Raw genomic sequence first — 144,179 nt, forward strand, 5'->3', positions numbered from 1 at the left:
GGGGAGAGATGTACTATACATTGACGGGTCCTCAACAATTGACCAAGGTGATGGGGTGAGAAGAATGGGGGCAGCAGTGGTAAGATTAAGAGAAGACTGGACAAGTGAGGCAGTAAGATGTGTTAGGTTACCACTGCAGTACTTTGCACAAGCAGCCGAATGAATAGCCCTGAATAGCCTTTAGAGAGAGTGAAGGGAAATGGGTCACTATCTATTCAGATAGTGCCTATGTGACATCAACAGTGCATTTGGGTCTGGCAAGGTGGTTAAGGAGAGGGTTCAGGAGGGCAGATGGCACACCAGTACAGCACGCACACCTCCTGGGGGAAATAATTGAGGTTGTGACATACTCAATACAACTCACATTAGTAAAGTGCCAAGCACACACTAACGGGGAGGACCCAATATCAAAAGGAAATGAAGCAGCCGATTTCTATGCACAAGACGCATCATATTTTGAGGAGTTATGGGACCTCCAAGAAAAACAAAAAGAGAGGGGAGGGGAAAGACAGATGCTAATGAAGGAAGGTTATAACCATTTACCAGAAACGCAGTTAATGGAAATACAGGCAGCCACATCAATGACAGAAAAAGAACTCTGGCTAAAAAGAGGGTGCTCAATGTCCCCTACAAACGACTTGTGGAGACACAATAATACAGGAAAGGCAGTGATGCCTCTCACATGATTACAAACAGCATTAACACAATTACACCACCCTGCCCATACTGGGAAGGAAGTGATAGCAGCACGAATAGGAGAATCATGGTTTTGTCCTGAATTAAATGCCCATGTAGCGAATTTTATTAGTAATTGCCTCACCTGCCAACAATTTAGGGCAGGACATACACTTAACGTGATCAAAGGTATAATACCACGGCTGCAGGGTCCCTTTCTGCACCTCCACATCGACTATGTCGACATGATAAACGTATGCCAAGGATACCGTTACATGATTGTGGTAGTTTGTCCCTTTTCAAGGTGGATAGAAGCAGGCCTGTTCTCCCATGCTGATGCACTAAGGATGGCAACATTCTTAGTTAGAGAAGTATTTCTAAGGTGGGGCGTCTGTGAAGTCCTAAGGTCAGACAACGGCACCAACAAACTATTTCAACACATCACCACGTTGCTGGGGATAAAGCACAAGTTTGCATGTGCATATCACCCACAGGCCAACAGCGTCTGTGAACGCCTCAACGGCCTTCTAAAGGAAAGAATTGCTAAAACCCAGCAGTCAACTAAAAGGAATTGGCTGCACTGCCTCCCCTTGATCTATTTGAGCTACGGAACAAACACGGGTCGGACCACCACCTCACACCACATGAGGTGGTGGCCAAGCGTCAAATGCACCTTCCACTGGCTCCACCCACAAGAGCCATGTATGACTAAGAGGGGGCAGCGGATGTATTGGGGAAGGAAATGCATGAATATGTCACTTCACTGGTTACTAGTGCCTCATTTATCTCTCAACAGATCCAGCAAACACAGGGCAGGTCAGAGAACAATTAACAAGAAGCCGAGACACTCAAGGACAAGCAAAAGACTCAGTGATCAAAGTAGGAGACAAGGTACTCATACGTAATTTTATACGCAAGTGGAATGTACTCTGTTTTACTGGCCCCCACGGAGTGGAGAACGTCGCAGACAGGGCAGTGAACCTGGAAAATAAAACTGTCTGGTCGCACCTCCACGACATCAAGCCCTAAAAAGCATCGACCTCGCCCCACTTCAGCATCGACAGGGCCGATGCTCTAGCAACGGATACATCATAAAACAGCAGTGCCCCATTTTCAGTATCTCCCAACTTAGACACATCTAAGGACACGAATGAGCAAGAGCGCACAGGCCACTCAATGGTCAGGCGCTCACAGACATCTGACGTCCCCACACAAATGCTAATTGAACTTTAATACATTGTCCGTTATTACCAAAATACGTTGAATTTTAATACAAATGCTGGCTGTACAAATAAAGAACGCTACGACATAGATAGGACTATGTAGCACGCACACACCCATTAGGAATACACTGTGCCACCCTGTCTTTGCATGTTCTCTTCTCTTTTCTTTGTCTCGCACATGCAGGGTTCTGCGTTTGACAAATGTATGCGACTAAAATGTTGAAGATAGATTGAAATTCAGTGATTTAGATGTTACCTCCCATTGAACACCCTAAAGCACTCTCCCACCAATATATTCATGCCCTGCGAAGACCCACTCACTCCAGACCAAGACCACCACGCGTGTATTTTAATGTGTTTATCGAATATATAGCACAATCAGACCCACAACTCCACCACGCCCTACCCATACTCAGAAATACAGCAATAAGGAGGATTTGGGGGAACTTTTCTCCTGGGCATCAAACGAATATTTAGTTAATCAGGCTTAAAATACTTACCAATACTAATACATTAACGCTGATTTACTGTGATTTTTAGGGGGGCAACTGTATCATCTCAAGGACGGCAAGACTGCAGGGTAAGTGGTAATAATGGCTACCTTAATAAAGGTTGTAATAAAAATAATATGGGTAGTTTTGTCTACTGGATTGGTAGCTGCCTTTGTGTGGAAAGCTTACACAGCTTTGCACGTATTCGCAACACCCCATACTAACGTTCCTCACACCCAAGCTGCAAAGAACACAGTGTCAAGTGGTACGACAAGCACAAACGAGAAGGTAAGGAGAGGTAAGCGTAGCATTGGCACTGATGTTAATGGGGTTGACACATATCTCACGGCTACAGCGCATGTCACAAACAACATGTGGTACAAGCACATGTCAAACATTGGTAAGGACAAAACACGGGATAGCTGCTGTCTGCTCATTGATCCCATATGCCATAAGCGCGTCCAGAACCTTTGTTGCCACAGAAGTACCAGCACCAACGGCACAATGCCTCCTATACCTTGCATTGTTCCAAACACAAGGGAGAGTCCAAGGGAAAACGGCAACCCTCCGATGGAGATCAAACGCAATGTACCCGTATGAGGATAATTTCGTAAAGACATTACCTATGTTTCATAACTAGTGGCAGCACACACAAGCACTCCGGTACATAACTGACTGGCCAGAAAAAGGAGAGACAAAGGAGTTTACACTAGACTACCTGCCATGCAAATGGAGAGCAAGAGAAACAGGCGGAGAACCTGGTTGCTGGGAACGCCCCCAGATGCTGATGTACAGAAAAGTATACACAAAGGAAGGATGGGTGGATGGAGTGGTGGGAAGTAAACCTTTAACACTAACAAAGGCTGCCGTGAACAAGGTCCAGGAAGAAAATGATAAATGCCTCAAGGAATGGGCCAAGAGTGCAAGCTTGCTGACGTGGATGGATAAGGAAGACGGTCCACTGACAATCATTCCTCTCACAACACCAACGCTATGTTACCAACATGACGTAGATGTCGAAGTAGGGACAAACGACAGATGCAGGAGAATAGAGAAGCTAGGAGACATTGGATCAGGCACAGCGGTACTGATGGACCACTATTGGGCATGTGGGACAAAAGCATATGACAAATTACCACCTTACTGGGGAGGGATCTGCTCCCTAGAACATGTCAATGTACCATCGCTAGTGGTACCCCAAAAACATGTCAAGATGGACGACTTCCCTAAAATGGTTGAAAATAACGAGCGAAGGAAAAGGTCATTATCATCTACCCCGCTACCATCCAATAATGGTATCACCAGAGAGACACCATTATGAAGAGTGAAAAGGCATGGATATTACTTATGGGGCAAGTCAGAAGCTGTGCTGGATGAAGTACCCGCCTCACATCGGCTGTTCTGCAGGACTGCCATGTTTTTCTCAGCAATAATACACCCATGGTTTCAGACATACGCAAATGCAAAGTGGCTCCAGATCACAAGGTGGGAGCTAATGATGACGATAAACTCAACAGTTAACAGATTTAACACAATAAAAGAAGAGCTCCGAGCTAAACGGTAAGTGGCCCTACAGAATAGGTACGTGCTGGATCTGCTCACAGCCATGGAAAGGGGAGTATGCACAAAAATATGAAGTTCGTGCTGCACATTCATAACAGCAAACTATGAAGATAACGGAACGTTATCAGAAGGAGTATCGCAATTGGCAAAAATGCACGCTAAAACGGAGGAAGAATCAAAGGGCACGAAGAAGGACGGAAGCTAGTTCTCATATCTCTGTTCATGGATGCCATCATGGGCCTGAAAATATTAGCAGGGGTCCTGATCCTGGGATTGGCTTCTCTACTGGGAATAAAAGTGTCCATGGCAAAATCAAAGACCACTGCAGAAGAAATTATTGGAAAGAAGCTACTTATACCTGCAGAAGACGAGCAACAAAGAGACATAACACATATGGAACGAGAGAGGCTAAGACAACAACTAATGGAATGTGATATGTCCCCACCATCGATGAAACTAGAAAACCCAAGGAATCCCAAAATATATGTTGGAAAATGGGTTTACTGCAAGCCCGGAGGAGGGTGTCTATTCATGTATTGGTCATTTGAAGATCATGTGAACCACTATGGACATCTAGCGGCAATTACGAAGGTATGGCGCCTGAGGGACGCCACAAGTCGACCAGAGGGGGGACTGAAGAGGGGAAATCTGAGTGTCCCTTCCCTCCTGATGGGGCCCCTAACCGGATGAAGGATTCCCGACAGAACAACTACCGACTATCAGAAATTGCACCCAGTCCCACGCTCCCCACGCAAGCTCACATCATGACAGACACCCACCCATCCGCCCGATCAACCCCACGATGACAAGAGCCTTGGCCAACACAATCAACGACGACCAAGCTGGAGATGACTGTATGGACCAACTGGATTGATGTCCCCACAAACCATGTTGCCGGTCGTTAGAGACTCCATGACGACATAGCCGCATTAGACAAGAAGCACATGTGCAGTAGGCACAATCGGGACACTCATACACCAATCCACATGAAAAACATATGCGTACAGTTCTACGAGCTAGAGGACAGTGACACACAGTCTGTCTGCACGTTTATTATTTTTCATATAGACCAGTTATCGCACCGCAGAAACGCAAGATGCCAGAAGAGCTTGTGTATATGCTTGCAGATGCTACTCGCTAGTTGCTCTATGGGTGGGCAGGAGCACTCAAAGGACCTGACCACTCATTGCATGCTTTTAAACCTGAGCAATCATAGTGGAAAAATAACCAAAATGTAGGTAGGCCTCGGATCAATCCAGCACATTAAACTCCTTTTGCAGAGATCTCAACGCTGCAAGCTGCTGAGTGAGCAGAATCGCCTTTGCAGGGACTGCCACTACCAAGGACATACTGTTGAAAATTGACATTCCTCACTCACGGTGCCACGACGAGCCCGGCAACTGGGCAGGACACCTCCAGCTAAAATACAAATCAAATCAAAGTAATTCGACTTCCCTAGCGGTCTCCTCACACGTGATCCATCTGACTTGACATGATGCCAAGGCCTGGAAGCTGGGAAGATGCAGCCATCCCATGTCTGAGACTGAACCTTGCCAAATAATTGCAACAATCCACCTACAATATGCGCTGGGACTGGACTGCTCTCATGGCATTAGCAAGACCTCATTGTTATACACTGTCACATAGTTATATCTTGTTGATACATAGTATACGAGAGCAGGTGTCTCGCAGGCGCGGAACAAAGTTAGTCCCAGGCTTGGGAGCCCACGGCCTGACCCATTAGCACACCGGGGGATAGATGCTGGCGGCCTGAATCTCCAGCCAATCAGGGGTTCTAATGTAACAATTATCAGGTAGCAACATTTAGGGATGAACCAAGTGTACCACCTGACACTGCGACTACCAATAACACGGCACCACATGCATCCCTAATACTGTACCTACCACTCTGGGAGCCAACCCAAGGTGGCGTTAGGTTCAGGGAAGGATTTTGGTAAGTGACGACGAGTGTGACATTACAAGTGTGCAAAAAGGGCCTGCGAGCCTGAAATTGCTGAGACGTGCTCGGATGAAACTTGATGCCTATTATGTTGTCCCTGTCTTAGCTTTGTCAATAGGGCAACAAAAAGATACTCACGAAACTGAGAGTCCTTCTCCTCCGGTTTCTCTTTTCTTCTTCCTCTTTGAAGTACTAGGATGTCTCCCAGAAGGCGCTGAAGAGACCAGTGTCTGGGCTCCAAGCGCCCTGTGGGCGGCACCCTTGAGAAACCCTCTGGGGAATAAAACCCGAGTATGTAAGTCCAGCTAGACTCCAAACTTGAATGTTGTGGTTCTTGGTGAAGGATGGCAGTGATGATGACTGTGGAGAGTGATCCATGCACTGAAGAAATTCAGATTGATGATGTAGTCAGGAGACTCCGACGGTGGGAGGAGCTGCATGGCAATGGAAGCAGAGTAGCCGTGACCGGAGGCTCAGATGACAAGCGGAGCAACACGGCAATGGGAAGCAGGTGAGTGGACGCAGAGCCGGGAGCTCTAGCGTGAAGAATCTCCAAGAAAGCAGAAGCTGCCCGGCTAGAAAGCAGAATAATCTCCAAGCCGGTCACTCGGCGGGATATAGATGCTGAGCCAGGTGCGCCGAGAGGCTAGGAAAAGGAAGGAAGGAGGGAAAGGGAGCTGGGAGCCTAGCGGGAGGCGAATAGAAAGGAAGAAAGAAGGATATAATGGAGGAAAAGAATAGGTAGACCGAAGCCTGAAAATAAGAATAGGTAGCAAGGAATAATTGCAAGCAAGCGTAATGCTAAAGGGCTGCACAAGGTGTGGAGCGAGTAGCGACGCACCTACATGCTCCCTTGCTGGAAAGATATGGTATCGGGAGAGAGGAGGTCGCCATCTTGAGGAGAACTAGACGTGCACTTGTGATTCACAAAAAGGGAACCAAATAGGCGCCATCTTGGTTTCTGCCGCAGGTAATAGGGACGGTCCATTTTCCAATACCTCCAGTATGACCTTTAGGTCTTCCTAACAGTATGCCCTCCCCGCAGGGCTGTTGGTCCGGGTTTCCAAGGGTGAGTGCGATGAAATCTGTGTATTAAGGTGGGTGCATGTACCATAGAGGCGGGTTCCCAAAAGCGATCAGAAGGACCGTAGCCCTTCCAATCTATCAGGTACTGCAAGGTGCCTCGACGATATCTGGAATCACAAATCGCTGCAACTTCATATTCTGGACCTTCGGGAGTGCGAATCGGTGGAGGAACGGTGATCTGTTTTCTCTGGAGCCCATCAGGAATATGTTTTTTCAGTTGAGAACCATGAAATACGTTGTGTATTCTGTTCCAAGTTTTGGGTAACTGAATACGGTATGCCACCTTTCCTATGGCTGTGATCACTGAAAAGGGACCAAAATAACGGGGAGAGATTTTTGAAGGAATTAGATGCTTGGGAAGATATTTGGAGGCTAGCCATACAAGATCCCCTGTTTTGTAGAAGGGTTCCTGAGACCGTTTCTTATCGGCTTGTTGTTTAGCCATAGCACTGGCATCTGTAAGAGCTGAGAGAGCTGTTGAGTGTGCAGTCTGTATTTTATCAAAAAGGGCATCCACTGAAGGTATTGTAGTAGGAGGAGGTGATGTTGTTGGAAACACGGATGGGTGGAATCCATAGGAGCAATATAAAGGAGACATCTGTATGGCAGAATGAAATGCGTTATTATATGCAAATTCAGCATACGGCAGCAAAGAACTCCAGTTATCTGGTGATGCTGATACAAAACACTGTAGATATTGCTCTAACGACTGGTTAAGTCTCTCCGTCTGGCCGTTAGATTGGGGATGGTAACCAGAAGTGAGGCTGCGTTGAATTCCCAAAGATTGACACAAGTTTTTCCAGAAGGCAGAGACATATTGCGGTCCTCTGTCGGATAGGATACTTTCGGGAAGTCCATTTAGGCGAAAAATGGTATGTAAGAAGCATTGAGCCATTTGAGCAGTAGAAGGAATTTTAGCCATAGGTATAAAATGAGCTAGCTTGGTCAGCGAATCTATGGTTACCATTATGGTGGTGTGATGGGATGAAGGAGGGAGATCCACTATGAAATCCATAGAAATCCTTTCCCAAGGTTGTGCAGGTAACATAGGCTGGACGGGTTTTCCCATGGGCATCCTTCTGGGAGTCTTGGATTGGAGACAGATAGTACAGGAGGCCACGTAGGCTTTTACATCCTTCCTCGAAGTTGGCCACATAATATAACAACCAATTATTTCCTGTGTAGTAGAAATGCCTCTATACCCTGCCGTTTTGTGATCGTGACAAAGGGGTAGGACTTTCTTCCTAAGGTCACGAATAGGGATATACAAGTGCTCATTGTAATAATACAACCCACCTTCTTGTGTCAGATCGTATTGAGTTATGTCTTGTTGAGAGATGCCTTTGCTTTGTTCTCTGACTTCGAGAAGAAAAGAGGAAACAAAGTGGATGAATGTGGTTCGGGGAAACATTCTTTCATCTTTAACTGGAACGTCCACTTCATAGGAACTGCGTGAAAGGGCATCTGCTATTTGGTTGTTGGTTCCTGGGATGTAAGTAAGAACCATGTCATATGATGAAAAGAAATAAGTCCAACGGGCTTGTTGGCTGTTCTGGCACTCGAAGTTTTGCAGAGCTCTCAGATTCCGGTGATCTGTCCGGATCAGAACAGGATGTCTTGCTCCTAGGAGAAGGTGTCTCCATTCTTGACAGGATCTCTTTATGGCTAATAATTCCTTTTCCAAAACGGTGTAATTGCTCTCAGAAGGTGTGAGTGTTTTGGACATGTAGGCAATAGGATGTTCAATACCCTTAGAAGATTTCTGTTTGAGTACCCCTCCAATAGCTGTAGAGGAGGCATATGTTTCCAATATAAAAGGTTGTGACTGATCCAGAAGTCTCAGGATGGGTGCAGAGGAAAAGGCATTTTTTAAGAAGTCAAATACTTGTTGAGCTTCCTGGGTCCAGTGGAACCGTGTTCCCTTTTTGAGGAGGGTGGTCAAGGGTTTGATAACCGAGGAAAACCTAGGGATACACTTCCTATAAAAATTGGAAAACCCTAAAAACCTCTGTATTTCCTTGCTGTTATGAGGTGTGTTCCAATGCAGAATAGCCTTGACTTTTCTGGGATCCATAACTGCACCGTCAACGGAAAGGATATATCCCGGATAAGGTATGGTGGATTAGTGGAATGAGCATTTTTCGAGTTTAGCATACAGGTGGTTAGATCGTAATCTACTTAGAAATTCAGTCACGTGTTGAACATGTTCTGGCAGGTTTTTTGAGAAAATAAGGATGTCGTCTAAGTAGACTATAAGAGAATGCAGGAGTAAATCGGAGAAAAGATGATCTACAAATCTTTGGAAGACAGACGGGGCTTTAGCTAAACCGAAAGGCATCAACCGATACTCATAATGTCCAATGGGGGTGCGAAAAGCAGTCTTCCACTCATCCCCTTGTTTTATCCTGATGAGGTGATAAACTCCTCGTAAGTCCAGTTTGGTAAATATGGATGCACCTCTGACCGCTTCTAATATGTCTTGTATGAGCGGTAGGGAGTATCTGTCCTTGCGGGTCACTTGGTTTAAACCTCTATAATCGATGCAAGGTCTTAGTTCCTTACAGTCTTTCTTAGGGATAAAGTATAATGAAGCACCTGCGGGGCTTTTGGATTCAGTAATTAATCCATGATGGAGATTAGTTTGGAGATATTCTTTCAAGGCCTCTTTTTCGGGTAAACATTCTGCCAAAAGGTACTAGTTTGTCAGGTAAAAGTTCAATGGAACAGTTGTCACTGTGATGAGGGGGAAGTTCTTTAAATTCCTCATTAGAGGAGACTTTATGGTACTCTCTGTAACATTCGGGTAGGATATTAAGATTGGAAACGGATTGGTGTCTGAAGGCTGGTTCTTCCTGATGAGGAGTTGTGAATAAACCCACGGCTCCTTTGGGTAGACAATTTGACAAGCAACATTCAGAACCTATGAACAGTGTGCCAGCAGTCCAATTAATGTATGGGTTGTGTTTCACCAACCAAGGAAGCCCCAGAATCAACTGATAATGGGCTGCCTTAATCAAGTCGAAAACAATCTTTTCTTGGTGTGTAGCTATTTTCATGGTAAGTTCCTTAGTGTTTTCCTTTATGGGACCCGAGAGTAGGGGGTTTCCATCTACCCCTTCCACTGCAATGGATTTGGTTATCCTTTGGAGTTGGTTTTGTCTGGCCCAGTCAGAGTCCATAAACAATCCGGCCGCTCCGCAATCAATCAGAGCTGGAACTTCACTTAAAGTGAGGTCTTGGAATTGTAGGGTGATTGGTAATACCACCATATTTTGAGAGGTGGGAAGGCAGTCCAGGGAACTTTTCTTACAGTACCCGTTCATGGTTCCCTTCATGGACGGGCGGATGCATTTCCCGAACGTCGGGGAGGTACCAACGTGCAATCGGGTAATGTGTGTTTATCGGATCGACAATACATACACAACCCCAATGTCTTTCTTCTGAGCCTTTCCTCAGGAGTTAAAGGACTGCGAGCTGATCCCAATTGAATAGGTTCGCCTTCCTCGTGTCTGGTAGAGTTCTTTGTGGATTAATTGCGAGGAAGAAAGGCTGGTGGTTTGTTCCAACTTTTGCATCTTTCAGAGTTTCTTTCTTGTATCCGATAATCCATCTGGAGGACTAAAGATATCATTTCAGCCAAGTTTTGGGGTCGAGGTACCCGAGATATCTCATCCTTCAGTTCTTCGCAGACATTTCTTCTAAAGATGGTAAGGAGCGCATCGTCTGACCAGGCGGTTTCGGTGGCTTGTTGTTTGAATTGGGTGATGAAGGAAAGTAGGTCAGTGTTTCCTTGTTTTAAATCCAGGATTTGTTCTTGAGCCATCACCACCAATTAGTTTCTGCCAAACATGGCCTGAACACTATTGACAAAACCTGCAGCTGAATCCATTAATTGGTTATTGGTGGTAACAAGGGGAGTGGCCCAAGCCAATGAGTTACCTGACATGTTGGAGATCATGCAACTGACCTTTGATCTATCTATAGGGAAAAAGGTGGGTTTCGAGGTAAATTGTACTGTACATGAACCTGGGAATTCTTTCAATCTTTTCGGATTACCGTCATACTTTCCCATTGGCAATGGTCCAGGGGGTAATTCTGCCTGGGAAGTAACCATTTGGCGTAACACATTGTTCTCATTTCTTAATGTCTGTACCTCTGTATTAAGAGCCTGAACCACTGTTATCAGCTGTTGAACTTGCTGATCCATGTGGCGTCGCTATCTCTTAGCTTTCCCAATAGTACAACAAAAAGGTACTCAGGAAACTGAGAGTCCTTCTCCTCCTGTTTCTCTTTTCTTCTTCCTCTTTGAAGTACTAGGATGTCTCCCAGAAGGCGCTGAAGAGACCAGTGTCTGGGCTCCAAGCGCCCCGTGGGCGGCACCCTCGGGAAACCCTCCGGGGAATAAAACCTGAGTATGTAAGACCAGCTAGAGTCCAAACTTGAATGTTGTGGTTCTTGATGAAGGATGGCAGTGATGATGACTGTGGAGAGTAATCCGTGCACCGAAGAAATTCAGATTGATGATGTAGTCAGGAGACTCCGACGGTGGGAGGAGCTGCACGGCAATGGAAGCAGAGTAGCCGTGACCGGAGGCTCAGATGACAAGCGGAGCAACACGGCAATGGGAAGCAGGTGAGTGGACGCGGAGCCAGGAGCTCTAGCTTGAAGAATCTCCAAGAAAGCAGAAGCGGCCCGGCTAGAAAGCAGAATAATCTCCAAGCCGAGCCAGAGGCGCCGAGAGGCTAGGAAAAGGAAGTAGGGAAAGGGAGCTGGGAGCCTAGCGGGAAGCGAAGAGAAAGAAAGAAAGAAGGATATAACGGAGGAAAAGAATAGGACGAAGACTGAAAATAAGGCTAGGTAGCAAGGAATAATTGCAAGCAAGCGTAATGCTAAAGGGCTGCACAAGGTGTGGAGCGAGTAGCGGCGCACCAACCTGCTCCCTTGCTGGAAAGATATGGTATCGGGAGAGAGGAGGTCGCCATCTTGAGGAGAACTAGACGTGCACTTGTGATTCACAAAAAGGGAACCAAATAGGCGCCATCTTGGTTTCTGTCTCAGGTAATAGGGATGGTGCATCTTCCAATACCTCCAGTACGACCTTTGGGTCTTCCGAACACCCTGCTCGTTTGATATAATAAAACGGCAGTTGACCTTTGCTCCTTGTGTGGACTTCGGTGTCTCTGGGACATTGGAGGGAGTTAGGGCCCTCCATGAGCTGGAGGTCTGCGGACCCTCGGTATGGCTCTACCGACCCCAGAATCTCCCCTAACACTTAACACTTTTCCAAAATTACATCAGGGAAACCTCAGAGAGAGAGGTTACCATACTGATTCACTCACTGATATTTTCCTCACAGAGTTACCAGATCAAACAAATTATACACAAAAACTGGGACCTGATCAAACTTGATCCAAACTTACATCGCCTCTTCCCAGAACCACCAATGTTGGTGTACAAGAGAGGAAGAAATCTAAGAGATACACTCATTAGGGCATCACAGACAATGCTGAGAAAACGCAAATGTGGTACTTTTGCATGCCTGAACTGTCAACACTGTTCCAGTGTGATTAAAGGAGAATATATTAGGCATCCCAACACAGGCAAGAAGATAACCCTACACGATTATGCAGCCTGTGATAGCAAAAACATTATCTATGCTTTATGATGCCCTTTCAGCAAATACTATAGGGCCTCATTACGAGTTTGGAGGTAGCCATGCCCTTAATATGGGCATGGCTACCTCCAAACTGGGGTCCGGGTTCCTTGGAGGGCCCGGTATTTCCCCAGTCAGGGAACCCAGACCCGGACCATCCCCATTCCCATTTGAGCCCCCATAGGGCTCAATGGGAATGGGGAGCATGCTAACAAAGGGCCCGTTAATGACGGGCCCGTTGTTAGCATGCTGGGCTGCTCACGGGACACGCTAAGGACGCCTGGTAAAACCAGGCGTCCTTAGCGGGTCCTGCAAGCAGACCTCATAATAGGGCGGTAAGGGGTTAACAGCTCTGGTGCCTTTACCGGCGCCGTTAACCCCTTACCACCCACCTTGTAATGAAGCCCTATGTATGTAAAACTACACGTAAAGCAAAAGAAAGATGGAGCAAACACAAGTTCAACATCAGGACTGCAAATGACAAATCACTGGTGTACAGACACTTCAGGGACAACACACACACTATAGCACAACTCATATGTATTATCTTAGAGATGATGCACCCACTACCAAGGGCTGGAGACCTACCTAAAGACTTGCACAAAGGGAACTTTATTGGATACATAAGTTAGACTCGATGGCCCCACTATGGATGAATGAAGAATTTTACCTGAGCACATTCCTATAGCGAGTTGGCCTTTACTTCACGAAAAAACGTATGCGAGACGAATGTGAACTCACATGAGGCAATCATAGCCAAAGACTCAATCAACATCAGAAAAAATGACAAAACTACGAACGACATCAGTGACTACCTCCAACTTAAACTCTCCACCTCTCACCACTGCACCATTACACTCCATCTGGTCTGCCGGCCACCCGGCCCCATAGGAGACTTCCAAGCCACCATCACTCACCTTTTGACATACAACCTAAAGAAATCTACCAAAGCGATCCTCCTCGGTGATGTCAACCTTGGTCTTAATGACCCCAAGGACCCTGCTTCAAAAGCACTCAACTCAGCCCTTGAAACTCTGGGTTCCTCCAACTGTCACAGACCCTACTCACTCATTGGGCAGGACACTTGACTGGATTGCTCAACACAACTGTCCTCTAGCAATAACAGGCAACTCCCCCACCCCATGGTCTGACCACCACATCATTACCTTTAACATCCCCACCACCTCCCCTCCACCCCACCCTCCCCATCCCCTGCCACCTGCCCTCACCAGAAGCGCTCGCCTCCTCACCAAAGAAAGACTCCTACCATTCCTCCAGGGACCTGCCTTCAGATCTCCCTTTTCCAATGACCCAGAAACCCTGGCGCAAAATCACAACAATGCTATATCGGCAGTAATCAACTCCATTGCTCCCCTCAAACCTCAGAGGTCCAAACCCACAAGCCACACCAACACCTGGTTCACCCCAGACCTACTCAAACTCCGTACCGACAAACGCTCTGCCCTTGCACGCTGGCAAACCTCCCAAGATGGCAAAGACAAACTTGACTTCAAAACCTGCTCAAAGGAATATAAAAAAGCCATCATTCAAGCCAAAGCCAAATCATTCGAAGCCAGAATCTCTGAAGCCAAATCCAATACCAAGGAAATGTTCACCATATTCAGGGAACTTGAAACCCCCACCCCCACACCCCAAAACTTCACCAAAGACAAAGCCTGGTGCAACGGCATCCAAACTGCCATGCGCAACAAACTAGACCTTCTTCAGGCCAAAATTTTAAACTCCAGACTCTCTCTCCCTACCCCCCACTCCCACCCCCTCTCACTCCCGCCCCCCCCTCACTCCCTAGATGCCTCCCCAACCTTCTCCTTCAAAACCATCCAGGAGAAAGACATCATTAACTTAATGAAAGGCATCAAACCCTCGAACTGCAAAGGAGACCCCTGCCCCGCCACCATTATCAAGGACTGTGCCGACTCCCTTGTCCCATTTCTCACAGCCTTTGTCAATGCATCCTTCACCACAGGGAAAGTACCCTCCTCCCTCAAGGATGCATGGGTCAGGCCTCTCATAAAGAAACCCACACTTGACCCCACTTCACCCAACAACTACAGACCCATCACCACCGTCCTCTTCCTTCTTAAAATTCTGGACAAAGCAGCCTACCTGCAAGTCCAACACTTCATCGAAGAGAACCAACTCCTAGGCTTGAGACAATCAGGGTTCCGCCCAAAACACGGAACTGAGACCGCCTTACTGGATTAAAAAAACCAGATGGATGATGCCAGAGACCTAGGCAAACCCGTCCTACTCCTCCTCCTCGAACTCTCTGCTGCATTCGACCTTGTTGATCACGACGTCTTATGCCATCACCTAACCTCCACTGCAAATTTCTCAGCCCATGCTAGTGCTTGGATCACCTCTTTCCTAAAAGGAAGGACCATGCAGGTTTTCTCTGATCTAGCTACTGCATCCCCAACCATTATACTGTGTGGGGTTCCACAAGGCTCCTGCCTCTCTCCCACCCTCTACAATATATTCACTCGCCCCCTCTTCCTCATCCTTGACGCCATGGGGATCTCATACACTAACTACGCGGACAACACGCAGATCCTCGTGACCCTGACAGGCGACTATGAGACTGACTCCAAGACCCTCAACACCATCTACAACACAATCCAAACCTGGATGGCTGCCAACAGCCTCTGTCTCAATTCTGACAAAACCGAACTCCTGCTTGTAGGCTCCCCTGACACCCTCAATAAACTTGACGCCCAGTTCAGCCACTTCACCATTGACTCCATCATAATTCCAGTATCTGAGTCAGTAAAAACCCTAGGCGTCTACCTTGACTCTAGTCTGTCCATGACCAAACAGGTGAACGCCATTGCCTCCTCAGCTGCCTACCAGGCCAAACTCCTAAATGCAGTTAGACCCTACCTCTCCAGCGACACCTGCATAAACATAGCTAGGGCCATCACTGGTTCACGGCTGGACTACTGCAATGTTCTCTTCCTAGGGACCGCCACAAAAAACCTTGAGAAACTGCAAGTTTCTCAAAACAACGCCCTACGCGCAGCACAAGGCATCTCCAAAAGAGAGCATATATATACTGCTAGAAGAGCCTCCCACTGGCTACCTATAAAAGAGGATCATCTTCAAAACCTTGACCCTCACACACAAATGCATCCACTCCGCAGCACCAGCCTACCTGGTGCAAAGGATCCACACGGCCATGTCCTCAAGACCAACCAGGACCCCCTATACCAACCTACTCACCGTACCCATGGTAAAAAGAGCAAGAGCAGGGGGGGCAGCTTCCCCTACCTTGCGGCACTACACTGGAATGCCCTCCCCACTGCCCTGCGAGCTGAATCCTCACTGACCACCTTCCGCAAAACCTTGAAAACCACCCTTTTTGCTTGATTCGCCACCGTTCCTCACGTACACCCGCCATATGTATATCTGATTTGTGTACGCCTCTATGCATAACATGTATTACACCTATGTACCCAATGCTGTAACTTATGCATAATGTAACTAAGCTTGCTGCAAGTAACAGCGCCACAATGCCCTTGGGCTGCCTGCGCGCTATACAAATGGAAAAAATAAAATAAATAAATACTTAGTACCTTTCAAGCATTAAATGTTATGACGACTCTTTTTTTTTTTTTAATCAAAGACTTTATTTGATTTTAGGCATGAATAAGCATTACACATATCTATACATTACAGGGAGAGGGAAGGAAAAGGGGGGATAAAACAACTTCAGGGAAAGGAAGGGGAAGGGAAATATGGGGCCTTAGCCCACGGGACCATCAAGTCTTGGATAAGGGAGCACATGCATCAGCTTGTGCGTGCCGGGTTCGCCAACCCGGCGTCGCCTCGCCCACTCAGTTCAACCTGTTTGTTACCTCTCGTCGGAAGCTTAGCCGTCTTCTTCCCATCTCTGCCAAATTTTGTCTGCTTTTTGCGGGCATCCCCTCGCTGTATACACCCTGCGTTCCATTATCACACAGATGTCCACGTCTGTGACCCATTGGTCATAACAGGGTGTTCTCTCTGATCCCCATAGCTGCGCAATGTTCCTTCTGAGGACTGCTGTCGCGGTCGAACAGAGTAGTTTCTCATGGCGGGTCAGATCACTTTTGTTGGAAATGCCTAAAAGGAGCTGGGTCGGTCCCCATTGTACTGGCTTGCCTATGACTCGGGAGAGTTTGTCACAGCATTTCCTCCATAGTTGCTGTATTTTGTCGCATTCCCATATGATATGAAAGAAAGTTCCCTCCTCCCGTTTACAGCGTAGGCATCGCGCGTCTGGGGTTCTGCCCCATCGGAAGAGTGCCACTCTGGGGTAGTAGATGCGGTGTAGGATTTTGAGTTGGACGAGTCGAAGTCTCGATGAGATGGCCACTTCCCGGGGATACATCAAGGCCTCTGTCCAGTCCTCGGGTTGAAGTGGGCCCACGTCGCGCTCCCACCTAGCTTTTAGGCTGGTCAGTTCGGGCGTGGCAAAGGATGTGATAACTTGGTACATGGTTGAAGTGACTTTTCGCTGTATTTGATCCTGAACAATGTTGCGTTCCAGCGGGGTGCACTCTGGAGTATCATTGAAGATCTGCCGGTGTGCGTGCACTGCATCCTTCATTTGAGTATAGTGGTATTCCTCAGAAGGAGGGAGGGCGAATTCAGAATGCAGTGTTTCAAACGGGGCCATTGTCCCTTCCCTTATTACGTCTCCGACTCTGGCAATACCGCTTCGGGCCCACGCGGGCCATTTGGGTAGTTTCTGTATTTCGGGGAGAAGGCTGTTGTTCCACAGAGGCTGAGCTAGAGTCAGTTTTGCATCCCAACCTATGTAGCGGTGTGCCTCCGTCCAGATGCGTGTGACATGAGTGTTCATGTTGAGAGCTGGTGTGTGGCAACGACCGCGATACAGGAGTTCCAGGGGTGAGGTTCCACACTGAGTATCGATCCTTTTAATGTGCGGCAGATCTCTGTCTCCATGGAGCATGTCATTCACCACCGCCATCTGACTGGCCCAGTAATACGTCTGCAGTCTAGGCAACCCAATCCCACACTCCCAGATGGATCTTTGAAGGGTAGAGAGAGCAATCCGCGGATGAGCTCCGCTCCATAGCAGTTTACGAAGGATACGGTCCATCTTGAGGAATTCATGCTGTGGGATATGCAGCGGTGCATTTTGCAGGATGTACAGAAACCTGGGGAGTGCGATCATTTTGAATAGGGCAGCTCTACCCATCAGTGTTAGCGGCAGGGAGGTCCAATGGCGGGTGTCCTCTGCAAATCTTGTCACGACTGGGTGGAGGTTCAGCACCACATAGTCTGTGAGACGTTTCGTGACAATTACCCCTAGGTATTTGAAGTGCTCTGTCGTGACTTGGTAGGGGCAGTCCGCGGGCTGCCACGCTGCCCAAGGGGAATAGGATGGACTTGGACCAGTTCACGCGTAAGCCACTGAAGGCTCCATATTTCTTCAGCATATGTGTTACTTTGTGACAGGAGTTACGTGGGTCTTTTAAGTAAATAAGCAGGTCGTCCGCGTAGAGTGAGACTCTGTCCTCCCATGTTTCCGACCAGCGGAAGCCATCCCAAAGCGGTGTGTCACGTAGGAGAATAGCCAGGGGTTCGATGGCTATTGCGAAGATCAATGCTGACAGAGGGCAGCCCTGCCTAGTGCCTCGGCCCAGATTGAAAGGATCCGATTGCCAGCCATTAACCCTAGTCCTGGCCGTCGGGCATCTGTACAGTAGTTGCACCCAGCTCATAAAATTTCCACCAAACCCCATGCGCCCCATTATGTGCCAGATGGCATCCCATCGTACCGAATCGAAGGCCTTCTCGAAGTCGATGGCCAGCAAGGCCAACGTGCCTTGTATACTGTCAGCTTTCTCCAGTGCCGCATGCAGTCTGTGGAGGTTCATGCGTGTCGATCTCTGGGGCATGAAGCCGCATTGGTCCGGATGAATCAGAGAGGGTATCGCTTGTTGCAAACGATCTGCCAGTATCTTAGCTAGGATTTTAGTTTCGCTGTTAATAAGTGAGATGGGCCGGTATGAATTGCAGTTGTCGGGGGGCTTGTCTGGTTTGGGCAGTACAATTATTGTGGCTTCTCTTAGGTCTAGAGATAGGATGCCCCATTCTTTTGCGTGTTGATACATTCTCAGTAAGTGTGGGGCGATTACGCTGGACCCCACCTTCCACCACAGTTCAATTGTGAAGCCGTTTGGGCCTGGGGATTTGCCCGTCTGGAGGGCAGACATAGCACACGACACCTTGTCTTCCGTTATATCCTTCTCCAGCAATTCTAGTTGTGTCTCATTCAAAGTGGGGAAATTAATTCCCTCCACTATTGACGTATCCATGCGGGCGGTGGGTTTCTTGTAGAGCTCAGCATAGTAGTCCGCAAAACCCCGGGATATGTCTTGGTCTGACACTAGTGGACCTAAACTCCCCACCTGTAACTGATGAACATGGCTACGCCCCTGCTCCTTACGTTCCAGCCACGCTAGCATCTTGCCAGCTTTATCGCCCGTCTCATATACTCGTGCCCTCATTGCAGTGTGTGCGTGTTTGGCGTTGTCAAGTGCTGTGTTCTGGAGCAGTTTCTGAGCTCGGAGTAGGGCTCGGTTCGTCTCGGGCGTGTCATGGGTAATATGTGATCCTTCTGCCAGTCTAACTTGTTGTTCCGCCTCATGTACCTTAAGCAGGTGCTGTTTCCGATATGCGGACGTCCATGAGATGAGTTCCCCCCTCAGTACTGCTTTGTACGCCTCCCATAGTGACCCAGGGTCTGATGCAGATTCCATGTTTAACTCAAAATATGTTTCGGTCGAATCTTGGAGCTTCTCTATCAGGTCCGGATTACCCAAATAATAGTTATTCAGACGCCAGTTTGGGGGGGGGACGGTCTAGAAGTTGTAATTTCTAGTACCAACGGGGAGTGGTCAGAGATGCCCCTTGGTAATATATATGCCTCTTGTGCTCTGTGTAAGTCAGTTGGTGGGATAAAGAAGTAGTCCAGTCTGGAAAGCGAGGCATGGGCCCCAGAGTGAAAGGTATATTCCCTGGACTCGGGGTGGAGGTCCCTCCATACATCGCACAGACCCAGGGCGTTCGTAAAAGTGGCAAGTTTGGTATGAACACCAGGGTTTCTGTTACGCAAGTGTGAGCGGTCTAGGGTTGTCTCCATGACTTCGTTAAAGTCCCCTCCTATTATCGTAATGTCGGAGGTGTCCTCTGTGATCACGGGGGAAATGTCAGTGAGTAGTGGCGTTAGTAAAGTTGGTGGAGCATAGATAGCAAGCAGTGTGACAGAGTTGCCCCAGAGCGTGCCCGTCGCATATATGTACCTGCCTCCGGTGTCCTGTGTCTCTATGTGCAAGTGGAAGGGGAGGTTTTTGTGTATCAATATCAGGACACCACGTGAGCCCATTGTGAAACCTGCATGGAGTGCGAGTCTGTAGCTTGTGCGTTTGAATAGAGAACATTCTGTGCCTGCAAAGTGTGTTTCAACTAGAAAGACTATATCTGGAGCTTGCCTTTTCAAGTATTGCCCTACTAGTCGGCGTTTGATTGCATTGCCGAGCCCATTGACATTCCAAGCCAAAAATGTGATTGTTCTGCCAATGTTGGCCCTAGTGTTGCGTGCTGCCATGACTAGTCACGGACGAGAAAGTGTGTGCCACAGGAGGCGGCGCCAGGCGCCGGGTTTCAGTGCGTTCATTTGCTGTTACTCCCTTGTTTGACTTTAGTATGTTTAGTGCTTGACTGGCCCTTCCCTTAACTAAACATAACAAACCCATAACCACCCACCCTATACTCCTCCCAACTAGAAGCATCGGTCGCCCAAACATGAAAAACAAGTTGTCAACTGGACAACTCACATAAAACAAACTGAATTAGAAGTACAGATGGCTCCCCCTCGCGAGGTGCAACTAGGGGGGAACTGCCACTGCTAGTGCTGCCGTGGTTTGTCTTCGTCGGGGGTGGGGGCCCTTTAACGTGCAGAGACAGGGCATTCCCGCAGCCTCTTTAAGCTAATATGAGTTACCTTAGGTTGGAGGTTGAGGTGTGCTGCTTTGGGGCAATGGTTCGGCTCGTTGTTAGTGCGGAGTGTCGGGGCACGGAATGGGCCGAGGCAGGGGTCATCCCCCCCGTCCTCCGGTGGAACCTGAGCCGGCGGCCGCCAGAGTGCGTGCTGTTGGTCGGGTGGTGTTCTATAGTTCCTCCCATTCCTGCTGCGGGAGGCCAACCAATCTCCTTCTATGTGTTGTTCAGCCCAGCGCCATGCCTCTTTGGGGTTGTTAAAGTGAACTGTAGTCCCTTTGTGGTAAATTTTGAGCTGAGCAGGAAAAAGCAGGCCGTATTTCACGCCCATTGTTTAAAGTTGTTTTTTGAGGTGGTCAAAGGACTGTCTTGCTTTCTGCACTTCCCTGGTGTAATCGGGGAAGAAGGCGATTTTGGAACCGTTGAAGGTGATTGTGCCTTTGGCGCGTGCGAGCTGTAGAAGAGCGTCCCGATCTCTAAAGTTTAAGAATCTTGCTATCACTGTTCGTGGGGGTGCCCCTGGCACCGGCCTGCCAGACGGCATTCTGTGCGCTCTTTCTATGGAAAAGAACTTGGAAAAGGAGTCTAGGTCGAATAGGTCGGTGAGCATCTGTTCCAGAAACAGCTCCATGCAGGGGCCTTCCGCTTTCTCGGGAATACCGAGTATGCGCACATTATTGCGCCTAGACCTGCCTTCTCCGTCTTCAATTCTGTCCTCCAACATCTTGAGTTTGGATGTAACGTGCTGGAATTGTTGTCGCATGTTGTGAATCCCGTCTTCTGTAGTGGAGATGCGTTGTTCAGCCTCCCTGGTGCACGCCGTTAGCTTTTGGAGGTCGTGCCTAAGGAGGGATACATCCATACTTATTCCGTCCATCTTCTGTTCCATGGACGTGCGGGACTCCGCAATGGCGGCCATTACATCTTTCAGAGAGATTACATTGTCTGTCTCTGCTTCTTCTGTAGATAGCGAGTGGGGGTCTAGGGCCTGCGGCGAGGTTATGGTATATTGGTCCATTCTGCTTTGAGTGTGGAGCCTTTTCGCTCTGTCTTTCCCCATGTTTTCTGTTGTGCCGCGCAGATACAGTCCTTGTGTTGTGGTCCACAGACGGTGTATGCCTCTCGTTTCTTTATGGTATGTATGCACTCTGAACGAGAGCCTGCGTGTCCAGACCGATACCAGTGAGTCTTGCTGCTTTGTCTGGATTCCCTCTGGATATCCCTGTGCCTCTAGCTGGGGGCTGTGTGCAATGGTGTCGCACTTGGAGGGGGGGTCGCCGGTGTTGCGCTGCTGGCAGGTCTGGTGATACGCGGCTCGGGAGGCGTCCCGCCAAGTGCATGGATCAGTGGCCGCCCAGTAAGGCCAGCCCGCCGCGCGTCCCCGGGTGCGAGGTGCCTCTTCACCCTGACGTGGGCCCAGCGGCGTGAGGCTGTCGCGGATGCGGGGAGTAACGGGCAGTGATGCGACTTCCCTGTTGAGCACCGGAGCAGGGACCAGGTTGTGCGTGCTCAGGATGTCATGGCTGTGTCGCGCTGGAGCGCTCCCGACCTCCCACCTCAGTCTGCGCAGCTGTAGTTCATGTGGGGCGTCGTGCTCCTGTGGGCCCCTTCCGAAGGTTGTAATTGCGCCTCCGCCGCCACCCAACGCAGGCCTCCGGGTCCGCCGCCGTCTACGCTCCTCCGAGCCCCCTCAGCGTCCGGCGGACGGCGGCCTGCACCGCAACGTAGGCCTCTTGAGACAAGGCACGCGGTGCCGGAGCAGCGCACCAAAGTGCACTGCGGGGGGGCCGCTAGCGGGTGCACGCCGACTCCGATGCCCCCGGGGCCCGGGCCGCCTCACCCTCCTCTGCCGGTCTGCAGGGCAGGGGGCCCTCGATCTGCCTTCGGGTGCCGGATTCTCCCCTTACGCTGGGGTCCGCCTCAGGGCCCGGCCACCAGGGCCCAGAGCGCCGCACACAAGCGGGGCGTCCCGTGTTCTCATCCCCTGGATCCTTCCAACACAGGCTGCCCACGGGCCGGAGCGACGCTGGAGCCTCCACAGGGGCCGCGCTCCACCTCCACCGCCTTTGGAGAACCGGTGGCGATCAGGGTCTCACCGCCGCAAAGCCCCGCTCTCCCGCGGCGAGTTGATTACCGCGCGCAGGCGGCCATCTTTTGGCAGGCTGATCCGCGCTCGCTCGGAGCTCTTCGTGCCCACAGCTCTGGGATTCAAGGGGCGATTTCTGCCAAAATTGCGCCAGTTGTGCCCCAGGGTATCCGGCACCAGTCAGAGTCGTTTTGGGTCCAATAGTCCTCAGGAAACAGGCGATTTGGTCAGGATGTTTAATGCGGCTGCGGGAGCTGGAAAGACTCACGTCCTTCGCATCTCGCTGCTGGCCACGCCCCCCATGACGACTCTTGATATATTTAAGTTAGGAGGCTCACAGGTATTGTACAGTAGAATCAGATTGTGAGATCTGTTAAACAAAGGACCAACGTGGGAAGAATGTGAACTCACCAGAGACAGTATTCACCCAGAGGACTGATTGGCTTTCGAATAGAATCTTGCATATATAAATATAACTAAGGTTTTTTCTGATATGTATTTATGTCTTAAGTTTTTCTAAAACGTGGAAAGAATGTGAACTCATCCGAGACAGAATTCATCAATAGGACTCTTTGTCTTGGCAAAAGAATCCTGTTCATACAAATACGGCTAATGTTACATCTGAGATGCAAAGATATGTAATGTCTCACAAAGAAATGTATTGTGGTATTATTTAATATTCAAGACTTTTTTAATTTTTTAATTTTGGAAAAGACATCGTCACCCATTCTAGACTGTGATATCGACTTATGAATGAGAGTATTCATCGAGCCTATTTGAACCTTGATATGTCAGAGATTATCATAATTACACACATGACCGTATAACAGTCAGAGAAGATTCTCTATAGTCGCCTGTTCCTTAAGTCCACAAAAAAAGATTACTAACATTGTGTGCATCATATTTGTAACACTAGCCTGTGTTACTAAGCACCTTTGCAATGAATAACGCTCCGCCATGCTGAGAGCCTGTTATTATTGATATATTTTACGTCATCTATGTCCTACGTGATGACTTAAGAGTGATGCCAACACGCTTCTATATCAAGCAGCCATTTTGAAATCCAGACCGGCTTTTTCCGGCTTAAGGAGGTTTTCTCCAGCACACTTTAACTCTAAGTAAGTATTTCCCTGACTGAATGGGTATCCACTATTACCAAGTAGATTACTTAAAAAGGGAACTCCACCTAATACCCACCATATGGCTTTATTCACAGATCTTAATAACACATGGATTTTCCTTTTAAAACCAATAACACTGAGCATTGAGACATAAGGCAGCAGGGTGAGTTAAGCACTTGAGGGATTCCTTGATTTTTTACCGATTCTGTACCATAGATTTTAATATTGAATAATTTCTTTTACTTTAGATTAGTTGATCCTTACTTTTGGGAATTTGAAATTGGAAACGAATAGACACCCTTTGGTTTTTGGATTCTTCAAAGGTCAGCATCTTTTTCTACATTTAACACTATGTAGATTTTTTTGAAAACTATTGGGTTAGGATATATAGCCAGTTAGGCATAAATGTAGTTTTCTCCTAATTTGTTTATAGAATGCTTGTGATCACACAAGTGTAATGCATTACTGGTCTTTTACATGACATGGACCTTTATCCACAGATTTTGATTGAGAACCTGTTGTATGATTTGTAATTTTAAGGATATCCTATAATGAGATCTTTCATTTATGATACTAGAGCATTGATTTACAATAGACCATATGACTAAAACCACATTATTTGATATTTTTGTCGAATAAGATAATGAATATCTCGAAAACGCGTTGGGCCTTAAAGAATAAAACATTTTGTACTAAATACCAATTTGTTTTCTTGAATATATATTGTGTAAAACAATTACAGAAGTAACAAAAGAAATTAATACTAAGATTGTAACTATTGCACAAAGATTGGGATAGTTCTTGCTAAGGGTTTGGCTTGTTTTTTTTGTTTTTTTATCCCTAGATAGTGTGCAGGGGATGGGAATTCTCCTATCTGGGAACTTTGTTAGCTTGTATCAATTGTTCCAACCCATATGCCAGGGTTCACTTTTTCTCCTCTGCACCTTTAATAAGAAAACTATTTGAATTACAGAGTACCTATTACTTTCTTGATTATTGTACACACTATTTGGAGTGCAGGGTACATCACTCTGTTTTAAGAATTTACACCAGGCACTGGAGAAAGGTGCGAACTGTGGTCAGCTTCTCTTTGACATGCAGAAGCAGGTTGAGCTACCGTCGGTCTTGGCCTATGATGGTGTGCAGAGCTAGGCCATGGCAATGGATGTAGGTATTTCGACACAAAGGTATTGCCATCTTCGGGACTGGAAAACTAAGGGTTCCCAGAAGGTAGGGGCTTTAAAGCTTCTGTTTGTGGGGGCCAAGCTGTTCAGTGATGCCTTTGAGTAGAAGGTTCACAAAGTATTCTGAGCCAACAAAAAGTTGCAGCAGAAGTCCTCCTCTGATCCCAAGAAATCCTCGTCTTCCAAGTCGATCGCTTAATTTTCTGGTGCTGGATCCAGGTCTTTCCGGAAGCCGCAGTGGAATATGCCCTCACTCCCTCCCACTTCTTGCCCTTCTGGGCAGGTCGAGATGCCCTAACGGTTTAGACGGGCCAGTGGGTGGTCGACTCAGGCTGTTTTTCCCCGTGTGGTCCTAGTGGTCGTCCAATGCCTGGGTTCTTTGTACAATCCAGGACGGTTATTGGGTGGAATTTCTGTCACACCCAGTGCAGCCCATGATGTACCGGACTCCTATTTCACACTCTCAACCAAAGAGGTCGGCAATGCTTACAGCCATGGAGGACTTGTTACAGAAGAAGGCTATTGTTCCCGGGTGCCTTGGGCCCAGCAGGGTCTGGGGTTTTTTCTCAAGAGTTTTTCTGGTCCCTTCACCGTCCGAGATGCACCAGCTCATCCTGCACCTCAAGATAGTGAACTGTTTTGTAAATAAGGAGAGCTTCAACATTGAGAATTTTCCGAAAATAATTCCTCTGGTTTAGCGGGATGATTGGTTGGCATCCCTGGATCTCCATAAGGCATATTGCAATGTGGTGCTTGTCCCTTCCCAGAGACAGTTCTCCTGATTCACTGTGGGACACTTGGATTTTCAGTTCCAGGTCCTTCCCCTTGGGTTGTGTCGAGCACCCAAGGGATTTACGAAGTTGGTGGCTCCCCTGGAGGCTCACCTTCATCTGCAGGGGATTCAGATTTTCCCCTATCTGGACTACTAGCTGGTCAAGACGGATCCGTGAGGCAAGGTCCTGACATATCTTCGTCAGGTCTGCCAGGCCCTGCAGGACTGGAGGTTTCTGGTCAACTGGTATAAGTCTCACTTGGTGCCCTCCTGGGATCTGGTTTTCATTGGGGCCCAGTTTTACACCAGAGTGGGAGAGTATCTTTGCCCCTAGACAGGATCCAGCAGCTTCAGTCACTTCTCGCCGGGGTTCTTCAGTGGCAATGGGTCCCGGCACATCTGTTACTTACTGTAAAAGGACACATGGCCTCCTGTGTTATTCTAGTCCCATGGGCCCGGCTTCATCTGCGCCCCCTGGTCTCCTATCTCCTGGCTCACTAGCTCCCTGTTTCTCAGGCTTACGAGGACCGGGTCCCGTTCTCCCTGGCCTCTTGTATGCCTTTTGTATGCCTTCCCTACTCTCCTCCGGTGGTTCAGCAGATCAGGCGGTGTGTCAGGATATGGTCCTCCAGGGGGCTTCCTTTTGGCCCCAGAGGGGCTGGTTCCCTTCTCTTCTGGAACTCCAGTGTCAGGATCCGTGGCTGATTCCAAAGTGGCTTTGCCCTCTACAAGCCAGGTTGGGGTGAGATGCCTGGAAGATTCAATGGGCATCCTGGAAACTACGAGGTCTCGGTTGACTGCTCAGGAGCTTTCGGGCCCAGTCATTGACTTCATACTTCGTGACAAGTGGTCATCTACTCTGAAAACATATAATCAGCACTGGGGGCATTTCCCACTTGGTGTGGCGGTCCAGGGTTCCCCGTTGTTCATGTGGGCTTCTTTCTGGGGTTCAGTTCCTTCAGGAGGGTTTCCACAAGGGGCTTGCAGTGTCCACTCTTTGCTCCCAGTGGGCTTCCATTCTGATCCTCAAAGGGGATTCAGAGGGCACTATGGACAGAGATGCCTTGCTGGGGAGGTTCCTTAAGGGTCTGGCTTTTTCTCATCCCTGTTGTTTTAAAGGTGTTCTTCCTTGGAACCAGACCCTGGTTTTGAGGCTCCTCCAGGGTCCTCCCTTTGAGCCTCTGGCTGACATCGACATACAGACACCTTACCCTCAAAACTGCCTTCTTGATCACTTCAGCGCATAGGTTCGGGGAAGTGGGAGCTTTGTTGTGTCGCTCCCCCTTTTTGCAAAACCTTCCGGATTCTATCATAGTGTAGGTGGATTGGACACGGAGCAAGCGCCACACTTGCAGACTGAATTTCACTAAATGTGTGCAGTGATTCTTTTGTTGTGAAAATAAAACTGCGGCCAAGTTTGCCATTTAAAAAAAAAAACGGTCTCATTCCAGCTAATTTTCTTAAAGGGAAAATAAAGGGAAACTGAAGAATGAGCAACATTTGGCTTATTGGCTATGGGTGCAAATGGACAAATGCAGGGGTTGTGATCCTGATTCACTTGCACGCAAGCCACGCCCTTAATGCAGAGCCATGTGCCACACGTATCTGCTTGCCGAAATTTTGCTATTGCTCAACGCTTTTTTACAGCGCAACAAAATGGCAGTAGAAAGCTCTACAATCTACATAGATGTTAGTACTGCCCTTGCTTCGTTACATAGCCGATGACAAGTGTCCTGGCTGGCTTTCATTTCCGTGTAGCCTTAATATGCTACCAAATAACAATCGTTTATGAAAGGAATGCCCAATAATGGAAACATGGTGTGTATCCATGATGTTGCCTGGTAACGCTTTTCCCCATCCCGATAACGCCGGAGAGAAGGAAATAGGTGAAGAAAATCCAAAATTGCAACAGGTGCTGTAGCAAGTAACATGAGGAAGAGGCGGTCAGAGTGTTCAGAAGGGAGGGGCAGAGACTGACTATCCAGTCAAGGGGCGGGCCTTGCGTCCGGGGCGCAGTAAAACTAAACACAGCCAGGCACAGTTCAGCAGCCGCACATCTGGAGTGAAGCAGCGCGGCACCTCCGCACGCTCCACAACAGAACATTTGGAAGTCCTCGGCTCCCAGCTCCCGGAACCGAGCCCCCCCCCCCCCCCCCGGACCATGGGGCAGATCGAGTGGGCGATGTGGGCCAACGAGCAGGCGCTGGCATCCGGGCTCAGTGAGTAGGACGAACAGAAAGCCAGCCGAGACCGGGCAGCTTTGAACTGAGCTGGATTTCTCAGTGGGGTGAACTGGGGAGGGAAGGCGCTGCCGGCGAGGGTTTCGGGTGTACCTGGCTCCCCGGGATTGTGAAGGTGGACGGCAGACGCTCCACACCCGTTTTGCGTACATTGGGTGAAGTTGTCGGGTTGTGAAAAGCGAATTCAGCAAGGCGGCGCTTGACGTGTTTATTTACTTCCATTGAAACGGCTCGTGCATTTTTTTATACATAAAATGCCACACAAAGTAACACTGTAGTTTTTGTTATCTGCGTAATGTAGCAACGATTTTAAATTGAATCAAACCCTTTCCCCCCCAAAGCAAGATCTCGTCACTTTGTGAAACTTGTGGTTTTCTAAAGCGTCATCGGCGCAAAAGTTCATCGGGCGAGCACTTCAAAAACCCGGCGCCACTTAACTTGCGGCGTCGGCTCGACCAAGCTTAACACAAAGCGACACGTTTGCCTTCCGTTTTGTCTAATCATTATAAGCTCAGGGGGTGTGCCAGGGTCTCTGTTCTAACGTTTTCTATAAACTGCCAGTGAGTAGGTAGGATGGAGGCAGGCAACGTCGTTGCGTTTCGCAGCGCGTTTGTCGGATGCGGTTGCAGCAAGGGGACCTGTGGCAATCCATTCTACTTGCATGTCGCGAGAGGGTGACCAGAAACCACCGAGGAGGAAGTGGGATGGGGAAATAGGCGCAGCGGCTGTTTGTGAGAGGCGGGGCACGCCCCCGCTGGTGTTCTGGTGCCATGGTACATTCCATTTGTTATGCTGCCCACCCCGAGCTCCCCGATTGAGGGAGGTGGTACCTCCTCATATTGCACACTGGAAGGCCTTCTTCATACCGAATAGCCTAGAGCTCTCGGTGTGTGATGGTTTAGCCATTCAAGTCTTGTTTAGCCAGTACGTTGCTCCATCTGTAATCAGAGTTCAAAGAAATGTTTTATTTTGTATTAAAACCAACCGGAAAGCAATGCATTTTTGGCACTAAATAATTATTGGTTTTTACCACTAAATGATTATGGAATTTACCATTGATAATAGAGGACATTGATCCTTTTAATGGGATGAGAGCATGTCACCTGAACACCAGATGTTGCAGGGGAAGGTGTTGCCGTTGAGTAATGTGCTAGAAAACATTCTCCAGAAAGGAGAGCTTTCGGGTTGTATTTAAATAATGGTGGGTTTTGAGTAGTGGGGAGCGAGGAGAGAGCGGAAACGAGATGGAGCACAGGGGGCTCGAGCGGTGGCAAAGAGGTGAGCCAAGGAGGATCGTAACGAGCGAGGAGGAGAGTACGGAGTGAGATGAGCAGATAGGTAGGATTGGGCAAGTCCATGGATAGTTTTGAAGATGATAAGGAGTTAATACTTAGCCCTTTGCTTCATAGTAATCCAGATGATCTGGTGATGGGCGGAGGAGGTAATGGGGAGGCGAGAAAGGGTGAAAAGTGTGCTGGCCGCAAAGTTGAGGACTTTGTCCACTAATGAAAAAGGATAGTTGGGAAGCCTGAGAGGAGACTGGCACAGCAGTCGTATAGAGGAAGCACTAAGGAGGAGATTAGCTGTTTAGCAGCATTGAGGGTAAGATGATGATGGATTTTTCTGATATTGAGGAGGTTGAGTCTGGCTGCAGAGCGAGAAGTTTTGTGACCGGTCGAAGATGAAACCAAGATTATGAACTGAAGCAAAGTAAGGAAGGAAGTCCGGACATAAGAAGAGGGGGAGAGAAAGAGATTGTCTGGGAAGTAGATAACCTAGAAGCAGGGGAGCAACCATTGTTGAAATGTAGGTGACGCACAGGGCCAGATGTTTGTAAGATTTGCAATGGTGCTGGAGCTTTACCAAGAAAGGGAGCAGCAGTGCTACACACACATCACCCTGCAGTATGACGCGACTGTACTTTTTGGCTGCAAAAGCCTTCCACAATGTCTGGGTGCCAGTGTGGATGTGATTGTGTTGCAACAACACACATGCGATTAATTTCCAATCTTCCAATATGCTATGGTAACTACTTTTTTAAAGCACATGATTTGCCCAAAGGCATCTTGGTGCTAATGAAAGCGAGAGAGATGAAAAAGTGTTGCCGCAAACTCAGACTAAAGAGCCCCTTTATATGCTTCCTGTTTGGCCCCAGTTCGCAAGATCCTGGGGGAAGGCTCCGGTATTTTGTGGGCCAGTACGGCAAAGCATTGTGCACCTAATCATGGCTTTTTAACTAGGGGAACAATCAAGGAGCAGCCTAACGAGGAGTGTAATACCCCCTTTGGTTTTTATGTTTGAAACTACTGGCAAGCAAAGGGTGTGTAGTGGCATGTATCACTTTGTGTACCAGGCGCATAGATATGTGTATAACTCTTTCCTGTGCAGGAAGCCAGTATAGGGACGAGGAGGGATATGTTCTGTTATACCGCATTTGGTCTGTGGTCTGCACCACCTGCACTTTGTCCAACCATTAGTCATATTGTTCTGGTCACGCTTTCCTATTCCACTAAGAGCCGAGCTGCTGTATTCTGTATTTTTCATAGGCGACGTATCAGTTTTGGTCTCAAGGCCGGGTTAGACACTGTTGCAAAATCCAGTCTAGCAGATATGGTGGCTTTCACGGGCATGAGTTGGTGCGAAAAAGTAAATAAAAAGGTTAACGCACGTTTTAGTTTTTTAATTGAAAAATCCCAGTTCTTTACCAGTAGCGACACTTGAGGGCGCGCGACTTAGATTTGAATGTACAGGATACCCACATTTCTTACCACAAGTGAGGTAGAGGGACATGAGCCAAGTTTATTGGGCCAGAAAAGGTGGTTTAAGGGGCTAAGTGTACCATTGACCATCATTGCCTCCATTTGGGCATGTGTTTATTTTGAAACCGTTATTGTCCATCCAATGGTTAACGGAGAACAGGCAGTCTTTACATTTCTGAGAAGAAAGGCATGCCACGCCAGGGGCATTATGGGAGTGGCTATGGTGGTGTGCACCCCTCTTCCACTGAGGCCTGGCTTTTCTGGGGGTTAACTGCGTAAACTATCCTTCACTACCCCCACTTTTCCTTAGCTGCAGATACTGTACCATATTTATGCATGAGAGTGATTGTAGGCCCAAAGGGGTTCTAGAGTCAACTTGCCAGATCATATATTTGCAAGTCTATTTTGGGAATTATGGCCCCCGTTGAGTGTCTAGATTGGAGGGGCCCAGTTCCACGAGGAGCAAGCGAGGAAGTAATGCCTGCTCTTTGCATTATTGTACTTGCACTGGATGCTTATTCCATTATAAATGCCGAACCACAGGTAAACCGAATGCAACGAAAATCCGGATGGGGTGGGCTTCTCATACGTGACATCAGAAAATTTGAGCTGTTGGCGGTATTTACAGGTCATGGTGCAGAGCACAATTCAAATGGTGGATTGTGCAAAGCAATTTGATAACCCAAAAGATCGAGCTGTTGCCCATATGAGGAGCGACTGGTGCACGCTGCACTGCTAATTCCTTGGCATTGTTTTGTATTATGGTGCTTGCAATTTTGCTCTCGGACTGACATTCGCAGATGAAATGGGAACACTGAAGACTTCTCTAAACTCCACAGGGCTGCATTATCACATGGTCTATCATTGTGTAATATTAGTAAAACTGAAGGTTGATAGCTGGAAGGTTTCCGATGCATCATTACCACTGGCATTGCTCTGGGCGACCCTCCAGTCCATTCTTTTTCTCCCTGTCATGCCATTACAGAAGGGTAAAGACTATGATATGATTTATAAAGCGCCTATACACAATGTGTTTCAAAGCGCTTCAAGGCAAGGGGGGAACAAGAGGAAAATACAGTCTTACAGGCCATGAACAGTAATAATAATATTAATTTGGCATTTATATAGCGCTACGGATCCTGAGGTATCTGAACGCTGCTTATCATTACCCACAGTGTGTTGTGCTCATTTATCGGCCTTGGAAGGATGAAATTATCGGCCTTGGAAGGATGAAAGGCTGAGTTTGGCCCTGCCAGGACTGCGTTAGCAGGCTCTGCACAGATGTCAAAGCAAGCTCTCTACTCGCTGTGCCACTTGACCAGCTAAGTAAGGATGTGAAATTAACTATCGTACTCGGCCTGACGACATTTCAGATAGTGCTAGAGGAATCGGGCTTGCTCCCACGCAGCCAAGCAGGCGTAGTTCTGCCTGGACTGTTAGGTTACATCCCTTCTCCACGAGACTAAAATATGCAGTGCTGGATCAATGTAACCCTTTTTTTTGCCTCGCAAATAAAACGAACCGCTAAAAGAAATTAATTCCCCTTTTTTGTTTCACAAATTAATCTGGCTGTTTTAGGGGCGTGGCTTTACAAATGCAGACGGCCCACCAGTTTTAGCAACATGAACATTAGCAGTTTTCATGGAGGATTGTAATTTATCATGCAAAAGTATCATTTAAGGTCACCTGGCCCTCATGACTCATTTGCCATTAATTGCTGTCTACTGGGCAGCCCTTAACTGGAAATTAATGCTGCAAATTACAGACTGGCGGAAAGGCCACTGAGCTCACAGCAGGAAGCTTTGATAGGGAATCCCGGTCAGGACACCTGAGGCCCACACCCAACTAGACAGAGGAATAAGGAAGAGGTGCACAGGTTGTGGGGAAACCACAGTGCACCATAAATTAAGGGTGACAGATCCTTCTTACACCGCCTGGTGTTGGCACTTAGGCTTTGAAGACAGGGCTGGCTCAACACCTCATGATTAAGACACAACCATCTTGTATCTCTGCCACAGTCTGGGTTGTTCGTCGATACATACAACAGTTAGTTTTATGTGCACAATATTCATACTCAAGCTGTGTGCAGTTAATCTGTGTCCTTCCAAAGCACTCTGATAGCTTGTGATATTTGCCCTTTGGTATGCCTCTGCGCGCGTAGTCTAGCGGCTATGTTGGAGACTATTGAAGCAGGAGATTGAGCTCTGTAATGCTTGTGGCCCAGTTGGTTCACATCCCCTCCGGCTCTACGCTGTGTTCTACCGGCTCATGTTGAGTAACCGTCCTAGTCTCAAATGTAAAATAAAGGCTACAATGCTCTCAGCCAACAGGTGTTTCATGCTGTTGCAGTGCTTTGTCAAGCAGGTTTATTATTCAAGGAGCACTTCAGTCAAATCTTAAGTAAATCATTTTTAATTAGTAGATAACCTGTCCATGCATAAACTCTCACGTTATTGTGGTTCGGGACGGATCCGTGCTTGTGCAGGCACTCCAATGTGTGCATTTAAGTGTGGACATTGCCTATTTTGGAGGCACCCCACTTTGAGAGAGGGGCAGACTATTCGGACGTAGCCTGGGAACCCTTCAAGTCACCCAGTGGCTACTCGCACAAAGGCAGAACCTTCAGGCCTTTTGCCAAACCCCTGCTCCTCCTGCCGCCATGGGCCCTATGCATATGGCCCGTGGCTGCCTTGAGCTCGGCTAGGCCTCTGTAAAGTAGCTTCCTCACCCACCATCTAGCCTTTGAAACGTGAGTCGTTTTCCCCAGATCGGGTTCTGAAATAACATTGTTCTCTTAAAGCATTTGTAAAGCATAACCGCTATCATTTACACTTCTTTTTGGCACTGACTGGCAGATTGCCATACATGCCCCTTTTATTTGGGAAATACTAGTTCAGTCCCGTTTTTAACTGTACATTCTGGGACTAAACCAGGCTTGGACTAATATCTCCCGAATGGAACGGGGCATGTTGCCCTGCGTGCATCGTGGTGGTCAGTCATAATCCCGAAAAAAAAAATCTCGAATAAAAAAAGCTGAAAAAAAAAATATCGAATTTTCATATATATTTTTTTGGCTATAGTATTTTAATTAAAATAAGTAAAAAAAAAGGGGGGGTTGGGGGTAACCCCCCATTTCGAACAAAAAACGTCATTAAAAAAATGCGATATTTTTTTTTTCGGCCTTTTTTATTCGAGATTTTTTTATTCGGGATTATGACTATAAACCGTGCATCGTACATGCCGAGGCTCACCTCAGATGCTGCTGTTGCTTTCTTTTCATTCTTTGCATGCACTGACTTCCTGAGTCTGCCTTCTACCTCTATCGGGCAAGACAGCAGATTGGCTACTCAGAAGCTTACAGGCCGATTCATGGAATCAACGTGCGCCGAAAAAACGGCGCACGCGTGCGAAAACGTGCGATTCGCAGTGAAATAGCGAAAATCGCAATGCAAGTGCGATTATCGCACAGAAAACATCGCACATCTATTCATGGAAGTCCGTGCACGCGCAAAATGTGGGATGTGCACTGAAAAAGTGCGCGGCGCACGCTGGCGCACAGGTCATCAAACGCCGTGCGATAAGACCACAGCGAATTCGCACATAGCGCGGCGCACATAACAAAAGTAGGCGTAACACGGGGCGTCACACGCAGAATGGGGAACAACTCGTGAAAATGTGGGCGTCACGGGGGAAGTACAGGAGGCAAGTGCGCAGAACGCCCACACGCTCGCCTACAACACATATTCATGGAATCGAATAGGGAAAAACAGCGCACGGCCAAAGACGCGCACAGGCCCATACATGTCCGCCACACGAAAGCAGGCGGCAGCGTCCCTGCGCAGGAAAAAAATGTGCGCCAAAGTCCTACACGCGCGAGAAGGCCCACACGCGAACGGGCCTGGGGGAGCGTGTGCGTGTATTTCAGGGGTGCGTGTGAAGTTCCACACGCGATTGGCCTGGGCGCGTGTATTTCAGGGGTGCGCGAGAAGTTTCTCACACGCGATTGGCCTGGGCGCGTGTATTTCAGGGGCTTGCGGGTGTTTTCACACGCGATCGGCCTGGGGGAGCGGGGTATGTGTATTCCAGGGGCTCGCGGGTGTTTACACACGCGATCGGGCCTGGGGGAGCGTGTGCGTGTATTTCAGGGGTGCGCGTGAAGTTCCACACGCGATTGGGCTGCGTGCGAGTATTTCAGGGGCTCGCGGGTGTTTTTACACGCGATCGGGCCTGGGGGAGAGGGGTACGTGTATTCCAGGGGCTCGCGGGTGTTCACACACACGATCGGGCCTGGGGGAGCGTGTGCGTGTATTCCAGGGGTGCACGTGAAGTTTTTCACGCGATCAGGCCTGGGGGGAGCAGGGTACCACTCACCGTCTGCCTTGCGTGTAGAAGAACGCGTAGCCAACACCCGCTGTGAAGTAATAGCGTGTGAACCCCAACGGATGGAAAACACACGCACCGCACGAAAAGCACGTACAGAGCAGTGTAAAGGCACGCGGGATCTCCAAGCCCTGCCAGGGCAACGCCCGTGCGCGAAACGCCACAGACGCGCTTACGCTGTAAGGGCCTTTGGTCCAATGAAATCGCGTACGCGTGCTGACGCGCTTACACGCTAAGGCCCTTTCCTCGAATCTCACGCTGACGTGCAGGATTTTCACGTGCCAAATCACTCCGTATCAAGCTGGCCACGCGAAAACACACGGAAGACCACGCTCCTGCCCAGAAGGCCGAATCACTGCCCCCCAGTGCCCCGAGCAGCCTCCCACGTGCCATCTGCTGCTGCCTGCCTGCCTGCCTGCTGCCACCGTGCCCTGCCATTTGGTGCCTGCACATCAGCCATCTGCAGGGGTCCAGTTGCTGTGTCCACCCCTGCTGGAACAGAAGACTCCCGACTCGGATAACATCGCTCCACAGCCCAGCCCCAGGACCCAGTTGCCCACCCACTCCTGCCCCTGGGGTTGCCATGTCGGGCACATCAACATCTGACACCAGTGGCAACCTCCGGCCAGAGGGGCACCAGCTTCACTGCCACCGAAGTTGGTGTCCTGGTGGAGCAAGTCCTGGGGCAGTATGATACCCTCTTCGGATCGTCCCGCGCCAACAAGGAAGGACGGGAGAGGATCTGGGCCGACTGTGTGGTTGCCATCAACGCGGAGGGGGTGGCAACCCGCACCATCCAGAAGGTCAAGAAGCGCTGGGAGGACTTGAGGTTCAGGACCCTCATAAAGGCCCGGCGCCTCGTGGAGGGGGGCTGGGGCCGCATGAGTTCCATCCAGATGAGGGTCTTGGAACGCGTACACCCAGCGCTCCACGCCCAGGTCCTTGAGAGGGAGACCCGTCTGGAGTTGAGCGGTAAGTGGCCAAGCATTGCTGTGTGAGACATGGCATGTTGCAGTGTGCTGGTTGTCTGATACTTGCCTGCATGTGTGACATAGGCCATGTACGCATGTATGTGTGCAGGGACATCATGGTAATGCATGTGCGACCAGTAATGTGTGAACCGCACGGTTGTTGCATGTGTTTAAATGCGACATGGGGAGCCCTATGCAGATTGCACACATGAGAGCATGGCAGTCTCTGTTCCTGGACATGGGTGGGGGTGAGGGATGAGTGCTGATGCCAGGTACATATATGGTATCCATGTCTGTGTGCCTGACCTGCGTGTCTGTGACTTGTGAATGCCATGGATGCATGACACATGTCTGTGACAATTTACAGATTCACTGATGCAGCCTAGTCATCCTTGTATGCACTGTGATTGGGGTGTACGGGGCCAGATGGATGTGACTGAGGTGAAGTGTGTGCATGTGATAGGCATGACCCATGATGCATGTGAGTACCATTACATTGTATGATTCGAGAGTCCATTGGACATGTATGGAAATGTCCATGGCATGCACCATGACTGTCACTGTGTGTGTTTTGCCTGGACTGATACATGTGTTGTGGAGTGACATGATGGAAGTGTACTTTGACAGTGGCACTCATCTGCTATTGCTTCCTGTCTAGGGGACCAGTGTACAGTACCCTGATGCTTGTGTTCTATGTCTCCCTCTACGCAGCGGCTAGTGAAGAAGAGGGTGGAGACGGCGCTGTGGAGCAAGGCGGCAGGGAAGCCCCCACGGCTGCAGCGGAAGGGGTGGGTGAGCCCCCACAGGGGCCTGCTACGGCAGTAGACGGTGAGGAGCCATCCAGGTTGGTGGTTTCCACAGAGGAGGAGGAGGCCGCCACTGAGGCGCACATGGGGCCTGGTGGGGGCATCCCTGCTGTTGCAAGTGGTGCAGTCCAGGGGCAGGGGCAGGAGGCAGCACAGGTCACCGTGGAGGGGCCTGTGCATGTCGCTGTCCCTGACCCTGTGGGTGCACCACCATGCACCAGCAGGGATGCCCCGTCCCAGGCCCGTCCGCAGGTAGAGGGGATGTCCATGTCATCTGACTCCCCTCCACCTGCGGACGAGGGGACCCCCGGCCGTATGGAGAAGGTCCTGATTGGGGTCGCGATGCGCACGGCTGTGATTCGTGATGCCGTGCGTGCTTCCCAGGAGGAGCACGCACGTCATCACGAAGAGCACCGTGCCGACGTGGCCCAATTGGGATCGTCCATGTTCGGGGGTTTCCTGCATGTGTCGGCCAATCTGGCGGCCCTCTCCTCCTCTGTGGAGACTATACGCCAGTCGTTCTCCTTGCCGTCTTCCGGCCCAGATGCCACCAGGGCCCCCTGTGGACCTGCCCTGACCAATGCAGCCAGCTCGGTGGGGATCCCATCCATGCCACAGTCGGGAGTCAGAGGTCCAGCAGGGGTGGACACCACAGCAACTGGACCCCAGCAGATGGAGGATGTGACGGCATCATCGGGCAGGGCACGTGCACGACGGCGTCGGTGGTTTCCATCAGCCTGGATGCCGTCGTGCTGGCACAGGCAGTTGCGTCGGAGGCAGCAGCAGGCTCAACGTGGGAGGCATCATTGCTCGGGGCCATCAACATCAGGGGTGCAGGCATCGGCCGGAGGGCAGGAGAACCCTGGAATGGGAGTGGCTTCCGTGTGGGAGCGGTTGTGCCAGCAGATAGGTGCGGAGCGGCAGCAGGCAGAGGAGGAACGGCTCACAATGGTCAGGGCGGAGGACTCCATGCGGAGGGCGGCTGAGTGCCTCGAGGGTCTTCGCAGGGAGTTGGAGCTGGACACTGCATTATCCCTGTGGGACCTCGGGGCCAGGGAACATGCCCGCCTCCAAGCCATTGACCAGGAGTACGATGATGCCCTGGCCCATGACAACAACCAGTGAGCCGTCGGACTAGCCCGCTGCCTTTGTATATAGTTATATAGTTAGTGTTAGGTTTCCTTTAATTTTTTTTTTATTTGGTTGCGATTGGACAATGCGCCACATTTTTGTATATAGTTCAGTTTTTAGTTAGTTGTCATAGTTAGGTTTCATTTGGTTGGGCTCATGGACCCGGGATTATCTTGTAAATAGTTCTTCAATGGCTTTTTTTATTTTTTGGATTTTTTTCATGGACATTCATCTTCTTTTGGTTGTTTTGCTTTGTGGTTTTTCTCATTTCATTTCCATTCAAGTTGATTTTCAATACATTTTTATTTTCATCCTTCAATGTGTCGTATCATCTCATTGCTTTCATGCATGTCATGTTGGGTGTTTTAACATTCACTTGCAGCCATTGTGTGTGACAGACATGTGTTCATTTGCATTATTTACATTGGGTGTGTAACATGTAATTGCCTTTGATATGTGGGTGGATGTGATAGTTGGTTGGGCCTTTTGGCAGGGGAGGATGGCCATTACGGACATGATTGGGGATTGTTGGGACCCAGGTGCAGGGGGGCATGGATGGGACATGGGCGAGGGCCTGGTGGAGGGTGCCCCTGCATTGCTGGGGGGTAGGGGGGGTGGGGAACATGAGTTGGACATGGGTGGGGGCCTGCTGGCAGGTGCCCCACAGTGCTGGGGGTGGGGGTGGTGGGGAACATGAGTTGGACATGGGTGGGGGCCTGCTGGCAGGTGCCCCGCAATGCTGGGGGTGGGGGTGGGTGGAGACATGGGTGGGGGCCTGGTGGAGGGTGCCCCTGCACTGCTGGGGGGTAGAGGGGTGGGGAACATGAGTTGGACATGGGTGGGGCCCTGCTGGCAGGTGCCCCACAGTGCTGGGGGGTGGGGGTGGTGGGGAACATGAGTTGGACATGGGTGGGGGCCTGCTGGCAGGTGCCCCACAGTGCTGGGGGGTGGGGGTGGTGGGGAACATGAGTTGGACATGGGTGGGGGCCTGCTGGCAGGTGCCCCACAGTGCTGGGGGGTGGGGGTGGTGGGGAACATGAGTTGGACATGGGTGGGGGCCTGCTGGCAGGTGCCTCGCAATGCTGGGGGTGGGGGTGGTGGCAGACATGGGTGGGGGCCTGGTGGAGGGTGCCCCTGCACTGCTGGGGAGTGGGGGTGGTGGGGAACATGAGTTGGACATGGGTGGGGGCCTGCTGGCAGGTGCCCCACAATTCTGGGGGTGGGGGTGCAAGGGGACATGAGTTGGTGATCATTAGTGCAAGGAGACATGTGCCTTTGCTGGGGGGCATGCCCATGTTGGGTGGGCTGCCTGCGGGACATGACCAGGGATGCAGGGTAGTCCCCTGTGGTGTGGGCTGCCTGCAGGGGCCGTGGAGGGTGTACAGGGAACACCTGGGAGGACCCACACTGGCAAATCACATGTAGGACTCCCCGGCACCCCTGAAATACACGTACCCTGCTGAAATCGCGTGTAAAACTTTCCGCGCACCCCTGGTATACACGCACACGCTCCCCCAGGCCAATCGCGTGTGGAACTTCTCGCGCACCCCTGAAATACACGCACCCAGGCCATTCGCGTGTGGAACTTCCCGCGCACCCCAGAAATTCACGCACACGCTCCCCCAGGCCCGATCGCGTGTGAAACCACCCGCGAGCCCGTGTAATACACGCGCCCAGGCCAATCGCGTGTGGAACTTCTCGCGCACCCCTGAAATACACGCACACGCTTCCCCAGGCCCGATCGAGTGTGAAACCACCCGCGAGCCCCTGTAATACACGCGCCCAGGCCATTCACGTGTGGAACTTCCCGCGCACCCCTGAAATACACGCGCCCAGGCCAATCGCGTGTGGAACTTCTCGCGCACCCCTGAAATACACGCACACGCTCCCCTAGGCCCGATCGCGTGTGGAACTTCTCGTGCACCCCTGAAATACACGCACCCAGGCCATTCGCGTGTGGAACTTCCCGCGCACCCCTGAAATACACGCACCCAGGGCAATCGCGTGTGAAACTTCCCGCGCACCCCTGAAATACACGCGCCCAGGCCAATCGCGTGTGGAACTTCCCGCGCACCCCTGAAATACACGCGCCCAGGGCATTCGCGTGTGGAACTTCCCGCGCACCCCTGAAATACACGCACCCAGGCCATTCGCGTGTAGAACTTCCCGCGCACCCCTGGAATACATGCGCACAGGCCAATCGCGTGTGGAACTTCTCGCGCAAACCTGAAATACACGCACATGCTCCCCCAGGCCCGATCGCGTGTGGAACTTCTCGCGCACCCCTGAAATACGCACGTCCAGGGCAATCGCGTGTGAAACTTCCCGCACACCCCTGAAATACTTGCGTCCAGGCCAATCGCGTGTGGAACTTCCCGCGCACCCCTGAAATACACACGCCCAGGGCAATCGCGTGTGGAACTTCCCGCGCACCTCTGAAATACACGCACCCAGGCCATTCGCGTGTAGAACTTCTCGCGCACCCCTGGAATACACGCACCCAGGCCATTCTGTGTAGAACTTCTCGCGACCCCTGGTATACACGCACCCAGGCCATTCACGTGTAGGACTTCTCGCGCACCCCTGAAATACACGCACACGCTCCCCCTGGCCCGATCGCGTGTGAATCTTCTCGCGCAAGCGTGTTCCCAACACCCGTAATACGCGTTCCCCGCTTTTGCCAGTCCGGTAAACTGGTACAGTGTTGGCGCAGCCCTTTGCGATGGTTTTGCGATCTTGATGGCTTTTCCTTGCGCGAGGGCATTCTTGGGGGCGTAACTGGCGCTGCTGCAGGGTCGCTGCGCCACTCTGCGCCACGTCTGCTTTTGGAGGCTAGAATCCATGAATACGCTGTGCGCGGGAATTGGTTTTATCGCACGCGGCTGGCGCAGACATTCGCACGGGCACGCTCTGCGCTAGCCGCGTGCGACACTTTTGAGAGGAATTACATGAATCGGCCTGTGTGTCTCCTGCAGTGTTAGCAGCTCACTGGATACTTCCGGTACAGTGCTCTGAGCTCCTGCCTTTTTATTCCTGATTTATTTTACATTGAAAACATAATTTTCTGTTCCTTTTAGGCAACAGGTCTACCTGCTGCCTTGCCGCACGACTGGGCGCTTTTTTACTTGCACGCACGATCATTTTGAAATTATTTATTTTATTCTCTTATTTTCATTATTTGTAATTTCCTTGTAGCCAGAATTGCTAGCTGAGGGTGCCTGGCCTCAGGGCACTCTGAGGCTCGGCTTGGATGCTGCTGTTGCTTTCTTTTCATTCTTTGCATGCACTGACTTCCTGTGTCTGCTTTCAACCTCTAGCAGGCAGGACAGCGGATTGGCGAAGGTAATACCATGTGCCCCTTAATTGGAAGGCCCAACCAATAGCGGAGAGGGAGAGGGCCTCACGCGACCAAGTCCTGCTAAATTCAAGCCCGTCCGGGTTGGGACCGCTGCATTTTCGTAAAACCATTCTGCATTTGGTACCACCTATCACGGTATTTCCGGAGGGATGGGATGTGCCTTCTATCAGGCCTAAACACATGAATGCTGATGACTGTGATATGTAAGCAATGCTCCTGAATACAAGATCTTTGCAGGCGCATGCACTCTCCAGTAACACCTTGCTGAGCAATCGCTCTCCGGATTTTCTATTTCTTACAGAAACCTGGTTGACAGATTCATCAGCACCCACACTAGTGAAAGCTCTTCTGCTTGAGTATACGATACTCCATCCTGACCTTCCCTCCGCGCATCCTGGCGGAGGGGTGGCAATAAAGCTAACTATAAGGTGGTACAGATTGACTTAGGCCATCAAGTTCCTATGGAGGCACTATTGGTGCGATTTGTGGCATCAGTCTCCTGTTCTTGGCATCTTCTGGTCTGTTATAGACCCCCTGGGTCAGCTACTGCGTTTCTTGATCCATTTGTGAATCTTGTTGCAGAGCTACAGGTGAAATTTGCCCACCTTGTGATTTTTGGTGATCTCAATGTTACATTTAACTCCCCACGACATCCAATTGTTGGCCACTTTTTTGATGGTATGCTAGATATGGGTCTTAATCAAATTGTAGAAGAAGCTACTCCTAGATTGGGCAACATATCAGACCTACTGTTCGCTAAACCTGACGATCCAAGGATTCTATCCATTGAGCCCGTTCTATGGTCAGATCATTATCTGGTCTCTTTTCAGTTTCAACTCCCTAAGGCACCTCCTAAGATTTCCTTACCTAAGGATTTACTGTGGCAGTGGCGTCATGCAGACCTGGTTGGCCTGGTCCATACTAGCTCCACGCCAGTAGTTGACTTTTCGTTGCTCACCAGCTCCCTGCAAAGACCAGCAGATATAGTTGCTCCTATGAAGAGCGTTCAGATTCACAGCGTCTATCAGAACCATGGTTCTCTGCTGAGCTTAAGGCCGCTCGCCTTGTCCTGAGGCAAGCAAAGCGAAAATGGCATGCTGCCTACAGAGAGGCAGAACAAATAGCCTTCAAGCAATGTACTAGGGACTATCATGCATTCAATAGAGAAACCAAAAAAGCTTTTCTAAGGCACTTAGCCAACTCAGAGAGCTTTTTGCAGTGGTAAAAACACTCTCTTCGGTATCAAACTTGGCTAACCCAGTGATTCCAACTCAGGAATTCTGTGACGTGCTGTCTAATTTCATTACCAGTCAAATAGAAAATATTTGGTCTAATATTCAGGCTAGTCCTGTAGACAGTGATCTCCTGACCAAACACCAGGAGGAGATAAGTCTCGAGCCCCGTTCTACTTGGGCGCAGTTTCCCTTTTCAGCAAGGCGATGAGCTATTCCTACCGAGCTAAAGCAAGTGACATTTATCACACTGCTAAAAAAGCCTTCCCTGGACCCTTCACTTCCTTCTAGCTTCCGTCCTATCTCTCTCTTACCTTTCTTCATGGAGTTATTGGAAGCACTGGTGTCTCCCCTTCTGTCCTCTTTTCTTGAGTCTTCTGGATTCTTTGACCCCTTTTAGTCAGGTTTCCGGCCTGGCCGGGGCACGGAGAGTGTCCTGATTGCAATGGTGAACGACATGACCAGACTGGTTGATAAAGGCGGTGTCGGGGCCCTGATATTATTAGATTTGACACAGTCAATCACCCTTCCCTGCAGTCCCGGCTATCTTGTGCTGGCCTGGAGGGCACTGTCCTAGCCTGGTTTATGTCCTTCCTGGCTGGCAGGGGCCAAACAATCTCTTTGCCTCCATTCATCTCTTCCCCCTCTTCACTTTCCTGTGGTGTTCTGCAGGGTTCCGCCTTGCCCATGATACTTTTTAACACCTATATTCAGCCTCTTCTGGGTCTCATCTGCTCCTACGGCCTTACGTGTTACTCATATGCCGACGACACACAGATCCTGGTCTGTATAGATCTTGACCAGGCAGAGATGTTGTTGTGCCTGTGTCAGTGGCTGGGGGCCATTGGGGTCTGGATGACCGAGAACTGGCTGAAGCTCAACGGAGACAAGACAGAAGTGTTGGTTGTGGGTGCACCAGTCGGGTTGTCACTCTGGGTGCCTGCTTTTTAGCCATTGTCGCTGGGCAACCTCCCTATTCCAGCTTCTGTAGTGAAAAATCTGGGGGTGACTTTTTCTATCACCCTGTCCATGACTCAGGAAGTGGCTGCAGTTTGTAAATCGGGGCATTTCCAAGTTAGGATTTTGCGTAAGGTACTCCCTTTCGTTCCTCCCCATCTTCGTCCACCAGTGGTAGCTGCCCTTATCCTTAGTTGAATAGACTATTGTAACTCGCTCTATCCTGCCCAGCCAAAGGATGTGTTCTAGCGACTACAGCGGCAGAAAAACCTGGCAGCACGGCTGGCCACTGGCTCCCCCTTTGGAGCCCATATCACTCCCACCCTTCAGCGCTTTCATTGGCTTCTGGTGTCCAAGCGCATTGATTTCAAATCAATGTGTCTGGTTCACCGGGCCCTGCTGCGTCTTGGGGCTGGCTAATTGCAGGAAAAATGTTGCTAATGCCCGACACGCGATCTGTGCTCCCAGACAGCTGGCCGTCTGGTGATCCCTGCCCATGGGCGTGCTAGGATGGGGGGGCCGAGCATTCTCGGTGGCAGCGGCCAGACTGTGGAATGCCCTGCCCCCTGCATTAAAACAGATCGCGGATCATCTGGAATTTAGATGGTCCCTGAAAACATCTCTATTCTAGAGCAGAATGAGGTGGACCGTATTGTGGTTTCCTAGCGCCAAGATGCCTTGTGGCAGTAGTGCGCTTTATAAATCCTTATAACATAACATTTAATCGCAGGCACATTTGCTCGAGGCAGACTTGTTACCAAATGTGTAATACATTTCCTTGCAAATATATATGGGAGTGGGATTAGGTATTTCATTATGGTGGTGGTGTTGTGGGGGGTGTTCCCCTGCATTTTACTTCCAAGGAAATGTGTTACAAAACAAAAATGCTAATAAAACTGCCTCAAGCAAACAACATAGAACCCTATGGATTGTGGTCTGCTAGCTGTCAGTTCCCAGACGTGTTTCCCCAACATTTACGAGTGTGTAGATAGTGCATTTGTTGAACTGTAGATTGTTGTGTGCATTCCTCCATCGAACAGGTTATATTGCATTCTCTAAAGAAGTGTTTACTTTGTAAAAGGAAGGAAGTAATTTTCTTTGAAGCGATCATTGCCCTTAGTTACTGGCCCTCGTCAACTTCCTCTTCATATCCCTTCCTCACCACAGAAGAATAGAATGCCAGGTACTTTATTGGCAAGACAAGGTAGACACATATTGCAATGGTAAACATATGGGGCCTATAAATGAAACGTTCTGTTCATTAGTGGTTTAAGTCCCTATTGCTTTAGACCTTTGTCTTCTCTGGTGATGTGCGCACACATTTTGCTGTTCTCTTCTCTATTGCTGGTGTTTGTGCAAGGATTAACAAAGTTGTTCTTGTCCAGTTTTACTGTCAAACACTTCCCCATTCTTGAATAATGTGGGGGAAGGAAGTGTCTCAAATGTCTTTGCATGCAGGGCAGTGCAGGAGGAAATTCTCTTTAATTTACTACTTCTAATTCACATTGCTGACAGTTTGTCCACCCTCAGCCTCTCGTTGGAGCTGTATTTCCAGATTGTATTCACTCAGACTGTATTTAGTGTGTGTCAACCTGTGCTTTAAAAAAATGTTTTGGTCTAACAAAAAAGGGTAATCTGCAAGTTTAAAGTTTTGCCTGAGTGACTTGTAGCATTCCACCTTGTGTTGTGTTGTCCTAGTTATGCTCTCCAGTACATTGTGTATTGCTTCTCTAGGGTCTGTTCTGAGACCATGGCCAGTTCCTTCTCCTGTGTTTGGTTTCCTATGCTGTCAAACTGTTTGTGGAACACTTCTGTTGAATAACCCCAATTCTGGAGTATATCAATAAAAGGATTGTTTCTAGGGTTTTGTGGGTTGGTCTTGCAGTGCCTTGTGTTGGAGGGAATTTGAGTTACTGCTCTTAATATGGCATCAGCATTTAAAATAGCTTTTTGGGATCTTGAGCAGGAGGGGCAATCTCTGTAGTTGTGTTCTACACCCTTGGTTTGGATAATTTCTGTGTACACAAACTACCTATTGGAGGAGCAGAATTTCATGTAGTTCATGTCATAAAATGTGTCCCATCTGCGCACACATTTTTACATTTAGAATGATATTGAATAATTTCACTAGTGCTTTTGGAATTTGGTAGGAGCTATGCTTGAGCATCTCTTTTAGTATTTTATTTTTTATCTGGGCCAAATCATTTCTTTGCTTTTAGTTTCTATTCACCAAGTCATTAACGAGCTGATTGATCGTCCGCAGATCGCAAAGAAAAAACTTGAGTCCTGGGATTGGATATCCTACGAGCACAGAGCAACGCTTAAATCCACTTTTCCAGAAGCGAGGGGTATGCTGAAATTACATTCCTTACCGAAATACCTCACAACCTGTCCCTCACGCCATCACAGGGCTCAATTCCTGAAATTCAGATTGAACGCCCTAAATACCAGAGAATCATTATGGCAACGTCGATCCAAAACCATTTCTTCAAATAAATGCAGATTTTGCAATCTAGGTGGAGTGGAGACACTAAAACACTTAATTACAGCCTGCCCTCAGCTTATCTTTCCCCGAGAGATTCACTTGCTCTCTTATAAACCCATCTTATATGATGCAGATGAATGGTGGGACACAGTTTTGGCAGGGAGAAATATTAAGCTCACTTGTAATATAATTAACTTCCCAGATGCGATCCTGCGCACAGACCCAACCTGAAGAAGCGAACCGAGACTTTTTTTTTTCATGCGTGAGGATCGATGGAAAATATAAAAAGAATTAGTGCTGAAGGGAGCACTCTAACCAACAGTCTGAGATAGCGTCATGTAACAAAAGTTTGATACTATTATTGAACTGCAGTTTTACAATAAAATAAAAAAATTAAAAAAAATGTATTTTTTATCTGGGCCAAATCATTTCTTTGCTTTTAGTTTCTATTCACCAAGTCATTAGGTTTGCCTGTGTTGCTGGTCTTTAATAATTTCCTCCAGGAGATTCAGCTTTGTAAAGACATTTTACCGGCCCTGTGTGAGGTTTTCAGCTGTGGGGCCTCTCATGTATAGGTTTCTAAAACAGCCTGTCCACATTTGGCCATTATTCATAGCTATGTTATGTTTCTTATTTGTTTTAAACTTTCTCCAGAGGTCTTAATGACTGAAGTATTCTATTATTTTCTTCTTTATTGTTGATGTATATCTCCTGAGCGTGCAGAGGTATTAGGAGCTAAACTCATAATTTTCTGGGTCCTTGCATTTTATGTTAGACAGGATGATGCACTTTTTAATACAGTATTTTCTAAACCATGCACTCATTTTGTCATTATACTTGGCACACAATTTGCCCTTGCCATCGGCTAGTGATATTTGACTCTCGGTGAGTAAGAAATTGTGTGCTGTGTGTATGAATGGAATTGAGGTGGCTAGTGACTTTTTTTTATAGCTGACTAGTAGCTTGCAACTTGTATTTTCCCAAATGTGTTGTATATCTATTTGGGTTCTTTTGTAATTTAAGTGAGTATTTTATTTACGCCTCTGACAACTTCGTTTGTGTTGGCTCTTGTCTGTAGGTTTTAATGAAGAAGGTGCTGGTCACGTTTCTTATTCCTTTAGTCAAGGTATGGTACAAGTAAGAAATAGAAGAATTTCACACCCGTCGAAAGAAGGGCCATGCACGCATTTGAATCAAAATAACTAAAGATTTATTGAAAATGCAATCTTTATTGAAAATGCAATCGGATGCTTTTGTGCAATTGTCCTGCCCCACTCAGACTCCTTCTACTTTGAATCGGATTCACATCATTGGGATTCAATCTGAAATTGTTACGCTTCAAAGACAGCGGGAAATCATCTTGTACGGGTTATCTCAACCCAAGGATGGACATCCGTATTATCGTGTCAAACACTGAACTAGGATAGCCCATTAACATACAGAAATAGCTATGACAAGGCCACTAACTAAAATGGCAAGAAGTTACTAACCTGTGCGAAACAGTAGCTCTGCAAATCCTGATAAAAGAGGACCTTCAGGCAATTTACTTTCAGTTCTTTTCAGGGCAGCAGTGTAATTGTGATGCTATCACTGACTTGACAATCTTTAAAATCACTGGCCTGATTGTCAAAGAGCAATCACTACTCTCGGACGGTTTCCAACCCTATCAATACATGAAAACATCCCTGGACAGAAAAACGAGAACACCCCCTCTGAAGAAACTATACAACCTCACTGCAGCCACTTTCTTATTCCAGATTACCACCCTCTTAATGTCTCCGTATACATTAGCTAATAAAGAGGTACTTCTGCAATACACTTCCTGTTATTTCTTTCACTACCAGTGCGAAGAAAGATTTTTATGCACTGGTAGTCAAATTACACAAGATGCAGGTTTTATACCTTTTTATTGGACTACCTGTAAATACTATGTAGAGATGGACCAAAGCATTAGCGTTCAAAGTCCCACAGAATTCATCTGATGATGCAGAATTAAATGGTTAATAAAAGAGAGCCACCGGACAGATATTCTTAAAACGGAGGGGTAAACAAGGACATTTTTAAACATCATTGGCTGAAGGAACAGTATGCATGGAATGTGGGTCTGGAAATGCCGTCTTATCCAAAAGACCATAAACCTCCTGGGGGCAGGGAACACATAACTGTTTGGAAACAGTACACAGGCTGAGTGTTGCATTTGACAAAACAAAGAGAAAAAAACCAATCCTTTTTGCATGTAAGTGTTAAATTAAGCCCGGGCAGTCTTAAGTTGGGCCCTGCTAGTTTCCTAAAATAACTGTTGTTTTAAAAGGCTTATTTGGTGAGAGGTTTGAAAAGAAATAATTGGGAAATGTCAGCATTGCGTTTTCCTCACAAAGACTTTAAATGTGTTTTGCAGCCCCTATGTAATGCCAAGACATTGTAGTGATTCTAGTGTACCTGCTGAGGTTTTCTGGCTGGTATGCAACTACAAAATATGCTCACGGTTTAACTGGTGCAGTCGCCAATGTTACCACACTATGCCTCAAGGTTCATAATGGTTTCCTAACTTGCATGGAGTGTGGCAAATGCAAAATACAGTACCCATTTTTTAACAGTGCAGTGTCCGCTGCTCTCTCAGCGTGTCTCATGCTTGGTAATGGTTCTACCCATCTGAGCTTGGACGCTCAATATTTCCATTGTTGGTGTCCTATTCCCCTCACACATTAGAAGTGCAGAACAGTGGTGTCCGAACAGCTGTTAAAAATGGTCCTGGAGGGATGCCTTCTGACTTTGTTGATGGGATTGCATTGTTAGATGTGGGCTCAAAGTTGGCTATAGTGTGTCTTAAAACCAATATCTATGTTCAGACTTCTGTCTTTTAGATTAAGCACCTTCAGGTACTTGAGGTCCCACATCATTCTGTGTGTGGTTTTTAAGAAGCCACTTTTGAAAACCATCGCTGATAGATCCTGCAATGAATGCCCATCCTGTGTGAAGTGTTCACCCGGTGGTGTTGCTGTTTTGAGGTGGTGTATCTATGTAGAGTCATCCTTTCACACAGCTCTTGGCAGGTCCACCCCACTTAACTCCCTTGCATGCATCTTTTTCATTGGATGAGGTACAGAAACACTAGTGGGTCAACACCATTATACCTATCCATCTATCAGAGCAGGAATGTCATGGACTAGGTCAGCTTCTCTGCGCTCAAAGGAGACGGTAGATCTTTACTGAGTAGTTGTTGGATAGACTTCCTGATCAGGCATGAATAATAGAGGCGCTTGAACCAGTTCGGATGATTGGCGTCCTCAAACGTTTTCACCAACTCAGTTGAAAAGGTTTGAGTAGGCAGGGTCCAGGGGGAGACGGGCAGGCTGACATACCTTGCAGATCACTCCATGCTCCCCTCCCCTGCAGGGGTCTTGCAAAGCACTGGAAAATCAGGGGACCTGTTTTACTCGCCACCCCACCACACCCTGTTGGAACCAACGTATTTGTTCTATTGCTCTCGGAAGTTGGCCCACACACAACAGAATTAGAGAAATATGTATAAGGTGGACAGTCTGCCTTCCAATATGACTAGAAATATAATTTTACAATCTTTCTGTCATGGGCGACAATCCGGAGTGGCCAGTAAATATTTGTGGGTATGTCAGTGGGGTTGGGGGTCAGTTTGAGCATATGTAGCCTAGTCAGCTCTTGTTATGTACGGCTGTGTGGGTAAAGAGTCTGACAATTGGATGTTCATGTGTTGTGCACAGTGTTTGTCGCTGTGTTACATTTACTTGCGTAAGATATGGTCCAGGTGATTATGAAAAGACCGTCCAGACATTACTGGGAACTGGCATAAAGCAATAGTGTTGCAACCTTTCCCCAAAGCCCAGCCAGGGGTGTGCAGCAGGGTGGTATCTCTGCAGGCAGCTTTGAGTGAAGTACCCCAACTGACAGTGTGATTTAAGGTTTTGGGGAATGTATGTGGTCCGGATTTGGCAGGGTCTGTAAGGTGTAATGATCTCTTTCTAGGTGACCTAACTTGTATGCCCTCTACCGTCCTTTGTAATCTTATGTGCAGTTGTTTGGTTGTAACCATGATGTCCATTCGTGCTGCAGGCCTTTTTTTAGGTGAGATGTGGTTTGGTGGTGTGTTATGTGCATGAATAGGATGAATTTGAGGTGTGCATGAGTAGCATTACATTAATGTACTTGGTAGGTTTGTTTGACTTGATCAGATATGCCTTCTGGTTGAGAGACGCCTTCAGGTCAGATGGTTCCAGAGGGAAGGTTTGGTGTCTTGCAACCCCCCGCACCCTACACCATGCCTATGCGGTTCTTTAGTTGACAAGAGGTATTTTTCAGTTTAAACCTGTGTGGACTGTGATGTTGTGCATAAAGATGGGCCCGCACCATGTTCTAGGCCCTTCTCTAGGTCTGACATTCTCAGACAAGCCCAAACCCTGTTTTTAGGCATAGTTACCAACATGATCCATTCCAATCTGTACGTGCGTATCCAGTCCTTGTTTTTTCTTTGCATTCAGTAACTTGTATTCCTGCATTTCCTGTTATAAATGTCAGACTACAAGTCCCAAAATGCAAGAAAAAAACAGGACTGCATAACCACCTAAAGATTGGAATGGGTCATGTTGGCAATTATGCACCCAGTGTGGCACATATGGCACCTTCTGTGCCAGGCCGATACATTTGCCTTTAATTGAACTGTCAGTAATAACAGTGCAACACACTGTCGTATGTATACAATTTGAAAAGGTGCAGCACCATGGTCGGGTTATGAAATTGGGATTGACGTGCATGCAGTCCACTGTTGTGGGGCTGGGCTAAAGTGTGCGACGCAACGTCATAGAAATGCTTGCGTCTAATACAACTTCGAAAAAACACGTAGTTCATAATGAAAGAAGTATATGAACATAGGAGCAGTTCCTAAATCTTGTCTTTATGTAATATAAGAGCATTCAATTCTGGTTCTTAGGCATGTGTCTCCTAGCCTTAGAAGGGGTAGCCAAGTGTGTGAAGTTGCCAGCGCTGCCCCAAGAAAGTTGGAAGAGCATCTGGGTTAATGTATCATGTTTTTCTGATTGTAGACCAGACATGAAGATGATGTAATCACTAGGCAACAGTATGGGCCTCATTACAACTTTGCGGGTCCGTAAACAAGGATGCTGGTAAGCTCACTGGCACCCTTGTTTCCGCACCGGAAAACGTTGAGTTTGCCTGCCGGGGCTACTGCGCCCGACAGGTCTTACCCTTCTGGGCGTGGTGGCCACGGTAGGCAGACTCTTCACGGAAGCGCCCGCACCGTTAGCAACGATGCCGGCATTTCGTGTCCCCACTTCCATAGGGTCCTATGGGACTCTATGGGAATGGGGACTAACATTTTCCCGGCGCCTGACTTCCCGGCCCTCCAGACTTTTAATGTCCCTATGGTACCGGAAAGTCGGGCGCCAGAAAAATAGTACGGGTCCGGTGGCAACCCGCCGGTAGCACCAATGTCTTGTTGATTGCATTTCTGAATAGTGACAGGGCCAGGGCCAACTCAGCCTTTCGACTCCCAAAAAGGTGTGCAATTGACCTAAATACTAACACTCGCTAGTTAAGAGCCAGGAGACCAATCATTCTGTGGAGTGTGCCTAAGTGGTTAATCTACAGGAATGGATGGTATGCCAGGAGTCTCTTTAGCTGCCGGTGCTTTAAAGCTGTCCCCACACACTGTTTGCGCCTCGTAGCTTTGAAAATGGCGGCCCTCTGAGCGCTGCCCTCCCCCGCGAAGAGCACAACAATTAAGGTCTTTCTTTTTCGAAATCTCAGCTGTCACTAAATGCAATCTTGCATTCATTCCCGATGATAGCCGGTCCATTCTTGACATGTTGCTGACTGTCTGTGAGATCTACAGTTGCCGCTTACTTGCACAGGGCCCTTCCCATCATTGTTTGTCTGCAGTAAATAATGTGAGTAGGATCTGGGACATGGCCTTTTACCGACAGGAATTACTTTGAGGAAATGTACAACGAAGCAATTGCTTTCATTTTGTTTTTAGCGGAGGTGGGGGTTGCTCCACTTTCCCTATACTAGTACCCCCACCCACTCCTATATAATTCGATGTGTTTCTTCGAAGGAATTACTTTGAAGTAAATTACTTCGAAGGAATTCCTGTCAGTAAAACGATGGGATTCCGAGCCTACAAATCATTACCATTTACTTTAAGCACTTAACAGGGACGCTTTTTGTTAAAAAAGGTTTTAAAAATAGTGTACTTTAGTGTACATTAGATTATTATATTCAGTGGTGGAAATGGAAAAAATGTGTTGGGTGATCCCACAACACAAGGGCCGGGGTGGGGGAAGGGGTGGTGCCCGAGGGTATGGTCTAGTGGGGGCGGGGCTTGTAGTGGACATCCAGCAATGCTGGAATACTTTAAAAAAAAAAATAAGAAAAAAGGCGCAAGCGACGGCAGCATTGCCTTTTACCGCCGGCTTTGGCACTGGTGTGTAATGCACAATGCTTGCTACATGTACAACTGCAAGGAATCCGTTGTACATGCACCGAGCATTGTGCATTACACACCAGTGCCAAAGCCGTGGTAAAAGGCAATGCTGCTGTCGCGGGCGTTTTTTTTATTTTTCTTTTTTTGTTTTAGTAGGTTTGGGCGGCTGGCTCTGGCCGGATCCCGAGATCCAGCTTCATATCTGGTGCCGGATCTCGGATCCACCGAGAGCTGGCCCAATGACCAGCACTGATTATATTCATGTGGTGCCAACCCATCTCGGAAGCAGCATAGCCCTGTACGGCAGGATTGGTGTTGAATTAAGGCAGTATTGTGTGTGGACACATACAATAGCTAATCCCCCACACTAACGTGAGATGGGGGTTTAGATTCTATTAAAGACAAGGAGGCGATTATTATGCATTACAATCTTTACTCTGAAACCACAGCAGCAAAGAAAATACTTTTACAAGCAAAAAAGTTTCCACAACAGAACTAGATAGAGTTCAATGTCAATGTATGGGGAACTCCCCAAACCATCATGGAGGACAGGTCATGCCCTGCAGGGGACCAATGAGCAGGGACCCTCTTCTATATATGTCCATTACTCTAACCCCAACCCCTCTTTCTGCAGCTGTCTTGCACCAGAAGTCCAATGAAACTGTTGAACTGCGTAGCGCGGAGAAAGAATCCATCGAAACTGGAGATCTCCACCTTCCCGCAGCCTGAATCTATGCCGAAGTTCTTCTGGATAGGACTTCTCATCCAAAATCACGCACTCCACAACTTGTAACTGCGAGCCACACTCCTGATGAGAACCTCAACTCGTGGCTGTAAGAACAACAAACAAGAAGGGTGGGTGGTTGGGAAAAACAACAAACCAAAGAATGTTCTCTCTTGAACCACCTGTGTACATGCATGTCACAATTGTCATATCATATCATATCCAGGGTGGGTGGGTGGGATAATAATCGCCTCCTTGTCTTTAATAGAATCTAAACCCCCATCTCACGTTAGTGTGGGGGATTAGCTATTCTATGACAAGACAGGAGGCTCATATTATGCAAGTTCAAAGCCCTTGCATCTTATTAGTACAACATGATCCATACAATAGATCCAATATAATAAAATATAATAAAATAATAGGAAAGGAAAAAACATTTTTATGCTTTCATTAAATCAATCAGCTGACCGCAAGAGAATTGACCAAGACTAGTTTGCCCGAAAACTGTCTTATAAGGCATCGTCAAATGCAAGAAAACAGGAAATTGTGCCAATTCCAATGTTCCTTACAGGCCGCCAAAACCAACTGGTTAAAGAGGGAAAAAACCCTTAAACAAAGTTTTCCTACTAATAGGATAGGACAAAAACTCCTCTGTAAAAAACGCCTCTGTTGTCCAATCAAACATTTAAAACATTTAAATTAATATCATCTTTGGGATCCTAGAAAGCAAACCAAAGAAAATAAGCACAGAGCTCTCCTGGAGATAAAGAAAAAGTACCCCAAAGGGGGAAAGTCTTTTAGGTTCCATCCCATGCATTAAAGGAAGATATTGCATTAGGATCAGGGCATGTCACATAACTACACTGGGGAACCAAGAGGGAAAGACAAATCTTCAAAAAGGTAAAATGGGAGTAAAAATCATTTTATAAATTTGTAACAGGACGACCCATCCTGAGCAAAGCTGAAAAGCCATAGACTTAACCCACAATTGTCTTCAGACATATGTGTATACTAAGGAGGGATGTCCTCTGGAGGCCGAAGCAGAATGGAAGAGAGGGGCCCCACCTGAGAAGCTAAACCTGTCAAACCTCCAACCGGAGACCGTCAGACCTTCCGAACACTTGAAGAAGAACTCTGCTACCATGACAAGAAGCAGATATTTACAAACCTGATCCTTAAGAGGCCAAACCTGGCAAGGAGAAAAAATGTATCTTACATCCAATCGCTACCATCATAGTGACATCCAATTCCAAGTCTTAGCAAGACTCTAAACTGCAAAGAAGCGATCACTAAATAGTTAAACTGAAGCTGCACACCAGAAGAGGTCTAACCTCTATTTCAGTCAATTTGGAGAGCCTTGAAGCTCACAGCACCCTGAGCTGGCACCTTATTGTAAAAACAAACACTTGTGAAAACCCAAAGGTCCACCTGCCATGCAGGTGACTAGGAGAATCAAGTCATTAACTGAATATAAATATCCCAGCCCTCTGGGAATCGTACTGGCAGACACCTTCTGACAGTTAATGTAGAGACGCTGGAACACATTGTGATAGAGGGTCATAATAACTTGGAAGGGAGATTAGTATCACTCCCAGACCCCTCTATCTCACCAAGGGATATTGAGCCTTCACAAATGAGGAGAACCCTCCCCCACTTAACCAAGGGAAAAAAACCTTGCAACCCAGAAGAAGGCTACCCTGAGGACCACATTACAACCCCGCTTTTAACACCCTTAAGAGAAATAAATACACTCTAACCAACCCCCTGACCGTGGACAGGCTCCGCTTAACCTGTTGAAATACCAGGAATTAGCGCAAAGGAAAGTAACTGACGGGAGGGAAATGCTTAGTGCGAGTCTGCACTGGCCCTGAGTCTGAACTCCTGTAAAAGAAAAACCAGAAAAACCATCGGGCGATACTCCACGTGGTGTATATCGTGATACAATATCCCCCAAGGATGACCAGCATGGGAATGAGGGGGAAGACCTCAGGGAAAAATGATCAATGCCTCGTAAATACAGGTTGTGAAAGAAATCTGGGACCACTGTCCCCTCCAACCCGAGATCTGAGTCTGTATTCGTGTGAGGCTGACTGGCCACTAAGGGAATCAGGGAAAAAAGAAAAAATGAAGCACATTGTCCATAGCAAACAGCACTTATACAGTACTACGAACCCTCAGGTATATGAGTGGTGCATATCACTATTACGAACGGTGTGTGACGTGAAGTGTTCACTTATCGATCTCAGCAGGATAAAATACTTATTTAGACCTCTCCAAAATTAGGAACCTGTATCAGTAGGGTCAGCACGGATGAGAAAAAAACCAGCACCCTAATCGATGCACTGTAGAAAATGTATATGTCTATATATATATACACAACAAAAGAGATTAAGCAACGCTCTTGAGGGTACAAAAGCCTGCCTGAACTCCTCGAGTAGAGGAGAAAGTGCAACACACTGTTAGACGGTTAGTTGAACCACAGGCCAAGATTTGGGAGGAAAAACCCATGGGGCAAGCGCCCTAAAGTTATTGTTTGGCAACTCGTATATCTGATATCATCAAGTGTTTCCCAAACACTTTCTCCAAGTAGAACACGGTTGCTCAATTTGCCATGCAACAAAACTGAACAGTTACCCTCGAGCTGACCCTGTCTCCACCAACAGTTCAATAGTAAAAGGAATGTCCAATGGGACAAATAGTAAGGGAAACCCCGTCCCCACTATAGAGAGCCTCCAGCCCTGCAGACCTCAACAGAGGCATAACGCATCATCTGTTTTCTTCCTCATGATGGGAGAAAATATAGCAGCTTAATCAGCACAGGTGTTGGGTGGAGCAATTGATATCGGGGAAAGCAAGACCTAAGGAAGGACTGAGTTGTCCTGAAACTAACTACGGTAAAGGGCGACAGACGTTTAACTAAAAGACGAAGGTTAACACCAGTGTCTATAGAGGAAGGTACAACCCCCCACATGGGTCTGTTTTACCACAACCTCCACACACTCTTTTCTTTAATGTACTTAATAAATTATATAAAATAGACATATAAAATATCCAAAGAAGAGGGGTTACGCCCTCACAGGGGTCCAAACCCCCGGCCCTTCTATAAGCTGCTACTTACCGAGCTATCCGGGCCACTGACAATTCTGAACACGCCAATGTGTTCCATTCATCACTTAAACATAATGTTTAGCAAAAGAGAGCACTGGGCAAGTGCACCTTAACTGCTCACCCTAGCAGGGTGTGGCAACCAGCAGTACACGAGGGGGTCCCTCGCCGCAGAATCCAGGCAAAGCCTGAAACCAAGCAGGCTACGGAGTGCTTACCGAAATAATGACATCTGCCATATGCAGCATCTAAACAGACTGCTAACCTTAAGGGAGGAATACCCTGAGCAATTGTGCCTTCAACTGTTTGCCTGAGCAGGGCGTGATAACCAGCAGTACACGAGGGGTAACCTTGCATTAGAACTGAGGTAGAAACCTGAAACCAAACAGGTTATGGCACACAAACTGTTAAGGTAATCACCAACGCCATATGCAGCACACCGACAAAGTTGCCAACTTTAAGTGAGGAATACACTGATGAAGTGTACCTCAACTGCTCACCCTAGCAGGGTGTGGAACCATCAGTATACGAGGGATCACCTCGCAGAAACACAAGCCAATCCTGCCACCGAGCAGGTGACGGTACCATTCCAGAGCACCCCAGAGTACCTGAAACTGGTCACCCCCGCAGGGTGTGGAAACCAGCAGTATACGAGGGGTTAACCTCCCCATAGAATTCAGGCAGAACCTGAAGCTAAACAGGTTATAGCACCTACCAAGAAGGCAAAGCACCCTTCAGTAGGCGAACTGGTGTTAATATATACTGAAAATATCAATTTAAACACAACATAAAATATCAATTTTAAATATATATATATATATATATATATATATATAATATGAATAAATATAAACATTAATGTGAATACATATATATAAATACACATTCGCATCCACATGTGTATACCGCCCAAGGCGGGCAGCGAACCGAGGCCCCTCGGCCTGGTAAACCTGCAAACCTCTCCTTGAGCTATGCCTCTTGTGGGCTGAAACATCCCTCACCACCATAGATCCATATAAATTAAATGTAGAAATACAAGCGTTTCACTCTAAAAAGAGGACACAGCTGCCCTTTTCAGGAATGCTCATGGAAGTTACTCCCATCAAAGGAGGGCCCAGCAAACTGCCCCCCCCCCCCCCCAGCCGGATCCCCAGGACAGGCTTAGCCTGTATGCAACTAATGACAATGCGCATGTAAACATAAAAACACACACACGCGACGTGCGGGAAGTTAATGAGTAAAAGAAGCTGCAGCCTTTACAGTCATGGAAAAAATGCGCGCAGGTTCCTACTGCCGCTTACAGAATGAACTTGTAGAAAACAAAAACAAAACTTCCTCTCAAGTGAAAAGAATTTCAAGCGTTCCCAAACCACCTGTGGGAAACGTGCGCTGGCTCTGGGGCTGGGGCAGCTGCTAAAAATAACACTGCCTGGAGGGAAAGAATTTCACACTTAGCCGCCGCCTGATTAGAACGCCTCTCAGGGCTGAAGAAATATAAACAAACACTGCAGAAGCAGAAGGCTCCCAGCGGAGCATTACAAAGCATGAATGTGACCTGCAGGTCAGTGTTCGCACACGAACACGGCACTCAGCCAGTTACCAACGGAACATGAAAAATACATGACCATATCCACAGTACAGTGTAATAAAACCCCAAACTCATCAATATAACATTAATAACATAAATAAATAGCACTCTAAACTCCATAATTCCACACTAAGTAAAGAACTAGGAGGAGTTGACTTAGCTGTGGATTGCAGCAGCAAAGAAAGAGGGGTTGGGGTTAGAGTAATGGACATATATAGAAGAGGGTCCCTGCTCATTGGTCCCCTGCAGGGCATGACCTGTCCTCCATGATGGTTTGGGGAGTTCCCCATACATTGACATTGAACTCTATCTAGTTCTGTTGTGGAAACTTTTTTGCTTGTAAAAGTATTTTCTTTGCTGCTGTGGTTTCAGCGTAAAGATTGTAATGCATAATATGAGCCTCCTGTCTTGTCATAGAATTAAGATGTTAGCACTGTGTTTTGTGAGTTGCAGATGGTCACATTGCCTCACAGTCTCGGTAACCTTAAGGGGTGACTGAAATAGACAGGTTTTCAGCTCTTCCCAGAACAGGAAGAGGGGGCGGTTAGATTGCTATTGGTTGGGATTCCATTGGACCGGAGGGTAGTGCAACAATGTTTGATCATTTCAGGTGCCCAGGTTCAGGAACCGTTAACTTCCAGCATTGTGTTTAGTTTCCGCTCGGCAAGCAGTCTAACATTTTAATGACTACAGCATTAAAAAAGCTTCTTTATTGAAATGTGTGCTCCTGTTCAAACTGCCTTTTTTAATTTTGAATTTGAACTCTGTTGGGCTTTTGTATGGGGAGGGTTCCGCACTGATACTGAGATGTTAACCTCCGGCACAGTGGGCCGTTCCGACTCCGCCCTCTTGCAGGCCAGTCACCCCATTTTGACAGGAGTCAACCCTGTCTACATGGGATGGCAAATGTCAGTAGGCCCAAATGAAGGCACCAAGCGTTGATGGCTGTACTTTGGAGGGTACTTTATGATGGAAATTAAACTCATGACTTTTATGCGCCTTGTGTACCCGATATGCTCCATTTAAAGTACCTGTTTTGAAGATGACTGTATAGTTGTAAGGAGTGCCTTTACTACTATTGAGATACTTCATGTGCTGTACCTGCAGTGCCCACAATCGTTGTCCCAGAGATGAGCGCCAAGCTGAGGGACCTTCCATTACAAAAACCCAGCAATGGCGTGTGTGTAAGTGTGTGTGTGTGTGTGTTGTGAATTAGGAGAAGTGGATGCTGTATGCTAAAGAAAAGAAAAAAAAGTGGTTCGAGACATGAGCACGCAGGTAACATGCTGTACATGAACTAGATATTCATTGGGCTTGAGCAGTTCCACTGGATGGCTTTTCTGAAGGGAGGTTTAAGGGAGGCTGGTATCACAAGTATGACACTGATACAAGAGGTACACATTTCAAAACCTTTATTATCTTTTTGGGGTTTGGAGAAACTCGTACTCTGCCCTATAGCTAAGGTGGGAGTGGTCTTTTACCATTAAATAATAAAGAAAATACAGTCCTAGGTCAGTCTATGTCAAATCAAAATGGCCTATACTAACAAAACCCAATGACTGCCCTATCTCTTATACAAAAAGTGTGTACAAGGGGAATATGTATGCAAAGGAAAGTCAGTGTTATAACATAAAGAATCAATGTGACTGAGTCAGCTCTCCTTCCCACGTTGGACAGCATGGGGTAAAGCAGCCTCTGTAAACAGGATGACACACTCTGGCTCAGGTTTCAAAATGAAGGCAGTTCAAACCATGTATCGATGTCCGCTTGGCCTTCCACGTTAAAGCCACGTATTCCAGCTTTCAAAAGTTCTTTCACAGTTCAACAAAAGTTCACGCAAGCCTCCCTTGGTCGGGCTCGGACCTCTCAAAGGAAAAAGGTTCACGGAAGTCTCCTTTCGGTCAGGCTCAGACCTTTCAACCAAAAAGTACCTGAATCAACATAGATCTCTCTCAGCCGGGCTCTGAACTCGCAATCACAGCACTTGCAGGGGTTCCCTTCCCCAAGCTTAATTCACATTTGTTAGGAATCCCCTTCCCCTAAGTTATCACACTTCCAGACTCCCTCAGTCAGGCTCGGACCGTTCACAGATGTCGAAGACTTTCGATATGTGCGAGGCTTTTAATTTAGACCTCTGCAAGACCACTTCGACTTTCTCTTCAGCTCACACTCTAGTGTTATTTGCCCCAGTGTCTCTTGGTCTTGGTAGTTCAGTGTTATAGGCACAGATGTTCTTAGAAATCTTTCTCTTAAAGTAGTTTGTTCACTTTGCTTCTTTATAACACAATATCACATCATTCGCAGAAACCTTTGAGTGGACTATTTCCTGTTGCCGGACCACTCCGCTACTCTTTATCACTGGCTTCACAGTTATTGGTAATTTAAAGTTCACCGCATGTCTGCCTTCCTTCTCATCACACCAGCAAGCGCACAGCCTTAAAGGAATGGTTCGGTAAAAAATTTGTATTGCCCCTACGGGTCGGCCATGTGTTTTTAAGCCTAAGTCGCTCGATTTTAGAAAAATTTCCTATGGACCTTACCCGAGTTTTCGTCCATTAAGCGCACGCGAAAACAGGCATCAGGGAGCTGCCATTTTGTGATAATCCTATCACTTGCCGCATCGCCCTGGCTGACCTGCTTTTGTAGCACTAAATCATATCCCCCACCCCAAAGGTTTTATCACTCGTCACCTGAAAACGAAGGCTAATAAAGTCCAACAATCTAAAACATTCTCCAACTCCTCTTTTTGACAGCTAGGGGTTATGTGTGGTTTAGACTCTCCAAACTTAAATATGATGGAAGGAGTATGGGAGTGCCTCGAGAGATAATTGAAGCAAGCACATAAACACATGACCAAGGCTGCACAAATCTATGGCATCAGCATGTTTTGGTTTCAAGTACTTGCATGCAACATTTGCTGCAGGATAATTGCCCATTTTAAAAAGGTCCTTCAAGTGGTCATTGAAAGGAATGGGGAAGTGATGAATATGTAATGTGTGTATTTTAATACATTTTCTATGAATTTGTATGTTTTCTTGACCTACAACTTTGATGAAATTAAACGAATATATGATATTGTAACATACTACTCGGTTATTCTCACTTTGGAGCTGTTTTTGTGGGACGGAGGTGCTTCATGGGTGGGAGGATGGTGGGAGTGGGCGGGGCAGGGGGGGTTGGCATTGTGACTGTCATGGTGACAACGGGAGGTGGGGATGCTATAGGGAGAAGTAGTTCTAAACGGGCAGGATTCCAATCTAAAATGGCTGTGGAAAAACAGAGGGACCCTCTCAGTTTAAATGCACACATTACTTTGTCAGGTGCAGATGGGGGCTGTGCATCCAACTGAAAATTATCCTGACATCTCCTCCCATCCCCATCCCCCTACCTCTCATGTGTGGTATCCTACAGGTGACTGACTTTTTTGCAGGCACTAATTAAGTTTTTCTTGAAAAGTTCTTGGTGCTAAAGAAAACCATGCACACCATGTTAATGTCATGGACCCTTGCAAATGTGAAGTCGCAAGAACACAACACAGAATGGGCCTCATTACACGGTAGGCGGAGAACCATGGCGCTTTTAGCGCCATGGTTCATGCGGGTAAAATACCGGCACCGCCTTGGTAGAAAGGAGAATTACCGCCCAATTCCAAGGTTGGCGGGGCGGTAATTCCCCCTTCCACCATTGCCCTTCCCCATTCCCATTTTTGCCCCGTAGGGCTCTATGAGAATGGGGAAGGCGCTAATTACGGTACTGCAAATTGCGGTACCGTAATTAGCTCCACTGGTCCCTTTGCGGGTTGGTTTTTAATGCCTGCAAAAAGCAGGCGTTAAATTCCCCAACCCGCAAAGGGACCTCGTAGTAAGGCGGTAAGGATTTACCGGTACCGGTAAAATACCGGTAAACCCTTAACGCCTACCGTGTAATGAGGCCCCATGTCCTTAACCCACAGCCCCCACCCACACGTACAAATCTCTGGCCGGGCCTAATAGAAAAGGATCAGAAAATGCACACCCTTATCCTCCTGTAATGTGAGAGACAAACTATCAGAGCCATTGACGGAAGGGGAATCATAAGTATATGTTTACATTTCTGCAACATCGATAAAATAAAATGTCTGTGTGGAAAAACCTATCATCTCTGTTTAAAGGCGGTCATGATCTATTTTTAGCAGGCGCAAATGCTATTGGTTGCACTATCCATTGAAAATGAGCCTGGAGCATTAAATGCAAGGTTAGCATAGAGTACTCTTGATTGCCTGCATATCATAGCACTTGGAATTCATTATGGAGAGAAGTGGGGGAGGGGCGTAAGGTGTGTTCTCAGCAGTGGGGCAGAGGTTTCTTTAAGAAGAGCAAACTCTTAGGTTGGGGGCAAGGGCAGGTTACCATTCGTTCCCTAATCTCGTGAGCTGTGCTCAAAATTCAGTTTCTTACATTCACAGTGTGAACAGAGTCTACAGCTTGACACTATGTCTTGTAGCAACTTAGAACAGGTGCTAGATACCTTGTACTGTATCTGTTATATTTTATAGGTCTGTGGACTCCTGCAAGAATCAATCCTCTCCCTTGTGATCTTAAATCTTTACATGGAACCGCTTGGAACCCTCCCCACTCCAGACAAAATCCACATCCACTAATGCGCCGATGACACGCAGCTCTACATCAATATATCTTCCTTTGAGGACATCCACAGACTCAAGCCTGCCTTTCATTGATCCAGTCGTGGATGTCCAGTGCTTACCTGAAGCTCAACCCCGCCAAGACTGAATTCCTTCCTGCTGGCTAACAACAACGAACACCCTGACATCCAGACCTGGCTCTTTGCTATGAAACTCATAGGTTTCAAACCCCAGTTGTCCACCTACGCCAATTCCCTTGGGTTTGACATCGACAGACAGATCTCCTTCAAACAGCACCTAGCAAGGAAAACACAAACGGCTTGGTACCAACTTTCTCAAGACCTTCTCCCCAGAAAACAACTTCAGATGTGCTGTCCAAGCCTCGGTCCTCTCCCACCTGGATGGTGGCAATGCCCTCTTGTAAAGCCTTCCGGCGACTACCCTGGCTCCCCTGGGAAGTGTCCTGCATGCTGCAGCAGAACTTCTCAAAGGACTCTGCAAATTCAACCACATCACCCCAACTTTCATCGAACTGCACTGGCACCCGCTGCAAGGCCACATCATCTTCAAATCATGCTGCATCATCTACAAGGCTGTCACCCTGAAGTCCCCAAGCTACCTCACTGAGAAACTCTGCGTCTCTGGAGGCATACGATCCACCAGAAGTAAAGAAATGCACAAACTTCAATGCAGCTGGTACAGGAAGGAGAAAGCCAGAGGACAGGCCACATCTGTCTACGCCCCAAGGCTCTGGAACCTCCTCCCCATCAAAGTCCTACTCGCCGCCTCGCTTCTACCATCAGGAAGGAGTTCACGACCCGCCTCTTCAAGGAATGGCTCCTCCCTAACACCTAGGTCCATACGCCATCCACTCCCCACCATACCTGAGACTGGGTGAGCTGATCCCCACTGTTTCCTCCTGTGGTTACTTGTAGACCCCATTGCTGACAACTGCCCTCCATCCCCTATTGTTATATCCCCACTCCCTTGTTTCTCTGCTCCCTAACCTTGTTCTTCACCCTTTGATTGTAAAGTGATCTGTTGCTTCCCGGAGCTAGCCACACACTCAATAAATACCCTAATAATAACCTGTGCCACAGTAATTTACTGTAGGCCTCTGCCACTTCACCACACTGACGCACTACTAAATTCAGTCCTGGTTTTCTATGCACGCTCGCAAGAATGAAACGCTGTGTTTATATCTCTCTGGGGAAACATGTTTTTAAGAAAAAGTTTGCCATAACTTAATGCAACCAGCATTCGGCATAACTTCATGCATGTAGTACTGGTACATGGAGCCAAAAGGAAATGCAAGGAATACATTTGAAAAAATGGCAATGGATACATTTACTCACATTTCAAATGCCTGATTCAGTTGTAGAAGCTGAAACAAACCGAAAATAACATATGTTTGGATAAAATCACACATGGTAATACTATTTGACATGACTTTATATGTGTAGGACTGGTACACACATCTGGGTGGAGAGAAGCAAGAAGTAAAAAAGAATATATAGTACGCTTTGTACTGTCTTCTATATGTGACAGCATGGGAACATATTGAAACATGGGCCCTCATTAGAGGTTTTCCGTTTTTGAAGAAATGGCGGTCGAAGTGGAAGTAATACCGCGGCTGGCACTTTTTCCAGACCAGCAAACTACAGGTTTGCCAGTGGAGGTTCCCTGATTTACCTACAATCTGGAGGTAAATCGGGCCCCCACTGGCAACACACAGCCAGTATTTCCGATGCTGGAAATACCGGCAATCCCTTCCATGCAGTCCTATGGGAATGGAGGGGAATGGGGATTTACCACCCTTTCCACAACCTGTAATTCCAGGATATCAAGCGGTGGAAATGGTAGGTCAGTTTGCTGGTATCCCGGCGGAATTACCCGTGTGATACCGGCACACTTGTAATGAGGCCCATGGTGCCTAGTTGAGGGGTTCATCCAGAGTATTGGGGAAGGTGGGGGGGGGGTCATCAGGCTTCAACCTTAGTTCCCAATCTATAACCGGTTCACCAGGCAGACCCTCAATCTCACATTCATAAATGTTACAGAGAGCAGCAGGTGTCTGTGTGCTTATGTGTTTTGAAGGACATCTCTGTCACACTCTCCACCACCGCAAAGTGCCTTTATCGCCAGAGCTCGTACATACAGTTGCAAGTCCTTTAGAAACTCAGGGGAGACAACCAAAAGGCTAACTAGCCCCGAGATTAGCTCAGCCCCTGATCTTTTCCAGACCTAGCAACACCCTTGGAGGAATATATACCAACGTTGCTCCCCAAACACTGTTCTCCACTTATCTATTTACCTTTCCTCCCCATCTCTGCATTTCCATATTTCTCACCACATTTACTCCTCTATGCTCCCTTTGTGTTACTAGTATTCCACTTTTTCATTGTGGCCAATTTCTCTCTTCACAACCCCTTTTCTCTTTTCTCCTTTTCAGTCTCCTGTTTACTCCATCCGTCTTTTGCACCTGTCTTTCCATTCCTCTTGTTAAAGTTATGAGCTATCTTCTACGTCACACCTTTTCTGCCCTCTTGTTCCTTTTCTCTACCGCTGCTTTTTCTACCCATCTCTTCACTTCAATATTTAAGCCTTTGGCACTACTTTTGCCCGCCACTTCACTGTACCGCCTTTCCTTTATGCCCCTACTTGGTTTTCACTCCGTTCCTATCCGTTGCTATAGTAGCTCCTGTGAGAAAGCAAAGGGTGTCGCTCGTGTTGGTCCCCAGGGATCTCTCTCTCTCTCAGGTGGCCAGGGCACAGGCATCGCCTTTGGATCCTGGCCCTGGGGGTGGACCAGTGTGGGAGGATTACCTGGGTGAGGGGTCTTCAGGGAGTGGGGGTGAGGCAACTGATGGTAAAAGGCGGTATTCCACCCTTTCCCGTACCCATGCCCCTCCTATTTTACAGGATTCTCCAATGTCCCAACCACCCCCTTCTGCACAAACACTGGGCCGAGAAAGAGGGCAACTGAGAGTAAAGAGGCCAACACTTACATATCTCATTGGATATGTCCCACTAATTGGGTCAGGCAAAGTCAGGTACTTGACTTTAATCACATACATCTGATACCCATTATCTCTCCCCACACAGAGATAAAAGGTGGAAAATAGAGACACACAGTGAGCAAGGTAGAACACGAGAAGGAAGGAGCATAACGTCTGTGGTGAAGGCAAACCCACTGGAGCGAAACGACCGATCGAGGGATGAGAGAAAGGGTAGGCAAACCCAGGAGATCCCTGCAGGAGGTTGTTGTTCCGAAGAGCGACCCTCCCGAGTGAACGACAGAGTTGGGGAGGCGAGGGCAAGCCTGTGGTATTAACCTTGACTCATGAACTAAAGCCACAAATACTAGAAAGGAATGCACATAGCTGGTGAGCTAGTTAACAACATGAAGGCCACTGTGTGTTGAGGAAAGATTTAAGTTGCAACAGTATATCTCACGATTAAAGGCTACGCACGTGCTAATGAGACACGAAGGAAGGCAGACCTGTTGTGAACTTTAAATTACTGATAACTGTGAAGCCAGTGATACAGAGTAGCAGAGTGAACTACTTTAAGAGAAAGATTTCTATTAACATTTGTGCTTATGATACTGAACTACCAAGACCAAGAGACAATGGGGCAAATGACACAAGAGTGTAAGCTGAAGAGATAGTCAAAGTGGTCCTGTAGAGGTCTATAGTAAAAGCCTCGCACATTTGAAAGTCTTTGACATCCGTGAAAGGTCCAAGCCCAATTGAGGGAGACTGGAAACATGAAATTAGTTAGGGGAAGTGAACCGCTAACAAATGTGAATGAAACTTGCGGAAGGGAAGTGCTGTGATTGCGAGGTCCGAGCCCGGCTGGGGTATATCTACGTTGAATCAGGTACCTTTTGGTTGAAAGGTCCGAGCCCACTGAGGGAGACCTGTGTGAACTTTCGTTGAACTGCGAAAGAAGTTTTCAAAGCTGTAATAAGTGACTTTAACGTGGAAGGTCAAGCGGGCCTCGATCCACGTTTTGAACTGCCTTTGTTTTGAGAACCTGAGCAGAGTTTGTCATCCTGTTTAGAGGGGCTGCCTTACTCCAGGCTGTCCAACACAGGAAGGAGAGCTGACTCAGCCACATTGATTCTTTATGTTATAACACTGACTTTCCTTTGCATACATATTCCCCTTTACACACTTTTTGTATAAGAGATAGGGCAGTCATTGGGTTTTGTTAGTATAGGCCATTTTGATTTGACATAGACTGACTGGGATGGTGTTTTCGTTATTATTTGATGGTACAGACTACTCCCATCTTAGTTATAGGGCAGAGTAGGAGTTTCTCCAAACACTGTATTGTACGTGTGATACCATGCTTCCCTCACACTCCTTTATAAAGAGCATTAAAAAAACATAGTTTGCATTTTAAGAGACAGATGACCCGCGTCTTCTTTGATTGAAGGTTACAGCATACATTTTAAGCTGCTCATCATTAGCAAGAGGAGACTTTCCTGTTGGAAAACAGGATGATACCTGACAGGCTTGTGCCTCCTGTAGTCCAGTATTGCTAGGACAGGCTTAGTCCTCGATCATAGAAGCCTATGTGAACATGTTGCTAGAAGAGTTTACATGTGCTGTGATCTGGTCTTCAACCATTCCTTCCAGAAGGAAGTCAAGAGAAGAGTGCCACAATCTAGAGTCCTTATCAAGTACAGTATTTATCAAAATAGTTCAAAAGGCCAAGGGTCATCTCTGAAGCTGTTTATTGTGTATAAGGTAGGCACAGGGACAGCATATACAGCCTGATTTTGTTTAATGTGCTGGTGGCGTGTCCCTTTGCATTATTGGCCATGCAGCGATTCTGTGTTGTTGCAGATTCTTCATGTTCAGTGGGCAACACAAGATGGCTACCCAGGGAACCACTGTGGGAATTATGAAGGGTGCCAAGCTGGTGAGCTCCATCTGAGCATGCTTGCTTGCATCAAGAGGGGAATGGCCTGCAAGCAACACTCGTATAATTGTTGTTCTATTTAAACGTTTTTATTAACTGGAGATATTAATCTTACAAATTCCACACCCCTGTCTTTAAAACGTACAAACTGAATTCTGCTGCAAGCCATGTGCAATAGATTAAATGATCACCTTTAGGAACAGAAACACCCCTCTCTCATTGGCCTTAATAGCCTACACGTCTCATTTCCGAGATTTGGGCTGACATTTCCATTGCCTAGCCTAGAATTCAGACACTCTTTTTTTTATCAACCTTTATAGTTCTCCTTTTTTACCAACCAAATCCTGTCTGACTAATGGGCAGTGTTGACCTCCCACTGTTCTGCCTGCATTTTCTGAACAGTTCATCTTTTAATTATATAAAACTCTTCAAAGACGGGGGTTATATTATTTCAAAATTCTTTTGGCCATACCCAGGAGCTTGTGTGCCCATATTTCAACTCCAATATTGAAAGACGTCCCTGATCCTGCCGATACAGACCTGTTTTCCAGAATGTTTTTCCTCATATATTTTCAACAATACTACATCCAAACTACTGTTTCTAAAAACTCTATCCTGTCTGGAAACACAAGAAATGTTATCCTCGATTTACATTCTCCCCCACTCCCCTGGTGATGGCTGTTGATTTTCCTGCCACCATGCTGACTCTCCAAAGTGATCTCTGCACACCTTCTCAATCTCTTTAGATCTTTCATTGTGGTGTTGATCAGCTCTATATTGGGATTGTGGGAGGAAACCAAATCACGTACCCCTCCCTCTTTCTTTTTTCTTTTCCTACTATCCCAGTTACTCCCATCATTTAACTATCCCCATCACACCACTCTCCACCCTGACTGTGCTACACTGATCTATCAAAAAGTGTCACAACTCTCTATGATATGACCCTAGCGTATCCTTGATGCCAGCTCAATCTCCATCTTCACACAAACCGAACTGCGTGCCTTCCGTAGTCTCACCAGTTTTAAAGTGGAGGGTAACAAACTCATTAGGATTCAACCTGTTTCTTCGGATAAGTTTTCATAATACTATTAACGCCGGGGCCAGCCTTCATATTGAACTCAACTTCATATTGCAACAGCACACTGCCTTCCCAAATGCAAATGCTTCTTTAGTAATGTAATATACTTTGTTTATACTGCATCAATTAACATTGTTGTGGTTGCCTAAAACCAAGGCTTGTCCAGAGAATGTATTTTGTCCCTGTCTAGGGAATCGAGTGGAAATGGCATGTGGGGAAAGAAGGGGGAGAATAGATGGGGCAGATAGCCTAGAGAGTGGTTGTATCAGGGACATGAACACATGATTGTTTCTTCTTGGATGTGTAGGATCTTGCAGGAGGTGGATTAGGCATAAGGTGTTGGTCAGCTAAGAGGGTAACAATGGTGAGCCGGTAGTTAGTGTTTCACGTAGGTCTATGTACTTTATCAAGAAACAAGTGAAGGGTGAGTGGTTGCCTGATGGGCTTCTAATGTGCTCAAGCAGACCCTTGAAGTATGTATGCTTTTAAAGATATAAGATGTTATACTTTATATATTATCCCAAGTCTCACAACCAGGCTTTAAAGCTTGAGCATTCCATGGCCTATGCTGTGAATGGTGAAGAGTTTAGAGTTGATTGTGTGAGGCCTGAGAAGAGGGAGAACATCAAATGAATCTTGTCCCCAGGAGCCAACTCTGCTTGGAAGCCTACGTGGGTGTCCGGTCAAATGGTCGAAAATAAAAGATCGAATGACCATTTGATCGAAAGTCAAATGGTCGAAAAAAAAATGGTCGAATTTTTCTATTTATTTATATATTTTTTTAGTTTTGTTTGGTAAAAAAAATTAATATAGAAAAAGGGGGGAAAAAAAATCGACTATTTGACTCTCGATCAAATGGCATTCGATCCTTTGGTTTTCGACCAAATGACCTACAACCGCCTACGTGATCTAACATGAGAATGGAAAACTAATTGAGGGAGTTGGTTTCATGATGATCCAATACTCGTTCATAACACAACTGGTGTCACTAAGCCGAGGGATCAAAACAAGGCAGACACTGTTAAAGTTCCACAAAGATTTAGTGGTAGTTACGGTTGGCCCTTATAATGAAACCTGCCGCATTAAAGCTTCAGTACAGGAAGGCTTTTCCTTAGTTGTAATAGTTGCAAATGTCAATCTGGGTTGCTCCCTCGTGTATACTGTCAGTTTAAATTCCTGGTGGTTGTGGTGGTGGGTTTAAGTGTCGCCTGCATTTCTTACTTGTATCTTTGAGTCAAAGTCTCTGGACCTTTGCTACTCTGCCTCTATTCTGGTACTCTGCTTTTTGTCCCGGGTTCGGGAATCTACTCTTCTAAGCCCTCTGAGCCCACATTATGCCTGACCAAAGAGGGATGCTGGGCACGATAGCAGTGGCAAAAAAAAAGAACTTCCAGCATGGGGCCGATAGTTTGAGGGAGTTAACCAACCTCAGTTCTACTCTTTTGCCTCCTCTAGGTTCCTGGCACTGTCCACCCGATCCCTTCAATGCCCCATCCTCTTTTTCTCCTCAATCGGTTGTCATCCTCCTGTGCCTATTGGGATTGCACCTCCTATTCTCTAGTCTCCAGACTGTGGCCCTCATTACGGGTGAGCCAGCCTGGAAAAGAATGCCAGGAATAATGCTGGTACTACCGGCTCCGGCATGATTTCCAGACCGTCTCATTCCAAGTCTGCCAGTAGGGGCAGTGAATTACTGGGAAGCCTGACCTGACTCGAGGTCAGGCCCCTACTGGCAGAGAATTGCCCCTATCAACGGCATTGGTACTAGCGGTGCCAGTGAAGGGGGGGCAAACCCATTCCATGGACCTATGGGACTCCGTGGAATGAGAACTTACCGCCGTTGCTGGCACCCATAAAATCCCAGTAACACTGGGATATCAGGCACTGGTAATGGTAAGGTGAGTTTGCACATAGCACCGGTGGGTTACCGTTAAACTCACAATGCGGGCTTGTGTCTCCTTAAGCACCTTCTTGGTATTGTGGCACATGCTTGTAGCTCCACCCTTCCCACCAGACGCTCCCTCTTTAGGGGTCCGGCTGGCCTGCACAAACTCTTCTTCCGTTATTCACCTAACCTCTGTCCAACCGCCTCTATCTCTCCATCCATGTTATTTATACAAACGCTTGAATAGAAGGTACTGCAAAGAATGGCCTGTATGCGCACCATTCTCAGTATTCTCACGAACCAGCACATCTGTATCGTGCCTAAACATGAAAATTGAAGCTAAAATCCCAACCACCACCGCCCGTTGAAGGAAAATCTATTTATTTAAGAAATGCACCCAAAAACAATTTCTGTTTTTTAATTTGTTGCGAGCACCAATTCAATACGAAATCAGTAACTTACCTCAACATAGCAGGTGTTGCAACTGGTAAAAAGGCTTAAGGAAATCTAAACTGAAAATGGAGAAGCGTGCTAGTTTTGGCACCTGACGGTGCTTTCCTGGAGGCAGCCACAGCGAATGATGTACCCATATAGGGAGTTTTACTAGCAGTTCTTACTCTCGCAATCATTTTGTGCTTCTTTCTGCTTCATGCTACATCCTGTGTGCAAGGGAGTGATTACACATACATAAAAGGGTGATGGGCTTTCTAGAACTTGTAACTCCAAGAAAGGAAAGACCGCCCTATGCCTTTATTCATTTATTTCCTGGTCAGTGTACCCACCACCCACAGAAACCATCACAAAACACCGCTGCACTCCTTAGGCAAGTCCTGATGTGAAAGACTGAAGGTTTGGGAAGCTGGATTTCTCTTGCAGCCGGAACCGTTTAGTCAAGGGCTACCTGTCTGGTCCTTTGCCGCCTGCCACAAAAGCCAAACCTTTTGGGTTTGCCGTTGCTTGTTTTTAAGCTGCCACATCCACATAGGCAAGCCTCTTCATGGCCCCAGTGGGTAGTTGCCATTTTGGTTGTAATCATCGACTTAGTTGGCATCAGGAACATTTTTGCTCTGTACAAGTTACACCAAAAAACTTTATAAGACCTTGAGTGGCACTTACCAAAAGCCATGTTAAAGGTACATGGCTGGATACGTAGATAATAGATGCTCGATTCTAACAGTTTAGAGTATTTATAATACAATGTGCCCAAATAATGTCAGCCGCGAGGGGCAAATGTGAAAGTGGGAAACCTTGAATTTGAGGTGGTGGTTTGGAGGACCAGGAAGGATTTGGGGTGAAGGAAGATTTTAGGCTGAATATTGGTGATCCTGATCTGTGGTGCCGGGAAGGCGAGCATGTGATTTGTGAGGTGACACATATGGGTTGAAGGTTGGTAGTCCATGCTTGGTTTGTTGAGGTGGTGCCGAAGGGCAAATGTGGGTTCAAGGTAGAGGGACAAACTCTGGGTCCAATGCCATGGATGTATCTGTGCCATAGTATGCGGCATGGGTCTTTCTTTTCTATTAACTCTTTCCTCTCCTTCTTTTGCAGTCTTGTTTGCTGGAGGTATCGTGGCCGTGGCGGGCCAGTTCAAAAACTGGGAGTTTGCAGCTTACGCAATGTATCCTTTCACGTACTAAATACAAATAAAGGCAGTGTTCTGGTGCCAAATATGCCGTTCTAAGGGAGCGCTGGGAGGCTCAAGAGAGAAGCTGCCTTCTGTGAAATGGGGAGTTTGCCATACAGGTCCGAGCCGCTAAAAGGCTGGGGTGGAGTTATTTGGTTGTTGTACTTGGCTGACACTGGCCGGTGGGATGAGAAATCATCCATTCATTGTTTTAAATCTTGGTTCCAATATAGTAATGGCTATATATTCGTGTTAACTGGTTGTGGGCCTCCTTAATGCCACACTTAATTTTATATTGTATGCGGCACACGGCTGTAGTAGTGTGTGGGTGGGACAACCTTTTCCATGTTAATACAGTTGTGTTGAACAATGTATAATTAGAACATACTCAAATGCCCCTTCTACATTTCCTTTCAAGTGCGCAATTATATGATGCTTATCAAACACAATCATTGTCAGTTACATATTCTTCCTACAATCAAACAGTGAAACGTTGCTTTAACTTTGTCTTCCATCAGCCTTCATGGGTTTCACACTTGCATGGTGCCCTTTTCAAGGCTTTCACTAACATATGTAGGTTCCTCCTTCTTTGCTTGTTTTAAAATAGTATCTTCTTCAGAAATGTATTGTGCTTAAAGTTGGCACTGAACTGAAATACCCATTTTCGTCTGTGTTTCTGTGTGCTTGTTATTGCTTATGCGTAATGAAGCTGCAGCCTAGTTCCAAGATTACATGTTCATGATCTTTTATTTTCATTTTTTACAACTACTGTATCATCGTTCACTTGAACGACAACGTAGAACGGGCATTTGAGTGTGTTCGATTTTAGTAATGCCTTAATAGAATGTATAATTAAAGTGGAGGGCACCAAAACAAGTGTGAGAATACCGGGAGAAACACTTGTCAAAATGGGCTACTCCCAGATGGCAAGACACAATTTGATATCTCGCTGTTTTGGCACACAGAGAGAAACCAAATAGCTTTAATCCTTAACTGAATATATTTTGAGAGAGGGTATAGGCAGAGAAGACCAGGTATGTTTTGGAGAAGTTTGGAAAAGGACAGTTCTCGTATCCAGGGGTTTTCTAGGTTTAAATGCATCACTCCTATATTATTCCCTGATGCTCCAGACCCCTCACACGGCGCAGTCGGCAAAATTACCATTGCCATCGAGTTTTCATTTTTAAGAACACAAAGATTTGGGGAAGATGATACAATGGCTACCTTTATTGGGAAACCAAAGAAGGAACCATTGTGGGATGTTGAGGGTGCCCACCGGATAGAGGCTGAGGATGGGTGCCCAACGGGTAGAGGTTGAGGATGGGTGCCCACTGGATAGAGGCTGAGGATGGGTGCCCAACGGGTAGAGGTTGAGGATGGGTGCCCACTGGATAGAGGCTGAGGATGGGTGCCCAACGGGTAGAGGTTGAGGATGGGTGCCCAGGATCTGTCTTGTGGATAAGTTTGCAAATGCCTGGACATTGCTATTGATCTTAACCGAAGGAACCTAGCGCGGCCGGAGCATTTATCTGTCTTCTGGAGTACCCAAGAAGTAAGCGGAAAAAGGGAACGACGATGGAGAGATGGTAAGAGCATGTGCAGTCACCAATGCAAGAGTGCCATTGAGAATCCAGCATTTGAAAAAAAAAGAATGTTGGCGAAGGAAAAATATGCAGAAGTCGGTATGGGGCATAGAGTGAAAAAGGGGTGGCTAAAAGGGGGGCATGGTCTAAAAAGGGGGGAAATGGAGGGATGTTGAAGGGGTGGGAATAAGGGATGCAGAGAGTCAAACCTTGCCCATTCGAAAAAAGGTAATGCATTAAAGAGAAGCTGTAGCCTGCTAGGCCCCAAGCTTATTAAGGCAAGCTTCCATTAATAGAAATGGAGCAAGATGGAAAGAAACGGTGGGTAGATCAAAGAGAGTGAAAGGAAGTACCCCCTTGTGTATCTTCCTTTGTCCAGACTATTGTAAATCGACCACATCAACCTCAACCAGGCTGTGCATGTTCCTCTTATACCATGTAATGTCTAAGGAAGAATCAGAAGGGAATTACAAGGACACCCACACATTGAGCAGTGTTTCTTAATTGTAATTTTCCTATAAGATAATATTTCTCTTATATGAAGCAGTTAAGAATAAGTGTCCTTTATTACTTGAAGTGTAAAAGTTGCTTGTGAAAAATGCCATTGGCATGTGTTCTAGCCTAGTCATTAGTCCTTTCTATAATATGGACAGGCAGAATGGTGTGTTAGCCGTAACAGAATTTAGCAATGCTCTTTTCTCTACTTGTTTTTCAATGTTCTCCTTTTTTATCAGCCCACACCCTCTCTCATTGCCTAGGAAAAATCTTGTTGCCTCAGTGGTCGTCAGAGGCATGGAAAAACCTGGTCAAGTCTGCCCTCAGAGGGCATTCTAACCTGAGGACATAACTTGCTCTCCTGGGCAGACAGTTTCTCTGTTTTAGTCTTTCTTAAAAGTGTAGCACTCAGTGCCTGCGAGGTAGGAGTGAACTCCTTACCCGATGTACTTCAGGAGGCGACATTACAATGGAGGGACGCACCCACCACTGTAAAAGCAAGGCGGTATACTAGAAATCCGAAAAACTATTTTGAGTACACCTGTCTGGACACCTTTTCCAACGTGTCTCAACGCTTGACTATGGGAATACTGATCTTTCATAGGATTCCCTATCAAGGTTTCCAACACTCTTGTTTTCAGGGAAATAGTGGCCTCCTCGCTTTTTGACAATCTTAGTCCCAGGGGCACATCACTTTACTCCCTTCTTGGACTCATTTTATGGCAAGCATCTGCCCCCTGCCTGGTGGTTGGATACTAATTGGGCCTAGATTTTCCTCTCCATCCAGCCACAGGACGCACTCCTGTATCGGTTGATTCTTATTCTTACACTCTAGCAAGGCTTCCCTCCTGGGTCAGCGGTGGAGCTTTTTTTTGGTGTTTGCTTCCAGGCTAGAGCCCTGCGGTCTGCAACCTGCCGCTCGCCAGATGTTTTGGACTATGACTACTATGGTCCCACATCATTGAATATACTAGCTCGGACTCATGGGAGTTGTAGTCCAAAACATCTGGAGAACCAAAGGTTGCTGGCTCCTCCTTGGTCATACCCTGGTGTACCCTCTCACATAAGTGACTCATTCCTAAATATATAGTGACCTATTCACTTCTGCTCCCCAGTTTAGACTTGCTCCCTCAATTGTGACAACTACTGCGGAGCTCTGCTCTTTTATAGAGCTAATTCTTAGTTTGATCATTCAATAAGGCTTGGATTCATAAGTCCCAGACTTTCTTGACTTTTATAATATGAATGCTTGCTCCCCCTTTCTACTTGTGCCCTTTGAAGGTTTTCCCCCTTTCTATTAGTATTTATTGTCTAGTCAATCATCGTCCCACTAAGGGAAATTAGGACTAATTAAATCTGGTGACCGATCTTGGCAACAGAAGCTATGTTTCCCTAATAAGTGGGGGCGAGGGGGTGGGGTGGAGTGGGTAATGGAACACTGAGGAGCACGCCTGCACTGGGGTTTGTATCTGTTCCCATACAGCCCCCACTTTTTCTTCCTGCACTTATCAGACCTTCCCTGTCTACTGCCTTAAGCCCAGCACTTGCCACTTGCTGGCTGCACTACCACAGTTTATTGCCTTTATTATTTATTTATTATTTATCTGTTTCTCCTTTGCTCTGCACTTCCCACTTCTGCCCCCTTCATACACCCCCCCTTCTCCCATGCACTTGCGCGTTCTCAATGTCACTGGGCCTAGTAAGATTGTTGTTTTGTTCTCCCCTGTTCCCCTCCTTGCCTTGTCGCGCTCTGAAGCACTTGTATACGAGCGCGATAGAAATAAGATTTCAATTCAGACGCAGGTAGAAAAATAGCTAATTTAGGCATGTGGTAACTCATGCTGTGGTTTCTCAACAGTATCTATTTTGGATCTCTTGGAGATCCACCATGTATCTCCTCCAGGTAGCACAGAGGCCCACCTAGACCAGAGGTGTTCAATGTGACTTCATCACAGGCCATATCCTGAAATGGGATGTACTCCTCCCTGCCCCTAATTACCAAAGACTGCACTCCTTTTGCTATTATAGCTTTGTGGTCATCGATGTATTTGCTCAGATACGCCCGTCTGTACGCCCATCACATCCATTCACCTTAACTTGCAATGCATGGGGGCCATTATGGGGGTGTGTGTGTCAGTGTGTCATGAATATCCGGTCTATCTCAGGCTAAACCTAGTTGATCACAGGTAAACCACGAATTTCAAAATGTTCCAGAGAACAAGAGCAATGTACAGTTTAGGACTTTAACCAGACAGGTTTAAAGCCCTCGTGTTTGACATCCCTAAGAGACACAATTCTGTTAAGCATTGGAGCACTAGGTGTGACTCTGCATTGCCATCGCATCTATTATATCGCAATTCTGCTTTCCATTCCTTGTGTACAGTAGACTAAGTTCCTCCTAAATGGCCTAGTAACTCTAGTTCTGTATAGTAGGGCTTCTGATGTCACTTACATGATGTTCTTAATTTCTCTTCCCCCCCAACAGCGGCCAGGCGTGCATTACCCCTGTGGTGAAAGTTTTTGGACCCCTAACTAGGAACTACTATGTTCGTGCCTTCCTCCATGCTGGGTGAGTTATGCTAAAATAGTACCATTCATGACTCTTGAACGGACAATTAATCCCTATGTGCTGGTTTGCCGTTCTGTAGAAGTGGAAAGCTGTCCTTTGAAAAGTCTCCTTATGTTGCCTTATCACCACTTCTACAGGCTGTTTAGAGTCACCTTTGTCTCCCGAAACATACTGATTTCCCTTATGTGGGTCAGCTGGATCCGAGTAAGTTGGGAGGCGCTAGGTGAGGAGCACCATTTGAAATCAAATGTGTTTACAGCGTGGCTGAGGTCTGAACATGTTTTTCTTTGGGTGGACTCGACCTTCGAAATACCTGTGGTTTAAATTTAGACCATGTTGATTTTGTTGGAAGGTTTGTTGGAAATGTTGTTCACTTCAAAGGAGTTGGTGTGAGAGCCTGGGTGGCATTCAGGTAACCCCTTTGAGTAGGTTTTCTGGAGAAAATCCTGAGTCTTAGGGTCACAAGACTTCTTGGCTACCTCATTGCCCACGATTCACCCCGGATCTGGTTCAATGAAGAATTAAAGGTTTTTGCGCTGCCGTTTTTCTTTGTGAAACAAACCTGACGTGGCACCAGCCTAAGCAGAAAATTCCTCTGTTTGCATGCCTGGTTTGGTTTAGTTGGCAACAAGTGACTCCGCCAAACTGAGTTAGGAGAATCGAAGTACAACGTTTAATGTAAAGGTAAAGTGCAGCCTTGCTTGGTTCTTCTTAGGATAAAACCCCTACATGTTCACCTATCTCTGGGTAGCATTGTTAGATTTGATGTCCATTTACAGTGTTTGACAAGAGAGGAATTAATAACCGCAGGAGTACATATTGGGTTGCTGTTAAGTACAAGCTGTAATGAATCCTGGGTATTTATCCCTTTTCCCCAAGGGATAGCCTCCCCCTTTGCGGCTAGGGAGGTGACCCTACTCTGCAAGACCCTTCCCTATGTGTCTTGGCAGTTGGGACCTCCCTGGGAGAGACTCCCCTTTGGGGGACATGGACTCCTGTTCCTCCGAGGAACTCCCTAGGCATCCACCATAATGGCATTTATGGGAGTATCGGGTATGAAGAACATTTTAAGCTCCAAGAACTTGGCTGAAGACTGGTCTAAAATATTCCATTCTGCACAAGAAAGAGGACCTGTCTCTCTAAGGAGAGACGTACATTTAACCAAGACGAGTAGGCTGGAAGAGGAGAATGAACACCCTGGGACGAGCGAGAGCACGCTGAGGAGAGGTGAAGCAGGACCAGAGAGAGAGGAACGGAAGAAGGGGAAGCCCACTGATGAAGAGGTGAAGCCTGGAGAATTTGGAGCCAAGGACCCTGCGACTTTCGTAGGAGTCCTGGGCAGCAGAGGGAAATGCTGGAAACCTGGCGTGTCCATGAAGATAAAACTGAAGGAGAAGGGAAGCCTTATCCCGGTGGTGGCGTGACCACTACGACTTCCTGGTGGGCAGTATGCCCGGTGAACAGCGCCAAAAGCACCAGACAAGGGAGTCCAGGAAACGCCCTCCGAACAACAGTCGACACGGTAGCAATGAGGAAAAAGACTGAGTGTGAGATAGCAACATGAAGGAAAAGCATGAACTACAGAGGAGAGGACCCGAGGGTGTGCCGAACCAGAAAGCATTCCTCGGCAGATACAGAGGTAATGGGAAGGTCAGGAGGCTGCCAGGGAATCGCTGTAAATCAATTGACACTCGTCCCAGTGAAATTGACAATCTACTAAAGATAAAGCCATTAAAGCAGAACTGTGTTAATGTGATCTCAAGAGTAACGAATGAGCCAGAGAGGGATGAATCCAACCATGAAAGGGAATTGAAATCAAGCGACACAGATAATTGAGGAAGTAGTCCAACTGGAGAAACCTAGGAAAGTGGGGAAGGACAAGTTACTAAAAAGCATAAACAATTTAAGGAGGTTGGAAGTACAAGAGTCAGACACATACGCCTGGAACAAAGCACAAGAAAGAGCAATACAAAGCCTTGTGGAATAACTGTGAGAAAGGGGGGAGAGCAAACCGAAGTGCATTATAAAAGAGCCAAAGGACCATGGGGCACATTAAAAGTTTGGTGACATTTCGGCAGTAAATCCACCAAGATTCCACCAACTGTAATACCGATACCTCCACCTTATCCGGCGGTATCACCGCTGGATTACAAGTGGTGGTGGTAGGCATTGTTAGGCCCCATTTAATTTGAGTCCTTAGGACTCCATGGGGGATTTCAGCTGAAATTTGGTGGGAATGTGGTGGATTTACCGCCAGCTCATTCTGGAAACTTTCCACCAAACTCATAGTTGGGTTGTGCAGTAATGCAGCGGTAACAGTATTACTGCCACATTTGTACCACACTGCCCACCTCGTAATGAGCCCCAGGGAGGTTGCAAGAGACTACTTGATACCTTACTTAAGAGAAATATGAACTAAGTAGAGAGATTGCCACAAGAGAAAGCCAGAAAAGGGGTGACTTTATCCTAGCACAATTTCAGTTCGTTAAGATATTGGTAGGGTCTGATAGAATTAGTTTTGGACAGATTCATTTCGTACTTCCTGATGACAGAGCACCTTGAGTTATGTATATAGACAGGGAAAACCCTTTAGCAATAGGCAAATAGAGGCATTATTATTGTTGTAATAAAAGATACTCGTATTTTCCGCAATTTCTTCCGACCCGCCACATAGCCTAGAAAGTCATGAATCATGAGATTGAAGGTTGAGTGCTTTATTATTGTCCCTATAACCCCAAGCAGACAGTGATGGCTTGAAATTCACAAGAGCCCATGATTTGTTTTTTACATTAGATGTTAGTTTGATTTATTATGCCACCGAGTTGTTTTTTTGAAGAGGTTTATTAATAACAGTAATTTTAAAATTGCATTAAACTATTTGGTCATTAGAGCTAATTGTATAGAATGCTGGCGTACTGTGCATTCACTTATGTGATGCGTGCCACATGTTTGTGAGACTCGGACAGAGACAATGGAGTAATGTTCAACTTTGATTTCAAGCTTGTAACCGGGCTTGGGTTTGATGTACAATTGTAGGAACTAGGAACAGTGCTTGAAATTATTATGAAGCTCCTATTGAAATCCTTGTCAAGGATGGAGCAATACAAAGTTTGTTATTTCTCAGGTGTCCAACACCTTCAGTGGTGGTCCCCCAAATCATAAAGTTTGTAATCCTAATCTTAAGAGTTGTTGTCCCTCCAAAGACACCCTATTCTACAAGCCAATGTTCAAAGATGTGGCCAATCGAAGAGTTCACAAAGCTTACCTTCAAAGTGTCGACCCTATTCTAAACAACATCCACCAAAAAGGAAAGTCCTCCTGGGAAGGCTTTACAAGGGTTACTCAGTCTGAACTCTCCAGCCGTCTTCCTGCTTTCATGGTGTAAGATATGGTGCAAGACCTCTCGCAGGCTCTGGACTTCTCTCTTATGCGGCTGTGCCACACACTTGCAGGGCTCACTCTAGGCGTCTCCCTGGGCTTCTCCGGATTCAATTCATGTCTCTTGCACACCTTTGGTTTTCTAAGCTTCAATTCCAATCTATCAGAACTTGTTTCCACAAGATTCTATTTGGGTCTCCAGCAGACCCTGGATTTCTTAAGCTTCAAGTTAGGTCTCCTAGACATATGCTGGTCTTTTCGGTGTGCACTGTTCAGGTATCTCATAAGCCTTTGCTAGGCGTCTCAGTATGTACTGCTCAGGCCTCTCACAGACCTCTGTCCAGCTTCTCAGTCATTGCTGCAGGTTGAATGGGCATTTCTTACCCTCTCATTCAGGGGTCTTCTTCAGGCAGCTGATATTGTGTCCTACCCCTGCCACTGGTCTGATTTGTCTGTTTACCCTTCCCCGGGAATGCTAGTGGAAAGCTTGAAATCAAAGTTGAACATTACTCCATTGTCTCTGTTCGAGTCTCGCAACCACGTGGCTTTCCATTTGCATCAGGAACTGGGGAGGTGCTCTTGTACTGCTCTGGTCAGCTTCTCTTCCCCAGGGCTTCCAGGTATTAGATTAGCAGCGTCCGTTCTCTCCTTGCAAGCCCTCCCAGCTTGCACGGCCTTCCTCTTGGCAGCAGTCTTTTCAGTATTGCTGCATCAGCAATCTCCCCTTATTAAAGCTGCTGTGAAAAGCGCGTCTGCTTCCTCAAGGTCTGTGACAAAAACTGGGAGATCCTGCTCTCTCTTTATGGGTGGGTTGTGTCTACCTGTCACACAGTGGAAGAAAGGAGACTGCCCCTATCCTGATTGGTCAGTTGTACAAGCAGGGAACGAGTTACAAAGGTCTCAAGAGATGGGTTGGCCATCTTGGACTTCATTTTATTGAAAATGCTTTCAGGAGGGTAGCTTATCTCCCCTGCCTCCACCCCTCAACATTCTTGGAGTTTTTCTGGAAAGCGCTGGGTATTTAATGATACTTGCAGTGGTCTGCTGGGGTTCTTGGCCTTTCACTTCGGAGTCAAAATTGTAGAGCCTATAGTAGGCTGAAAATCTCTCTGCTTCATGTCAATCTCGTTTTATCTAGATTTCTGTAAAATGTGTTTTGTCATGGGGAAGGGTAGAGGTGGTGGTCCCTTCTGAAATCTCCTTGGACAAGAAGGGTGCATGGAGATTTTCTTGCTTGATTTCCTTGCTTGCTTGTCTATAAGGACATGGGCGTAGGACATGGGGAGGCCAAGGGGGGACAAATCCCCCCCCCACAATTTTAAGTGGGGGGGATGTAATGTCATTTATCCCCCCCAGAATATGTGTTTGGTGTGTTGTGCAAGGATCTGTTTTTGAAGAGGGGGAGGGGCTGCTTACTATGTAAGCTGCCCTCTCTCCCCTGGCCCCCAAAGCATGAGGGCAATACCCTGGGGGCAGATGGGTGATCATCTGTCCCCAGGGAAAGGGGGCAAACAAAAAAAAAAATATATATTTTTTGTAAACGTAATTTTGGTCGGGTGGGTGCGGGTGGGACCACTAGCCACCAGGGATTTTCGCAAGGGGGGTGGCCCTCTCGCCCCCACACCTTAAGTGGATGGGGGCACCTTATGTAGCCCTCCCTCGGGACAGATTTCTGCCCCTAGGAAAGGGTACATGAGATGCCCCCCATCCATTTGGGTTGGGGGGGAGAGGCCACTGCAAATATTGGCAGAGCCACCCCTCCCAAGCCTGAGGCAGTATGTTTTTACCCCCTCCTGGGGCAGATGGCCACACACATGTGCCCATCTGCCCCTAGGGAAGGGCAAAACTAAAATATATATATTACAACTTGTTTTGGGTGGAAGCAGGGCGGGCCCACTAGACCAGCAAGTTTTTTTGTGTTTGAATTGGGGGACCCTACCCCCCACCCTACCCGCCACCCTAAGTGGATGGGGGGCACCTTCTGTAGCCCTCCCTGGTGGCAGATTTCTGCCCCTAGGAAGGGGTACATGAGATGCCCCCATCCATTTGGGGTGAGGGGGAGGCCACTGCAAATATTGGTGGAGCCACACCGCCCCCTAAGCGTGGGGCAGTACATTTTGCCACCCGCCCCAGGGGCAGATGGTCACACACATGTGCCCATCTGCCCCTAGAGAAGGGCAAAACAAAAATATATATTATAACTTGTTTTGGGTGTGGGTGGGGGGCCCACTAGACCACCAGGATTTTTTATGTTTGAAAGGAGGGGTGGCCCTTTCCCCCCCTAAGTGGATGGGTGCACCTTATGTAGCCTTCCCTGGGGGCAGATTTCTGCCCCTAGGAAGGGGTACATGAGATGACCCCATCCATTTGGGGTGGGGAGGAGACCACTGCAAATATTGGCAGAGCCTCACCCCGAGCCTGGGGCAGTATTGTTTGCTCCTCCCAAGGGGACAGATGGCCACACACATGTGCCCATCTGCTCCTAGGAAAGGGTCAAAACAAAAATAAAACTAATTATAACTTGTTTTGGGTGGGTGTGGGAGGCCACTGAACCACCATGGATGTTTTTAGTGGAAAGGGGGGTGGCCCTCTGCCCCCATCCCAAATGGATGGGGGCATCTCATGTAGCCCTCCCTGGGGACAGATTGCTAGCACAATCTGTCCCTAGGAAAGAGGCAAAACAAAAACAAAACAAAAAAAATATAACTTGTTTTGGGTGGGTGTGGGGGTCACTAAACCACCATGAATGTTTTTAGTGGAAAGGGGCGTGCCCACGGGTGTCTTCTTTTCAGAAATGCATGGGGTTCTCTGTTTTCTTTGGTGGCTTCGACACCCTAGGCCCAAATCTTTAGGTTGTCCCCATGAGAAAAATCTGCTTTGCCAAAAGGCTTGGGGTTATCAGTGGGTTAGCCTATTCCCTTTTCGCCGAGGTAGGTGCAACCACACATGTGAGGTACCGTTTGAGTCGGGACATCTGTGGAAACGATGGAAGGTAGGACATCTGTTGTTGGCAGCGTGTTTCGGTGGGTGGGCAGAGGGAAATGTCTCTGAAATTTGGTGGAAAAAATCACAATTTTCAGACATTTCACTTTGGCCACTCACTGAAACACGCCGCCAACAACACATGTCCTATCATCCTGCGTTCCCACAGGTGTCCTGACGAAAACGGTAACTCACATGTGGGTGTGCACCTACCTGGGCGCAAAGGGAAAAGGCTAACCGACTGGTAACCTTAAGCCTTTCGGCAGAGCAGATTTTGCTCATGTGGACAGCATACAGATTTGGGCCTAGGGTGTCAAAGCCACCAAGGAAAACAGGGAACCCCATGCATTTCCAAAAAGAGGATACCCGTGGCAATCCACAGAGGTCTGACTTGCGCAAATCGCCCCACAATGTATTAGCCACAATCCACGGCAAAGTCTTAAATTTGGTGAAAAAATTAAAATGTTCAGTCATTTCCCCCTTGCCACCCACCGAAACACGCCGCCAACACCACATGTCCTACCTTCCCACGTTCTCACAACATGTCCTGACATAAACGGTACCTCACATGTGTGGGTGCACCTACCTGGGCGCAAAGGGAAAAGGCTAAACCACTGGTAACCCCCAAAGGGTTTGCGGAGACAACCTACAGATTTGGGCCTAGGGTGTCGAAGCCACGAAGGAAAACATGGTACCCCATGCATTTCCAAAAAGAAGACACTCGTGGGAATCCAGAGAGGTCTGACTTGCACGAATCTCCCCAGAATGTATTACCCACAATCCCAGTCAAAGTTAAAATTGTGTTTTTTCCACCAAATTTCAGACTTTGCCCCATAATTTATGACCCACAATCCATGACAATTTGCGCAAGTCAGACCGCTGTGGATTCCCACGGGTGTCTTCTTTTTGGAAATGCATGGGGTTCCCTGTTTTCCTTCGTGGCTTCGACACCCTAGGCCCAAATCTGTAGGTTGTCCACATGAGCAAAATTCCTGAAAATCTACTGTGCGAAAAGACTTGGGGTTACCAGTGTTTTAGGCTTTTCCCTTTGCACCCAGGTAGGTGCACCCACACATGTGAGGGATCGTTTTCATCAGGAAACCTGTTGGAACGCGGGAAGGTAGGCCATGTATTGTTGGCTGCGATTTTCGGTGGGCGACCAGAGTGAAATGTGCAGAAATTGTGTTTTTTTTCTGTCATTTTCCTGATTTCCCCCCAAACTATGGAATCTTTCCCTACATAGTTGTTGCCTGACCTGCGCAAATAACCCCTTCCTAAACTTGGAATATAGTCTACTTTTCAGAAATGTATGCCTTTCTGGCTTCCCATTCATCTTTCCTACCCTTTTCTTCCATTCCGTCCATGCATGTCCTATTGGACAAAAAACGCCAACATCGCCTACCTCTCACAAAATGGCTGATTAGCATATCAAAATATGTTATTTTGGTTTCCACTCAATCTATTCTTGAAAGCCTGGAAAATGGCGAATCCAGCACAGCAAACCATTTGTTCCTAGCTCTTACAAGGAAACTTTGTACAACATTTTATTGGCATTTTCTGAAAAACCCCAAATGTTCTTTTTGGTCATTTTCTCTCACTCACCCCTACAGCAAACTAGGATTCCTGGGTGGCGTTATGACCGCCTACATGTGGGAAAAGGGGCCAACCTTGGCCGAGATATCTCATGCAACAAAGAAGCTACAAGGGATTGAATGGCGACATACCGAACTCACTAAAAAAGGGCCTTGGCACTGGGGGGAAATACCCATGGCAGTTAAGGGGTTAAGACAGTAAAGCCCCAGAGGAGATATCATTTGTAAGGTAGCTCAGTTAGTTAATGCTCCAAATGCAGATTGTGCACAGGAATATGTAACACTTGTGTTCAGCACCTGTCTTACTCTTCCATTATGATAATGGGGAGAGTGAATGCATTCAGCTTCCGATGCAACAGAGCATTTTCCAGGTCAATTGTTCAGAAAAAGTGATGGAAAACACTGCTATTGTCGCTTTTTCTAATTGGCCAGATTTTCGTGCATTTTCTGGGTGGAGTTCGGGAGCCGAGTGGACACACCAGGACACCCTGTATTTCCCGCTCCACCAGACAAATGCGGCCTTACTGCCAGCATGGATTCTCATGCTGGAAATAAGGAATGGGATTCCTCTGGGATCTGCTTGGAAATGAAACCTGGTAAAAACGGGCAGAGTCCAGAGGAAGCCATTGTCAATTCCGCCAGCAATCGCTAATAGCGTGAGGTATTTACACTCTTCCAAAGTGGAAAAGCAATGTGATTTCACCTGCCTTTTACGCTAAAATCTTCCATTTTGTGGCGTAAAAGTAAAAACGTGCTCCAATGGAAATGGTCCACTCCATGCAGTTTACTTTGCGCATTGATGTTTGGAGGTTTTGCGTGATGCTAAACATGTAATAAATAAATAAATAAATACATTTAACATGACCCCAGATAAATGGCAATTCGTGATCAGAATGAGTGAGCATGGCATGTTGCTGGTAAGAGGGTGTCCTGTGCTTCTTGAGTGCATTGGCAAATGCACTTAATTGCCATCTCGCGTTAAGCAGGGGCTTAAACCCATTAGTGTGGATTGCGCAATAATAAGTCAACAGAGGTATTTCAAATGGCCAATTTCGCTCTTTGGGTGACATTGTCAAAGTGGGTGAATGTTTCCAATCATGTGCCACTTTCTCTGCAGAGTGAATTGTGCCACCCCGAGGAAGAAGTGTCAAAAACCCACAAGGGCACTGTGCCCTGCTCTTTCTGTGTGTGTCTTCCCCACAGGGCGACAGATGCAGACTCAGACATGGGTAAGTCTCAGGTGGCAAGCCTGTACCCTAGTTGATGTGGCAAAGGATTCCAGACTTCTGAGGCTGATTACATAAGTAGCATTGAGTTACATGCCACCTGACAGGTATGTGTGATAAAGCTGCAAAGCAGAGCTGTTAGTGGCCTCAAAGGGTACGTACAACCAAAAGTAATACGCCCCTTCCCCCATCATGGCTGTAGGGGCCAGGCTCCAAACCAGGGCAAGAATGCCCTCCAATCATCCATGCCCACGAGTATAGTACCCCTTGTGCTCCAGGAACCCTGTTGAGCAACCTCTGTGCTTTCCAGGTGATACTAACTTTATTTAAAGCCAGAAGTCTAAAAGGTAATCGCTTAATTGCAGCTGGAAATTAGCTCCTGGCGTGATCAAAATGTCTTAGCCAAGTGTGACATCACACCCTTCATTAATAAGCAATATGTGTTTTCTTGCATTTCCTCATCCACTGAATTACTTTTAGAAACAAAGGCAAGAGTTGTGTCTCTTGTGTAGGCATTAGGAAGGCAGTTGCCAGCCTCTGGCATAATATGCCCATGTTCTTCCATTATTGGCTAGCTGTTGCCCTCTTATGGCCAGGTAGAACCATCATGGCAGTGACTGGCAAATGCCTTTCCCTGCAGACAGAAAAGAGGAAATAAGAGGCCAATTCAAGACACAGAACAAACAGATGTTATGACAGACTGCAGCTGCCATTGCTGTGTTATGGAGAATATGTTGAGTGTTCAAGCAAGGAGGTATGTACTAAGCAAGCAATCAGTGAGAAAAGGGAGAGGCAAAGAAAGGCCAGAGGACTCTTTGAATAATGTAACAGGGCAGAGGACCCATGCTCTGCCGTCCTAGTAACATATGAGAGAACCAAATAGATCAGGCTTTGCAGCAAATGTTAAACGAAAAAGGAACAGAGTCCAGCTCTGCATTCAGAATAACAAAGGCAAAGAAAGGCTAGGCTCTGAAGCCAGCAAGAGATGGAATAAGAAGGACCAGACTCATCGTGAGAGGCTGGCCCGGCCCTTGCAGGGCCGCTAGAAGGGCAGCCACATAGCAGGCTGACCCTCTGTCTACCCCACTGTGTCCACATACACCCCACCTACTAGGACTGCCCCGGGTCCGACACATCCGGCCGCGGACCTGGGGAGTGATTATAAGGGGGTGAGCTTGCGATCGCTCATCCTCCTTGTTTGCTGTACCCCCCACCCCCCCGAGGACAATCAAAGCAGCAACATCACACACCTGGTCCCTCTACTCCCATAACAGGGCTTACTCAGAGGTGCAAACAAGATTTCCTCTTTCTTTGAAACCCCCATCCTTGCATTCCAAGAGACATACACGTCTCCTTGCCCCACACAAAAAAAGTAGCAACTTGCAGTTGGTAGAAAAGGCTGCAACTCCATTATTTGGCAGGAGTCCACTTACAGGTGATCTGCCTCTTAACGAGCTGGCGTCCTAGCGGTGGCCCACTGGAAGTAATTGTTATTTCCTCTCTTACCATGAGCTCATATTCAGATGAAAAATCCAGAAATGCAACATACAAAGACATGTTCTTTGCTGCTGCATCCTTTAATTTTCTTCTGTTCTCGTTTCTTCTTTTCTCTTGTTTTATACAGTGATCTTTGTAATTTAATACATACTGCTACTTTAATTCTAATTTTGTGAAAAGTCCAATCTTTTGACTAAAACACAATAAATAAATAAATAAATAAAGCAAAGTCCCCAAGATGTCCCCTGTCCCCCCCAGATTTTATGTGTCTCCTACGCCCCTGTATAAGGAGTTGTGTAGTTCGCTGAACACAAGCTGGGAATAGCCTTGTGGCCGGTGCCAGCAGTCCGCACTCTCCTATTATGCGGTCTGACTTCTTTTTGTAAGTTTCTTGGATGACCCTATGAAGGGGTATGTAAAGGTTCTGATCAGTTCCCTGTGGTCCCTGTTTGATATTCTCCGTCCTGTTACTTATTTCCAATACCCATTCTGGGTTTTATTCTCAGTAAAGTGATGCATTTTGGGAGGAATGAGGACCAAGGCCTTGGCAAGGAGTGGTGGCTAGATAGGGTTCACATCTCTGGTAAAGCCTGTAACCTTTGGGATATTCTAGTCTAGGTTGTGGAATTGTGAGACTGTCAAATTTTGGGGGCGATAGTGTGGACTTCTAAGTAAGTTCTGCGGAATTATGTGGCTATGTGTTTTAGACATGCCTAGTTCCGAGTCGGGAACGGTTACTCTGCTGGCCTCTAGGGGTTCCTGACAAGTTGTCCCTGTTTGAATACAGTCTGGATGGTTTGGGATCTACTCTGCATTTTGTGAGTGATAATATGAGGCATTATGGGCGGTGTAGTTTTCAAATATGAATTCATGTCAAGTTGTTATTGACCTAGAACTTGTAATCCCTCATGTACAGCTTTCAGGGTGCACTCTGCGATCTAGAGTAATGTGAGGGATGAATTCCTCTCAATTCACTGTAAAATGTGCTTGGGACCAAGGGGAATTATTTAATAGAAAAATGTGTTTTAGTTTAGTAAAGGGTTTGTCATGCTACCAGTACAAAGGAGACTTATTGACTGGAGAGAAGACCGTTAGACTGAGTTGAATAGTTTATTTGTGGTAATTCTTGATACAGGTGTTCTGTAAATTATGGAGAAATGATCCACTGTTTGAGTTGGTGAACATGCCAAACCTTGTATTATACAGACAATTTACGTATTGGCATTGGGTTTTTTTTAACCTAAAAAAGAAGAGACCGGATGTTAAGAGGTTTGTAAATTCCACCAAAAGCGCAAGATGGGTTTAACACTCTAACAATACACGATTCCCTGTTGAAAATATTTTTAAATACCCTGATAAATGGGGGTGGGGAGGTCTGTAAACAAAGAACTTCATGGCAATACACTGAATAACCTCTTATCCTTGAAATGTGGCCCACAACCTCCATTTGTGTGAAGTGAACACTCCAGCCATGCACTGAAGGCATTACGTTTACTCTTGTCTTCCGGAAATTACATCATCTGACCTCCTGCCCACCTTCTCCGAAAGCCCCTCCTCCAAATAATCTGAGCTTTGCTTCACCAAGGGAGATGGTTTATCTGATTATATGTTTGTTTTTGTTTCCCAGATTGGCGGTTCCTGGTGGATTTTTACTCGCCACAGTGCTTGGCACTGTTTGTCTTGGCATCGCAAGTCTCATCTACTTACTGGTAAGCAGCAAAATGTGTATGGTTTCCACCCAAATAGCCTATTAGGGCATAAGGGGTGTCTCTGTAGCTTCATGCTTCATGGGACTGAGTTGACCCAGCATGAGGCCTTTTTGGTTGAAGTGTTAGACCCTTTTCCCTGCGAACTCTTCAAATCAGGCTTTTGAATACCGACCTATGTTGTACAAAGGCAAAAACTGCCTGCGTCACAGTAGATTTGTCTAACCATGCCTTGGACCACGATCAGTGTTGAGAAGGGTTGGATGCGATAGAGTGGTCAGGTTGAGCTGCCAGATACAAGACCAATGAGTGGGGGGGGAGGCTTGGGTGGTGAAATAATTACTTCTCTGCAATAGGCAATCCCAAGTAAGTGTACTGCTTATTGTGATAGCATTGTGATAGTCTTTCTGGGACCACAAAGGCTGCCCCAGTTTGAGAGAACTCTTCTTGAGGTTGCTGGTCTGGATCTAGTGGCATGCTGCCCTGTACAGGAGTTAGGAGTTTGATATGGCTGTAGTGAATCCCGAGATTTCCATCCACGATTTCAATGGGTCTCAGGACTAGGGAGGACATATCATGCGGCTTGATGGTGTTTGGGGCACTTGGATGGCATTGTGTTTATTAGAGTGAAGGTGTTTCGACTAGAAACCTTGCAGAAACAACACTCTAGCAGGTACCTAGATAATCGGAGGTTCATTGACCAGGGACCAGAACAACAAAATAGGCAGTAGCCCGAGGGGATTGGATTTGTTCAATATCATAAATACAGTGGAGCTAAGGCCAGGGAAGTCATGGGGGGAGATCAGTTGGAGAGCTAAGATTGCTCACTATAAGCTCAAAAGATTAAGTTTTGAAGGAGTGGGTGGTAGTAGTGTTTTTGAAAAGGGAGGGTAGGGTGTTCTAGTAGTGATCAGCAATGGGGGAAACCCAGTGAAAGTGAGATGATGTTCAGGGTGGTGGGGACAGCGATTAAGAAGAAGGTTAGAACAGAGGTGGCGGGGAGCGGAGTTGCGAGTGATAATGTCCGCTTGAGGGGGAAGGCGTCAAGCCTATGGATGTATTTGAAGACCAGTTATACAAATTAGAAAAGTGATCTGTTTCTTATAGAGCGTCAGCCAGCATGGCAACAGTATTGGGAAGTGGGAGAAAAGCGGGGGAGATTATAGATGGTGCATGTTGCAAGGATGAGTATTTTGTCAAGTGGGGACAATGAGTAGATGGAGTCCAAGGAGGAGTCTAGCGCAGCAGTGAAGGCTATTGAGTATTGGGGTTAGCATGAGCATTTTGGTGGAGTGGTAGGTGAGTTAAGGGCATATTTTCCTCATTTTAGGCAGGCTAATCCTGCCAGCAGTAGAGGTGCTAAAGTGGTGGAGATTGAGAATGCTGTTGTCCCAGATGGCCTTAAAAATACACCAACTCACAAAGAAGGTTCAAGGGGTTTTATTTTCTTCAAAGTGTCCCACCTAAGGGCTGTCCCTCTTTCTCATCTCCCACCCTAGCTCAGTCATCTCTATTCCGCAAGATGGAACTGGTGATCAGTAACCCCTAAAAATCTGACTAGCTAGCCTAGCCATCTAGGCCGAAAGGCAATTGCCTCATCTAATCTATCCCTCTTGGGCCTTCTAGATGGATCCTATCCTGTGGTCCCACAAATTGGCAATGCTCTTAATGGTATGAATAGGTGCCTTTATACCAGACAGGCTTTACTTGGTTTTCTCCTCTCACACTCTTGTGTATTGCTTGCCGTTATGTTCTTCCCTTCCCTTCCCATCCTTTGCTTCTCTCTCCCTTCTCTTCTTATCTCTCTTTTGTCCCTCTGATGTTCTTCGGTCTTATGTATACTCCTTCCTCCTATGTTCCCTATCTGCTCTTTTCTGCTCTCCACTCCCACCCTCTTTCTCCCACACTCGCCCTGCTTTCACTCTCCCAGTCTCCTTTTTCAATCAATTTAACTTATACCTGTACACTCTCTCACTCATTTCACACACACTCTCAACCCAAGTACCACTTCTCTCAGCAAGCAATACCTCTACTTAAACATCCTCTCTGCTATCCCCCACTATGCTCCACTCCACCATCCTTCCAACTCCTGGTATCCTGGTCCATCTCTTCCTCGCCCCATGACCTCCCCCAAACTACCCACACTTCCCTGTTTGGCATGTCACCTTTTAACTACCCCCTCTATTAATCCCCCCTTTCATTGGTCCTTGGGCTCATCTGGTTCCTGGCCCACTCTCTGCCTTGTTGTCTCCCAAGGGGCAGGTTACAGAGGACAGAATCCCTACATTCCTCCTTCAGCCCCACCCCCTTTACAAGCACGCATTTGCCAGTGTTCTGTGATGGCGGCCTGATACGTGCGATCCCTCCGTTTGCAGAGTGCTGCAGTTGTGTGACTGATTACCTGTCTGTAGTGGGCATCATCCGGCTGGCACTCTGTGTGCGCTGTCTCTCTCACCGGTGAATTGCCTGCTTGGTGGTATGGTGTGATCAAAAGTGGTACTTTGCACTTGCAGCCAAGCACATAAGGGTGAACCGAGACCAGGTCCCTCCCAATTCCCTGACCCCACCTCTGGGGCAGGACTGGCTGTGGAAAAATCCCTAGTAGGCCTTCAGCCCTAGGTTGAGAGAGTTCTCCATCCCTCTTTGATATGGTTGGGTCCCTGACTGTGTCACACTGTCCAAATAATGACAATGACCTCCCCCAGTTGCATGCCTTTAGGGGAAAGGAAGAGCGGGTCAAGGGGTGAATGAGGTAAGTGAGGGAATGAGCAAGGTCATTAGAGGCTTAGAGGAAGATGACTTTGGTCTTCGAGGAGTTAAGAATGAGAGGCTATCGGAGGTTTGCGCTGAGTGATCAGCAATGAGAATAGGGAAGTAGAAGAAGATTTGGGTGTCATTTCAAAGAGGTAATAGGAGAACCCAAAGGAGGAAATGCCTTGAGGGAGGAAGTGTAAAGGGCTGAGAAGAGAGCAGTAGTGGGACACCGAGAGATGGGAAGGGGGGGTTGGGTCAGAGATGGATCTGTTCCATGAAATTGCACAGGCATGATGGGCAACATAGGCGACAACCCTTTTGAGAACTGTATCCTAGACATCAAATGTCCAAAGGAGAGATGGGTGAAATTGGAGAAATGGCTGAGAACGGTTTCAGGAGAATGGCTTCTGCAGAAACCATGCTGTAGAGAATCGCACAGTTTGTTAGTGTCTAGGTAGGTGGCGATCCTTCTAGGGTTTTGTTATAAATCAGAATGAGCGATGAAGGCTGTTTGTAAGCAGGATTGTTAGTCTGCAGATATTAGTGGGCACGGTTTTAGCTCACTACAAACACCACCGCAATTGACGCTCCTCGGCATACCCCAATTGATGAACGAGCAGTGAGGGGTGCAACCCTCTCCTTCTCCATAGAGAGGTTTGTTATTTATGCCTTTCTTTGGGCTCTGAGACTCCTGCTGCCCTCCAGAAGAACTCATTAGTTTGTGGCATTGAGGACCTATTTTGCTACAAAATCTACTCCTGTATTAAACCACTCCTGTATTAAACCTGTTTAGGAGGATGTAAGGAGAGTTCTGTTTAAGTGCTTTGTAGTATAATAATAATCGGGTTTATACAGTGTTTCATAATGTATTCAGCTCTCTTCTAGGAGCTATAATAGTATCAGTTATTATTATCCAATCTAGTCAATTTGTGTACCTCAAACGGATTAAGGAATGTGTGGACCCTTCCTGTATTTGAACGTGTCTCTGCAGATTGTAAGCAGAGATCTGAGGCAAGGACGTAACGCGCTGAGCTCTCGTGCCAGCATATAAAAATGTACCTTTTCAAAAACAACCACAAAAAAAACATATATTCAAAGTATGAGATGCGCACAAGGCAGGGTAAAATATTTCATAATTCATAGAAACCGTATGTGGGTAATATTTTATGAAAGTGCAAAGTGGGCATAGACATAACACCCCAAGGGGTTATAAGTAGCGGTAAATACTGCAGTATTTATAAATACTGGTTTGTTTTTTTTACCCCTCCGGGAAAGTGAGTTTTATCAGTGACACTCTCAAACTGCCTGCGTTTGTGTGGACGAGGTTTCCACCACAAACGCGTTGCCGCATGCAGTCATTTTACATTTCCCCAGAGAGTCTTCGGAGACTCAGAAAAAAAGGGGAATAGCTGAATGTTCTGCGTGACTCAGGGTCATGCAGACCCTTCAGGTTACCAGATGCAATAATTGCATTGTATTGTAATAGTCATTTATATAGTGCTTTTTCCAATTTGTATGGTCATAAAGCGCTTTGTGGTTAGGAACACCCTTGCGGACCGAAGTGCAGGTATTTTTAAATTGTATTTATTTATTGAATAGTTACAAGGCTCCTATACAGCAAATGGTGTATCCAGGAGCCACAAGACAAAAGGGGGGAAACAGGGGAGAAAAATAACAGAAACGGTTCTACTAGGCCTTGTGACATTCAGATCGTGCAAGTGCAGTAATGAGAAGTGCAAATAGGGGGATTGGGGGGACTGCATACAATGTGGAGGGGGTGGGGGAGAGGGCCCAGAGGCTAGGTAAGTACTGAGGGGTGCAGACGACTGACTAAGTGCGAGGACGGGTTGGACCAGACTCAGGAAAGGAATGCCCAACCATCCAGGCTAGTCAGGGAGGGAGCCCCAGAGGGGAAGTGCTGATAAGGGGGAGTGTTGGTAAAGACTTGTCAATGGGGCCTGGTAACCTCTAAGGCTCATAAGGGACAAGGTTGCCAGTCGTAGTGGCTGATGGAGACGTTTGCAAGGAGGGAGAGAGGGAAGGAAGTAAAGAAAAGCAGGGCCTTTTAAAGTTTCTGGAACTTAAGGAGGTCCGGCTCAAGTCTGAGAGGCGCAGGGAGGCCATTCCAGAGGAGGCACCTGCCGAAGAGCAAGATTTACCCTCACTCTCTGCTTGGAAAAACATCTGATCAGCAGAAATGTGTCATGTTGTTGCTGTATTCTAATGGCGGAGGTGTTGAGGCAAGGCTGTTGTTTCAGTGCGAGGGGGTTACGTGACCAGCTAGACCGAATTTGTCATAGTCGTAGCTGCATTCTAGAGTGCGTGGATGGCTAGCCGTGCCGGCGGCAGATGTCCACCGAAATGGTGCGTTTATACATACCTTAAGCACAGAGGGTGCTTATCTTTGATGTTGCTGTGTCATCCGATCTTCTGGGATGAAGAAAAGCCAGATACCTTCGTCAACCTTTCTCGGCACTATGGACAGGCTACACTGAAGTCTAACGAGTGCAATAGACTGCTTGTCCTAGAACATCTTTTAGGTTGGACAGACAGGCTACCATAGAAACGAAGCCAATGGGATTCTCTGAGCGCAATGGACAGGTTACGTATATAGCTTTACTTCATATCTTCCACGTTCTACAAACGCTCACCAAATCAGTCTAATAAGAACGATATCAAGGATACCTGCATGTAACCTCTGTGCGTTACAATGGATACCTTAAGCAGACTTAATGGTAACCAAACTCTAAATGATCCCCCTAAGACGCTTGCTTTCTCTGTGGGGTTATACTCGCCAAATAGCTGTAGGGAGAAAACACACTAGTGAGGTAATTTATGCAGTTGGGCCATACTACAGCCTTCTGCATCTTTATAATCCACTGTTTGATTAGCAAAGGGTTTAATCCGTTTTTTTCTAAATTTTCACTGGGAGGTCCCTAATACGATGAAGGTCCTGAATTCTTTCTCATATTCTCGGTAACAGCACTGTTTATGCTCGGATCCTTCCTTGTCAGCTTCTTATGGCTCCTACACAAAACATAATGCTCATCATTTTGAGATGTGCAACCTGATGGCACCCGCACAATTCTGACCCAATGAGCAGCTACACTCAAGCTTGATCTCTAGTGGTTTTTTGAGGGACCAAGACAGAGGTCCCATCACATTTTCAGACACGCCCATATTGGTTGAGTGATAAAGAGGATTTGGTAATCTGCTGGTGCAAAGGACCCGAGGCAGCAAAGAAGATGACGAAAATCTGTTACTACCTCTTGGGGAATGCCTCCAGCAAGAACTTTGTGTTTAAGGGGATCCTTAAGCCACATTTAATCACCTCCATCTTCATCAAATGAATGATGAGTACCTTGAAGCCACTGAAGCAAGGCAGGGAACTTATTATCAATCACCCCAATGACAAGCAAGAGCAACTGGGGCGAGTAAATCCCCTGCATCAAACAACTGAAAAGTACAACCATGTTAAAGGTTTTTTGTTTATTCAAAAATAATTAATAGGGATCGAGAAATGAACAATGCAACATTCTCCAGTACTCACTCTCTCTCTGATCTCGAGTCTGTCATCCAGTTTAGATGCTGCTTGATGTCAAAAAAATAAAGATACACCCAAAAAACCTAACAGGGATCAGGATTGGTTTGAAAGGTAGACTAAATACATTGCATACATGATTAGTACATCAATTGGATAAGACATATTTGGTGCCACCTCTTGCAACCACCTCCTAAATGTTGCAACTAAGACAATTCAGATTAATGTGTTGCGATTGGCCGATGCAAAAAAGTGTGAGCTTGACATGGAAGGTGAATAGGGATTGGGCAAAGAGGGTCTTCTCTGCCTTGGAGCTTTGGAAAGTTACCAGGTCAAGTGCAACTAATCAAGGTGGTCCAAACGGCCCGAAGTTCCTGTATGTTCTCAACATGTTACCATCTACGATCTCTTATGCCTTGAGAGAGAACATTAGGCTTTGAACCTGGTATTACTTTTGTATCATACTGCCTTCGGTTGGATGGGAACAGCTACCTTAGCCTGACTCAAATGAATAGCCTTTGTCTTGCAGGTTCAGATCACGTGAGTAGGGACCGCAAACTTGACTTCTCCTGCTTGCATTTATGAGGATTTTCAGCTTATTACACACACACACACTTCTGTTATCTTGAAACTTTCCCCCCTCAGCGTCCTTGGCAAGGCTGTGCACAGTGGCTGCACTGGAAGCCTGGTCTGGATGTTGCGGCAGAATCAGCCTGTCAGCTTCTCTCTGTATTCATGAGTCCTTTCAGCTCCTTCCATTCACTCCAACTTAATAGTGGCTTCCATCTTGATTTATATAGTCGCCCATGTTAGTTGGGTTTAAGCATCAGCTAGCAGTTCATATGTATTTTTGTGTGACTTGCGGTTTCTGCATGGCAAGAGTGTGTCTGCCCTCTATCTAAGTGAGTCATAAGCATGTTCTTTGTATCTGACAGTAATTAATGTAAGTGCCTGCATAACTTCATGCAGGGATGCCAATGTGCTTCATGTCTAACGTATCTATGTCATGGTGTCAGTCGTGAGAGCATCGGCTTTCTTCGAGGTTACAGTTTAGTAGACTTGCTCCATCGATTGCAAGCTCGTCTCTTCAGTGACATCAAGATAGGGGGCCTCATCACGAGTTACCGCCGGTGCTATTAGCCGTACCGCCAAGCCCCCCAACGCTATTAGCGCCGGATCACGGGTTTGGCAGAGCGGTTAGTGCCCATTCCCCATTGGGCCCATTCGGGAATTCCTTATTCCCCATTACCCCCACGGGTAATAGCGCCGAAAATCAGCAATTTTGCCACGGATTTCCCCCCAGCTAAGAGCTGGGGGGAAATCTGTCAAGGCCATGATCTGGCGGACCCTTAAATGCAGCGTTAATATCGTTACCGCCGCATTTAGGGGTTACCGCTAAAAACTCGTGATGAGGCCCAGGGTCTGAATGGCTGTCTGAGTGAATAATGTTTCTCACATCTGCGATACATCGATGATGGAGAGGAGGGACCCAGGAATGATGTGCATCTTTTGTTTCTCTGCCACCCAGATGAGAGTGGGATAGGTGCATTGGGGGCCACGTTTAGGTCTTCCTCTTCACCACAGTATTCCTTTAACCCTTCTAAGAGACAATTAAGATCTTTTGAAACAGACAATTATGACTGTGTCATCTATGTAAAATGAAAGAGGAACTCCAGGTCTACCCATATAGGACACATCTGCACCTGCTCTTTGGAGCAAGCCCGTAGTTATTTAAAAATAGGGTGAACGGTGTGCACCAACACAAACTCCATACGTAAACCAAGGGAAATGGGAAAATACAGTCGTCTTATCATCCCCAAACCCACTCCTCCCAACCCCCACAGCCCAGTGGTATTCACACTTTGCGACTGGTCCTCCTCCCTAGGGAGTCCCAGAGGATGATCAGGCTGGCGCCATGTTCTTTGAAAGGAATGTCAGTGAATGCTTTAAAAAGAAACCCTAAGAAGTTCTTGCATTTGAGAAAGGGGGCACACCAACAATATTCATACTGAAATGGGAGCTTGGCATTAAAAAGGTAGGGTATCGATGTGCTAGCCCATAGTCCATACTACCTCACTCTATAGCATTCCACAATGCCTCTGCCAACACTTCTCCATCCATTCCCTCTGCCCTCTGAACAACTCTGATTTGCCCCTCATCAACAGAAGGAATCAACCGAGGCTCTGATGGCCACAAAAGACTAACAGGCTTTTCAGTTCTACATATTGTCAAAAAGAGGGAGCAACATAAGAACTGGAAACCGCGAGCTTTGAGTTTTCAACATTTTACTTGCATTCCTAAGGAAGTTGCACATCTCTAGGAATAATAAAAAGGAAAGGCCCTATGTTAACAGGGTTGTAGCAAAATTATAAATGCTCTCTCCTGCCTACAGTGCACCTTACCCGGTTTTGGCCACCAACAGCCGTCCAATCCGAACACCCCAAACAATAAGAAATATGACGGGTTGGGATAACTCCATTCGGAGTGAGGTTTTTCTTCAGACAAATGGAAAGAGGGGGGGAAATTCGGCAATTAACAGAACTGTCAGGATGGGTTGAGCACTATTGTGTATCCTCTTCTTTAGATCTTTAGGACTTATTATCCAGAATCCAAAAGTCCAGGCCCTGTTCTAAAAAGCAAGTTTCCAAAGTCACTTGCGGTGGTGGGATCCAGATGCCCTTCTTTCCTCATGGTGAGGTCGGGACCTCCAATAATAGTAATAGTAGTTCAGTGTCTGTCTTGGATGCATTGCCTCCTGGGACGGTCGATGGCATCCACTGGTTGTTGTCCTCGTTGTGTCTTTGGGGTGTGGAATAGGCAGGTGTGCGATTCTCCCTCCTGTCGTAGGCGTCTGCTTGGATTGGCTGTCCCTGCCTGGGACAATTCATGGAGGTATCGCCCCTCCCCCTCTCTTCCTGGGTTGGTGTGGGTAGGATTTTCACCACTGCCCCCCTCCACACCTATGTACTAGCTCTAGGGCCTGGGAGTAGTGAGGATGACCTACTCCTTGTCACTCTAGTCTGAACCCCACCATTTCTGTCTGGCACGGCTAATTAATAGGATATAGCAACACTGACTCACTTAGCATCTTTTCTAATAATCTGACTGGTCCCTACTAGCCGCTGTCAACCATTATTTAGAAGGCCCTCTACCTTGCCCGGGATTCTCACATTGGGTGCTGGATCATTTTGATCCCATGGGACTGGCTCACCTTTTGATGCCTGGCCATGCCTCTGTGTAATTCTCTTGCACTGCGGCTTTTGCCTGCCTCCTGTTCTTGCTCCTCCAGCAACTCATGCTTAAGCTTTTACTCCTTCGTCTCCTCCAACTCCAGTTCTCTTTGCTGCTCCTCCTCCTGCTCTCCTTTTCCTTAAACCTCTCCCTTTCTATTCATCCTTACCTTGGTCTCTTCTCCATGTTTACTTCTCTGATCTCTTTCCATCTCTTCATTTTCTCAGGAACGCTGTTTTCTTACCCTCTCCTACCCCCACAAAGGTACTGGAGACGTTTTACCTTTTTATACTGTGGGTAATGAGGTTATTGGGGCAACAAGGCTTCCTGGCCTAATCATTCTGGATTTCTGTGGCCTTGATTAGCCCTGGCCTTTTGACCCGCCTCCTCTCATTGTGTACATACTCTTTGTTCCTCTCACCCCCTCTTTCCCTCCAGGTGAGGGGAGGTGGTTTAAATCGCATGCTCCCCAAGTTAGGGTCAGGCAGATGTGTCATGGCTGATTTTCTGAATGACCTTGTGATCAGCTTGCGAGGTTTGTCAGGAACTCTCTCATCTATGATTGTGGGTCTTGTCCAAATACTGTAGTTTCCTATCATGCGCCCAGCATGGACTCCGATTTATGCCGTATGTTTTGCTTTAGAGTCAATTCCACAATCCATTTTTTGGCCTTGTCCCTAGAGTGTATGCTATGCTGGGACTCCTGTTTTCCACATAGACTAGGGCTTTTAGTTCCATATATTTATATCTCTACTCTGCTGCTTAGGGGTGCATGTATGCTTTCTTATGCCGCTATGAATTCTCCTCCTGCGATCTGGAGGAGACTCCTGTCCTCTAGGTCCCTTGACCTGGCATTGGGAGGACTGGGGGACCTCATTGAGATCCTTTACCGCCTCGAAGGGTAGCATACTAAGAGGCTGGTTGCCTCTGGTTTGTGGATTACTTGAGCCTCCCTTGGCTGATATGGGCGCAGAAACTTCATCACAATATTCATACATCAAGCAAGATCAATACAGACACTGATATGCAGTTCCTGTCAGGGCTTCAGATACGATTTTGTAGTGGGAATATTTTGCTGCCTATTTTTTTTTCTTCCCTTCCCCGATGTGGGTATTTGTTTTTGCGAATAACTCTATAATTTATGTCTAAAACATAGTTTTCTTTAAACCAAACTTCTTTTGACCTAGTAATTCACTTGAAATGATGCACGTTTACCTTCTTCAGATCAGGTTATTTTAGGTTATCGGGTTATATAAGAGCTTCTTCCTGTGGCACTACACTGTGTGGGTCGCAGCAAGGGGCAGGTTTCTGTAAGTCGGGTGTTTTCTATTTTTACTCCCCGTTTTATTTTTTGGGTAGTCTTTGCCAGTTTTAAGGGAAATAAAGCGTTTGGTGCGTTGCTTCTCTGTAGGGCTGGTTCCTGTTCCCTGATGAAAGAACCCTTGTATGGAGTGCATGATCCACTGGTTAGACACACCTCCTGTAATCCTGGTCAGGTCCAGCTTGTCAAGGGTTTGCTAGATGAGTGAATGAGTGAGTGAGTGAGAGTGTGTGTGTGTGTTTTTTTTTTTTTTTTTTAAACAAAAAAGAAAATGTCTTTTTTACTGTATTATCTTTTCTGGAATTTCTCTAGAAACTAGAATGATATTAAGGAAAGCAGAAAATGAGAAGCCTCAAACATCCTCATTTGTTAAATGGGTCACTGGGAATATGTAAAAGCGTGTTACTTTGGCTGTGCAAAAGAGGGGTGAGGCAAGTTAACCCTTCACAGTAAAAGAGCCCAACGTTAAACCTGCCCTTCGGTCTTTGTGAAGTCGTTGTTCACATAATGCATGCCTAAGAGAAGCAGTAATGCAGAGAGTCTATCCAGTGTATTCTGACCTTTTACTTTTCCTTCTTCCTCACACTAGGCTGCCATCCGTGGAGAGGAATGGCGCCCCCTAGAATCCCGTGCTAAGGAGAGACCGCGTGCAGCGGAGACCATCAAACGCCCTCCTGAGAACCCGCCACCGCGGCCACCGCCAGAGGCACGGAAGAAGCAGCTGGATGAAGTCTCCATTGGGGGACGGGATAATCCTATTGCGGTCATCGACGAGACCCTGTAAAACTTTGTAGGGCATACCATGGACCCTATACCTGCCCTCTTCTATGCTCGCTCTGTAGTAGAGGGTCATGCCCTGGGCACTGTCACCCCAACGGCTCCATGCCAATCTCTGCGCCACACCCGGCACAGCATTTCCCACTGGGTGAAGGAGATGGGATGTGTGAATTGGTAAAGGCTTACGTTCTCGTTTAAAAGGAAAACATTTACATTTGCCTCCACCTGTCCAACTTGGACCCCTCTTTATTTTTTGTCTTGGGGATCCTGCAGAGTGCCTTCCTTCGTCCATTTGCCATTGAAATATGCTTGGCTTAAATAGTCTTTTCTTATGTCAGCAAAAAAAAGTCCTACTCGCCTGTGAAAGTAACAGTATTTGTTTTTGGAGATCTGTTCTACATGGCGCCCAAGAACAGCTGTGAGTTTTCTCTGTGCTCCATTTCAGATCTTGCTGCCTTAATGTCATGTGTGCCTTATTTCTGTGATGCCATAGAAAACATAATGGTTTCTATCTTTGATCATGATTAACGTTTAAAATAAAATGAACAAAGACCAAGTTATAATTCCTGTTCTCAAATGGCTTTGCGTATCTTGAGTGCTAATCGCGCATGATTGGTAGGTATGTTACCTGCAGGGCTGGGGAGTGAAATCTGGTGAAGGTGGCTTATCTTTTGACAACCATAGTTGATTAAAATTAGTTCAGCTGAGATCACTAATAAGATTTCTGATTTCAGCAGCAAGAGACATTTTAGTTTTCTGTGTGTGCAATATTGATGTATAAAATGATTGATATGTATCCAATGCTGAGTATGCTGGAGTCAAGGAACAATTAGGGGCTAAAAGAAACATTGGGGAACAGATTGAATATCAAGAGAAACAGTAAAATGTTTAGCAGAGTTGCAAGCATGGTCCGGAATCTGGTAGCTAGCGGAGGTCTGGAACAGTGCAGCAGTCATTGTTTCCCTGCGGTCGGATGGTTTCTTCCCTGTAATGAACGCTACATATAATTCAACTCAATAGATGCATTTCAGATTGTTCGCTCTCTTTGTCAAGATGGTGGAAGGATTATTCAGTATTCTCCCCAACACTCTACAGGATGGCTTCTCCTTGGGTTCAACATTATAATCTCTGGGTTCAAACAAAAGTGTTTGGGATTTATACTCGTCACTCCAGCAATCTCTTTATGGCATATATTCTCCTATTCATGCCACTCGGCCCTGAGGGGGTTTCAGTGTCCAGACACTTTCATCCTGGCTCGTAAGTCTGTTTACCATTAACACCTGGGAGATGCCTTTTCTTGGTGCTAGAGCCTCTGCCTGTGCGTTATGCCAGGGCAAAGGGGCAGTTTAGGGCTGTGCAAGGTGAAAATGAGCCCAGAGTTTCTACCAAGAGGTTGGCAGTCCTGTGCTCCTATAGGTTGTGAGAGTATATTTTTCACCTCCCTGTCTTGAGATCCTGACTCCAGTACCCTGACCTTGTCCTTGTGCACCTTTTTGATGAGTCGCAATGGTCTTGTGCTTAATGGGATATTTCCAACATTGTTATCTCTTCTCTCTCTCTCTCTCTCCTACTTCCATAACTCACACCCCTGAGTCTTATGGCATGTCTGCTCCTCTCGCCTCCCTCTGGTCGTCTCATCCAATCTCTTTTCAACCTGTCTTCTCTTCCATAACACTTCTGATTGCATCCTTATTAGATCCCTCCTCTTCTCATCCTTTTGTTGCCTCCAACCAACTCCTGAACTCGACCCTCCTGTCTCTAGATGTCACCTCCAACCCCCTTCTGGATATGCTCCCTCCCCTGTTACATCCCTATAAATGGTTAACATATGGCCAAACGAGATGGTTTATGGGAGGAAGGCGAGGAACTGGGACGAAGTTAGAGATGGCGTAGATTAGCGTAGAGGAGCAAGTAAGAAGGACATGCTTTGCAGAAGCTCCAGCATGAGCTGAAATAGAATGTTGTTATAAAAAGCTGTGCTTGAAATAAAGAACCACTGGTCCTGACTGTGCAATTCATCCGTCCGCAACCTCTGTCTTGCTCCACATAAGGGCCTGATATCCGGCCATTGGACACCAGGCTGTCTCCAGTTGTGCTCTGCGACACACGCTGTACACTGCTGTGAGGGTCCACTGCCCCACCTGTCTACTGCCTGGTGATTTCTGCACTGCTTGGTGTAGTGTGCTGCTGACACCGCCCGAATTCCTGAACCAGTGATCCTAATTCAATGTCATCTCAAAGGTTGCTGCAGACCCTTCCACTGCCTGATTGAGTACCCCTGCCTGCGCTGCCCCAGTGGCACAGCAGTGTACCACAATTCATACAGGACCATGCCATCATCTGAACCCAAAGTCCAGGCACTGGTGGCCCTACACACAAATGTCAGCCGTCTTTGTGTGGGACTACGAGCTTCCGATACTCTTGCACCTGCTAGCACAATGTTTCAGAAACCACTGTATTTTCCCCAATGACTTACTGGTACGCTCACTGCAACCTGAGTATTCCTTGGTAAGTACAACACAGTGAATGTTTCTGGCGTCATTGGACGACTGTTTCATCATTCATGCCAGCATTGACTTAGTAAACGGATCCTATTAAATCATTTGGCTTGCATACTGCCATACCCACTCTACCATACGATCACAGCTGCCTTAAGACTCCCTCTACCCTTTGACATGTCTGTCCCACAAGCTATAGGTCTCAAATGGGAACTGCTGGTCAGGCGTTTCAGAAATTAACATGAGAGACCAAATGAAGACCCCGTGAACGATTGTGCCCATTGCCTATTTCTTAACTGGATTGGAGATGAAGGCCAAGCTAACCACTGATAAAGATCAAACAAAGAAAAAAGTCTAAATGAACGTTTTGAACTTCAAAGAAATATTGACCATAGAAGACACATCTTCAATTTAGCATGCCAGTCACCAGGCAAATCTATGAACGCCTTCGTCTTTAGGCTATACCAACTAGTAGCACATTATGATTGCCACATATTTACCAATGAAGAAGCCAGCCACTTGCGAATCATAGACCGATGTCTGTCCTCATACCGAAAAGTTATTCTAAAAGAGCCTGTTCCCCTGGCAACTATACTTAAGATGGCCAGAATAGAAGCGAGAGCTGAATCACAAGCTACTGACTGGTTGAGTCCCCTTCATAACATGTTTGGGAAGCAAGCTGCCAGGGACTGGGGTGGCCCGGCCGCTGCAAGATGTACCTCATAGAGTGTAGTTGAGAAGATATCGAGCCTGCTCACTGTTCACACAGAGATGCAGTATCTTGCCTTCGAGCAGCCCTGGCAATCTTGCACTCGGGAGCGACACTCTACCAGAGAGCACCACAAATAAGCACTTCAGTCTCAGGAATGGAGTGCAGGGCATGTGAGAGTCCTGTAAGGTCTGCTCACAGACCACAGTAATTCACAAACGCCATTGTGTTGACTTCACTGGGAAAACAAATGCCGGCAGTGGAATGCGTGCCAACCAGGCAATCCAGTACCCCTGCAGCAGCAGACACTGCACCAGACAGAGGCGACCCTGGAATGCCACAGGGCAGCTGAACATGAGGAATTCCAAGATGGTGCTGCATGCTGCGGGTGCTGAAACCTTGCGGTTCCCAATTAAATCTTATAGGAGCCATTGCACAATGAACCAATACTGATTTTGACTAATGTTATGTGGGAAATGAAGACTTCTGAGAGGAATAACCAATCCTTGGAGGGAATATAGGAATAAATGGTGAATAACAATCACAGTCAGCCTTAGAAGGTTCTCCACAGGCTCATGGGTATAAAACGGGACTGCGAAAGTTCATTCATTTAATTGGAACTGGAAGAATCAGACATACGTGTTGAGGCTCTCTAGATGTAAGGGGAGATTGCTGAAGAGTGGAGTAATGGAAAAACTGCTTCCAGGAAGAAGGCAGTGCAGGCCTGGAGTGGCTAGGAGGAGAGGGATAGCCGACTCTGGAAGCTCTGGAAAGAAGGGCTGCCAAGAGGGATGCAAGAACACTTCTCCAATCCTTGGGAGTACTGGTGAGCCAGTGCATGAAGTTTCCACCAGCTATCTCTGGGAAGGAGAGGAGCAGACTCCTATCCACTGCCTGAAAAGGACTCTGATGCTTTAACCGCATAAAATCTAGGGTCTAGGAGAAGTACATATTGTGGATCCTGGGAGATCTGAGGTCCAGGGGGGACTTGTTGTGCACCCTAAGAAACCCAATGTCCAGGAGGCACCCATTGTGCACTCTTAGAACCCCAATGTCCAGGAGGGGCCAATTGTGCCCCCTAAGTAACCCAATGTTCAGCAGGGACCTACTGTAAAACTCTAAGAAGGTCCGGGGGTGGGGAAGAAAGATCAGGAGTGAGTGTTATGAGGCTGAGGCAAAGCCGAATGGCCAGAAAACCTGAAGCCTGAAATCGGTTGGAGGCCTTGAGCTGCAAGGTGAAAGCAGAGAGGTCTGAAGAAGAGACCAAACTGTATCTGTTGCAGGAACCTTTTCTGAGGAGTACTTTTGTTTTGTTAGAATAGGGTTGGACTTTTGGAGACTGGGTCTGTGAACATTTGCTTTGGGCCAAATCCTCTGAACGTTGGCGTTATTAGGAGGCTAACAGACTTGTTAGGATTAGGTATTGGAACTTTAGCCATGCATCCATCTAGGACTTTACTTTGCAGACTAGGGTATCTCGCAGACCAACAGGAACTGAAGAGTAGGTGTTTTGGAAACTGAACCAACTAAGGTGTTGGTTATTTGTTAGACAATCCACTTAGTGTAACTACATCCTACACAAAGTTTACTTTAGGACCATCCTTATTATTTATGGTTCTTCCCTAGAACCTACAGCTGTTTATCCAACTCTGCAAATCTTGAAACTTCTAATACAGCTGTTTCTGTCCACTACCAAAAGTCAGTGCCACTGCTCTGCCTCACCTCCCCACATAGAACAAAGGAAGACCTCAAAAACTAAACCCGTATGCTTAATATCGGAAGGACGTCTGGAAAAAGAAAAGAGGAATCCAGGGGCCAAACTCGGTACTACTGAGATCTGCTTTCGATGGGGCGAGCCTTTCTCACATAAGATGCATTCCACGCCATGGAGCGAATGTGCAGTGACAAAGTAAACCATTGTAAAGTTTGCAAATCAGCCTTAAAGAAAAGACCAGAAAAACAAAATATGAAACCCTTCCAAACACATCCACAATAATACCACTGACGATCGAACGGCATCTGACCCTGGCTCAGAATGTTTCTCAGTTGGATATATATATACTTAATGACACCTAAAAATCAGAATCAAAAGGAGGATGCTGAACTGCTAGTTGGAAATAATCTAGCCAGATTCGACATTGACACTAGAGGCACGTTCCACGTCATCTGAATCTCTGAATTGAGCAAGACAAGAGGAGTAACCTACCCAGCCTGTCAACTTCCACCCACATCCTTCCTGGTTCCAACCCCATACTTTGTCAGTTTCATCCACATACTTCACCCATTCCATCCATATACTTCACCCATTCCATCCACATAGTTCACTCGTTTCATTCATCCATTTCCTCGATTCATCCTCATATTTCACCCGTCCTTCCACACACTTCACCAGTTCTATCCAACCACTTCATCCGTTCCATCCATCCACTTCATCCGTTCCATCCATCCACTTCACCCGTTCCATCCACATACTTGACCCGTTCCATCCACATACTTGACCCTTTCCATCCACATACTTCACCCTTTCCATCCACATACTTCACCCTTTCCATCCACATACTTCACCCTTTCCATCCACATACTTCACCCTTTCCATCCACATACTTGACCCGTTCCATCCACATACTTGACCCGTTCCATCCACATACTTGACCCGTTCCATCCACATACTTGACCCTTTCCATCCACATACTTCACATGTTCCATCCATATACTTCACACGTTCTATCCTCACACTTTCTCTGTTCCTTCCACATATTTCGCCCGTTCTTTCTACTTACTTCATCCGTTCCTACCATATGCATACTGCACCCGATCCATCCACATACTCTACCCGTTCCATCCGTATACTTCACCCGTTCTATACACCCACTTTCTCCGTTACATCTACCTACTTCAACCGATTCCTTCTACAAACTTCCACATACATCACCCGTTCCTTCCAGATACATCACCCATTCCTTCAACCTACTTCACCCGTTCCATCCATATATATCACCTGTTCGCTCCACACTCTACACCCGCTCCACACTCTACATCCATTCCATTCAACATACTTGAGCCGCTCCGTCTACCTACATCACTCGTTCCTTCCACCTACATCACCCGTTCCTTCTACCAACATCATCCATTCTGTCACATACATCATCCGTCCGCTCCACATTCTACGCCCGCTCCATACTCTATGCTCGCTACCATACACTAAGCCCGCTCCACACTCTACGCCCGCTCCACTCTACACCCGCTACACACTCTACACCCGCTACACACTCTACACTCACTCCACTCTCAACACCCGCTCAGACCCTAGATCCGTTCCGCACCCTACATCTGCTCAACACCCTACATCCGCTCCACGCTATCGTCCATTCCACACCCTACATCCATATTACACCCTACATCTGCTCTACGCTCTCATCCGCTGCACACTCATTCATTCTGCACTCATCCGACTTTTATCCGCTCCATCGACTTCAAACACTCCACTGACATCATTTGCTCCACTCACTTCATCCATTCATCATGCATTATCAGTTTAACTCATGTCACTTGTTGCACGCACTCGATCCGTCCCATGTTCTCCATCTGTCCTATGCACTACGCCCGTCTCATGCACTTGAATCGTCTATTCTATTAGTTCCATTTATGTCATGCACTCTTACATTCCATGCCATCTATCTGTTTCATGCACTCCACCAGTACCATTTACTCTGTGCACTCATCCGTATCATGTATTCATCTTTCCATCCTCTCCACTTTATTCCTTTCCTCTATTTTGTTCTTCTCGTCCATTACATCTATTTCATCCATTACATTAATTTCATCCGCTTTACTGCATTCTTACAATTTATTCTTTTTATCCACTTCACTGCTTTGATCCACTTTACTCATTCTATTCTGTTTGCCCTTTTTAGTTTACATTAGTGGTTATTAGTTTCGATTTCTCGCTTGAATCTTGATGTTGGATTGCTATTTATGTTATTGTTATTTATGATCTGGTAGTTTGGCTAGTTGAATTGCTGTTATCCACTTTATTCATCTCATCCACTTTGATCCTCGTGTCCATTACATTTATTTCATTAATTACAACCACTTTACTGCTCTCATATAACTTATTCATTTTATCCACTTCACTGCTTTGATCCTTTTTACTCATTCTATTTTGTTTGTCCATTTTAGTTTACCGTAGCGGTTATTAGTTTTCGATTTCTTGCTCGGATCATGATGCTGGATTGTTATTTATAATCTAGCATTTTGGGCTAATGTCATTGAGTTGCTGTTATCTAGTTTGAGTTAGGGGTCGGTTTTAGGGGGAGAGCCATGTTTCAGTAATTTGCGAAAAGACATGAGGTCCTCGGTGAGTCGGATGTGGGGTGGGAGTGCGTTCCACAGAGTGAGGGCCAAGGCTGAGAATGATGATCCACCTAACCTGACTGAGTTTGTTTTTGGTATGACTAGGAGGCTGGCTGAGCTTGATGTTAGAGTACGTGCAGGGTGATAGGGTTTTAGTTTGTCTTGAAGATATTGAGGTTCGGTTTTATGCAGTGCTCGGTGAGAAATGCATAAGGTTTTGAAGGTTACCCTTCGGGCAACCGGAAGCCAGTGCAGAGTTTTGAGGGCTGGGGAGATGTGGTCTCTTGGGCCAAGCGCTAGTAGCAGTTTGGCAGCAGCGTTTTGTTCTCTTTGTAGTTTAGTCAGTTGGTATGCGTGCACTCAGTGATAGAGGGGGTTAGCATAGTCCAGTCTTGATATAACAATTGATTGGACCGCGAAGAGACTGTTGGGAACGCAGAGGTATGGAAAAATGCGCCTAAGAGTTTTAAGGTGGTAGTGGCAGGACTTTGAGACATTGTTCACTTGGCGCCAGAGGGTTAGGTCTGAGTCTAGGGTGCATCCAGGGTTTTTTACTGAATTAGAGGGTGTCGGTGAGTTGCCTAGGGTAGATGGCCAGGGTAGTGGGTGTTGAAGAAGTTCGATGTTGCCACATATCATGATTTCGGTTTTGGAAGGGTTTAGCAAGAGGTGGTTTGTGGTCATCCAGAGATCTATGTCGAGGAGGCAGGAAGCAAGGTCAGGTCGGCAGTTGGGTTTTCAGTTCAGGAGTTTTAGAATTAGTTGAGTGTCATTGGCGTAGTTGTAGCACAGGATGTTGTGTGAACTAATTATTCGTGGGAGGGTGGCCATGTAGAGGTTAAACAGGAGGGCAGATTGGCATACTCCTTGTGGAACTCCAGTGTCGCCTGGACGGGCTTGGGAGGAATAGGTGGAGAGTAGGGTTATTTGGTTCCTATTATTGCGGACGGATGCTATCCATTTGAGAGCGGTTCCACGAATTCCCAGGGAGTGGAGGCGGTCAAGGAGGATTGAGTGGTTGATTGTGTCGAAGGCGGCGGATAGGTCAAGAAGGATTAATGCGGCGCATCTCGCAGAATCTGCCGTGTTTTTAAGGTCATCCCAGATTGAGGTTAGGGTGGTTTCGGTTCAGTGTCGGGCTCTGAAACCTGATTGAGTGGATCTAGGAGATTGTTGGCTTCGACAAAGGTATTTAGTTGGGAGTAGGCGGTTCGGTCAATGAGTTTGGCAAGGAATCTGGTGTTTGAGATGGGGCGGTAGTTTTTGGGCTCGAGAGGGTTGAGGGTTGAAGCTTTTTTTATAAGAGGTTTGACATGAACCATTTTGAATGCGTCGGGAAAAAATCCAGAGGAAAGGGAGTCATTTATGATGATTCTTGCCTGTTATCCAGCGCAGGTAGATGTGAACATTTCTTTGAGGGTTGTGTCTGGGCAAGGGTCCAACGGAGAGCCGGATGGTTTGCAGGCAGAGAGAAGTTTTACAAATACTCCAGGTTCCCACAAGTGTACATGATTTCTTCCACCTCTGCATCAAAAAACATACCCTTCCTTGATGAAGAATTTTCAGCGAGGGGCATTGTGGCAAAACTAAAATCAGACCATGAACTATCATTCAATTTACTTATATATGAAGGTCATGAAATTACACAGTTGAAAATAGCTTAGCTGTGGCCCTAAACCAAAGGCATGGTAGAGCTCCCCGTGAGTTTTATCATGAAGATGGTGCAAGTAGAAGCGAGCACCAGTCTCTCAATCAAGCATTATGCACAATTCTAAGAGATAAAAGAGCCTCTTCTCACAACATTACAGGCATGTGTCACCCCTCACTCGCGCTAAGAAGAAAACCAAGTACAAGACTCCCGAAATCACACCTGACGAACAAAACATAGACTATGAGTCAGTTGGAGGGAAAGACTCTCATGAAAGGTCAAATGAAAAGATACTTTGGTCATAAATGCAAAGCAAAACCTCCTCATCTTGAAGTATGGGATCCAGTCTTAGTTCATAAGCATGGAACAAGGAACTCAGAAATTAGATATGATACCTCTCCTCTATGAATCGCGCAGGTCAAAGGATCAATGATAACTGCAACAAACCCTGACAAGAGCATCACAAGAAATTCATCACACTTCACGAAACACCACACCGGTCATGAAACCCAGCCATATGAAATAAATACTGACAGATTGAGACCTTGGGAGACAGATGGGACCACCTCACTTGAAAGAACCAGATTACCCATCTGCTGCACCATAAGGAACTGTGAAGGGTTGTGATAGTAACTGTTCTACTGTGACTTTCGTTGCATGACTCTCTTGTTTACCTGGGGGGGAGAGGGCAGATGTGGCATCCCATTACATGGTTAACAGTCCTGAAGTTAGAGACATGACCAAAGGAGATGGCTCATGGGAGGAAGGGGAGGAGAAAGGAAAAGGTAGGACAGATTGGAGCAGAGGGCCGAGTAAAAAGTGAATGCTTTGCAGGAGCTGTAGCTTGAGCTGAAATATAATTCTATTAAAATGCTTTGCTTAAAAAAAGTAACTGATGCACCTATTGCTCTTAACTCTCTGTAATGTATTAATCTGCACCTGTGCCGCGCTCCATGCGCTGATACGACTCTTCTCCTCCTATGTTGATTGCAACCTCCGTCTGAACACACACCTCCACCTATCACTAAATGTCACCTCTAACCTCCTTCTGGATATGCTCCACCAGCCACCTTGTTGCAAATGCCCCCATCAATCTCCTCTGTATTCCTTCATCACCTCCTCAAACTCTCTCACTCCTTCTGATGTTCCTCCTCGCCACCTCCTTACACTCGAGCAGCTCCTTACTTTTCCCCTACCACCAACCTCCTCTCCTGTTCTCTGAACACCTCTCTCAAGTCTCCTTCCACCTTACCCAACTCTTTTTGCCCTGCCTCTATTACCCTCCAAGGCTCCTCTTGTGTCTCCAAATGCCCACGTTGCACCTCACCAGCTCTGCACTCTGGAACTGTGCTGGGAGCCACCCTTCATTTTAATTTACTATTAACACATTACTGCAAACATCAAATTGTTGTTGAAACATTAAGATATCTTTGTATTAAATGTGATGTCTTGGAAGATTCACCTTTTATGTGTTTTAGTAATTTTGTATGCTCAAAGCATAATTGTTATGGCAAGGTTTAATGCGTAGGAGGCAGGTCTCCATTTTGGTAAGTATTGTGGCTTTTGTCAAAGATTATTTATTATATAATTGCATCTATTGTATTTATTTTTGGATTGGTGTAAGGCTGTCTGCAATCTAAATCAGTAACCGAATGAAAGCCCTACTATTCTCAGGAGACAATGAAGATTCTCGGGGACTGTCAGAAGGGACCCCCAGCTCTGTGCACAAAAATCCCTCCTCCTCCTCCTCCTCACCTTTATGAAGATCTTCCAATGAATCTTCCGGAGAAATGGTCCTTCGTTCCCTCCAGGCGGCTTCTGGCTTTTTTATGCAGCTCTTAGAGCGAGCTCGTCTGGAGGCCACCTTGCCAATAGGCCGCCTTGCCTCCAGTAGCTTGGCAGAGGTTAACAGTCCTGAAGTTAGAGACATGACCAAAGGAGATGGCTCATGGGAGGAAGGGGAGGAGAAAGGAAAAAGTAGGACAGATTGGAGCAGAGGGAAAAATCACTCGCAAGCAGGAAGCGAGCGCAAGCAGGAGCGGGGGAAAGGAGAAAGCGGAACGGGGAGAAACAGCCGGGGAGAAGGGAAAAACGCCAAGCGTACGGGAAAAACAGAGACGGCGGGAACAGCGTTAGGACCCAGGGGAAGCGAGGGTTGCAACGCGTCAGCCCGCCGTCAAGGAGGAATACAAGTACGGCCGGCATGATGACGCGCAGTAACAACAAGGAAGACTAGACCGTCACCTTTGTTGCTGCGTCGGCCATTAGCGTCCCTTCCATGACTTCCACAGCCGCCACAGCCCTCAAGTCATGACAACTATTGGCTTGAAGGCCTTCACTGTGATTGACTGGAGAAGTCACATGACAGGTCTGGGCATTCTTGTTGTCGGGGTTACTCTATAGTTCTACACCCCTAGAGGAAGTGTATAAATAGGCCAGTTTTAACGACCAGTGTTTTGCCGCGAGACACCCACCACAAACCCCAAAATATTTGTTTTTTAAATCAAGTTTTTTCATAAAAACTCCTGCAGCAAAAATTCAGCGAAATTACATGGAACCATTGGATCACACTCTAGCCTGTTCTCCCTTGTGCCTGAGATGCTGTATCACCCTGCATGTTACTGGAAGTATTCCAATCCCTGCCACCTGGAGTTTGTTTTGACAGAGAGTTGGGAGGCATCTTGGATGTGGGGGACATAGTTTAGGCATCAAAAAGAAGTGGAAGTAGCGGGCAGGCCGCTGTTAGGGAGAGATTGCAGCTAGCTACATCAAGGGAGGACAAAAAGAGCAGGAAGGGAAAGCGGGATTGAGAATTTGGGCAGTTTACAAATGCAGAGCAGTGAGTGTGAATGGGAAAATGGAATTGACTGAAGAAAATGAGAATGGTAGTGGGGCATATGGACATAGAGTGATAGTTATATATCACAGGATCATCCTATGATAGTTGGGTTCCGCTGGTAGTAGTCGGGTTCAGCCGGTCATAGTTGGGTTCTGTCTGTGATATTTGGGTTTTGTCTGTGATAGTTTGGTTCCACCTATGGTAGTTGGGTTCAGTTTGTCATAGTTCGGTCCTGAGTGCAATGAATAAACAAGTAAGAGAAGATATGGAGAAGAATGCTGTGGAGGAGGTTAAAAGAGGGGAATGGGGTATACATGTGTGCATATTAGAGGAAGGACAAACCTTCTATAGTACTAGTCCATTAAAAGTAGCTAAATGTAATAGGTAAGCATGTGGACAAAGTGAAGCAGATCCAGAAAAATGTAGAGGCTGATTGTGTATTCAATGTGCCTACAAAACTCAAAAAAGGGCTAGTCAAATTCACTATGTTTGCAAATATGCAGATTTGCAGCTTTTTGGTGGTAGATGAGTAATTCATGGCGTTACTTTGGGGATCAGTAATGTGGACCTACTGAAAAACCCTTGAATCGAGGAGTAGTTGAAATTAAGACTAGAAAAACAGAGAAGAAGGAAGTGAGGACCAGGATGGTAATACCCATGTTTAATACACAGGAAATACTGGAAAGAGTGGTTTGGGGTTTTCAGAGATTGGGTAAATGAATATAGACCTGCCCCAAATAGGTGGTATACATGTCAAAAATGTGGGGGGCGCTCGAGAGCCCGACCAAAATGGCCGTGGGTCTGTGAAGCTCTCCGGCACCCCTAGAAATCCGGAAAATATCCTGCTGACTCTAGGGCTTTCCTGGCACCCAGCTGTGGTGTGCCGGTGGTGCAGCCCCCTGTGGCCCTGGAGAGTGGGGACCCGTGCCTGTTCCCGAGGGTGAGGCTCCGGATCGGCGGCTGGGAGTGGAGGAGGGGTGGACCTGAAGGAGAGACGCTGCCGCGCGGGGTTTCTGCCTGCGGGAGAGCGCGCTCCTGGCTTGGAGCTGAAGTGCCGCTTTCGCTGTGGCGGTGGAGGTGGGGCTGCCGAGGCCGCCCTGCATCTGCAGACGGTGAAGTGGTTGGGGAGCTGCGGAAGCCGGACGTGGAGGTGGCGCTGCGGTGCGAGACCCCGGAGAAATCCTGACGGGGGTGGTGCCGCGGGGCCGGCCTGGTGGAAGCATCCCTGCCTGCTGCAGTGGAGGTGTGGTGGGACGTGGCTACTGCTGGTGCCGGCCTGCGGAGGGCCCTGCCGAGAGCTGTTGCAGCGGAGCGCGGCCTTGGAGGGGGGTCTCGGAGGATCCTTGCTGAGGGTGCGGACCGGCATCCGGCTGGCTGGGGCGGCGTTCGCTCCCTGGACCCTCGGGAGCGGCAACCGACGCCGGAGGAGTGAGGGCGCCGGGCAGGACAGGCGTGTCAGGCGGGGTCCCTCGGCGGGCCCTGCGAGTCCTCGGTGCAGGTCCGGACTTGGTGGCAGGTGGGGCCCGGCGCTCTCCAGAGCCCAAGGGGCTGCGTGTGGGGGACCTGTTTTAAACGCGGCCTGGCTGGCAGGGCTGTGGGGGCCCGGTTCTGCATGCCCTCTCACACTTGGGGTATTCATGTGATTGAGGACTTTGCTGTGCGTGCGAGCTGTGGAGCATGTAATGGTGGTGCTGTGGCTGCCTCGTGCCTGTCTCCCCACTGGTGGACAATTGGGCTCCTGTGTTTAGATACGGGGAGAGCCACCTGGTACATTGGTGGTCCTTGCGGTGCGCTGGCAGCGCGGGGAAGATCCTTGGACTGGAAACGGTCTCTGTTGCATGTGCCTTTGCCCTCCTCTTCCTTCCCACTCCTGTGTCATGTCGAAGTCGGGCAAAGGCAGCAAACATCAAGCTAAATTACATTTTGAAGCACCAGGCCAGGCCAAATCTAGCGGCGCAATGGTGGAACTGCCAGAGCAGTGTGCCCTAGCGCCGGGGACGGATCCTTCCACTGCGTTTCGAGATATCAAGATCATGCTTATGCAGTTACAAACCGGTATACAGTCCCTTGATGGGAAGTTGGACACGTTGACCTGCAAAGTGGACCACATGCAGGTCCGATTGGACAAACATGGGGAGAGGCTGGACGAGGCGGAGGGACGGATCTCCGGGGTGGAGGACACTGCAAACTCAGTGTCAGGGGCTATGGCTGAGGTGCAGAGAGCCCTGAAGGAGCTCAGGGAAAAGCAGGAGGACTTTGAATCGCGTTCGAGGAGGCACAATGTTCGGATTGTGGGCCTGGCAGAATCGGTGGACCGGAAGGACATGGAAGGCTTGGTTGAAGATATTCTGAAGGAGGCTCTGGGCTCGGAGGGGTTCTCTTCAATATGTGTGGTGGAACGGGCTCACAGGATCCCCAGTGGGAGACGGTCGGTTCCGGGGGCCCCTCCGAGGCTGTTAATAGCTCGCCTGCTGAACTATCGAGATAGGGACACAGTGCTCCGGAAGACGAGGGAGAAAGGAAATGTGACTTATAAAGGGGATGTTATCTGGTTTTTCCCAGATTTTTCGGATAGGGTACAGGCTGTCCGGAAGACCTTTTGGGATGTGAAACAGCGATTGAGGGATAAGAATATGAAATATACTATCCTATACCCCGCCAAACTCTGAGTGGAGCATAAGGGCAAGTCGCTCTTTTTTCAAACTCCTGTGGAAGCAGCGTCTTTTACGGACATGTTGCCAGAGGACCCTGGCTCGTGAGCCTATACCTTGGTCTGATGAGGGGGCAGGATTATGTTTGGTTTGGGTATGCTGGGGCTGGCATAATCTTTGTTTGGATCCTGGAGGTGGAGTCGGGTATTCTGTAGAAGGGGGGCCAGAGGGTCAGGCTGGTAGCTCCCTCCGGCGCAAAAGCTATCTGTCATGTTATGGGTGTTGTCGCTGCTGGAAAGTTGGGGTGTCTGGCATGCAGGAGGGTGGGTTGTGAGGGGGGGCGGTAAGTTGGGAATGCACAGACGAGTTGGGGGTTGTCGGTAGGGGAGGGGGAAGGGAGGGTGTGGGGGGATTCCATGGAGGTGGGGGGGGTGAATTGGCACAGGAAACAATGGTCATGGGGAGGTTGGCTGGCATGTGCTCGGTGTGCTCTGAGAAGCTTGGTGATAGCGTCACTTAAACTGTTGTCCTGGAATGTGAGGGGCCTTAACACTCTACCGAAATGTCGGAAGGTGCTGCAATATTTGCTGCGGCACCAGGTGGAGGTGGCCTTTCTTCAGGAAACCCACTGACGGTAGACTCGGAAGCAAAGTTCGGTAAATGTTGGGGGTGCCATAGGTATTTTTCTTCATATTCCTCCTTCTCTAGGGGGGTGTGTGTCCTAGTGCATAAGTCGGTGGGGTTTCGCCTAACCAGGGTGCTGCGAGATCAGGAGGGCACTCATAGTCCAAGGGGTTGTACAGGGTAGGCTATATACTTTTATTTGTTATTATGGCCCTAATCAGGATACGACTGGGTCGCTAGAGTGGGTGGAGCTGCAACTGGTGGATATGCCTGCGGGGGAGGTACTGTGGGCGGGGGACTTTAACGCGGTGTTAGACCCTGCCCAGGATCGGACGGGACAACATCCGCGGTTATATAGCAGATGTTCGGTTAAGCTTCGGGGTATGCTGAACGTGTGGCAATTGGCAGATGTTTGGAGGGTGCGGAATCCGGGGGCAACTCAATTTACTCATTGCTCTGTGCCGCATAACTCGGCAGCGCGGCTGGACTATTTTCTGGTATCTGATAGTCTGCTGGGACAGGAGTCCGGAGTGGAAATATTGGCTCACACTCTCTCTGATCATGCGCCGGTGGTGTTGGCTGTCTGGTTGAAGGGCCGAGCTGAGGGGAGGCTGCCGTGGAGATTCAAAAGTGATGGGCTCACAGATATAGTCTTCAGAGAAGAACTGGGGAATGCTATTTATACCTACTTTGAGACGAATGAGGGGTTGGTGTCTTCGATGGGTATTTTGTGGGAAGGGTTTAAATGTGTGATGCGGGGGGAGTGTATTGCTAAAGAGGCGGGTATACTGAGAAAGATACGTAAAGACCTGGCGGAAAGATACGCGCCATGCAAAAGGCTTCTCCTGTTCCTTCCAAATCTCAGCAAGGGGAGATGGTGAGGAAACTTCAGGAATTCCATACATTAGCTCAGCGGGAGGTTAAGTACCTGTGGGAAAGATCAGCCCCTCGGAGATATGGTGAGGGTCAGGCTCCGGGTAGGTCGTTAGCTCAGGTCACGCATTTAAATGCCTCGGGGGGCAGAGTGGCGGTAATCACGGATGAGCGGGGGACGAATGGACAAATCACTTCTAGGATGAGGCGATACTTCAGGAGTTCCATTCTTTTTATACCCAACTTTATACTACCCAGTCCTGGGCCGCACAGGCGGATATTGAAGCATACCTTGATCAGGTGGGCCTGTTTTGGTGCTCGGAGGAGCAGAGGGAGTGGCTGAATAGACCAGTGATACTAGCTGAGGTGCAAGAGGCTATAAAACCATTGCCTAATGGGAAATCCGCGGGCCCGGGCGGTTTCACTTCTGAGTTTTACAAATGTTTTGTCGATAAATTGGCTCCTTACCTGCTGCGGGTATATCAAGAGGCAGTATCTATGGGTCGGTTGCCGGAATCACTCACGGAGACTCTGGTGGTGGTGTTGTTGAAGCCGGGGAAACCGGAGGGGGATTGTTCTTCATATCGCCCCGATATCCCTGATTAACTTGGATAATGAAATCTTAGCCAAGATCCTACCGTCCCGCTTAGTTCCATTAATGCCTACGCTGGTTAGAGGGCCGATCAGGAGGCTTTTATCCCTGGGCAGTCGACGTCGTTTGGGCTGGGGCACATGTTTGGGTTGTTGGCTGCTTTACGGTTTACGGATCCAGCTGTTGCAGTCTTATTGGATGCCACTAAGGCTTTTGATTCTATCGAGGGGCTGTTTTTATTCACGGTCTTGCGTAGACTAGGCTTGTGGGGGTCCTTTCTGGCCTTAATAGCTCTCTTTTATGAAATGCCTGTTTCAAGGGTGAGGGTTAATGGGCAGATGACCGCACTGATCCCACTGGAAAGGGGAACACGCCGTGGGTGTCCTTTATCCCCCTATTGTTCGCTCTGGCAATAGAGCCTTGGGCTGAGAGGGCGAGGGAGTTCCATATTCATAGCGGAATCAAGTTGCATACCCATAAGGTGGTGATTTCGTTATATGCAGATGATATGGTTTTGTTTCTACGCCATCTGGAGGTCAATTTGAACCCTGTCATGCTAGACATACAGAACTTTGGTGAACTCTCAGGCTGCGGGTGAACCCTACTAAGTCTGTGATATTCCCCTTGACTGAGGGACTGGTTCATTTTCAGGATGAGTGGGGGTTTCAACGGGATATGCATAGTACGCGGTACTTGGGGATTACCTTGGCCAGGTCCGCAGATTAAGTGTTTCGTAGTAACTATGGGGCGGTGTTGCAACAGGCTAAGGACGCGATTCAAAGGTGGACTAAGCTCCCGCTTAACTTGTTTGGTAGGGTCTCGGTTGTTAAAATGTCCATTCTGCCCTGATTTTTCTATGTTTTTCTCAATGTTCCCATTCGTGTGCCTAAGAAATATTTTCAGGACCTCAAGTCAGCAGTGATCCGATTTCTGTGGGCTGGGAAGCAGGCGCGAGTTGCATGGGATAAGCTTACGGCATCAGTCCGCAGGGGGGGCCTGGCACTTCCTGATTTTGAACTGTATTACTGTGTGGCCCAGGCTAGCTACCTCGGGTATTGGTATGGGTTGGCGCCTGAACATAGGCATGTTGAGGTGGAGCGGTCAATTGCTTCCCGGCCCTGCTGAGGTTGGTTATTCTGACGACCTGAGGACACTCTGGGTGGCTGGAAACCTGGTGGAACTGACGTGCAGAGCTTGGTCTCGGTTGGTGCGTGTGCCTTAGGAGGAGGTGCTTTATTCTCCAGAACTCCCTGTTATATTCATCCCTGGGGTACCCGTGACTAGTGAGGCAAGCTATGTTGCTATGACAAAGAGGTTGGGTCTTGCCAAGTTTGCAGATTTGTTTCCGGACGGCACCTTTATTACCATTGGCCAACTGAAAGGCAGGGGGGCTCTATCGGCCCTAGACATATTTCAGTACTATAGGCTCCGGGTGGCACTGCGGTGGCTTTTTCCAACCTTTCCGGAGCAGCCCCAAGTGGCGGAATTGTTAGATAAGGTGGTCAGAGGTGACTTAGATCGGGGATTGATCTCACAGCTCTACGCGGAAGGGTCGAGGGGCAGGTCAGTGTCTGCTCTGTCCTCGAGGTTGAACTGGGAAAAGCTGCTAGGCAGGGAGATCTCGGAGGAGACATGGTCGTATTGTTGTGAAGGCACAAGAAAAGGGGCTATTAATACAAGTTTCAAACTTGTCCATTTCAAATTTCTACACCAATAATATTACTCTCCGGATCGGCTACATCGATATTTTCCTCACAGGTCTGCGGCTTGTATTAGGTGTGGTTATGAGCCTGAGGGCTTTCTCCATGTGGCGTGGGAATGTGCATCGCTTGGTCAATTTTGGGATGGAGTGTTTGATGTGGTGGGGCAGATTGTGGGTCAGCGGTATACTCCGGATCCGGTGATGGGCCTGTTGGGATACCCTGCTCAGGTACCGAAGAGATTTCGTAAATTGTTAAGTCTCCTGTTGATCCTGGCCAAGCACAGAGTTGCTATGGGGTGGGGTAAGGGCACTGCTCCAACGATTACCCAGTGGTCCCAGGATATTCTGTACTGTAACGACATGGAGCTGAGATGGGGGTTGGTGCAAGGAAAGAACTGGGGAGATACTGCAATGTGGGACGCATATACGTCATATCTCCTAGGTGGGAGAGGTGGAGAAGCGGGAGCCGCATCATCGGAGGAGTTTTCGGCTACACCATCGCCAGACTGAGCGCCCTGTTTAGTGGGTGATGAGGAGCACCCTGGACTATTGGAATGCTGGGTAACGGAGAGGGGGTTGTATTGACTTGTAGTGGCTTGTGTTTCTCTTATAGTACTATGTGGATTTGGGTTCTACCCCGACGGGGTGTATATCTGGCATTATTGCATTAGGTATTTCACCATCCATGTACCTCGGTTTGCCTTCAGACATGTGGAATATTCTCGTGCCATGGGGAGGAAGGGAGGAGGGTGGGAGGGGAGGGGGGCTTGGGGTTTGGTTCGGGGTGATGTTTTTGTGAAATGTTAATAAAGAAAGCAATAAAAAAAAATAATGCATGTCAAAAATGTGACCACGTGACCGGTAGCCGTAGAGGCAGTGAAAGGTGCAGTAAACGTGCGAGAGCCATGGTTATGAAGAGGGTAAAAAGGAAACCGTTTCAAAATGTCGAGGAAATCAAATCGCAGCCCACAAGGATTGTATGTAGCAGATTAAGGCTAGATGGGTTCAATGCATAATCAAACAACATTTATCTCATGCACAAGCAGCTGGTAAAGTAATGAAAAAGAAAGAGGAAGAGCATAGAGTTATGTCAGATGCTCAAGCAGCGAGTGGGGGGAGAAAAAGGAGCAGCACAAGGTATGGATAATACACATGACAAAGAGGAATCATTAACAGTGCTAAAAAGCTTTTCTAATGTTTGTAGTAGAATCCAACATCTGTACTCTGTATGCTATTAGTAGAGTGGAACAAAATAGTTCCATGTTAAAGAATGACGAAAACATCTCGGGATTGAAGTTTGCAGAGTTTAGAAAATAGCAGGAAACATGGAGAAAATAAAACAGGCAGAATGATGGTGTTAAATAAATGGGATTGCGAATGCTGCAATGAAATGCAGGAATCCTTACAAATAATGGGCAATAACTGACGACATGTTTATTGGCTGACTGAAAACTTTAGTTGTTCTATCCCTGGGTATAGGTTACTGACAAAAGATCGAAGTGAGGGACGAAAAGGAGGTTGTGCAGTTGCTATTCAATAGTCTTATATCAAGGAATTGATTGTAGATGTTGACTTACAGGAGTGAGAATTGATTGTAGATGTTGACTTACAGGAGTGATAATAAAATCAAAGGCTAAAGAAATAAAAACATTGAACTATTTTAATCCTCAAAAAGTAAGATCAAAATAGAAGGGATAAGAAGGCTTGTTGAAGAGGGTAAATGCTAAAACCATACTTTGTGGTGACTTTAATAGTCCACAAAGGGAAAACTGAAGAAATACGTGAAGAAACGAATCTGGTTTTTTTTAAAGGCGGCTGAACGTGCACCCATGGGTAGTTGACCTGGAAAGATGATGTGTGTTGGTATATCTTTGTCGGTATCACCAATGAGAAGGTGTACTTGGAAAGTTGTAGATGAAGATAGTTTTGGGAGTGACCATTTTCCTTTTTAAAATTTGTTTTTACTCTTTATTGCCATTTCCAAGCACAACAAAAACCAAGTACAGGTGAGTATTGATACTGACACCACAACGCTATCAACAAGTATACATGAATCAACGAATTCCATACCTTTGTACGATTCCATAATTATGTGCATGGTGTGCAGCAATACTGCTCTTCTCCCACATCCGCTCCCATGGCCCCCGTACCTCGGCCCCCCCACTCTCCCTTCGATATAGTCAAAAACCTAGGTTGCACTATGGACTCAGACCTAACCCCCCCCCCCCCCGTCAGATCAACAACTTGTCAAAATGCTGTCACTACCACATCAAACTCCTCAGACACATTTTTTCCTACCTCTCTTATCCGAACAGACTTGCTGCAGTTATGTCTATTGTGATGTTGAGACTGGACTATGCCAACTCCCTATACCTGGGAGCACTGGCATACCAACTCAACAAACTCCAAAGAGCTCAAAACGTGGCCGCAAAACTGCTCCTCGCTCTGGGTCAAAGAGACCACATCTCACCCGATCTTTGAACCCTCCACTGGCTCCCAGTCGGACGAAGGGCCACCTTCAAGACCCTATGCAACACACGGAGCAGTGCACAAGACCGGCCCAACGTACCTACAAGAGAAGATAAAACCCTACCTCCCATCTTGCACCGTAAAATCAAGCACTGCCCTCTTTCTAGTGATTCCAACAACTAACTCTGTCAGGATCGGAGGATCCGCCTTCTCAACCTTGGCACCAACTCTGTGGAACTCATTCCCCCATATATTCGACACACCCAACACTATATGACCCTCCGCAAAGCTCTAAAAACGTGGCTGTTTCCGTAATGCCGATTATGACCATCTGAGGCAACTGAGACCTTGCAACCAATGTTCAATGAGATCCCGAGCAATGACGCCACTGAACCCGCTTATTAAGTCACTATCAAGCAAACGCGCGCTTGAAATCCGGAATAGCAAACTCCTTAGATCATAACTCCACCCAAACACTCACCTCCCCTATCACTATGCTTGCTCTCTTCTCTACACCAACACATCCCTTGATCATTTTCGGCCTAGCTGCTCACATACGAGCATTACTCCATGAACACCTCATCATTCTAAAAAAAAGCAGCTATATCCATGACAACCGGCCTAGCTGCACACATAAGCGTCCTACTCAGGCCAAACGCAGCCAGAACCCAGTCTTGGTGTCCATCTTCCAGACTGCACACATTCAACTGATATCAAAACCACCACACCTAATGCTAGGCTGCAGCTACCATCAGGCAACTGCATCAGCTGTACACATAATTGGTGCACCCAAGCACCCTATGACACCTTACTCTCTCAACTGACCTGGACTACGGTCGTCAAGGGCATTCAACCTACCAGTGCTTTGAGGTCATTCCAATGATATATAGAGCGCTATATACATGCCAAATACCATAACATACTACTATATCATGCTCCAATTATCCGCCCACTCCCCCCCACTTCCCACCCACTCACCGGTGTATTTGGGCACAGCATGTTTCTATTGAAAAGCTTGAAAACAGCAATTACTATTAAACAAAACCTAAACTTTTAAGGAGGCATAATCTGTACTCAATGGGTTCTGGATCACAGTAGCTAATGTACTGGTGTACAGCACAAAATACCAACCTATATACTTATAGGGCCTGATTCATTTAAGTGTTTTATAATGGTGCGATCCCATAGGAAAATGTTCCATGAATCAGGCCCATAATGGGCCCTTACATTCAGTATCACCTATGTGGTAGAATCAGTTGTTCGTAGTAAGATAGGAAAGGGAGCCATTCAGAATCAATATAGTTATGTGTTTCTGATAGTATCGCCGTCATACTTTCCATTTAATATATTACAAACACCTTGCCCAGCCATTCTTTTTGAGAGGAAAGGTAGGGCATTTTCCAAAATATCGTGATGCAGACACTTACTGCTAAAAGTTCCAGACCATATGTGTAAGTCCTGTGTAACTTCCTTCCACTTCCTCCAACCCAAACAGTATTAATAATAGGGACAAGGACATGTCTATTGCATCTATTTCCTTCATCCAGGTCAGCACCTCTTTTCAAATCAAGCATCCCTGTGGGCATTCCCACCAAATGTGCCGGTAAGTACCAATGTTACCATACTCTCTCCAACACAGCGAGCTCACACCTGGGTACATCTTGGCTAGTCTGTGATGGGTCAGCTGCCATCGTTCTAATGCATGTTTTACTGCATTGCGATTGATGATGACCACACCTTTCTATAGATGGCCAGCCTAGTGACCCCCCCCCAATATGCCTAAATCATTTAACCATAAAAGCTTGACCCTGTGTGGACTTGCTGTACCCCTGAGTAATAATGAGCTGTATAATTTGGAGATAAGGTCTCTAGAGCCTACCTGGGTGTCTCAAACTTGCTCAAATGGTGTTAAGGGTTGGTTTAATAGTCGCTCCCAACATCGATCCATCTGGACCCCGTTTAATTGCAGATACATAAATGCCGACATGGATTCTTCATGTAAAGCTTTATCTAAGTCCGGCTTGCTCAGGAATTTCCCTTCCCGCCACAAATTGGCCTGCCCACACCAATCCTTTCTCGTAGTGATGGTTCTATCTGAGTTGTTCCTGAGTTTAAAACCCGATAGAGGGGGCCCAGAGACAGCTGAGTGGGTAGGGCCAGGTCGTCACCCCTTCCATAGCTTTTGATTTCCTTCACAACTGCCATAATGTGGCCAGGATAGGGTGTTTCCTTATTCTGGCAGACAGATCCCTAAAGAGTACCCATAGCCATTCACCTACAGTTACTGGAGACAATAGTCCATTCGCAAGTGACACCCATTGTTTGTCTTTGTTTTCCCTTAAATGGTCCCGCAGTACCGAAATTGCACCAATCTGTAATATTCATACAAATCTGGGAGGCCCACTCCCCCTTCTTTCTTGGGCAATATTAGGATGGCATAGGTTATATGCGAAACCCCACCCCAACAGGACATTCAAAAAGACCCTTTTAGCTTCCTCAAATAACGCCAGCGGCACTTCTACCGGATGAACCTGACATAGGAATAACAGCCTTGGCAATACATTCATCTTTAATATAGTAAAACAACCTTCCCATGACAACACTGCACCCGTCCACCTCGTCAAATCTTTTTTGATCCTATCCCATATAGACCAGATAGATGTTGGGCGATACTAGTTCCCAAAAAAGTACTTTGTTCTGCACCTGGAACCCATTCGTCCCAACTCTGGCATGTACACAACTTTGCGACTTGTGAAGGTTTATCTTAAAGCCAGACAGGAATCCGTACTTTTCTACCACCTCAATTAGCATAGGTAGATAGGAGGATGGGTATGTTATGTATGCTAGGATATCATCGGCAAAGAGAGCTGACTTGTATTCCTTCCCGTACCGTTCTAATCCTTGTATGCACTTCTCCCTCCGAATCAACTTCGCCAGTGGCTCGAGTGTAAGAGGAAAGGTCAGTGGGAGTAGAGGGCATCCTTGTCTTGTTCACCTACCAAGAGGGAATTTCTCTGAAGAAATCCTGTTAACCGTCACCTATGCAACTGGGTTCTGGTATAAAGCCATATCTCCCGTCAACCATCTGGACTTCAACCCAATCTTTTGTGGGATTGCTTCCAAAAACGTCTCTTCGACCTGGTCAAAGGCCGTCTCTGCTTCCAGGGACACAAAAATCAGACATCTTTCTTTAGCTCCCACACCGGCAATTAAGTCCGGGGTCTTCCGAATATTGTCTGAGCCCTGTCTGCCCCTGACAAAGCCTACTTGGTCCAAGTGTATCAGTTTAGGCGAGAATAACACCAATCTTTCAGCTAGAACACATGTATATATTTTAGCATCCACATAAAATAAGGATATTGGATGATACGACCCACATTCCAATTTGTCTTTCCCTTCTTTTTGGATATCCACAATCCTTGCCTGCATACATTATTCTGGGATACCCTTACCCTCTATTGAAAAGCATACTCATGAACAGGGCTATCTCCGCCCCATGTCTTTTATAAAACATTGTTGTAAACCCATCTGAGCCTGGTCTGATCCCACTTTCAACTTACAAATAGCTCAGAGCATTTCCATTGTCTCATATGGAGCCTCCGTTTGCGCCAGTTCTTCGATATTCCAAGATATGAATTCTCTATTCCCCGCCTTTAGCATACAGTCTAGCATAAGACTGCCCTTTAGTCTATGTCCCCTGAGTGTGACACAATGTTACGGACTGGTCCGGTTCCTTATTTCTAGTACCACTGTATCTGCTCTCTGCCCCCCAAAGCCGGGCCGCCAACAATGTGTCGGCCTTGTCTCTCTTTTCATAAAATCTCTGTTTTAGATACCTACTCTGTAGGAGGGCCCCGTCCCTCCAGAGGTACCTGAGTTCTTGTCTGAGATCCAACACTTCTTGAAGCATATCCTCAGAGTGGACCTGGTCCACCCGTATAAACTCTTCCCTTTCCCTAATTTTGAGCTTGAGTTCAATTTCACATAGACATTTGGCCCTCTTTTTGGCTGATCCCTCAGATATCAGTATGCCTCTAAAAGTGGCCTTCGCCGCTTCCCAAACCATCTGCCTCGATACCTCACCCATGTCATTTACCTTAAAATATTCCCTTATTTCTTTCTTAATGGTTTCTTGAAAAAGGGAATCCTTGAGCAGTGTAATTGCAGACCCAACGCTTGTACAACACTGGTCTTTGACCCAAATCGATAGATGTTGTGCACGTGTCATGGTCTGACCAGGTCGACCAATCATATTTCTGCTTCTATGACATTATGAGCGTTCTCTGCCTCCATAAGTATATGAATATATATGCATATGTATATACCTGTGAGTATGTTTTGTGTAGCGGGGAATAAAAAGGGTAAGATCGCTGGTTGGGATGTTTGGTTCTCCATATATCGATCTTCTAATATGTTTGAGTGATTGTGGCCAGATCATTTGCTAGTCCATATGTTGAACGGACCGCACCCACCCTCAATGAGTCCCAATCCCTAAGTGGGTCAGCCAGCATGTTAAAATCCCCCGCCTCCCCACAAATCAACACTCCATTCTTCCATTCCCAACTGGCACTGTTGCTGGTTTGGTGAATAGAGGGAGCAATGGGTTACACTTACTGTGTGAATCTTCCCTTTCACTGCCAGCAAGTGACCCTCTGCTGCTTTATTTATTTGGAGGACCACAAAGCCTAATGACTTTCTTATCGGTATCCCTACCCCAGCCTTTCTAACCTCACTGAATGCCCACAGAGCTGCACCTCTTCCATTTCCTTGTAATTTACTTTCCTCCGCTCTCTTGAATTCAGTTTCTTGGATGAATGATATATCCAGACCAGCCATCTTGAACTCTCTTCCCAACATAGAACTCTTCTGACGAGAATTACAGCATTTCACGTTCAGGGTATAAGAATCCCACTATTCTGCAGCGTCGTTGGACTTCTATTTCAATTCCCACACGTGCATCACTCACCATTAGAACTTGACTTGTACTACCAAATACATTTCCCATACCCCTAAATCCTGAGCTCACTATTTCCCCCAAATCAAAATCAACATCAACAAATGAAATAAAAATGCAGCTCCCTCCTCTGTAACCCATTCCCCTTACCCTTCATAAACTCAACCCCTCCACCAGTGGGGACCTTATCCCCTCACTTGGAAGACGCCTGATCATATTAGGGCCATCAACAAGGAACCCTTCACCCCAATGAAATGAGTATAAATCGTTGCGAGACCCCCTTATCTTCACAAAAACGTTTATAATTCCTGTCCCGGTGCACCACAACACCCTTACCAATAGATCACAACCTTATGTGCCGTGGTTCTGCCTTCTACTATGAACACTGAGCTTTAAACCTCAGCAGAGGTAGTTTGCAACCTGTTATGTCTTGTATTCCCTGCTTTAGTCCTGCATGAATGCTTGCCTGAGAGAATGCCTTCGGAATGTTATGCCTATGGAATTTTGTGGTGTGAATGGCCCTGTAAGCTCCATGAATGTCAGTTGGCCTGAAGCAGCCTGTGAGAGAGGAGGCTGGTGGATGTCTCCTGTGTATCTTCCTACTTACTTACCTGATTTATATACCTTGTCACAGGAACTTAGTAAAGAAGTTCACTTCCCTTACCTGAGTAACAGATCTTTCATTTCACCCCGCAACACTGGCGACAAGCTGGCTTGAGGGAAGGGCCATGAACCTGCAGTTGTTCAGAGTGAGCAGTGCCCAGAAGGAAAGAAGGAAGCAGTTGAGACAAAGGAGGGGACATCCACCGACCCCCCGCACCTCAAAGGTGAGCTGTCCCCTGTTCCATAGCCCAACAGCAGTTGCATGGCGGCAAGGAGGCAGCTGGTGGCGGGTGTTAACTGTAGTACCAGTTGGAGAAACAGTGGGGCCACCTTACAGTCTCTGGCCACTGAAGCAGCACTTCCCAGCGGGCCATTTTACAGTTATTTGGCCACTGGAGCAGCATTTCCCAGCAGGCCACCTTACAGATTCTGACCACGTTAAGCATCTTGGCCACTGAAATATTAGTGAGCATCATTGGAGCCACCTTTGAGTATTTTGGCCACTGGCAAAGGAGTTACAAAGATTTGTAGCGCTTCCTAGTGGGGCCACCATGAAGAATTGGTCACTGGTTAACAGCAGGGCCACCTTACAGATTGTGGCCACTGGAGCAGAATTTCCCAGCAGGGCCACCTTGCAGTTTCTGGCCACTACAATTACATATAGTAGCAGCTGTTGTAGCAGCAGTTCCCAGTGGGGTAACTTTGAAATTATTTTTGGCCACTGGAGCAACACACCTGATCATTGGCACAGATACAGCCTGGGAGAGATTAAGTAGTTAGAGGATCAGGCACCAGAGGGGCCACCTTACAGCACCATGGCCTTATCAAGTATGTAGTTCAGGAGGTGGGGAAAGAAAATGGTGAGACAGTGAGCGCTCACAGACATCAAAGGAAAAGGTACTGTTGCAAGCATTTCTTTCTGTGCCCTGCATGCTGTTCGGCGTCAGAGGAGGCATCTGCTTACTGGAGGGAGACTTGGGGATATTGCAGATGTTGTGGTCTTACCCTTGAGGATCCTGGGAGCACATTTCTCATGGCTTTGGAAGAACTTGATCCTGATTTTTTAGCTTTTTTTCAGAGGGCTTTCAGTATATAACAGAGAATACTCACTTTGTTATTGTGTGTGATGTGAGGCCTGTGATGTGTCTTGGGTCCTGCCTTGTTATGTTTGGTTCAGTTCTCTTTTGGCTTGGTTGTGGTTGAAGTTTTTTTGTGTGGTTGACGCGGCCTCTGTTTAGGAGAGTTGCAATGTTTTCTGATCATTGATGGTTGTGACAACAGTGCATTAATTAACAGGATTTATCTTGCACTAAAGTTTTCATCCACAGGACCAATGTGTACGTTATGGACTTTAAAGTTAGGGTATTATTTTCACAAAATGTTTAGAGTTCAAGATTTGGATTGCAATGTGTCACCTTGAGGGTGATGTGCATTGGGAGAATGGTGGAGGTTTGCGTGGTAACAATTTCTTGGGGGGTTGGAACCTGACACACGTTTTATAGGGGTTTTCTGCCGCCAGTGCCACAGATCTTGGGGTTTCAAACCCAGCACCAGTTTTATGGGGATGTTCTGACACCCGTGCCACAGATTTTGGGGTTTGGAACCTGCCACTCATTTTTATAGGGGTGTTCTGCCACCTGTGCCACAGATTCTGGGGTTTGGAACCCGGCACTAATTTTATAGGGGTGTTCTGCCACCCGTGCCACACATTATGTGGTTTGGAACTCAACACTAGTTTTATAGGGGTGTTCGGCCATCCGTGCCACAGATTTTGGGGTTTGGAACCCGGCACTAGTTTTATAGGGGTGTTTGCCACCCATGCCACAAAAATTGGGTTGTTGGACACCGCACTTGAGGGGGTTTCCTGCCATGCCTTGGGGAGTTGGATGCCGGTATCTTAGGGGGTGGTCCTCTCTGCCTGCCATGCACGGAGTGGGTTCCTGTCCTCTGTGCGTTTTAAGCTTTGTTTATTTGTTCTGGTAGTATACTGGAAGATGATGGGTGTGCTGTGTTTCAGTACACCTTAGTTGCTGGCAGCAGGATGAATGAGGGCGTTGTTTTGGAATCATGCGGCAATGCTGGTGTGTTGAGAGTTAAGGCTGGTTCCTTGGTGTGAGTGTCTGTGGTAGGCCTGCTACAGATTATGAGTGTATTGGGTAGTGGATTGCCCGCTTTGCAGGTCTTTGAAGGGACTATGTTGGTGGGAGCATGAGGCATGTCTCCTTCTACTTCGGAATGGAGAGAGTGGGATTTGAATTGGAGTTTGGAGGGAAGGTGGCCAGAGTTTTGTTGGTTTCATACTTTGGTCGCATTACCCTGTGTTCTTTCCCTTGCAATTCTTTCTGTACCTTTATCTTGATTTCTGTTGAGGAGGGAGATGTTGTGTGTATTGTTTTACCTGCTTCAGTCCTGAATGAATGCTTGCATGAGGGAATGCCTGATGGAATGTTATGCCTATGGAATGTTGTGGTGTGAGTGCCCCTGTAAATTCCATGAATGTCAGTTGGCTTGAAGCAGCTTGTGAGAGAGAAGGCCGGTGGATGTCTCCTGTGTTCCTTCCTACTTACTTACCCTTGGACTTACCTGATGTATATACCTTGTCACAGGAACTTAGTAAAGAAGTTTACTTCCCTTACCTGAGTATCAGACCATTTAATTTCACCCCGCAACACAACCCTATGGGGTAATCAGCTTGTGGTACTTCCTGGAGCCATTCTGTCTTCCTCTCTTAGGCTGAAGTGGAATGGCTCTGCCAATGGGTCACAACTTCTTATTCTCTTCTGGTATCCTCAGTACCTGTCCATCTTTTCTTAGGGGACGCAGGTTCCCGTCTGCTTCCTCGGCTGAAACTATCCTATAGTCCTCTCCCTGGTGTTCAAAGATCAGAGCAAAAGGGCAACCCCACCTGTAAAGAACCTCATGGTCGCAAGGCCATTGAGTCAGGGGCCCACATTCCTTGCATTTCATTAATGTCAATGCTGACAGGTCTTGATATATGCATACTGTGGAACCATCATGATCTATAGTTTCTTTTTCCCTCACTCTCTCTAGAATAGCCATGTTTTGCCTGAAGTAATGGCATTTAGCTAAGATTGACCATGAGCTTCTCAGGGTGCCCACGTCCTTGCATATTCTATCAAAGGAGAGGTTGGTAGCCGCAGAACAAAATTGAGATGCCAGCAGACTCATCACTGATCCTTCAAGGAAGGGCGTTGTTTCACCTGGAGGCTTCCGTAGGCCCATAATGTGGATGTTGCACCTCCTCTCCCTGTTCTCTAGATTATCGATCTTCATAGTTAAGTCTGCTGCCTTAGTTTCTAAATCTTGCAACATGGCATTGAACTTCATTTCAATGAAATCTGCAGAGAGCTGGTTATTCTCAACAGCCTCTATTTTATCTTCGATGTTATCTATCCTCCCTCTCAATTACGCCATCAAGGTGTGGACGTTGCCCCTCATTGATTTAATGTATTCAAGCACTAGATGAATGTCTGCCTTAGTGGCTGCTTCTTACATCCCTTCCGGCGTAGGCTGCTGAGGCTCTTGTTGACTAATGTCTTCCTTTCCCTGGGTGTGGTGAAATGAGCTCAGAGACGCAAAGTACTTGGATGTTGTATGTAATGTGCTAAATTTAAAGTAGCTGGAATCCCAATTGCGGGTGAGGGAAACTTTGGGAACCGTGCTAAAGTTGGGTCCTGGGGTGAGCTCAGTCTTTAAGTAGAAAGCACTTCAAGATGGGATCCCCTTGAGAAGGTTGCACTCCCTCCGCTGTGCTCCGCACACTTACAAGGTTCCAGGACTTCATCTGCCCTCACTATTAGTCTGTTTTAAGGATAAGTTCCCCAAGACCCGCTTCACACAGCCGGATCAACTGGCCCCTACCACCACCAATACATAGGCCGCTCCCAAAGTTCAGTCAAATCAGTAGGTTTTTCCAGGCCGATCTGCAACTTTCAAATTAGTGCAACAATGAGAGGGCCATGAAAGCCCCACGCACTCGGCACCCTTCTCTATAAAGCTGTATTATATGCAGTTTCACTTAGCAAGAATTCTATATGTTTGTATGAGGGAAACGGGCAACAAAACAGCGCGTGTGTGTGTGTGTGTGTGTGTCTCTCACATATAAAGGCCGCTCCTAGAACTGTCTTGCGTGCTCTTGTTGACTTGCCTGGATGTGTCTAAGGAGGCCCATCAGTGTGCACAGTCAGAGGGTTCCCCATCCACTTAGGTTCCTCCGTTCAAATACGGGTTGTGCGCTAGGCTCGTGCGATGATGCCACAGTCACTGCGGTGTGCTGACTACCTCTGCAGCCTCTCTGAGTGTACAATGCTCATCTACAATACACACCCACATCATCTAATGAGGCTCTGGCGTCCCAGGGCCCGGGTCTCACTGCTCGATGCTGGGGCTCGTCCACACCGCTTATCCCTTCACTTTCCTTCCATTACGAGTGGGTCCTTGTCTGCCCCAGGTCTTCATGCACATTTAAAGGACATTTTCATCCATTACAGCACTACGTAAAGAATCACTCACATTCATATTACAAACGGGGGTGAAGGAGACGATGAGCTAGGCAGTCATGTCGCCTGCACCACCTGGTGGCCTCCAATTTTCCTTTTTTGATTCAAGTAGCAGGTGAAATATTTAGACATGAAAGGTGATGTTATTAAAATAATTTGGAGAAAATTGATTGGGTAGAGTTTCAAGAAGAATGTTGAAAGGGAATTATTGAAAGACTGATATTATGAGCTGTTTATAAGGTCTGCAATAATATTGTTGACTCCAATATGGAAATGGTGGCGCGAATAATCCCTTAAAGTTATAAAACAATAGGGAAACATTATAGCGCCACGGTGGCATAAGGAATATGACTTGGTGGCTAGGGATGGGAAGAAAAACATTAAAAGTATGAAAAAAGTGAATGTTTCAATATTTCTTAAAATAACAAAACCTAAGACCATGGCACAGAGAGAAATATGAAAAATTAAACTACAGAGTCAGTAACATTGCTGTGGTCAATTAAATGGGGATGCTGCATTACAATATGGCTACATCCAAACTAATGTAAGAACAATGTAAAATATGAGGCTATTCCAACATTAAAAGCAAATGACTAGCCCCACTAACTATGAATAGCCCCACTAACACCGACCTCACACCCCCTGCGCGGTAACTGGTTCATGTATTGTATGTATATTGTAACTGTATATTGATAAATGTATATATATATGCATGTATTATAAGTATGCACGAAGTATGCAACACAAAGATACTTCTCAACGCTGTAACCGTATTCTTAAGCGCCCTTCTACCCCTGGGTTTGGAGCGCTATACAAATAAAATAAACAAACAAACACACTATTCAGAATAGGGTAGAGAGACAAAAGTGAACCTCTTAGGTCCATATTTTATTCTTTTTTTAATTTATCTATAGCATATTATACATCCAATAAATGTCAATATCAACAGCAATAACAAAGTTTGAAAATCTTGAACATATCAAAATCAACATTGCTAAATTAATTAAATAGGATTAACCAAAATCATTATGATAACGAGTAGAGCGCTCGCTTTGACACCCGTGCAGAGCCTGTTAACGCAGGTTCGAATCCCGGCGGGGCCAAACTCAGCCTTTCATCCTTCCGAGGTCGATAAATGAGCACCACACACCGTGGGTAATAATAAGCAGCGCTCGGATACCTGAGGGTTTGTAGCGCTATATAAAAGCCTAATTATTATTTATTATTATTATTATTTAGAAAACGCAATATTTTAAAATTCTATTATATAAAGTAATAATATTTGAAGATTTAAACTATGGACAAACACATTACAAACAGAAACACAGACAACATTGACAAATTAAATAATAAAAAATAACCCCAAATTAGGTCAATATTTTAACTACTCTGAAGAAATTAGAAAGATCAGTGTTTAAAAATCCAAAATAATGAATTGCTAACTAATCAAATGGAATTCAGTTCCTTTTACAGTGAGTCAATTGGAGGTTGCTATAAGAAAAGTAAAAAATACATATCCTACAGATGATGAAATTCGGTAGTCGTCAGTCAGTCAGTCAGCCGGTCAATACAATGTTTTTTTGTGAACAAACACCATAAAATCACATTATCTCACATAAGACAAATATAACAATATTTCATCAACAAAGTAGACAATAAATTATACATATAGACAATGTATATCAATAAAATGATTATCAGCGCTGCTACCAATTGAGTTTGAATACAGACAATGGGGGCCTGGCTGATTGCTCTAATATTGTTGTTTCTAAAACCCGGGAAAGGATACCTTTTTCTTCCTAGCATATAAAATGGGCAGAAAAAGAATAGACAGTTAAAATCTTTCCAGATTGAGAGGCACAATTTGCACTCCTCTGTAAACTCCCTTTTCCATTTTCTTACAAATACTCCTAGAGTAAAATTTCCCAAGCAGAATTTTAAGTACAGCAGCCTAGCCTCACTGTCCTCAATCACCGACAAATATAATTCCTGGTCCAAGCATTTTTTCCTCTCTAGATATCTAGCAGTTAGGTCTGGGAATGGTGCCATTGTCATTTTATATGCATAAACCCTCCCTCATAGGCTTTTTGATTCTCGACTTTGTCAGAAATTGAGAACTCTGGGGGTCCTGGGCCCTGTCCCAGAGAGTGCTTAAGTTAATTCTATATCTGTTTTTCAAATAAACCTGAACCATGCAAGTCTATTTGCACCCACCTGGTTCAGAACATCTCTGCAGGCCTCCCTGATGTGAGACAAGCATTCTATGGTCCAATGTTTGTTCAAAGAAATCAAAGTCGAAATTGAGCCTCGTAAACTATACCATGTATCCCCAATTCCAAATATTTGGGAAAGCTTGGAGTACTCCTAGGCAAATTCAACATGGATTTAAAAAAATGTAGTTGTCTAGAACTCTAGATTTCTGCTCTGCTTGTGCCTTAGCTCGATATATTTCTACGGTCTGGACACCAGCTTTACCATTACAGCGATAGGCAAAGGAGTTTAGAGCGCCTCCCTACTTGCAGAGTTGAAGCTCACTCTTAACTAGTTGTCTGTTCCAAAGACCTTTCTTCCAAATTCATACTCCCAAGTAATCGTAATGATCAATGCTGTAAATGCATATCTCTCAAATGGAGACCTATTTTTCCTATGCTTCTTTGTCGGCCAAATAAGATACTTGGTGAAGTTGTCATGGTACACGTGGCCTATGGCTGTTAACAGGTTGATAGGGACTCCAATTGAGAGCAAATGCTCCCACAGTGATTTCCTTGGAACCACATCGAAAGCGGTATAGTGATCGACAAGACCAATTATAGTAGTTGATCAGCCTCAAGCCTAAAGCCAGCTTGCAGATTAGAGAGTGCTTGAATTTCTTCAACTCTAGTCTATGCAGTAATATTTTACAGTATACTTTAGAGCCTGGGTCTAATAACGACACTGGCCTATAATTTGAGACAATATCCTGTCCCCTTTTCAACATTGGTATAATGTCTTCTCCTTTCCAGGAGGGAGGTATTGTTAGTCCCAAATATGGATTACTGCGAATAAATGAAGACACACCAGTCACGAAACAGATATCTAACAACAGTTTATTGTCGCTTAAGCAGAGCCAAATTCATCCATGCCTGTGTACAGTCATAGAGAAGGTGAGCGAAGGCATGCGGGAGCAAACATACTTTATACAATCTCAAAACACTTAAAATTCATCCCAGTCCATCATGTGATGATAGTTCATGACCTGCAAACGTGGGTATTTTGCTATGGCAACACATGCTGCAGCGCTCTGCATCATCCCTCAGAATATTTACTGTCTGGGAACAGAGCAGAGTGCGGTGTAGAGTATATCTTGTTCCTAACGCAAGGTAACATTCCTTGCGCTCCATTATCTATGATGTTTCTGACTAAAAGGTCAGTCTGCATTTGGACACGTTAGCTCAGGCTTTCAGAAATACACATGGCATGAATTGTGCTCCTTTTAATCATCTAGTCGCACATTTACACAATTAGCCTCAGAAAGTCAGGAGTCAGGAAGACAAGCAGGCACCTAAATTACTGATTATCTACGTGTGTGCCAGCTCTTCAAGGCTCTAAACTAGAGAAAAACAATGTGCTCAGCATTTCTCACATTTCTGTGCAGGGGCATGTTAAAGAGCTTTTGCAGTAGTGACTTGTGAACCTTTACCGCGTGTGGAATGAAAACCCAGTAAAGTGAGCAAAAATGACCAAGATGGAGTTTGATGGCGCGATTGCGCGATTCAATGCGTGCGTGCTTATGCCAATACAACATAATACAGAATGGATGTACTTTTACAAACCCTCCTTTTGGCCCAAGCCAACACATTGCTAGTACTTTGAGATCATACATCATCATCATCAGAACACCTAGAGTCTTCAGAGTCATATACATTGATAGCCATAAACTGATTGATTGCAACATCTTGCATGATCAAGGCATTAGTCATATAGACAGGAGGATGAGGACCAGGCTTCAATTTCATCAGAGATGTAGAACAGCAATTGCCTAGTACAGAACCTAGAACAGGCAAGCATTGTATGCAGCAGCAGCAGAACAGGATTGCCCCAATGATGATAGCGAGTGCTGAGAATATTTTCCAACCCCAAGTTCGGAGCATGTTCCAAGCCCATGTTTCAATGTCCCAATCCCCTTCAGGAACGTGAACTACAGAACTCAGTGTATGTAACCTTTTGATAGCTTGAAACACAGTAGTGGAGGAGTCGGGTACGTACACGCAACACACGGACCCGACCATTTTGCATACAACATCACGCTCAGCTAACATGGCGTCTAAAACCATTCTATTTTGAAGAGCGACTAACCTAATGGCTTTTTGGTCTAATGTCATGTTGAACAGTATGCCATTTGTTTCATTGATAGTGTTCTCTAATACTCTAGCCAATCTCCTAGTATCTTGAGTTTATTATTTAACCCCAAAAAGGAACCATGGCTTTTGCTACATCTCCTAATACCTCTAGAGGGGTGTCATCATCTATTCCCCTCCTTGGGCGATGTTTCAGTATGTCTGCAGTTGACGTGATATAAACCCCTGGCAATAGTATCCCCAGATAACAAGTTCCTTTCCAATCTTTAGGTAACCATGGATAAGCTTCTTTGCCACAGACAAAGTAAATGGATCCCCCAATGTATAAAGGCCTATTTTCATTTACCAAAACTACAGTGTTCACACATTTATCATACGTGCCCATATACCGGGAACCTTCTTTACGTAAACAAAGTGGTACTGTGTCAGGATCATGATTAACAGTGTAGGATGAAGGAATCGCTTCTCGGTTTCCTACTGGTGACATTCTAAATGAGATCATAGATTGATAGGGTCTAGCATTTTTATCGGTATTCATGGTGGAGGCAATATTGGTTGTGCTTTTATCTGCAAAGACAGAACACCCTAGAGGTAACAGAACTTATCGGTCGAATTCATTAATGTTTGTCCAATCGAAGTTACCAGTGGCACTATCGTTCTATTTTCTAAAAAATAGAGCTCTAAATGGTGCATAACAGGAAGTTGATTTGAGGAAGTGCGCTGGAAAAAGTGCTGATCGCAACCTGTCCGCGACCTGACTTGTCCTGTTGCCGCTTCATTCTGTGGATTCTACAAGGACTGGTATGTACACTCACATTCTTGGTGTGGACTGGAGGACTTAAGGTCTGAAGGGGTCCCATTGTGATAGGACCTAATTCACTTTTTAACTTGTCTCTTGCAGGCCCTTTAAAAACTTTGTGGCTCCGCCCCACTTTTTCCCAGCAGCACCCTCATAGCTCACGGACGTGTGCATTCTTGCGTGTGCATTCGAGGAAGTGTGTTGGAGAAAGTGCTGATCGCGTGGCACATGCAGCGTTCTGCCCCTCACTTTGCTCAATCACTATACTCCCTAACTCGCCCACGCATTTGGGACTGTTGTATATGCAGGCGAGTAACGTGATTCCAGCCCCCATTGTGTCCGGGCACCGTGTGTGAGTCAACTTATAATTTGTCTTCCAATACTAAATGTGAGGTGTTGTCAGGCTGAGAGGTCCTGTATCCGCGGAAGCTGCTGAACCCCCGACAATCCCCCTGAGATGTATTTCCCAGAACTAGTTTTCAATACAGCTCTGTAAACTACACCCCAAAGGGAAAGGGGGAATGGGACAACAAAACAACACCAGGCAGACTGCGTCAAGGCTAATCAGTGCTGAACCTGCAGAGGATAAAGAATAACATATACACTTCCTTAATTCACTTACTTAACCTTATGAATGGGAAGTCATTAATCCTTAACTAATAATTGAGAATCCTACCTGGTTCTTCTCTTGAAATTTCTTAGAGAAGCGGATAAGAAGCTGAAAATCTCTCTTACTTGCGATACTTGAAATTCCCAGCAACTTCTTACATTAGGCAAGACTGGAAGACTTAGTTCTTTGTTTGTCTTTTTTCCAACATGCACTGGTAGTTCAATTAGATTTTCTTTAAAATGTTCTTTCTTGTCATTTCAAAACTTTTCAAACTATTTATAATTATCTTGAGTCTTTGAATCCTTGAAGAAAGAGGAAACACGTGCTAACTGCACACGCAGGTTATTTCCATTAAAATTATCGATGAACTTCACATAGAAATCTTCCTGGTTGAAGAACACGCGCAAACGGATGAAGACGCGCGATCAAAATAATCCACACGCGCAATAATTCACACGCGCAATAGTCCACACGCGCAATAATGTTCTCCTGCGAGACACGCGAAATAAGAACACCCGCGCTATTGAGTTCAAACGCAACGAAGTGATTCTCACGCGCAAAATCACTCGCGATGGAAAAAACACACGTGCACTCACATGGCACGCGACGAACAGATTCTCGCGCGTTGTACCCCCGCGCTAAAAATCACACGCGCTTTGTATTTCACACGCGCTTTGTACACCCGCGCTAAAAATCACACGCGCTTTGTATTTCACACGCGCTTTGTATTTCACACGCGCTTTGTACACTCGCGCTAAAAATCACACGCGCTTTGTATTTCACACGCGCTTTGTATTTCACACGCGCTTTGTACACTCGCGCTAAAAATCACACGCGCTTTGTATTTCACACGCGCTTTGTAGTTCTCACGCAGCGTATAGCTTTTTGCGCAAAGGATCACCCGCGCAATAAAACACACGCGCGTTTAAAATGGCACGAGACCAACCTCTACTCGCGCTCGGAATACACACGCTAGAAAACACGCGCTCACTTGAATACGCACGCGACAGTCAAAATCTCGCGCTAAGGAACACCGCACTGGAAACACAAGCAAACTCCGATAGTTCAACAGTTTTAGTAGAAACACTACTTTTAACGAATTTTCAAGGAGACTGTTATTAAGATGAACAGATCTACAGTAGAAATAAAGTCACTTATCTCCTGAGCGAATTCACAAAGATTTCCTGCTTTTCCTATCTTCAAACGAATTCCTGCCAGCTGAAGACTTCTCCTGAACCCCCAAGAAAGTAGCCGCTCAACTGCTGAGATCTGAAGGATAAAATCCACCAGGCCTAATACTAAAGCAGGAGCAGCCACTGAACACGTCCTCTCAGATGGGGTTTTGATGATGAAAGGCACAGAGTGACAGTTTAGAATGTTCATTGTTGTTCAGCATTGTCTTCTAGCCAATCAGAGCTGTCACTGTGAGGCTCCATCTTGCCTTGGGTCAGAACCAGGATTCTGAATCAACAAGTTAAGGCCTAACCAACTATAATGGAAAACTTCCCACCCACTCAAAGCTAATCTGAAAAGGATAATAATAAAAAGGAAACTTGAATAAGAGAAGGAAACCTGACAAAAAGGAAACTTGAATAAGAGAAGGAAACCTGACAGTACCCCCCTCCTAATGCCCAGTCTCTGGGCCTATCTTGTGTGGGTTTTTAGCATGACACTTAGCCACTAAACGGGGGGCATGTACATCAACTGAATCTTCCCAAGATCGTTCCTCCGGTCCATATCCCTCCCAATCAATCAAATACTGCAACCTTCCCCTCACTTTCCTAGAATCCAAAATTTGTTTAACCACAAATTCCTCAGATGAATCCTCCAAAATCACAGGGGAAGGTGGTGTTCTGAATCTAGTTCCTGAACAAACTGGTTTTAAAAGACTAACATGAAAAGTAGGATGTACCTTCAACTGCTTGGGTAATTTCAATCGTACTGCCACAGGGTTGATGATTTTCTCTACCTCAAAAGGGCCCACAAATCTTGGACTGAACTTATTCTTCCCCTTAATTTTCAGGTATCGGGTAGAAAGCCAAACTAAGTCTCCCACCTTATATTCAGGTCCAGTTTTTCTTCTCAAATCGGCATATCTCTTATATTTCAACTTATTTTCTCCCAGAACCTTTTTTGCTCTATCCAAGTTATTTTTCATTATCAACAAACGATCTTCCACTCTAGGATTCCCTGAACCTCCTCCAACACCTCAAAACTCAGAAAACGAGGATGAAACCCACGACCCAACAAGAAAGGGGACATAGAAGTAGCATCTTTTCCACAATTGTTGTAAGAGAATTCTGCCAACCACACCAAATCCACCCATTCCTCTCTAGCTTGTAAATAACACCTTAAAAACTTCTCCAATTCTTGATTTACTCTCTCCACTTGTCCATTACTTTCCAGATGATACCCAGAAGTCAAACTAACTTCCACTCCAAGTTTCTTACAGAAGGCCCTCCAGAATTTTGAAATAAATTGAGATCCCCTGTCAGAGATAACTTGACTTGGGAGTCCATGTAGTCTAACTACACCTTGCAAAAAACTATGAGCCAGTTTTTCCGCGGTAACCTCTCCCTCTATTGGTAAAAAATGTGCTTCTTTAGTAAGAAGATCGACCACAACAAGAATGGTAGTACAACCCTTATCTTGAGGGAGATCAACTATGAAATCCATAGAAATTGTGTGCCAAGGACGAGGAGGAACAGGTAATGGCTCCAATAAACCATGCGGCTTCCCAACTTGACTTTTCTCTTGTGCACAGACTACACAAGTTTTAACAAAATTCAAGGTGCCTTGGCGAATTTTTTCCCACCAAAAATTCCTTCGAACCAGTTCCAGAGTTTTTCTGAACCCAGGATGTCCTGCTAAAATGGATTCATGACAATTTCTCAAAACCTTTTCTCTCAACTCATCAGAAGGTACATAAAGCTTGTTATCAAAAAAAGGAAGATTGTCTTTCAACTTTCTAGCTGGATCCAGTCTCACCCACTCCTCCATCTTCTGCAAGGACATATTTTGACGAACTTCATTCAAAAAATCAATTTCTTTAATGGCTCCAGCTAACAAAAAACGTTCTGGAGCAATTATAGGTTCTGGTTCTATAATCTCTTTGTCTTCACTTCCAGGAAATTGGCGAGATTACGCATCAGCTTTTTTGTTTTGACTTCCGGGTTTAAAAGTCACAATGAAATCATAATCTGCAAAGAACAAAGACCAACGAAGTTGGCGTGGAGACAAAGTTCTGGCAGATTTTAAAAACAATAAATTTCGATGATCAGTAAGGACCGTTACTGTATGTCTTGCTCCTTTAAGAAAATGTCTCCATTCTTCAAAAGCGGACTTTATTGCTAACAGTTCCCGATCAGCAATTGTGTAGTTCACTTCAGCAGCAGAGAACTTTCTAGAAAAGAATGCAACTGGATGTATTTGACCAGTAGTTTCATTCCTTTGAGAAAGCACCGCCCCCAACGCTAAATTTGAAGCGTCCGCCTCCAAAGAAAAAGGTTTAGAAAGATCTGGATGAATTAGAATTGGACTAGAAGTAAATCTTTGTTTTAACACTTGAAAAGACTTTTCTGCTTTCCTTTCACTCAAACGGAAGTCCAATTGAATAACCAAATCAATCAGACCTTCACAAGTAGGAGGGCGTTCTACTACTCCAGACAAAGCATCCTTTAACTCATCTCTAAGGCCCCGATAAAACAACGAGGCCTGTTTAACCTCGGGCCACTTGCTTTCTAACACAAGGGACTTAAATTGTGTTATATAAGCAATCAAGTCTCTATTACCTTGTTTTAATTCTAAAAGTTCACCATCTACTTCCAGAGATAACTGTCTTCTATCAAACATTTTTCGGAATATCTCTAAAAAACTGGTATAATTTTCTAAAACCGCACTCTTTTGACTCACCAACAACCCAGCCCAAGCAGATGCCTCCCCAGAAAGATATGACAACATAAATGTTATCTTAGAAGCATCCAATGGAAATAATTCTGGTCTACTCATAAAATGCAATTCACATTGTGTTAAGAACACCCTAAATCTCTTGGAATCCCCATGATAACGTTCTGGGGGCGCCAAAGGAACTGGCATAATTATACTCCTTACCCTTTCTGCCACTGAAAGCGCCCGTTGTATGTGTGGTAACTGATCTTCTCTTTCTAACTCAGGTGGAGAACCTGCGCCCCCTGAAACCTCATCCTCTCTCCTTTCTCCCCTCTGTTGAATTTGTGTAACTTTAACACTTAAGTCATCTACCTTTTGACTAAGTAAGGCATTTTCTTCCCGAGAAATTTTCAACTCCTCCCGTAACTCCCTAATCAAAGATCCTAACATCTCCATGGATTCGTCGGGGTTCATGACAGCTCGGGCGGACTAAATTATTGGCCTTTCATTCTGTCAGGCTGAGAGGTCCTGTATCCGCGGAAGCTGCTGAACCCCCGACAATCCCCCTGAGATGTATTTCCCAGAACTAGTTTTCAATACAGCTCTGTAAACTACACCCCAAAGGGAAAGGGGGAATGGGACAACAAAACAACACCAGGCAGACTGCGTCAAGGCTAATCAGTGCTGAACCTGCAGAGGATAAAGAATAACATATACACTTCCTTAATTCACTTACTTAACCTTATGAATGGGAAGTCATTAATCCTTAACTAATAATTGAGAATCCTACCTGGTTCTTCTCTTGAAATTTCTTAGAGAAGCGGATAAGAAGCTGAAAATCTCTCTTACTTGCGATACTTGAAATTCCCAGCAACTTCTTACATTAGGCAAGACTGGAAGACTTAGTTCTTTGTTTGTCTTTTTTCCAACATGCACTGGTAGTTCAATTAGATTTTCTTTAAAATGTTCTTTCTTGTCATTTCAAAACTTTTCAAACTATTTATAATTATCTTGATCTTTGAATCCTTGAAGAAAGAGGAAACACGTGCTAACTGCACACGCAGGTTATTTCCATTAAAATTATCGATGAACTTCACATAGAAATCTTCCTGGTTGAAGAACACGCGCAAACGGATGAAGACGCGCGATCAAAATAATCCACACGCGCAAAAAATCCACACGCGCAATAATTCACACGCGCAATAGTCCACACGCGCAATAATGTTCTCCTGCGAGACACGCGAAATAAGAACACCCGCGCTATTGAGTTCAAACGCAACGAAGTGATTCTCACGCGCAAAATCACTCGCGATGGAAAAAACACACGCGCACTCACATGGCACGCGACGAACAGATTCTCGCGCTTTGTACCCCCGCGCTAAAAATCACACGCGCTTTGTATTTCACACGCGCTTTGTACACCCGCGCTAAAAATCACACGCGCTTTGTATTTCACACGCGCTTTGTATTTCACACGCGCTTTGTACACTCGCGCTAAAAATCACACGCGCTTTGTATTTCACACGCGCTTTGTATTTCACACGCGCTTTGTACACTCGCGCTAAAAATCACACGCGCTTTGTATTTCACACGCGCTTTGTAGTTCTCACGCAGCGTATAGCTTTTTGCGCAAAGGATCACCCGCGCAATAAAACACACGCGCGTTTAAAATGGCACGAGACCAACCTCTACTCGCGCTCGGAATACACACGCTAGAAAACACGCGCTCACTTGAATACGCACGCGACAGTCAAAATCTCGCGCTAAGGAACACCGCTCTGGAAACACAAGCAAACTCCGATAGTTCAACAGTTTTAGTAGAAACACTACTTTTAACGAATTTTCAAGGAGACTGTTATTAAGATGAACAGATCTACAGTAGAAATAAAGTCACTTATCTCCTGAGCGAATTCACAAAGATTTCCTGCTTTTCCTATCTTCAAACGAATTCCTGCCAGCTGAAGACTTCTCCTGAACCCCCAAGAAAGTAGCCGCTCAACTGCTGAGATCTGAAGGATAAAATCCACCAGGCCTAATACTAAAGCAGGAGCAGCCACTGAACACGTCCTCTCAGATGGGGTTTTGATGATGAAAGGCACAGAGTGACAGTTTAGAATGTTCATTGTTGTTCAGCATTGTCTTCTAGCCAATCAGAGCTGTCACTGTGAGGCTCCATCTTGCCTTGGGTCAGAACCAGGATTCTGAATCAACAAGTTAAGGCCTAACCAACTATAATGGAAAACTTCCCACCCACACAAAGCTAATCTGAAAAGGATAATAATAAAAAGGAAACTTGAATAAGAGAAGGAAACCTGACAAAAAGGAAACTTGAATAAGAGAAGGAAACCTGACAGGTGTTTGACATGAGGCGTTTGATGAAATTATGACTGGCGCCTTAATTACTTTGTTGCCTGATGTTTGAGATTGATATTTTTTACACCTACGTTTATATCTATGTTTATAGCGTCTACTCTAGCGTCTACTGGCCGACTGGCTGTTTTTTAAGTGCTTCTAAGTGCTATAGTTGACAGAGGTACATTTTTTGCTATTTTAGGATTTTAGAACATTTTATTTTCAAATGTGTCGTCATACTATGTATAATACTATACTTTGTATGATTGCACATAATTGCACATGATAGGAATAGGATAGATAGCAAACT

The 144,179-nt window shown here is 46.6% G+C and overlaps 1 protein-coding gene across 1 annotated transcript; it reads left to right on the top strand.

The window, feature by feature from the left end:
- Positions 1 to 27,856: 27,856 nt before the first annotated feature.
- On the top strand, positions 27,857 to 101,411 carry CYBA (cytochrome b-245 alpha chain). Its single transcript, XM_069635988.1, has 6 exons — positions 27,857 to 28,064; positions 72,121 to 72,190; positions 73,708 to 73,782; positions 76,760 to 76,843; positions 89,146 to 89,227; positions 100,661 to 101,411. The coding sequence occupies exons 1-6, from the start codon at positions 28,007 to 28,009 to the stop codon at positions 100,853 to 100,855; spliced, it is 564 nt and encodes a 187-aa protein (XP_069492089.1). The 5' UTR covers positions 27,857 to 28,006; the 3' UTR covers positions 100,856 to 101,411.
- Positions 101,412 to 144,179: the final 42,768 nt, after the last annotated feature.

The sequence above is a fragment of the Ambystoma mexicanum genome, chromosome 1q, assembly GCF_040938575.1.
Source record: "Ambystoma mexicanum isolate Mex_15411 chromosome 1q, UKY_AmexF1_1, whole genome shotgun sequence".
NCBI lineage: Eukaryota > Metazoa > Chordata > Amphibia > Caudata > Ambystomatidae > Ambystoma > Ambystoma mexicanum.

Bases quoted from the DNA above. Each gene is read 5' to 3' on its own strand.
- CYBA (XM_069635988.1), top strand. From the start codon at position 28,007: ATGGGGCAGATCGAGTGGGCGATGTGGGCCAACGAGCAGGCGCTGGCA. The intron at 28,065-72,120 runs GTGAGTAGGACG...CTTCTTTTGCAG, and splicing joins GGCGCTGGCATCCGGGCTCA to TCTTGTTTGCTGGAGGTATC. The intron at 76,844-89,145 runs GTGAGTTATGCT...TTTGTTTCCCAG, and splicing joins CGTGCCTTCCTCCATGCTGG to ATTGGCGGTTCCTGGTGGAT.